Source organism: Microcaecilia unicolor, unplaced genomic scaffold (assembly GCF_901765095.1).
Source record: "Microcaecilia unicolor unplaced genomic scaffold, aMicUni1.1, whole genome shotgun sequence".
In the NCBI taxonomy this organism is placed as follows: Eukaryota; Metazoa; Chordata; class Amphibia; order Gymnophiona; family Siphonopidae; genus Microcaecilia; species Microcaecilia unicolor.
Genome location: NW_021963101.1, coordinates 78,739 through 219,087, shown reverse-complemented (window position 1 = coordinate 219,087; position 140,349 = coordinate 78,739). Strand labels below are relative to the sequence as shown.

Sequence of the window (140,349 nt, the reverse complement as noted above, 5' to 3'; positions counted from 1 at the left end):
TGCAAAAGACTGGATAGCACCCCTCTCACTGCTGGACTTCTCTCTGCATCATAGTATTATAGAGTTGTTTAATTAAAACTTCTTAAGGTACTAGGGATATCAGATGAATATAAAGAGCCTTAAGATGATATGCCTGCTTATTTTCGAAGGAGATCGCCGGCCATCTTCCGACACAAATCGGGAGATGTCTGGCGATCTCCTGAACCCGGCCAAATCGGTATAATCGAAAGCCGATTTTGGCCGGCGCCAACTGCTTTCCGTCTCAGAGCCAGCCAAACTTCAAGGGGGCATTTTGGCAGGGTACAGAAGGCGGGACGAGGGCATGGTTACGAGATGGCCGGCTTCGCCTGATAATGGAAAAAAGATGGCCGGCTCTGGCGAGCATTTCGCTGGCTCCACTTGGTCCATTTATTTTTAGGACCAAGCCTCAAAAAAGTGCCCCAATTAACCAGCTGACCACCGGAGGGAATCGGGGATCACCTCCCCTTACTCCCCCAGTGGTCACCAACCCCCATCCCACCTAAAAAAAAAATTTTTAAACATTTTTTTGCCAGCCTGTATGCCAGCCTGAAATGTCATACCCAGCGCCCTGACAGCAGTATGCAGGAGCAGGTTTTTGTGGGTGCAGTGCACTTCAGGCAGGTGGACCCAGGCCCATCCCTCCCTACCTGTTAAACTTGTGGTGGTAAATGGGAGCCCTCCAAAAAAAACCCCAAACCTACTGTACCCACATGTAGGTGCCCCCCTTCACCCCTTAGGGCTATGGTAGTGGTGTAGAGTTGTGGAGAGTGGGTTTGGGGGGGGGGATTTGGGGGGGCTCAGCACCCAAGGTAAGGAAGCTATGCACCTGGGAGCAATTTTTGAAGTCCACTGCAGTGCCCCCTAGGGTGCCCGGTTGGTGTCCTGGCATGTCAGGGGGACCAATGTCAGGGGGATCGCCGGAAACCAATGCCGGCCATCTTTAAAGCTGGCCCAAATGCTGAGATTTGGCCGGCTCCAACCGAATTATCGAAACAAAAGATAGCCGGCTATCTTTTTCGATAATACGGTTCGGGCGCCGCTTTACAGCGCCGGCCATATATATGGCTGGCGCCATTCGATTATGCCCCTCATGGTGTAATATGTAATTTATTTGGTGTTGCTTCTCAGAAACAAATTAAATGTAATTAAAACTCTAATGAAACTCTCCTCTTGTTGTCCTAATTAGAATAATGACTATAAATGAAGAGTTGAGCTAGGGGTGGGTGGGAGGGAATAAGGACTGAACTAGACCCTGCTGTTTCTTCTAGAGTCTATCTGTTAATGCTGTGGCAGAAAATTTGAGTTTTAAAAGTATGGAGGAAAGGGTATGGAGACTGGCTAATAAAGTTAGCTTCATTTTGTTGTGTGTTTATCAATATCCTACAATTCCTCTTTTAAACCCAATCTTTAAGTTACCAAGCAAATAGTGTCACTTCCCAGAGAAATGTCCTCTTCTCGCAAAATTTCTCAGAAAGAAAATTAAGTGGAACTTTTCCTCTCTATATAGTTGGATTCTAAGGAGACTGTTTCAAACAAGCCCTTTGAAGCTTGCCCAATAATCAGATTGCCCTTAGTAACCTTTGCAAATATTCTACTTCATCATAACTTAATTAACACAAATAATTAAGTTAATTATTTGTGCTACCTTTCCAGCAGGCAAAGAACAGAAAATAACTTTCCTTTGCAAAGAACAGAAAATAACTTTTCTTTAGGACAGTTTGAACCTTGCCTACTATCCTTTCTAATTCTGTTGGCTGTTAAGTTTCTACCTCAAGAGAAAGTATTTCGGAACCTGTTTTCCAAACATTTATCTATGCAGTCTGTCTCCAATGTATCCAGATCACAAGGGGAAGTGTTAGGAACATTACGGAGGTGGGATTAGGATGTTCCTAACACTGAACGTTCTACAGCCATAATAGAACAAATCAAAAATGTCCAGGGTGAAAATCTAAACGGTTTGTGCTAGACCTATGTTGAGAATGAGTAAGACACAAAAAGATGGCCTAAATAACCATATGACCACTGGAGGGGATCAGGGATGACCCCCCCCCCCCCTAGTACTCCCCCAGTGGTCACTGACCCCCTCCCACCCCCACGAAAATGACAGCCTCAGATGTTATAGCCAGTTCTATTAGAGAAGCATGCAGGTCACTGGAGTACTGTAGTGGTGGGTGCAGTGCATTATACAGTAGGGGACTCAGACCCCTATCTCCCTCTACATGTCACACTTGTGGTAGAAACTGTGATTCCCACCAAACTCACCAAAACCCTACTGTACCCACATATAGGTGTCCCCTTCTCCCATAAAGGCTATTATAGTGGTGTACAAATGGGGGTAGTGGGTTTTGGGTGGGTTTTGTAGGGCTCAGCAGACAAGATAAGGAAGCAATGGTGAGATGTGTACCTGTGAGCATTTAATGTCTGGGGGACCAGTCTACTAAAAATGCTGGCCCCTCCTACATCCCAATGGCTTGATTCTGTACATTTTGCACTTGTTCTTGTTTTGTTTTTCAAAAATGCCCCCCCCCCCCCAAACAAAATAAAAACATACAAAGCACAAAAACTTGTTCTAAATGGTATATATATAAAAAAAGATAAAACATTTTCTTTTTTTCGAAAATGAGCTTATTTTCTATTTGGATTTGGGACATTTAGTACAAAACGTCCAAAGTGCAACTTAGGCATCATATCACCTAGTAACAGAAAACCTCTTTATATCCATGCACATCACAAAGAAATTATTTGTTTATTTTTTCAAATGCTCAGGGTCAAACTCCAGAGCTATAATTGTGTTTTCTCCAGGACCTTCTGAATGGTCGCACCATCTGACTGATTTTACTGACTACCCAGCTAACTAACTTAGCAGAAAATGTTATAATACTGCATGATACTGCCCCTCCCCCCCAGATACCCTTTCATGCAACTCAGCTAGCAAACATTTCTGGGAAGAATATAATGAGTATGAGGGAATGTTGAGCTCTTAACAATGGGAGTAGCATTGGATGCAGGGATGCCGAGAGGGGGAGCAGAGGGGACAAAATTCCACGGGCCTCCAAGGGGGGCCCGGCGTCGCAGTCCCCTCCACCCGCCCCTCTCCGTCCACCACCAGGCCGGGCCCCTCTGAATTCAAATCATAGCGCCTCACCTCAACCTCGCTCCATGTGAAAGAAGCACAGCAATGGCAGTCTGCAGATCGCTTCCCTTTGGGCCTTCCCTCCCTGTGTCCTGCCCTCGCGCAAGTTACGTCAGACGCGGAGGCGGTAAGGGCTCCCGCTGTAACTTGGTGGTATGATTACTGCCAGGTAAGCTCTTGGCGCAAAAAAAAAAAAAAAGCTGAGCACCAGAAATGGCGTGTGGCACATGCCAGAACTACTGCTGGGCTCCTGCGGTAGGGCCGATTTGCCGTGTTCCATTGCCTTGATAGCCCTTCTGCGGCATTGTAAAAGAGGCCCCATGGTTAGCTAGATGGGTACAGCACTACATAGTAACATATAGTAGATGACGGCAGAAAAAGACCTGCACGGTCCATCCAGTCTGCCCAACAAGATAACTCATATTTGCTGCTTTTTGTGTATACCCTACTTTGATTTGTACATGTGCTCTTCAGGGCACAGACCGTATAAGTCTGCCCAGCATTATCCCCGCCTCCCAACCACCAGCCTGGCACAGACCGTATAAGTCTGCCCAGCACTATCCTCACCTCCCAACCACCAGCCCTGCCTCCCAACCACCGGCTCTAGCACAGACCATACAAGTCTGTCCAGCACTATCCCCGCCTCCCAACCACCAGTCCCGCTTCCCACCACCGGCTCTGGCACAGACCGTATAAGTCTGCCCAGCACTATCCCCGCCTCTCAACCACCAGCCCCGCCTCCCGATCTTGACTAAGCTCCTGAGGATTCATTCCTTCGGCACAGGATTCCTTTATGCTTATCCCACGCATGTTTGAATTCCGTTACCGTTTTCATTTCCACCACCTCCCGCGGGAGGGCATTCCAAGCATCCACTACTCTCTCCGTGAAAAAATACTTCCTGACATTTTTCTTGAGTCTGCTTTCCTTCAATCTCATTTCATGTCCTCTCGTTCTACCATCTTCCCATCTCCGGAAAAGGTTCATTTGCGGATTAATACCTTTCAAATATTTGAACGCCTGTATCATATCACCCCTGTTTCTCCTTTCCTCCAGAGTATACATATTTAGTTCAGCAAGTCTCTCCTCATACATCTTGTAACGCAAATCCCAAACCATTCTCGTAGCTTTTCTTTGCACCGCTTCAATTCTTTTTACATCCTTAACAAGATACGGCCCTCCAAAACTGAACACAATACTCCAGGTGGGGCCTCACCAACGACTTATACAGGGGCATCAACACCCCCTTTCTTCTGCTGGTCACACCTCTCTCTATACAGCCTAACAACCTTCTAGCTACGGCCACCACCTTGTCACACTGTTTCGTCGCCTTCAAATCCTCAGATACTATCACCCAAGATCCCTCTCTCCGCCCGTACCTATCAGACTCTCCCCGCCTAACACATACGTCTCCCGTGGATTTCTATTCCCTAAGTGCATCACTTTGTATTTCTTCGCGTTGAATTTTAATTGCCAAACCTTAGACCATTCTTCTAGCTTCCTCAGATCCTTTTTCGTGTTTTCCACTCCCTCCCGGGTGTCCACTCTGTTACAGATCTTAGTATCATCCGCAAATAGGCAAACTTTACCTTCTAACCCTACGGCAATGTCACTCACAAATATATTGAACAGAATCGGCCCCAGCATCGATCCCAGAGGCACTCCACTACTCACCTTTCCCTCCTCCGAGCGAAATCCATTCACCACCACCCTCTGGCGTCTGTCCGTCAACCAGTTCCTAATCCAGTTCACCACTTCAGCCCCTCCAGTTTATTTAAGAGCCTCCTGTGGGGAACCGTGTCAAAAGCTTTGCTGAAATCTAAGTAGATTACGTCCATAGCTCGTCCCTGATTCAATTCTCCTGTCACCCAATCAAAGAACTCAATGAGATTCGTTTGGCACGATTTCCCTTTGGTAAAACCATGTTTTCTCGGATCTTGCAACTTATTGGCTTCCAGGAAATTCACTATCCTTTCCTTCAGCATCGCTTCCATTACTTTTCCAATAATCGAAGTGAGGCTTACCGGCCTGTAGTTTCCAGCTTCTTCCCTATCACCACTTTTGTGAAGAGGGTGGACCACCTCTGCCGTTCTCCAATCCCTCGGAACCTTTCCCGTCTCCAAGGATATATTAAACAGATCTTTAAGAGGACCCGCCAAAACCTCTCTGAGCTCCCTCAATATCCTGGGGTGGATCCCGTCCGGTCCCATGGCTTTGTCCACCTTTAGCTTTTCAAGTTGTTGATACACACTTTCTTCCGTGAACGGTGCTCTATCCACTTCATTCTCAATTGTACTATTTCCAGTCCATCGCGGTCCTTCTCCAGGATTTTCCTCTGTGAAAACAGAACAAAAGTATCTATTTAGCAAATTTGCTTTTTCTTCATCATTTTCCACATAGCAGTTCGCAGTATCTTTTAGTCTCACAATTCCCTTTTTAGTTATTCTCCTTTCACTAATATACCTGAAGAAATTTTTGTCACCCCTCCTTACATTTCTAGCCATTTGTTCTTCCGCTTGCGCTTTTGCCAGTTGTATCTCTCTCTTGGCTTCTTTCATTTTCATCTGGTATTCCTCCATGTGTTCCTTTTCTTGAGTTTTTCTGTATTTCTGGAACGCCAACTCTTTAGCCTTTATTTTCTCAACCACTTGCTTGGAGAACCATATTGGTTTCCTTTTTCTCTTGCTTTTATTTACTTTCCTTACATAAAGGTTCATGGCCCTATTTATAGCTTCTTTCAGCCTGGACCACTGTCCTTCCACTTCTTGTACTTCCTCCCAGCCCATCATGTCCTTCCTCAGGTATTCCCCCATTTTACTAAAGTCAGCATGCTTGAAATCCAGGACTGAGTTTTGAGTGGGCCGCTCTCCACTTTAGCTGTTATATCAAACCAAACCGTTTGATGGTCACTGCTGCCAGGTGGTCACCCCACTCGGATATTTGACATGCTATTCCCATTTGTGAGCACCAGATCCAGTGTCACTCCCTCCCTCGTGGGTTCCATCACCATTTGTCTGAGCAAAATACTTTGGAAAGCATCCACGATCCCTCTACTTCTTTCTGATTCCGCAGACGGAACCTTCCAATCTACATCCGGCAGATTGAAATCTCCCAGCAACAGCACCTTTTTCTTGCTTCCCAACTTTTGAATATCAGTTGTATCTGGGTAACTTTGGGTGCCACCAGACACCCAGATATTCAGTGCCCATAGCCGAATAGGTGCTGGCACTAAATATCCAGGCCTAATTCAGACCATGGTGGTTAACACTTACAAAAATACTGATCACCATGGCTGGATATTGCTCCGGTATCTTATTTTGTTTGTTTTTATTAAGCTACTTTCCAAAAGAAAAAAGACTTACGAGAACTCTGTGTTTCTTGGGGCAATTTCTCTAAGTGAGTTAGCTTTATGTGTACCATGACAGGAATGAACCTCACTCCTAAGCCAGGGCAAATGGACTATGATCTTAGTCTCTCAAATTTACTGCTAGCGCTCACCATAGTATATTGTGCCAAAGAGAGCTTCTTTCTGGAGTTCATAAGATGTAACATGTATAGGCAGTTTATCCAGGTGTGCTAGGACGTTCTTTTTGATCAAGCCTGTGGCACCTGAAACAATGGGAAATATTTCTGTATCTTTTTGCCACATTTTCTTAGTCTCGGACTGTATTTCTTGGTTCTTGAGTAATTGCTTAGAACCAACACCTCTCTCTATAATCAGTGCTTTTTTGATGTTTGTCTCTATGTCTGTGTATGTGTGTGTGTGTCCGATGTCTCTCTAGCCATGACTTTTATGTGCAATGTCCAATCCACACCTAATTTTCAGTTTGCTGGGGAAATCCTGACTGATAGAATTATTTTTTTCTTAACCATTACATGCGTGTTTTGGATGCACATTTGTTAGTATGAGTTCAGTTTGAGCACCTAATATTAGTGCACACAAAGTCAATTGTACATGGATAAACCCACAAATTAATATGTATACAGTTGATATGCACATGTTAAAAAGCCAAGGTATATACACAAAAATAATTATAATGAATATGTGAAACAAACTGAAAAGAACAATCGAAAATCTTGGGAAAAAGACAAACAAAAAATTTTTTGACCATATATATCATACTCATTTTTAAGTTATTCCTAAATCTTTTGAGTTATTATTGAATTGAATATGTTTACTGGTGACCAAAAGGTACTTCTTGTTTTATTTTTTTTTAAATGATGTGGAATTTATATAGTTTCCTAGACAGAAACAGATTGCTTAACCAAACTTGAAGAAGGTGCACACTGTCATGTCCCCTACCTCAATGCAGGTGGTGTCCTTGGGCTATGCAGGTAGGGTTGTTATTAATTTAGATTTTGTTCACACCTTTTTCAGTAGTAGCTCAAGGTGAGTTACATCGAGGTACACTGGATATTTTTCTGTCCCAGGAGGGCTCACAATCTAAGTTTGTACCTGAGGCAGTGGAGGGTTAAGTGACTTGCCCAAGATCACAAGGAGCAGCAGTAGGATTTGAACTGGCCACCTTTGGATTGCAAGACTGGTGCTCTAACCACTAGGCTACTCCTCCACTCCTGCCACCACTGCTCTCTGCACAAACCCAAAGAACTACACACATATGGCTCAGGGCAGTGCCAGTCAGGCGTGTCGACGGGACCCTGCACATAGGGTTATCATATGACTCCAGAAAAAGGAGGACAGATTGAGCCAGTCTGCATCAATGTGTCCTCCTTTCTCTGGAGCCATATGATAACCCTATGCGCAAGGTCCCGTCGACATGCACACTTGACTGGCACTGCCCTGAACCATATGTGTGTTGTTCTTCTCTGGGTTTGTGCAGAGAGCGGTGGTTGCAGGCTCCTTAATTGCTTTGGTTCCATGCACCTATGTCTGCTCTCCCTCTGCCTGGTTTCCTTTTTATCTCTCCTATTGGTCTTCTGGTTCCTCCTTCCCCTGCTCTTTTCCTATGGCTGTGCTCCTTCTCCCTGCTGGTTCCTGCTGATGTCAGACACCAGCACTTTATCAGCTGAGCTCTTCCTGGACTCCATGCTTCGGCTTCTACTTTGGTAGGTGTTACTTGCTCAGTAGTTTGCTTCTTATCTACTTGTCCCTCGTTGCTGACTTTGCCTGTGCTTGGATCACTCTCTTGCCTGCTGCCTGCCTACTGACTTTGCCTGTACCTGGATTACTCTCTTGACCTGCTGCCTGCCTACTGACTTTACCTGTGCCTGGATTACTCATAAGTACATAAGTAATGCCACACTGGGAAAAGACCAAGGGTCCATCGAGCCCAGCATCCTATCCACGACAGCGGCCAATCCAGGCCAAGGGCACCTGGCAAGCTTCCCAAACGTACAAACATTATATACATGTTATTCCTGGAATTGTGGATTTTTCCCAAGTCCATTTAGTAGTGGTTTATGGACTTGCCCTTTAGGAAACCGTCTAACCCCTTTTTAAACTCTACCAAGCTAACCGCCTTCACCACGTTCTCCGGCAACGAATTCCAGAGTTTAATTACGCGTTGGGTGAAGAAACATTTTCTCCAATTTGTTTTAAATTTACTACACTGTAGTTTCATCGCATGCCCCCTAGTCCTAGTATTTTTGGAAAGTGTGAACAGATGCTTCACATCCACCTGTTCCACTCCACTCATTATTTTATATACCTCTATCATGTCTCCCCTCAGCCGTCTCTTCTCCAAGCTGAAAAGCCCTAGCCTCCTTAGTCTTTCTTCATAGGTAAGTCATCCCATCCCCGCTATCATTTTAGTCGCCCTTCGCTGCACCTTTTCCAGTTCCACTATATCTTTCTTGAGATGCAGCGACCAGAATTGAGCACAATACTCAAGGTGCGGTCGCACCATGGAGCGATATAATGGCATTATAACATCCTCACACCTGTTTTCCATACCTTTCCTAATAATACCCAACATTCTATTCGCTTTCCGAGCCGCAGCAGCACACTGAGCAGAAGGTTTCAGTGTATTATCGACGACGACACCCAGATCCCTTTCTTGGTCCGTAACTCCTAACGTGGAACCTTGCATGACGTAGCTATAATTCTGGTTCTTTTTTTCCATATGCATCACCTTGCACTTGCTCACATTAAACGTCATCTGCCATCTAGCCGCCCAGTCTCCCAGTCTCGTAAGGTCCTTCTGTAATTTTTCACAATCCTGTCGCGAGTTAACGACTTTGAATAACTTTGTGTCATCAGCAAATTAATTACCTTGCTAGTTACTCCAATCTCTAAATCATTTATAAATATATTAAAAAGCAGCAGTCCTAGCACAGACCCCTGAGGAACCCCACTAACTACCCTTCTCCATTGTGAATACTGCCCATTTAACCCCACTCTCTGTTTCCTATCCTTCAACCAGTTTTTAATCCACAATAGGACTTTTCCTCCTATCCCATGACCCTCCAATTTCCTCTGTAGCCTTTCATGAGGTACCTTGTCAAACGCCGTTTGAAAATCCAGATACACAATATCAACCGGCTCCCCTTTGTCCACATGTTTGTTTACTCCTTCAAAGAATTGAAGTAAATTGGTCAGGCAAGATTTCCCCACACTTGCCTGTTTGCCTATTGATATTGCCTGTACCTGGATTACTCCCCTGCCTGCTGCTTGCCTGTTGACAGTGCCTGTTCCTGGATTACTCCTCTGCCTGCTTCCTGCCTATTGACTTTTCCTGTACCTGGATCACTCTCTTGCCTGCTGCCTGCCTGGCTGATACGTTCACCACCCCCCGCTTCCAGCTCTGTGTCGTAAGTCCTGCAGGCTGCCCGCACCTAGGGGCTCAACCTCTGGGGAACGGCGGTCAGCGCAGGTGAAACCTGGGGTTGTCCGGCCACCAAGCAGAACCTGGTCCGAGTACCGGGCTCAGCAGTGCTCTACTTGGTACAAGAACTCACAAGTCTGAAGCACACTGAGTTAGCTGATTTTCTAAGCATTGTTTGCTTGTAGAAACAGAATGATATTCGGCCTCTCCCCAGGCTACATGACTAGCCTAATAGATCTACCAATTTGAAATGCCACCAAGGCACAAGATCCTACCCTACCCTCCACTTCCTGAGATACCAAGGTATAAAATACAAGTCTGCTTACACAACCAGCTTCTCATATGTCTGCACCAAACTCTGGAACACACTACTGAAAGGCCTCAAATTCTTAAACAATTACCTAACCTTCCGAAAACACCTGAAAGCTTACTTATTTAGGAAATTCCTTTACGATGACCCCACATAGCCAGATGAACTACTGGGTTACACTTTACAATCTCAGAAATAGACATAACCGAACAGGCTAACCGAACAGACCTATAACATGATGCTTGTCTACTCAAATATGTCTGTAACCCATAGTATGACCTGTCCACTTAAGATTATTGTAATCCTCCTCGAACCAATATAACCTATAACCCACTCACATAACTGTAAGCCACATTGAACCTATGTGGGGTACAAATGTAATAAATAAATAAACAAACTTTTAATCACTTAGGGACTCATTTCAAAGCACTTAGACTTACAAAGTTCCATAGGTTACTGTGGATCTTTGTAAGTGGTTTGAAAATATGCCTCCTTAAAAATCAGATCCTCAGTGTGGTGAAATTGCTAATCCTTACATCACAGCTAACGGGTAAGAAGTTAAAGAAAAATCAATGTATATGGGTTACCAGATTTTACTTTTGTGTTTTTGCTCATATCAGTTTTAAAGCTGTGGAAAAAGCCAAAGTAGTCAAGTTTTTGGAGTGGAGGAGTGCTTAGTGCAGTGGGTTTGGGAACCTGGGTTTGGTTCCCACTACTGCCTAAGGCCAGCAGTGAGTTGAGATCCTGACAAACCGCGTTTAATTCTCGCTGCAGCTCTGTGTGACCTTAGGCAAGTCACTTAGCCCTCCCTTTCCCCAGGTACAACATACTACTTAGAGCGTAAGCCCATTAGAGACAGTGCAAGTATGTGTACAATTGTAAGTAAACCGCTTCAACTCATGCTCAAAAGAGGCAATATATAAAATTAAAAAAAAAAAACAATTTCTGGTATTGCTTTCTAAGATCTTGCTCCTTTTTTCCCCAATTCACATGACCTGATTTGTGTGTGTGTGTGTGTGTGTGTGTGTGTGTGGGGGGGGGGGGGGTCTTTTACTAAAAATTAGCACATGTTATCTGCAGCAGGGCCCGTAGGAATAAAATGGGTTCTTTGGCAGATAACATGTTCTAACCTTTAATAAAAGACTCCCGTAGTAAACGCTTTGTTCCCTTAGACCCAGAATGGAGGATGGCCTTATTATATAATTTGAAATTATTCTGTATAGTTCAGAAGGATTATAATATCCCTCCAGATACCAAATTAAAATATTGGTAAAGAATGGTAAAATGGGGACGTCTTATCATACAATCCGCCTGACCCTCAGATGTGGTCAACTTGACATTTTACCTATTAGCTAGCACACATAATTTTGTAGTATTACAGCGCTATTTAATGGATATTAAGTCACAATTTCAGAACAGGTTCACACATTTTGATGAGTGGAAATCATTCTACAACAGTCTAAATTCTTGTGTCTTACAAACATAGGGGCAATTCTGTAATTGAGTGCCTCCATTTAGGCATCTGGAGAGCATGTGGTAGGAGCCTATTCTGTGACGGAATCTAGGTGCCTAGGTTCTGATGTAGAATACCAGTGGATCCAGAAATCAGCACACACACACACACACCACTTATAGAGGTAGCATAAGTGTGGCAGGAACATTCCTAACACGGTATTCTGTAAGGGGTTCTTTTACAAAAGTGTGCTAGTGTTTTTATTGCTCGCTAATGATTATCATACGCTAAACACTAGAGACGCCCATAGGAATATATAGATGTCTTTAGCGTTTACCGCACGCTAAAAACATTAGTGCCCCCTTGCAAATGTAAATTAAACGTGTATTTGTAGAATAAGGCTTAGGCATCATACTAAAATTTATGAACGTAATGCACATGTTAATATGAGTGTCTAAGTTATAGAATTGCCCTTATATTGGATTTCTGATTATCTGGCTCACTATTAAAAAAAAAAACATTATGTTGCTGAATGCGGAAGATAGATGTCGTAGTGTTTTTAACCACTAGCTTATCTAAGTGGAAGTGATTTTCACATAGGCATTTATCCAAAGAACTCTTTACATACGTGGTAACATAGTAGATGATGGCAGATAAAAACCTGAACAGTCCATCCAGTCTGCCCAACAATCACACACGTTATCAATTAATGATTAAACCAACAATAAATGTGGTATAAAATACTTGATCCTGATCTTTCTTTGCCTTTTCTGGAACAAAGACCGTAGAAGTCCACCCGGCACTGTCCTCACATTCCAACTACTGTTGTTGAAGCTCTCTCCAGCCCATTCTAAAACTGTCTTGCTATATTCGGGACACAGACCATAGAAGTCAGCCCGGCACTGGCCCATGGGCATAGTTTGGGGGAGCAATGGGGAAGCATTGCCTCCCCCCCCCCCCAAAAAAAAAAACCCCCACTGCTGGACTGATTGCCTCACTCTCCCTCCCTTGCTTGATGCGTTCCAGTATGTAGCTCTCTCTGTCTCTGTCCGCCTCCGTTCTGCTTTGTCCCTTCTTGCACCCCCCCTCGCACATCCGTTCCCTCCCCTCAAACCTGCCCTAGTCCTGCGGCTCCTTCCCAGTGCAGCCGCAGTGAACAGGAACTAAAAACAGCTAGTGCAGAGTTCTGTGCTACAGCAGACAGTTTTGGGTTGGGAGAGGGGCTATGGTGGACACCGGAAAGAAGGGAACAGGGAGACAAAGGGCAGGTTTGAGGGGAGGAGGTGGACTGCAGGCGGGGGGGGGGGGGGCAAGAAGGGTTAATACTGGATAGGAAAGGAGGGGAGGGGGGGGAGGGAGATGCAGGAACACGTGGGGAAGGGGAAGAAGAAGAAAAATGGCATACCATTTTGGGTTGGGAGAGGAGATATGCTGGACACTGGGGAGAAAAAAATAAGGAAACCAGGGCCAGCGAGACATGGGCTCAGAGCGCCCATGTGTAGAGACACAGAAAGCTTGCCTCACTGGATTGCACCTTAGCTGCCACCATGTTCATCGCCCCTCCCCCACCATATTCCTCACCACCTTCCCTCCCCCATCCCACCCTTTACCCAAACAGGATAGCAGTGGCATAAAGAAAATGGCAGTATGGACCTCAGGAGGCCGGTGGAAGGGGAGACACTGGGCATGGTGGAAAAGTAGATGGGAAGATTTCTGGACATAGAGGAGTGTTGAAAAGAAGATGGGGGGGGGGGGGAATGTTGGAAATGGAGGAAGATGGGAAATCAGTAGGGTATGCTGGGCAGGAAGGAAGGTAGAAAGGAAGATTAGGGGGACATTGTGGACGTAGTCGAAAGGGAAATGGGAGGATATAATGAACATGGAGGAAGGTGACAGGGAAGATCAGGGAGAGATAACTGGCATGAGGGAAGAGGGAAGACAGGAGAGATGCCTTATATGGTTGGAGAAGAAAGGAAGAGAGATTTTTGGCAAGGGTGGGGGAGAGAGATGGAAGAGCTAGACAAACAGTAAAAGAGGGCGCTTGAAGACCGGAGGATGAGAAGGAGGCATGAAATTTGAGAGGCAGGAAATAAATTGGAGAAAGCTAAGTCAGAAAATCAATGAGGAAATGAAGACGATAGGAAGACAGAAAAGAAATGGCAAATAGACATAAGGCCCTGGACAGCACACTAAGAGGACAGGAGAAGCAGAAACTAGGACCAATATGATTAGAAAAAAAAATCACCAGATAAAAAAAAGTAGAAACCATTTTATTTTCCATTTATTGATTGGAATATGTCAGTTTTGGGAATTGATATTTGCTGTCAGTATCTTTATATTTTGCACATTACAGAAGCAAATGCATCTCTTTCTATTTCTCTGATGTTATACTGCATACAGAATCTGACTTTTTAAAAATTTCCACATTAATGTTGTCTACATATTTTTTTGTAGTCACATTCTGTATTTGGAGAGAGGGTCTATTTGTGTTCTGATGTATGACTGAGGTCAGTTATTCTGATATAGTGTTACAACTTATTCAGTTTTCTCAATAGGTCTGTCTGTGCTATTTATGATGCTGCCTTTACCTAGGAAGGTCCTTGTCAGTGCTGATATGGAATAGTAGATTTGACTTTGTAGGGTTTTGTATTCATTCATAATAGGTCTGCTGCCGGAGTGGGGTTATGTTGCTGCTACTGAGATGAAATTAGAATCAGATTTTTTAATGTTTTTGTATAGTGAATCCTATAGGAACGTGCCCTAGTGCTGCTTTGCACACATTGCATGTGAGAAAGACTTCTGTGGATGCAGAATGTTTGTTTGCATTTAACACCGTGACAATGCAGAGCCAGTGGTCTGTATTTTTTATATTAGAGTTCCAGGCAACATAATTTAACCCAAACAATTTTTGTTGACAAAGTTTACTTTTTTTTTTCTTTCTTTTTTTTTTTTTTTTAGTAAAAGCTTGAAATAGAAAACTGCCTGACTAGTGTTCAGAATAAAGGGACATCCTCACTATCCTTCCTAACCAGAGTTTTAAGGGGGGGGGGGGTTTCTTTTTTGGTTGTCTTGGGAGGGGTGGTGCCACCTCATCCCTCACATTAGGAAGCAGACTGCCTTGAGCTGCCCCTGGGGGTAAGTGCTGTCAGTTTCAGTAGAGGGGGCCAAGAGGAAAAGTTATGCCTGGGGGCAAGTGCTGCCTCTGGGAGAGGAGGGCTGGGAAAAAAGTAATGCTTGTAGGGTGGGGGTAGGATAAAATGCTGCCTGTAGATGACCCCAGAAAAAAAGGACTACCTTTTTGGGGTGTCAGTGGGGGGGAGGGGAGGGCTATTTTTTTCTATCCATTTGGCATGCTATGGGGAAATGGGGAAGTGCTGGTAAGGAGGGAGAGAGAGGGGGGAGAGGAAGGGAGAAAGAGGAGAAAGAGTTGGGCTTTGGAAAAGGAGAAAAGAGGAGGGTGTTGGTGTCAGGCCTAGGGAAAGGGAGAGGGAAAGTGTGCTCTTTCCTTGCTAATTCATGTGCTGGTTCATTTCAGTTAAAAAAAAGATCTCTTTCACTGTTTTGATATGAAGCTTTCATATTCATATACTGGCTTCATTTTGTTTTTTTTCCTTTGGAATAATCATAATGAATATGTACTGTATAAGATGTCTGTATGCAAATGAATATGTTAATATACCAAGCTCCACCCTTTTTCCCTCCCCCCCCCAAATGAAACAGACTGCGCCCATGCACTAGCCTTAGTTCTTCACAGTCAGAGTCACCATCTAAGCACTACTCGACACATAAACACACATGCAGTCATTTGCGTTTTGTTTTTTATAACATCCATTTTCTAATTAGGTATCCTCTGTGTTCATTTCACGCCTTTTGAATTCCGTCACCATTTTTGTCTCTACCACCTCCCTCGGGAAGGTATTCCAGGCATCAACCACCCTCTCTGTGAAAAATAATTTTCTGACATTACTCCTAAGTCTACCACCCTGTGTATTGGCTTGCCAACCTCAGAGGTATACAAAGAATTTATTAAAATTAATAAGGAGGAGATCTGGTGGAATGAGAGAGGCAGATGCCTGAAAGGCACAGACTGGCTGACTCACAGGAAAACTCCCAAATCATTGCCAAGCATCCAGAACTGGAACAGCCGGGTGCACAAGTTCAGTCCTTGAGGGCCGCAGATGGGTCAGGGCTACAGGATATCCCTAATGAATATGCATAATGTTAACAATCAAGTAACTGTTTGTTTATGACTTTAATTATTTATTTGTGTCATCTATATATATAATTCTCACTCCAACGTTCTGTCCTGCCTGGGACCGTGGCTCCTGTGGTCTGCTAGGCACCATCATGACGTGTGCCCCTCACGTCCCTCCCACCGAGTTCCAGACTCTGCCCTCCCTCCGATTTCAACACCCCCCCCCCTCTGCGTTACGGACCCCTGGACCCCCCTGCCGCAACCCCCTTGACCCCCCCCCCCCTTCCAGACGAAAACACTCCCCCGCTGCCGTCGCGTAACTGTGCTGATGGGGGACCCCAACCCCCGACAGCCAAAGTTCTCTTCTCGGCTGCGCCGGGGCGTTGCTTCATGAATGATCAGCTGTTCAAGTTTCTGTGTGTGCGTCTGACATCAGACGCATGCACAGAAACTTCAACAGATGATCATTCAGCAAGCAACACACCGGCACAGACGAAAACAGAACTTCAGCTGTCGGGGGTTGGGGTCTCCTGTCAGCACAGGTAAGCGACGGCGGCGGGGGAGTTTTTCGTCAGGAAGGGGGGGTCGAGGGGGTCGCAGCAGGGGGTCCAGGGTCTGTAACGCGGGGGGGGGTGTTTGAAATCGAAGGGAGGGGGGAGTCTGGAACTCGGTGGGAGGGGCGTGAGGGGGCCTTGAAATGGGTGGGTGGGAGGCCTGTGTGGGTGGGTGGGAGGGAGGGGGGCCTTGAACTGGGAGGAGGAGGGAGGCAGGCAGGCACCCAGGTCTTGAACTGGGAGGAGGGAGGGAGGCCTTGAACTTGGGTGGCAGGGAGGGAGGGTGGCCTTGAACGGGAGTGGAGGGTGGCTGGCTTTGAACTGGGAGGGAGGGTGGAGGGGGTCTGGAACTCAGAGGGGATAGAGCGAGACAGCGAGGGAGGGTGGGGGATTGCCTTGCTAGTGCCCGTTTCATTCCATAACAAAACGGGCCTTTTTACTAGTATTGCATATAAAATCTACTTCTGGTCTAATTCTTATGGCTCTCATGCATTCTAACCATTCACTACTCTCACACCTAATCCTCACTCTAATTTCATTCAACTCTCTTTTTTCTATATAGTCCACTTTACCCTTGGGGACAGTATGATACACATTTCCACTTTTCCTATCTGTTACAACGAAATTCTATGCAACATATTGTACTGTGCTTCAGTTCAATATTCTATAACAGAACTTTCCCTACTGAGTTGCTGCAAAGCCCTCAAGCGTAATATGCTGCTTCAAACTGGTTGCAAGGACTTCTGAGCCAAAATGTTCCTGCAGTTCTTGTAAATTTCCGGGTAGAATCCACCAGTCAATGTATCACGCCTTCTCCCTCGGTGTTTCAGTGGAGTTCTTACATACTCCAACTCAAATCGCTGACTTGATTTTTACTGATGTATACTGACAAACAGCACCACAAAACATCAAACTGTCCCCAAGGGTAAAGTGGACTACATAGAAAAAGAGAGGTTGATGAAATTAGAGCGAGGATTAGTGTGAGAGTAGTGAATGGTTAGAATGCATGAGAGCCATAAGAATTAGAGCAGAAGTCGATTTTATATGTAATATGACACAAATAAATAATTAAAGTCATAAACAAGAGATACTTAGTGTTAACATTATTTAAATAGTGTAACGAGAGTAAGAGAGGGAGCTCATTATAGGATTAGTATTCATGAATATACATGAGATAGATCTGCATGTGTGTTACCTCCGCTGTATATACAGATCTATCTTGTACATATTTATTACGGATATCCCGAAAACCTGAGTAGTTTGTATCCTTGGAGGACTGAATGTATACACCCTTTGCTGAGATGTGGGTATACTAAAAAAATGGCTGTAGTTGTGAGCAGATGTACATTCAGTAGGTATGGTGGTGCAGGTCAGCATGCTGAGTTGTGCGTGAGGGATTGCCAGGTGCAGTGGGAATTGGGGTTATGATTAATAGCAATACATTTCCAGCTCGCTGTGGGTGGGCAGTCACTCATTTCAGTAGCTGCCCTTAATGAGAGTAACTGCACAGCTAACAGGTCCACATCTCTGGATCAGTGCTGAACATTAGCAGGGCATTGCTCTAGGGAGGCTCACAGCAATGTTAGTTGTGCCAGTTGGTGTTGCCCATTGATGCCTAGGGGGCCAGAATGAAGGACTTAGGGAGGAAGTGAGAGTGTTTTTGAAGGACAGGATGCCAGGCTGAGTTCAGCAACCAACAACACAGGCTGTAAAGAATTTTCACTCTCTAACCCTTACCTTGCTGCAGCTAATTATACAAAGCTAGCATGTGTCATTCAGTGCTTGATCAAAGAATAAGCTCACAAACTCTGTATATAACCTTAATTTTTTCAAGGTTCTTTGAGTGTAGAATGGCTTATAATAATGATTTTGACTAATAAGATTTTTGACATGCAACTTTATACTTAACCTTAGTACAACTCCAGAGCATTTCATGTGTATTCAGCTGTAAAGAGTGAAAATTTAAAGGGATAATATAAGAAAAAAGGTCATTCTAGAATGAACCTCTAACAGATTACATGAAGTTAGCTTACTGGTCCATAGGCAGTGCACGGGTGTGCAGCTTCTTTGGTCATTTGTCTTCTTTCTCCTTTACTGCTTGAGATTGTTGAGACATGGTTGACAGTGGAAAGAAATGTGTGAAAACCAGAAACAAATTGAACACAGGTAGGGCTTTTTGCAGTGCTGAAAGACTGCCCTACATCATATAGTTATCCATCTCCTCTCCTGTTTTGGGTACAGAATTCGCTCCAACAAAAAAATGTTGTTATTGGTTGGGGGACTGCCGCCTGGTCCTGACCGGCTTCCCAGCAATCTAGTCCAGTACTACGATGATGAAAAGAAGACATGGAAATACTAACAGTAAGTGGTCCTTTTTTTTTCTCTCTCTCTCTGCTTTTATTATACAATAGTTACCGAGTGGTGTTCATTGGAAATGGTAACTGGCATATCATATTGTTTTCTTTGTTACAGTGTTTTTGTTTTAGAGTGGTTAAGTGATGCATGGAAGGTAATAATTTTAAAATAAAATTAGGCAACTTGACAGTGACCTAAATCATTTTATTAACCAGAAAATCTGAAAAAAACCCTATATATAAAATAGTTTTTTTTTCAGATCTGTGAATTTCTGTTTGCTTAAGTTTTTCCATGTCTTTCCTCTTTTCTGTCTCACTTCTGTATTTTTAGCCTCTGTCCCTGTTTCCCTGACATTAACACAGGTGACGTGTGCATTAGACAGGTCCTGCCTGCAGCGTCCCTGTCCGTTTGTCCTCTTGCTTTCATGTCTGAATGCCTGAAAGGTTAGTTGAGTTGTGCAGCAAATCTTTTGCCCAGTGCAGCTATTGAAATATATTGGTTACAATTCCCAATCTTAACTTGCACAAGGAATCAAATCATAGTTTTTTAAGTTCAGCGTGGCCTCTATGTTCACCAGGCCCCTTAGAGGTTGAGTGCCTGCACTGGTCAATAAAACTACATTTTAACTGTCAAAATTCCCCAAAGCAGTGTAGATAAAATAAATGAGTGATTTTGATCCATAAATCAAAGTCATGCTTTCTGAACTAAACAAATGGTGAAATCTACTCCAGCTGTTGTTTCTTAGCCATGTGTAAATATAGCCTGTACAGGATTTCCCCATTGGTTCTGTTACCTCATGGGCCATCATAGACTGAGTGCTGAAGCAGGCAGTTGCTCATGGGGTAGGCCACAGTCAGCCTGATAATGTCTTTAGACTTCTTTTCCAGGACAGTTGCAGAGAGCATATATTCCCAATTGCCCTCTGTGTACTAAAATCATATTTAGGATTTCTTCCCTGTGTACTCAGGTTTTTAAGTGTTTTCCTCCCACTGATATGTTTTTTGGGTGGAGAAGAAGAGAGAGATTTGTATTTATTATGTTCTTTTTTTTTTTTCAAAGACCTTTCTGGAAGAAGAACAATATAGTATCTTAAACTAAGGATGGTATAGCAAATATGTAAATAAATAAAACAAAATAAACTACATGTAATCAAAATGTTGTGTTAGATTCTTGATATACTGCCTTTTCTGTGGTACAACCACAGAGGTTTTCATATTACATAGAGTTCTAGATAAAAATGATCTCTGACACATGCATCTTACATAGGAATACTTTTGAGTTCAATTAGCATATTTATTCCTTCCCTATCTTTCTGAATTTACCTAAGGTCAGAGAAGATATCGATGGGTAATTCATGAATAAAGTGTTTCTAAAGTCCTGACATTGAGCTATGTCCCACCAGCAGAATGAAACACTCAGGCATCTGCTGATCAGAACCAGATCTGTGCAGTCATCACAGTTCTGTTCAAAAGCCACAGGTGTGGCATATATTTTAGTCCAACAAAAGTGATGATAAGTACATTTTTATGAGGAGGGGAGAAAAGAGGCAAATTGGGGATAAGACCAAATGAGAAAGTACTACATCTAAGGAAGGTTTCTATTTTGAGTATTTTAACTGGGGCTATAATCTTTCCAACCCAACAGTAGGAAAGAATTATACAAAAGGGATCAAGAATGTCTGTCCATCTGTCTTTCTCCCTGAGTACAAAGTAACTCTCTGAAAATGTAAAGAAATGTGATGCAAATTGGAAAATCCGGCAAAAAAGATTAATTGCATTAAAAAATGAGCCACATTAGACTGGGGGTTCCAGTAAAATAAGCCTCCCTCCCCCCAAAATGTCCCATTGCATTTCTGTGGGAAAAGAAGTTCCAGCCTCTGTAGCATAGTAACTTAGAGTGGCATTTAGCAGGGAAGTTTAAAGGTGGAATTACCTACTCTTTCAAACCCTCAAACTGCTTCTACCCCCCCCCCCCCCCCCCTTAAAACTGCCCCTTCCATTATATCCCAAGGATCAGTCCAGACAAATGGGTTGTGAGTATTTACCAGCAGGTGGAGATAGAGACCACTAATGAGTTGTGCCTGATGCTAGGGTCCACCTTGGGGGTCAGCACCCCAAGAAAAGATCTAGATGTCATTGCAGTTAATACACTGAAATGTTCTTCTCAGTGTGCGGCGGCGACCAAAAAAGCAAACAGGATACTAGGAATTATTAGTAAAGGTGTGGTGAACAAGACTGAAAATACTATAATGCCTCTGTATCACTCCATGGTGTGACCTCACCTTGAGTATTGCGTTCAGTTCTGGTCGTCGAATCTCAAAAAAGATATAGCAGAATTAGAAAAGGTTCAAAGAAGAGTGACCAAAATGATAAGGGGATGGAACTCTTCTCATATGAGAAAAGGTTAAAGAGGTTAGGGCTCTTCAGCTTCAAAAAGAGATGGATTAGGGGAGATATGATTGAGGTCTATAAAATCCTGAGTGGTGTAGAACGAGTAGAAGTGAATCAATTTTTTTCTTGCTCCAAAAGTACAAAGACTAAAGGACACTCAAGGAAGTTACATGGACATATTTTTAAAACAAATAGGAGGAAATATTTTTCCACTCAACAAGTACTTAAGCTCTGGAACTCTTTGCCAGAGGATATAATAACAGCAGTTAGCATATCTAGGTTTAAAAAAGGTTTGAACAAGGGAGGAAGTGACGTCACCGGGAGAGATGGCAGCCTAGCCTGAGAGCTCCGTCTCCTCGCGCTTGATTTAAGCTTTAAACAGCCATAAAAAACGGCAGCGAGCGTGAGAACTTAGCGAAACCAGCTTATTAAACTCTCCCTTCACCAAAATCGGCGATGAGCAAAACTCCCGCTACGCGAAAAAAAGAGAGCGAGCGGTCTGAGCGAATCATGGCGGGAAAAAGCGCCAAACGCCACGAGTCACCAGAGCGAGCCTCGCGCTCCGACTCCGAATCGGCCCAGTCTCAGGCCGAGCAGCGACACCCGCCCTCCAAAAAAAGTATCCCAACTGAACTGCGGAGGTTTTTAGCGAACATTCAGGCGGAGATAAAGCAGTCGAAGGATGAAATTCTGGAACGCATGGATTCCTTGAGCACAGACCTCCGTGAGTTGGGGGGGCGGGTGGAAGATGCAGAACTTAAGCTAGAGGAACAGGCAGAGACACTGCTTAAGCATAATGAGAAGCTGCTTGAACTGGACAAACACAGATTGGACCTAGAATATAAGATAGATGATTTGGAAAACCGAGGGAGGCGGAACAACCTTAGGTTTCGAGGGGTGCCAGAAGGAGGAGAAACAGAGAACGTTACACAGATCGTGCAGACGATATGTGCCTCATTACTTGGCCCAGAAGCGGGAGAGAATATTGTGGAACTGGACAGAGCGCATAGAGCGCTTGGAGTTCGCAAAGAACAGCAGCAGCGAGATATCATTGTCCGCTTCCACAAATACGAAACCAAGGAATTGATCATGACTAAGGCGCGGAAGGCGCAGAACCTGGAGTTTGGAGGCGCAAAGGTACTGGTGTACCAAGATTTGTCGCAATATACCCTGCAGCAACGACGACAAATGAAGCCAGCCCTAGATATACTAACAAAACATCAAGTGCAATACAGATGGGGCTTCCCGTTTTCTCTGAACTTTGCCCTGAAGGGTAGCAAATACCGTGTGAGATCCTTACAAGAAGCATGGGAGGCCCTACACGCAGCAGAGTTGGTGAACTCGGCTACCCCACCAGGTGAGCTGGCATCATCCACCATGGCCAAGCTTCAGGGCTGGCAAAGAGCATCGGGGCCAGCGCGACGAGGCAACAACAAGAGATGATTGGACTGACTCCAGGAGAGACAAGAGACATTTGGACTGAGTAACTGGACAAAGACATGTGCCACTATGCCAGACTACCATTGGTCTGCCAGGACTTGTTCTAATCGGCGACCAAGTCTGATGTATGGCCAGCTAATTCTTGCTGTGAGGTGAGGCTTGTGGGACTGTAGGTCTGACTGGATTGCATGAATGACACGATGCGGTTGGCTGAAGCTGGAAGTGTATAGATACACTTTACAGGAAACAACATTATGGTGAAGGGGGATGGGCAGGAGGGCATACAAAAGCGGTTGAATGCTGGAAAGCAACTGGGCGGGGGGAGGGGATGTCTGGCTGGGGTGTCGGGAGTGTTGTGACCCACTTACTCGGATCCCATCTAGGGGTTATATACTCCTGGCTGGTGTAACAGGGGGGAGATGTGGGGGGAGGGATGGGATAGAGGGACAAGGGAGGGGGGTGGGAGGAGGGAAGACATAGGTCATAACTACTGCTATACTAACCTGTGCTGCTCACAAGGGGGAGGTGCATTGCTTTTACTCTCTGCAGACTTTAGCTCTTTTTTACACGTTAAGACATGAGTCCTGAGCTGAAGATAGTCTCCTATAATGTCAAGGGACTTAACATGCCCCAAAAAAGGCAGAAGCTCTATGGAGAACTCCATCAGTTAAAACCACACATAGTTTTATTGCAAGAAACACACCTGCGTCGCAAACATGAGAAATTTCTCTCCTGCCCTGGTTACTCAGGAGTCTATTGCGCATCCGGGGTGGACTCAAGGAGGGGAGGAGTGGCGATACTACTGCAATCTTCACTGGGGGCCCAGGTGATGCAGACTAAAAGAGACCCTGGGGGGCGTTTTTTATTTCTACAACTTAAGATAGACCAAGTAGTCCTCACGGTGGCATCAATATATGCCCCAAATTCTGGACAAGGGGATTTTTTTCACAAAATACAAGCCTTATTGGGGACCTTCACTACTGGGGCGCTTATACTTGGGGGTGATTTCAATGCTGTTATGAACCCAGGACAAGATCGCTCGGGGGCTGTCAGGACGGAGGGGCGCAAAGAAGCGCGATCGCTGGTCTCGTTGGCCTACTCCCTGGGGCTCTTAGATCTTTGGAGACTGACACACCATACAGAAAGGGACTATACATATTATTCTTCAGTGCACGAAACATACTCCCGTATTGACTACATCTTCTTAGATACCACGCTAGTGGAATTAAGCCCAAATGCTGGAATTGGTAGTATGACGATATCTGATCACGCCCCAATATGGGTCACTCTCCCAAATATTCAAACTGAAGTGAAAGATAGACGCTGGTCTCTGAACACGAGCCTGTTGCAGGAAGAGCAGGTGGTGGAGGGCTACAGACAGGTGTTTAAAGAATACCTCGAGCACAACTTAGCTTCTGGCCCACCGATGCATGTAGTGTGGGACGCTTTAAAGGCGGTGTCCAGAGGACATTTTTTGCAATTGGCTAGTACTCGCGCAAGGGCCCGTAGATCCCGCTTAAACACGTGCATAGGGCGTATACAGGCACTGGAACAACAGCACAAGGCTGGTCCCACGCCACAAATCTGGGAGGCCCTGTGTAGGGAGAGAATGGCATTGAATTTGATGTACTCGGAACAACTTGAGTTAATAAGGGCGAGACAAGGGGTACAATCGTATGAATTAACTAACAAAGCTGGGCGCCTATTGGCAATGCGACTGCGAAGACAGAAAGTTGATAGAATGATTAAGCAGGTGAAAGACAGAGGGGGTGATTTGTTGCGCCATTCGGCACTCATTCGTGAGCGCTTCAGAGAATATTATCAGAAGCTCTACGAGCAGGAGATTGAACCTCCTGGGGAAAAAATAGACAATTACCTGCAAGATAGTGACCTCATCCCCCTAGCTAAGCAACACCAGGAATTGTTGGAGAAGCCTGTTACACCTAAAGAGGTCCAGGAGGCGATTGGGGGCATGCCCTCCAACAAGTCTCCGGGGCTTGACGGATTTCCCAACGAGTTCTATCGGACATTCGCCGTTGAATTGGCCCCCCTGCTTGCTGATATGTTTAACCAGGTGGGGGTGGGGGGAAATCTGCCGCGGACAATGTTGGAGGCCTGGATAGCGGTGATCCCAAAGCCCGGCAAAGATACCACTGACTGTGGCTCTTATAGGCCCATATCTGTCCTAAATGCCGACGTCAAAATTCTGGCTAAGGTCCTTGCTAATAGGCTTGCACCGTTGATGCCAACCCTAGTGCACCCTGATCAAGTGGGCTTTGTTTCTTATAGAAAGGCGATGGACAATATCAGACGCACTTTAGATCTTATATACCTGGCCAAGCGAAATCAGAGACCATTATGCCTCTTAAGCCTAGATGCAGAAAAGGCCTTTGACAGGGTCCACTGGCCTTTTATGTATAGGACCCTGGAGACTTTGGGGTTTGGCACGCGGTTTAGGGGCTGGATACAAGCATTTTATTCCTCTCCTAGAGCTTGCATTAAGATCAACGGCAGTCACTCAGACTCTTTCTCCTTGCACAGGGGCACAAGACAGGGCTGCCCTCTTTCCCCCCTTTTGTTTGCACTTGTTATGGAACCATTTGCCTCTAGGGTTCGGGAAGATCCGCTGATGGCAGGGCCTACTGTGGCAGGGAAAATGCATAAAATGGCACTCTTTGCGGATGATGTTTTGCTGTATATAACCCGTCCCCGTGAAGCGTTCCCTAGACTTACTCAGCTTATTGAGGAGTATTCTGTAGTATCGGGTTTTAAAGTCAATATGACAAAATCAGAGGCCCTAAATATCTCCCTACCGGAAGATACAGTTGCAGAACTTAAAGTTGCTCATGCTTTTCGGTGGGCGGGTAGGCACATCCGATATTTGGGGGTGAATCTCACTTCCAACCTGTCTGATTTATTCTCCGCTAACTATAGAGGCCTGGTTCGAGCCCTTGCAGCAGATATGGAACGATGGGGTGATTTAGAGGTCTCCTGGTTCGGTCGTATAGCAATTCTTAAGATGAACGTCTTACCTCGAATCTTATACTTATTCCAGGTGCTGCCTGTAATGATGCCCAGGCGATTTCTAGCCTCATTGCAAGATAGAATTGTGCGGTTCGTCTGGGCAGGAAAGCATCCTAGGTTGTCCCGTGCCCTGTTGTACCAAGGGAGACGCCGCGGGGGACTGGCGGTCCCGAATGTTTTCTGGTACTATCGGGCGGCCCAGGGAAAGGTAGCTTTGGAGTGGTATCAGGCATACCCAGACAGACAGTGGGTGCACTTGGAACAACATTCCGCAGGTACGACACCGCTGGGAGCGCTTATGTGGTTACCAAAGATATTTCGCAAGCTTGCCGAGAGCGTCTGTCCCTCGGTGGAGGTTACCCTTCATTATTGGGACCAGCTGTTTCTGGGGGGTAAGTGTACCTTGACTCGTTTGGCACCTATAGCACACAACCCATTATTCCTGCCTGGGACGACGGAGGGCTCGGTCATGCGGTGGTACAGGGAAGGGCTACGAACATGGGACCAGCTATTTGATGGGGACACTCTTCTTGAATTTGGAGAGCTGCAGTCACGAAACCCTGGGGTGTTGAGAGATGATTTTGCATACTACCAATTAACTCACTTCCTTCGCACCAAGGCCGTTGCTACGGTACTCAAGCAGCCCAAAGGCTACTTAGAGGAGATATGTGAAAAGTTAACCACTTCTAGAGGCCTGATAGGTACACTTTACAAATACATCACTATGCAGCACCCTGTGTATGAATGTCATAGGAGGGGCTGGGAGAGGGAGTTGGGGGTGACACTGGATGTGCTGGGGTGGGAGAGAATAGAACGTGAAGCGACAAAGGTTTCCACACATGTCCCGTTAAAGGAAAATGCTGTGAAGGTGCTATACAGATGGTACCTTACTCCTGATCGCCTCCAGCGCATATACCCAAACACATCAGGTCTTTGCTGGAGGGGGTGTGGCATGAGGGGGACGATGGGGCACCTCTGGTGGAACTGCCATAAAGTGAGAGCTTTCTGGAAAGCGGTTCAAAATAGGCTGCAGAGCTGGTTACAAACGCCCATTCCGTGGGCCCCGACGGTGTTTCTTTTTGCTGCAAAAGTAGAGGGCATGCCGGCAGCGCAGCATAAGCTGTTGAGGCAGGCGGTGTGTGTTGCCCGAGTAACCGTTGCTCAGCACTGGAAGCACCACGGGGTCCCGTCGGTTAAGAGATGGCACAATAAATTGAAACATGTGTGTGAGATGGAAAGACTCTTGGCAGTCAGGAGACATCAACTGCACAAGTGGCATGATATATGGCAGTTCTTTGCTATTGCAGTAGGTAATGATTAGAGCAGATGCAAGGGAGAAGTTTGAATGATGCAAAGTGAGACAGCTATGAAGGGCAGGGAAAAGCAGGGGGAGGGAGGGATCGGGTAGGTTTCAAATTTGGAAGGGGGCGACTGTTCAGAGGAGGGTTAGGGGGAGGGGAATGTTTTCCTTATTAAAACATAATAACATAAAGTTGAAGTTTCTACAGTTATATTTTACTGTTGTATTGTGGCAGTTCATTGTCCTACTTGGATTTCACCTTGCTGAGACTATATTGTAAACACACCAATGTAGAGCGATGATTATTGTACATTGTTTATTGCAAATTTTCAATAAAAGACTTCTTACAAATAAAAAAAAAAAAGGTTTGAACAAGTTCCTGGAGGAAAAGTCCATAATCTTCTATTGAGACAGACATGGGGACGCTACTGCTTGCCCTGGGATTGGTAGCATGGAATGTTGCCACTATTTGGATTTCTGCAAGTACTTGTGACCTGAATTGGCCACTGTTGGAAACAGGATATTGGACTAGATGGACCATTGGTTTGACCCAGTATGACTATTCTTATGTTCTTATGTGCCTTATAAGGTCCTGTGCATAGCAACAAACCAGTATTCTCTATCTCCAGCAGGCAGGATAGCAGCTCCTGTGCAGTGTAGTGACATCTGTGTGGCCTACCCTGCTTGCAGGTTCAGTAGAGTTGGGGGTTGAGAATATCCTGTGCCTCAGGTGTAAACCTAGTGATCTAGGTCCCTCCCTGCTCCCCATTGCCACTTTCTACCTCTCTCACAGTCTTCCCTACTCTTTTTCTCTTGCCTCTATCTAAAAAAAAAAAAAAAGTCAGCCACTGCGGATCTCTTGGAGAGCACTTGTGCTGTGAGAAAATTGTGGGCTTCACTGCCTTGGAGGTCACAAGACTGGCTGTTTCTGTGAGTATATTTTTTATTCACTATGTCTGAGCCCATTAAGTCTTGTGCACGCTGCGGGGGTAAGCTCTTGGCTACCAGTTCCTGCATGCTGTGTTTCACATCTGTGGACATGCTGCTGTTACCTAATTTTGCCGTCAGTACTCCATCTCTGGGAGTTCAGAAGGGCTCCGCTCTGGTGGCGGTTTTGGCGGGCTTCAAAGCAACAGCTCCTGCACTCCTCGATGCTTCAGTAGCCATTTTGTCAGCAGGTTCCTTGCTCATTACTGTGTCCCGGGATGTTGGTTTTGCGGGGAATAGAAGACTCTGCCCTGCCATTTTCACCTGAATTTGTTCTTTTATTGCATCAAGTATTTTTATTAAAGTCAGCTCAAACTGCCTCTGCTGCTCCCTCTCATGTTATTTCTGATGAGCAGCTTCCTAAGAAATGAAAACTTTCTGTTTCACAGGATTTGGAGGATGTGCCTCCTAGGGACTCGAAGGAGTTTTTATCTGTGGATTCTGACTGTTCTAGTTCTGCTGATATCCCTGACTTGGACATTTCAGGGGCAGACGGGGTGATGATCCTACTGTAGCTAGGTTATTTTTGAGGACGGAGTTGTCTCTGTTGATCACAAAATCTATGGAGGCTTTAAATATTTCTTCTCCTGCTTCTCAGGCCTCTGGTGTTGCTCCCTCTATTATGTCAGGTACTAAGAGGCCTCCTGTATTTTTCCATATTCATGCTCAGTGGGATACCTCTGATTCTAATCTTCGGGTGGCTCGCGCTATGTCTAAATTATATCCCCTTCTGCTGTGTGATTTGGAGCAGTGTGCTCTGCCTAAGGTGGATGCCCTAGTTACTAAACATACCACTATCCTTGTTGAAGGTGGCACTGCATTAAATAACATGCATGACCACAAGCTTGAGGCTTCCTTGAAACTTGCCTTTCAAATACTACTACTACTACTTAACATTTCTAGAGCGCTACTAGGGTTACGCAGCGCTGTACAATTTAACAAAGAGAGACAGTCCCTGCTCAAAGAGCTTACAATCTAATAGACAAGTGAACGCTTATGATGCTCCCAAATAGACTCTATATCCTTATCAATTAACCCGATAGCCCTAATTACACTATCTGCGTGTGAAGCTAGCACAGGATTAGCCATCTTAGTTGCCACCAATCGAACACACGGCTCAGACCTAATTAAAAATCTAAACCTCCTACAGTGCTAAAAATCCTAATTTCAACCTCCATGCTCATCCCAACGGCCTGATTAACGCCTGCAAAATGATTATGATTTACAACTATAATACACAGTTTGTTAATCTCATTCTTCAGTTTATCATGATTTTTTTTCCCGTCAACAACAATAGAATTTAGCGTTAAATTCTCAGGCATCGATTTCTTCGTCTTTTGTGGTCAGGTTTTCTTTATCGTGGATTTAGCAATTGTCCACGTTGGACTTGCCTCCAGACTTTCTCTCTTCCCTTGAGGCGGGGTTGTCCTATTTGTCAAACACTCTATATGATATTCTTTGGGCGTTGGCTAAGGTTATGACCTTGGCTGTTTCGGCACGACACCGGCTATGGTTGAGACATTGGGCAGCTGATGTGGCATCCAAATCTCATCCAGTGAAGTTGCCTTTTCAGGAGAAACTAATCTTTGGTGCGGATTTGGAGAAGATTGTTAAAGATCTGGGAGATTCCAAGGTCCAGCAGCTACCTGAGGAGAAGACTAAGCCTCATCTCTAGGCGGCTAAATCTCATTTTCAAAAAGCATGGAGGTATAGACCAGAGAAGGCTAGTACCTCCTCTCAAAAGACTCGTTTTCCTCAGACTCAGTCTTTCTTTCTCAGGGGCAAGAAGTCCTTCTACCTCTAGAATCTGTCCCTCTTTGCAGCCCTCGCAACGACAGGGGTCGAGGCTCATTCTTTGTACATAGACATAGGTGGGCTTCTTTCCCACTTTTACAAGGAGTGGACCACCAACACTGCAGACCAGTGGGTCCTAGATATCATTCTCCATGGCTACATGCTAGAATTTTCCAAACCACTTGCAGATCTTTTATTTTTGTCCCCTTGAGGCAACTCTGCATAGAGTCGGGCAGTACTAATTACCTTGGCACCTCTAATGTGACTGGGGGCCATTCAGCCTGTTTCTCTGGCAGAGAAAGGCATAGGTTGATATTCCATCTATTTTGTTGTCTCAAAGAAAGAAGACTCTTTTCGCCCAGTTCTAGATCTCAGAGGGGTGAACAAGTCACTCAGAGTGCTACACTTCCGAGAGACTCTTCGATCTGTAATATCCTTGGTCCAGCCAGGTAAGTTTCTCACCTCATTGGACCTCAAGGAGGCTTATTTTCATATTCCTATTTGACCTCCTCACAGAAGGTTTCACCGGTTTGTGATCCTGGGAAATCATTATCAATTGACTGCCATGCCTTTTGGCCTCGTCACTGCACCTTGCACATTTTCCAAAGTCATGGTGGTGGTAGCAGTCTTTCTTCGCAGACAAAGGATCCTGGTTTATCCTTACCTGGAAAATTGGCTGATTTGGGAGCCTTCTTATGAAGAGAGCCTTCACAGTATGCAGACAGTCCTATCTCTTCTTTCTGCACTGGGTTGGGTGGTGAATTACAGCAAGAGTCATCTCACCCCCACCCAGACCCTGGAATTTGTGGGAGTGTGCTTTGACACCATGGTGAGGAAGATTTTTCTTCCTCAGCATCATCAGCTTAAGCTCAAACAGCAAATTCTTGGGCTTTTCTCTCTTTTCTGCCCACGGGTGTGGGGTTACGCTCAGGTTAACATAGTAACATAGTAAATGACGACAGATAAAGACCTGTACGGTCCATCCAGTCTGCCCAACAAGATAAACTCATTTTACATGGTATGTGATACTTTATATGTATACCCGAGTTTGATTTGTCCCTTGCCTTTCTCAGGGCACAAACTGTAGAAATCTGCCCAGTACTATACTGTTCTTGTACTAAGTTCTGAAGCTAACGTCGAAGCCCCTTAAAATTTACACTCCAGCCCATCCCTATCTATTCAGCCACAATCAGGGCGTAGACCGTAAGTCTGCCCAGCTCCCATTTTGTTTCCCAATTACCGGCATCGCCACCCAATCTTCGCTAAGATTCCATGGAACCATGCCTTCTAAACAGGATTCCTTTGTGTTTATCCCACGCATGTTTGAATTCTATTAACGTTTTCATCTCCACCACCTCCTGCGGGAGAGCATTCCACATATCCACCACCCTCTCCGTGAAAAAAATACTTCCTGACATTAGTCCTGTGTCTGCCCCCCTTCAACCTCAATTCGTGTTCTCTAGTTCTACCGCCTTCCCGTCTCCGGAAAAGGTTAATTTGCGGATTAATACCTTTCAAATGTTTGAATGTCTGTATCACGTCACCCCTGTTTCTCCTTTCCTCTAAGGTATACACGTTCAGGTCAGCATCTCTTCTCGTACGATGTGCAATGCAAATCCCATACCATTTTTGTAGCTTTTCTTTGCACTGCTTCTAGTCTTTTTACATCTTTAGCAACATACGGCCTCCAAAACTGAACACAATACGCCAAGTGGGGCCTCACCAATGACTTGTAGAGGGGCATCAACACCTCTTCTTCTGCTTATGCCCCTCTGTACGCAGCCTAGCACCCTTCTGGTCACGGCCGTCGCCTTGTCGCATTGTTTCATCACATTTAGATCCTCAGACACCAAGACCCCAAGGTCTCTCTCCTGAGTCAAGCTTACTAAGGTTCTCTGTTCTATGGTGGCGACTTTTGATGTTTTGCCTTGGGCAAAATTCCATATGCGGCCTCTGCAGTCTTCTCTATTGAGCCAGTGGTCTCTGGTCTTGGAGAGTTACGACCAGTTTGTGCCATGGACACCTCAAGCTAGATGGAATCTGACTTGGTGGCTTCTTCCTGCTCACACTGAGGCAGGGTTGCCCTTACTGACTCCAAGTTGGTGTGGTCTCATCACCAATGCCAACCTCTTCGGATGGGGAGCCCATTATTTCCACCACTGTGCAGGGCCATTGGTCGAGAGTGGAGACTTCCTGGTCCATCAATAGATTGGAACTTTGAGCTGTCCAGAAAGGTCTGTTGGCCTTTGCATTTCTTCTTTCTGGGAGACCGGTATGAGTGCTCTCAGACAAAGTGACAGCCATGTCATTCATCAACAGACAAGGGGGAACAAAAGTGTGCCCCTAGCCCAGGAGGTGTGTCTTCTTTTTCAATGGGCGGAATTCAACATTCCGATAATTTCAGTGTCCCACATTGTGGATTCACTGAATTTGCAAGCGGATTTCCTCAGCAGGGTGTCTCTGAACCCAGGAGAATAGCAACTGTGAAAGACTGCATTTCACCTCATTTCCACACAATGGGGCCTTCCGGTTCTGGACCTCATAGCATCCATACTCAATGCGGAGGTCCACAGTTTCTACAGCTGCTTCATTGAAGAAGGACTCCCTGGAAATGGATGCACTAGTACAGCTTTGGCCATCAGACAGCCTCCTTTACATGTTTCCTCTGTTGCCTATCATGGGAAGGACATTGCACAGGATTGCTTGGCACCCAGGAAGGTCATTCTTGTAGCTCCAGACTAGCTCAGACGTCCTTCGTATGTGGACCTCATCTGTCTTTAAATCCCTCCTTGGTTGGCTGTTCCTCCACAGACAGGCTTATTGCACTAAGGTCCAGTACTTATGGAGGACCCCTCCCATTTTGGTCTTACGGCCTGGCTCTTGAGAAGGCATGATTGAGGAAGAAGGGTTACACGGATGATGGTATTTCTTCATTGCTGCAAGCATAAATGCGATCCACTGTAGGATCATACACTTGGGTTACAATAATCCAAGGGAACAGTACAGTATTGGGGGTAAAAGTGCTTTTGTGTGTGGAAGAAGAGCGGAACTTGGGGGTGGTTGTGTCCGAAGACCTTAAGGTGGCCAAGTAGGTAGAAAAGGCGACAATCAAAGCCAGAAGGATGCTTGGGTGCATAAGGAGAGGGATGACCAGCAGGGAAAAAAAGAGGTGATAGTGCCCTTGTATAAGTCTCTGGTGAGGCCCCATTTGGAGTACTGCATGCAATTCTGGAGACTGTACATATTAAAGGATATAAACAGGATGGAGTCAGTCCAGAGGGCGGCTACCAAATTGGTATACGGTCTCTGTCATAAAACATATGAGAACAGACTCATTGACCTCAACATGTATACGCTGGAAGAGAGGCGGTTGAGAGCGGATATGATACAGACATTTAAATATCTCAGTGGTGTTAATGCACAGGAGGTGAGCCTTTTCCAAATGAAAGAAAACTCTGGAATGAGAAGACATAGAATGAAAATAAGAGGAAATAGGCTTAGGAAGAATCTAAGAAAATACTATTTCATGGAAAGGGTGGTGGATGCATGGGGCCTCCCAGTGGAGGTCATGAAGACGAGGACTGTGTCGGAGTTTAAGAAAGCGTGGGACAGGCACATGGGATCCCTTAGGAAAAGTATCTACCTCAAACCACTAGCTGAGCTTATTCGGTCAATGGATACTCAGTTCTACATATATGCGGATGATGTGCAGCTACTCATACCCATTGAACCTGACTTACCTACAGCCTCAAATAAACTGATTACCTGTCTAACATCAATTCCAGAATGGGCTAAACATAACAAACTTTGCCTGAACCCAAGTAAAACCGAGCTTCTCTGGGTCCATAACACGTGGATACATACGTGACATCAAAATCCCTTTTGGGAAGTATGAACTCCCCCTCAAATCACAAAACTTGGAATACAGTTAGATTCAACATTTACACTGATCCCCCAAATCCAAGCAACCTTCAAGAACTGCTTCTACTATTTGCGACAGCTACGCTGACTTTCTCCTTAAATCGAGAAGGTAAATCTTAACCTAGTTGTACATGCCATGATAACATCAAGACTGGATTACTGCAATGCACTATACAATGGTCTGACTACAAAGGGCCTGCACCAGCTCCAGTTGATTCAGAATGTAGCTGCAAGACTCATAGAAGGTTGCAAGTGACGTGACCATATCACACCATTTTTGCAAAAACTTCATTGGCTACCAGTACAATACAGGGCTAAATTTAAAACTCTATGTCTGATCTTCAAGGCCCTGAAAGGAAAGGGCCCTGAGTACCTGAAAAACACACCGCCAAGGACACTAAGGTCCTCCCAAGGACCTTCACTAACCACACCCTCTCCAAAAGACATTACTCGATCTGATACCTGCAAGCGAGCCTTCTCCAAAGGAGCCCCCACACTCTGGAATGCACTGCCTGAAAGGCTGCGCTTAACACAAGACTATCTCTACTTCAGGAAGCATGTGAAAGCTTGGCTCTTCAATCAGGCCTTTACTAACTCATTAGTCTCACTCACACACACAAGGAGTGACTCAGGCTGCATCTACTGCAGCAGGACATGTTTATCCACTCCTACCCTAGCTGAGATAATATTTAACCATTTCTCTGACCTCATGTGCAACTTTCTTTAAATCAATCACCTTACTTTCTAACTCTTCCTACTTTCTTATCTTTCTATGTGTTACATCTTTGCTTTACCCTTCGCTTTCAATTATAATGTTCTATTACGTATTGTGTTGACATTGTAAATAGTATAACATGCCATACTTTGTATTGTTTTTGAATATTTTTACTGCTGTAATTGTCTATTCTTACTGTACTCCGCTTTGAGTGAATTCCTTCAAAAGGGTGGTAAATAAATCCTAATTAAAAAATAAATAAAAAGAGGAGCTGGTGGTTACAGAGGATGGGTAGACTGGATGGGCCATTTGGCTCTTATCTGCCGTCATAATTCTAGGTTTCTGTGTTGCTTCTGCTTCTTATGCTACAGTGTGGAGAACTTTTGAGGGCTGGTCTACACAGTGTTTTTACTCCATTTTGTGCATCCTTGTCTTACATTTTATCCTTTCTTCAGGAGGGATTCAAAAAAGACTTGGCTCTCAATTTGCTCAAGGCAGCGTTGGCGTGCTATAAAGGCAAAATACAGAGTGTCTCGGTGGCTGCTCACCCTGTTTTTGTGTGGTTCCTTAAAGGAGTCACTCATCTGCATCCCCCTCTCCACAGTATTTGGCCTCAGTGGAAACTTAAAGTTGTTCTAGGCTCTTCAGTCGACCCCCTTTGAGCCCCTTCGTTTGACTACTAGGAATGATCTCACTTTAAAAGCTGTTTTTCTAGTTGCCATTTTATCAGCATGGACAGTTTCAGAGCGTCAAGCTCTCTCTTGCAGGGATCCCTTTCTATGCTTTTCTGACTTAAGGGTTTTGATATGGGCAGTTCTGCCTGTTAGCCGAAGATTGTATCTCCTTTTCATGTCAATCAGACTGTGTTTCTTCCTTCTTTTTCCAGGGAGGTCTATTCTGCAGAATATGCTTCCCTGAAGCTGTTGGATGTGAAGCGCGTCGTTATCTGCTACCTTGCTGCTATCAGCGATTTCAGGCGTTCAGATCATCTTTTTGTCCTCTTTGCGGGATCCCAGATGAGTCTGCTGGCCTACAAGCAAAAGTAGATCAATGACTTAAGAAGGCTATTTTTTCTACTTTCATTCTGAGGGGTACATCTACTTCCATACATGTTAAGGCTCATTCTACCAGGTCTTTGGTGAGTTCTTTGGCAGAGTCTAGGGCAATTTTGTTGACAGAGATCTGAAGATTAGCAACGTGGTCTTCTTATTCATTTGTTAAGCATTACCATTTGGATGTGTCTGCTCAAGCGGATGCTTCTTTTGGGGCCACAGTTCTTGCTGCAGGGATATCACAGTCGCTCCTCCCTTAAAGATTGCTTTTCTACATCCCATTTGTCTGGACGTAATGGAAGGAAAACAGAATTAATTACCTAATTATTTTCTTTCCTATAGTCCCAAAGATTCAGTCCAGAGCGTGCCCTTCTGTGATGGTTTCGGTTATTTGATGTTCTGTGAAATGTTTTCTGTTTGTATTGTTCTGGTTCTGTTATTTCTAAGGCATGAGTTTTGCCCTATATTTCGTGATTATTTTTCTATCTAGAGGCTGGAGATTTTTCTCTGTAAGTTACTCTCACTGCTTTGTTATCGAACACTGGCTTGGTTACTATACATAAGACCTGATACAACTCGCTAAGTACAACTCGCTAAGTGTATTCTGTCCACGCCCCACCCATGGATATGTTCCCTTTTCAACTTGAAAAGGGAACATATCCATGGGTGGGGCATGGACATTTCTAAAATCTGTTCACATTGTTATAGAATACACCCTCTCTGCACCTAATTTAGGCATTGGGATATACACCAAGTAAAACATGGCATAAATGGCCACAACTAAATTTGGTCACGTGGAGAGGCACTCATTCTATATTTCACACAGAAATTTAAGCCTATTCTATAAAATTTAGGCGTTAGGTGTATTTTTTCTGTGCAGAATTTTCAGGCGCTGTGTATAGAATCTAGTCATATATGCGTGTAGAAGTTAATTTTATAATGGGGTGCGTACTTTAAACGGTAAAGTATGCACCCACTTTGGATTATTTTATTTATTTAATTTATTTATTGGGATTTATTAACCGCCTTTATGAAGAGATTTACCCAAGTCATAGATACAGTTTAACCTCAAATTTACAATTTTGTTAAAAGCATAACAATAGTAAAATGAACAAGTGTAAATATAAATTAAATGAAAGAGGAAAACTTGAAAACAGCAAATTGAAACCTAATAATAGGACTACCTTGAAACAGGATCAAAAATATACATATTTAACAGCACTGAAATTCAAATAGCAGAGTTATAATACAATGTAAATATAATACTAATGAAATATAAGCACACAATTAGAACATTCAAATAACATTGCTGTGATACTAATTCTTTTCTACAGTACAACTTACCATATAGCTGAGGGGCCAAATGCAGATATACAGATGGGGATAAGATGAGTGGTACAGAGTCAGCTGGGATAAATAAATGGGTGGCTAACCTAAAGACAAGTTCTTTGTACAGTTAATCAAGGTATAAGGAATTGGTCTATTTTAGTATTTAATAGATGCCTTCTTGTCTTTATAAAATAGCCTTAACATAGGCGCCTTAAAAGGCCCTTTAGCTAGGCATTCCCTTATGAAATTACCTCCATAATGTGGCTATTTTACAAATCTATTCATATTAGTGCCACCAATTGAGTCTGCAATTTTTTAATTTTTATTTTAATGATCTGGAGGTAGAAATTTAAAAATGGAGGACTAAATTTCTTGTATAAAGGCCTGGCTGAAACAAATATTTAAAAAAAAAAAACTGTGCATAGCTATGAGCTGCTGCAATACCTGACAGTGAAATTTGTATTGCCATTGTATGATGAGAACTAGACATATACATTTTCAGTCTGCCCAAACCACATCCATACCGTGCCCTTTTGAAATCCCTGCGTCCTAAGGATCGCCACATGGATTTCTGAAATTGCCATTGCCGTTTACACATGTATGTGGTCTACATGTGTAAATACCACTACTTGTATAAATGCCTCAGTTTACATGTGGAGATGCATTTAAAATGGTCTCCTATGTTAGAAGGCTTAAAAATCAGAATTTCGTTCTGCTCTCTTATAATGTATCCTGCATGAAGAAATTGAACGATTAGAGAACGCCAACAAGAAGAGCCATCTGCACCTCATTAATTTCTCCAAGCTATGTGATATTTCACCACAAGAGTTGCAGAAGTACAATTTAAAAATCCATTTACGTGGGTACATAGTGATTTACGTGTATAAATCAGCCACCTGAAAATTGCCCTCCCTCAGAATGTCTAAAGTAATGCACGGTGTTGCACCACACTTATGCTTTTAGCCACATTTAGGAGATGTGTTTTGATAGCACAGGAAAATAACAAATACAGGTTTGGGTTTTAAGTGTATGTGTCATTTTATTAAGAAAATCTGCCCGCACAAAAAGTCTGTAGATACTTTCTACCTACGACAATCTTCAAAGGGAATGTATATGCGTACTAGGGTGATGTGTGCAAGCAAAATATTTTTGGTTCACTTTCAGAAATTTAGGGGGGGTTTTGGGTTGATTTTTTTTTTGTGCATTGAGGGGTCCTTTTACTAAGCTGCAGCAAAAGGGGACCTGCGCTGGCATCAGCACGTGTTTTTGATGCAGGTAAAAGGCTGCATTTTTTAAAAAGAAATGGCTGTGTGGCATGTGAAACACTTGCCGCGTGCCCATTTCGGGGGGGGGGGAGCACTTACTGACCTATTGAGATGGCAGTAAGGGCTTGCGCACTAACCCGGCGGTAACCAGGCAGCTCGCAGCACTGCCTGATTACCACTGGGTAAACACTGGCACTACAGAAATAAAAATATTTTTGTAGTGCCGGAAATGACACATGCTGAGGGTTGGAACTACCACCGGGTACTGCGTTAGCCCAGAGGTACTTCCAGTTTAGCGAGTTAGTGAAAGATCCCCTAAAACATTGGGGGCCCTTTTACTATGTTGCAGTGAAATCTAGGTTTCCTGTTTCCATAAAGGATACTAATGGTGTTATGAAAGGGAGTATTCCTTTGGAGGAATTAGACCTTCATATGGAAGCATAGGCAGTGGTAAGGGGTGAACCACTAGGGACCTGGCCCCACTAATGCTTTGCCTAAGACAACAAGCAATCCAGAGAGTGGAAGAGATAGTTCCAAGAACTGTCAGTAGTCCAATATTATCGACGTAAAAGTTTATTCTCCAATAGAAATAACATACACCATCCAGACCCGACACGGGGCGTGTTTTGGCAATGTGCCTTCTTCAGGGGTCACAACTTAATGGAATATAGAGAGACACGCTGTGTTGCAGATGCTGATTGTTGTTTTCATCTGCTGAGTTTATGGTTTTTCTCAGTATTTTCTCTGTATTCTGTTAAGTTGTGACCCCTGAAGAAGGCACACTGCCGAAACACAGCCAGTGCTGTGTCAGGTCTGGACGGTGTATGTTATTTTTATTGGAGAATAAACTTTTACATTGATAATATTGGACTACTGACAGTTCTTGGAACTATCTCTTCCACTCTTTGGATTGCTTGTTTGGTTGCTGTGAAAGCACACACCCGCAGTTTTTGGTTTGCCTAAGACAACATCAGCAACTGGAAAGTGCAGGGCAGGGCCAGAGATTGTTTGTTTGGCTCCTCCAGCCAAAAAAGTGCTCCCCTGTTCCTGCACAGAAGGAGAAGGGAAGCAAGCGGAACCTGGAACAATCCCTTCTGTTCTGTCCAAGAAAATCTTTGGGAATTAGAATTTAAGCTTTGACTTGCCCATCTGTCACCATGCTTAGCCAAGATGTGACCCGAATAGCAGAAGAAAGGAAATAGCTGTGAACTTTCTAGACGCTTTCTAAAGTGGGCCCTGAAAAAGTAGGAATTAATTGTTATTATATAACTAGTAAAAAAGGCCCGTTTCTGACACAAATGAAACGGGCGCTAGCAAGGTTTTCCTCGGAGTGTGTATGTTTGAGAGAGTGTATGTGAGAGTGACTGTGTAAGAGAGAGAGTGAATGTGCGAGTGTGTGTGTGAGAGAGAGTGACTCTGGGTGCGAGTGTGTCTGTGAGAGAGAGAGTGTGTGTGTGAGAATGAGAGTGTGTGCAAGTGCGTATGAGACACAGTGTGAGAGAGAGAGTGTGTTTCACACAGGTACAGTGTGTGTGTGAGAGAGTGTATGTGAGACACAGACTCTCTGTGAGACTGAGTGTATGAGACCAAGAGAGTGTGTGAGTGACTGTGTGACACATAGAGAGTGAATGTGATACAGTGTGAGACAGAGTATGTGAGAGTGAGAGAGAGAAAGACTTTGACTGTGAGAGAGAGAGAGAGTGTGTGTGTGACAGAGATACCTCCCCCCCTCTCTGGTGTCAGGCCCCCCCCCTCTCTGGTGTCTGAGCGTTACTGTGCAGGATTCTGAGCTCTGGCTGTGCTTCAAGGAACTGACCAATCCTATTTAATAGAATGCACCTCCAACATTCTGAAGCAGAGAAACCTCGTGTGGTTGGTCACTTCTGCTTTGTGACGAACCCGGAAGTACGTGATGTCAATTCATGAGATGGCTACAGAGAGCAGGAATGCCTCAGCCATGCAGTCAGCTTCAGAATGTTGGAGGTGCGTTTTATTATATAGGAAGTCTAATGCAACTTCTATGCTTCCAGTTCTTGATTCTTTTGTACATAAGAACTGCTTAACTCCATCCCTTTTACATGCACTGTCACTTTGCTTAAAGTAAACCCTCATTCTGAAGGTGATTGCACTTGAAGACATACACCAACAGAAATGTAATTAAGGCTGCATTATTCTCTTTCTTTATTTGTCTGACATGCCATTCTTCACCTTTTTCTTTTTTTGTTTTTTTTAGTCCTACACTATACATCTCTTGATGTGCAGGAAACAAGGTGGCACATAAGTGATCCTAAGTGTATCTTACAAAGGGAGTTCTTGGTTTAAAAAAAAATGCTAAAAGGAGAGGGATGAGGAGAAAAAGATATTCTTCTCTTTATGATGTTTAGAGTTGGAATTCTTGATCAAAAAATTGTCTTTGTTCAGTGACCCTCGAGACTAGGATTGTGCCCTGTTTCTCCTTTTTCCGATTTAATTCTGAATTCTATTGTATTTATTTTAGCGCATTTATATCCCACATTTTCCCACAAACGCAGGCACAATGTGGCTTACAACAGTGCAGGAAACAATACAATAGGAAAGGGAAAACATAGAATGACAGAATAGACAGAATAGAATTCTGTTGTACCAGGCTTTTGTCCTTTCTTTTATTTTACTCTCAATATTATTTGATATTTTGTAAAATTATTTGTAGAAAAAAATCTAAATTATTCTCTGATGTGAGCATAGTCTGCCCTGTTCTCGCTGTTTTCAGACCAATAAGTGCTGGCTGTATACATTTGTGACAAACTATCATACCTCCAGCAACAGCAGCTAATTTGTTCCTTTTTCTAAGAGCAGTACTGACAGGTGTATGATGGCACTGGTCACTGCATGCGGTGCAGCTCCATTGACAGGAGCATTGCCACTCGCACAACCTGCAGTGCAATCTGGAATTTAATAACTGGCTTGTTCTAATCTCCTGGTGACATGGTGGGACAGCCTCTCTATGTCAGAGCTCCATGCCTGGCATGTTAAGAGTTGTGAAATGCCACTTAAACACTAATTATAAATCACAGTCCTACCTGCAGTGTCCCCTGGAGAATGGATTTGTGCCTACTTAATCATCAGATCTTGCTCTTAACTGTGGTAGAAAGAACTGGTGGAACACATAGCAAAAGGAAAAAAGAAATACACTCTTTTTAAAGTTTTAATGATTGTGATCTTAAGCGATTGCAGAAGCTTTTGTAGATTTTCTTGTGCTGAATTAAGCAAAGCCACCTAGCACGCCCACAAAAAACCCCACTGGTAAAGCAATGATGTATCACTTTTACTTTCATTATATGTTTTTAATCAGAGCGTGACTTCACACTAGACATAGTGGCGCGGTATGCATGGGCTCACTTGTTTTTGCTAAAATCTTCTGACATGATTAATTTTGCTTTAATGCTTTTGTCTCGTTGTAATAGCAAGGATGATGGGTATAAGCAAGGGCTAAAAAACACATTTCTCCATCATCTTACCTAGCAGAAATTGGAAAAAAAATTAGAAATGAGAGAAGAGGAAAACAAATTGCAATAGATTGGCCTAGCCAGAATCCTGACTGTACAGGATTTTGAAAAATAGTATAATTTTTGTCTTTAGTTCTGCTTTTGGTATTCCATTTATAGTACTGATTTATTCATCTTTCTGAGAAGCTGAAATGGAAGGAAAGCAGGGGAATTGCCCATTGGTGCTGATGTTTTGGTACTCAGTGAATTTTTTCTAGGTAGCATGATGAAAACAAGGGAGCAAGTGCTATGCTCTGTTGCTATACCATGTTTTGGTCCCTGCTATGAGAAGTGGTGAGCCCTGAAAAATAGTAATTGGTTTGGTTTTTCTAAACTTGGTGATTCCCTTTTTCAAAACTATGTCTTGTGCATTAATTCATAGGTGTATCATTGTTTAGCAAGACTGTGGAGTTCCCTGTGTTTGTTGAATAGTACAAAGCTGTTATATGGAATCATTACTGAACTTGTATTAGAACTCTGAGCACAAAGGAAGAAACCTACATTCCTTAGCGTATGCAGCAGATGAATCCAAGAACTGGTGGGTTGTGTCCATCTACCAGCAGGGGGAGATAGAGATTACAAAGCTGAAGGCAGTGATACCAGACGGCCAACTCCTCCTTCACCTCAGTACATCTCTATCTCCAGCAGGTGGTGGATGGCTTTTCTCGGTGTACATTTCAGAGTGTGGGGACTAATCCTAAGAAGGTTCTTTGGTAGGTATCATATCATGTGATGTTCTTTGGAGAGGGTGAGGTTAGAGCTGTTCCTTGGGAAGACATTAGCAACCTTGGAGATACGTAGAGGGAGATCATGCTCTTCGAGTACTCTGATCCATTTTCTTTAAAGGCTTTGCAGATCAGACATAGAGTTTTATATTTAGCCTTGTATTGTACTTGTTGCCAGTGAAGTTTTTGCAGAAATGACGTGATGTGATCACATCATTTACAACCTTTTATCAGTCATGCTATAGCATTCTGGATCAATTGGAGCTGGTTTAAACCTTTTGCAGTCAGACCAATGTGGAGTGAATTACATAATCCAGTCTTGATGTAATCGTGACAGGAACCACTGTGACAAGTTTTGCCTTTTTGATGTATGAAGAGAGACAATGTAGTATCGCAGATAGTAGAGGCAGCTTCTAAAGGTTGCTTAGATTTGGGAGATCAGCATCAGTACCCTACTGTTCCTGATATTTAAAGGGGCTTTTTTAACTCCTGAAAGTGAGTTTGATGTCAGGTATGTGCAGTGCGTATTTCCTAGTAAAAAAGGTGCTGGTACTCAAATGCTAGGCCACTCTTCAGGGGTGGGGTAACCACTGAGGGACCCATCCCACAATAGCCAAGCCCCCTGCCACCGGTCACAGAATCTATGACAAGGCAGAATTGGTGTGTAGAGCCTCAGCTCTTTCATTAAAACTTGGGGTCCATGGGTCAATTTTAGCAGACAACGGAAAAGGTGCCGGTACTCAGTACCCCCAAGTACCCCCTCAAAAAAAGCCCTGGGTATGTGACTGCTTGCTTTAGGAACCTACAGGAGCTCAGTTTTACTTGACTTCAGGCAAAGTTTGTTGTTCTTAGCCCATTTCTGAATTGCTGTTAAACAGCTGGTCAGTTTATTCAGGGCTGTAGGTAAGTCTGGTTCAACAGGGAAGAGTAGCTGCCTTCACCCTCATAGATGAAACCCGAGTGTCCATTGACCAAATTATTCCAGCTAGGACAGGGGTGGGCAACCTTTAAACACAGAGGACCGTATGAATGTCGGTGCTATCTCTAGTGGGCCACAACATTATGCAGTGTTGGAACGGGAAATGTACAGAGCCCCATAGACCTTCTGTGATAAGTAAAAATTTAACCAAAAATGATGGAAATAAATTGCTAGCTTGGCTATATTTCTTTTAATTTTTATTTTTACAGTGGCTATTCTGAAAATATTTGAGAAATACAGTATTTAAAATTGAAAAAAACTTTGGTTAATGACATTTTCTGTGAATGTTTCTTGTGGGCTGCTGAAAAATTTCAATGGCAGTCTGCAGGTTTCCCATCCCAAGGTTAGTGACTCAAGGTAGTTATTAAACAAAATAGGTGATAGTGTCAGTCCCTGTGATACCTTGCAGGTCAGTGCCCACAGTGACAACAAAGTCCTGCCGAACAGTATGGACTGTTGCCTCTTTGACTGGTGTGGCAGGAAGTGATCTTGTAGCCAAGACCTGCCCTATGTATTGGGTAATGCAATATCTTCTTGCACTGAGGGTGTCTTTCCAGGTGTATGTGCCCAGGAGGAAAAAGAATGGCCATTCTGGTTGGAAATTCAATAACTAGGAATGTAGATAGCTGGATGGTGGGCATGAAGATCTCTTGGTAACTTGTGTGTCTGGTACGAAGATGGCAGACCTCATATATCACCTAGATAGAATTTTAGACAGTGCTGGGGAGAAACCAGCTGTCTTGGTATATGTGGATACCAACAACATAGGAAAGTGTGTGTGTGTGTTGGTGGGGGGGGGGTGCATTTGTGGAAGCCAGATTCTGGCTTTTTAGGTAGCAAGCTGAAATCCAGAATCTCTAGGGTGATTTTCTCAGAAATGTTTCCCACTCCACATGCAGGACACAAAAGGCAATCTGCAGATTCTCAGTGTGTGGATGAGACAGTAGTATAGATAGGAGGGATTTAGATTTGTTAGGAATTGGGCAACATTCTTGGAAATGGGGGAGTCTGTTCTAAAAGGATGAGTTGCACTCAACAAGGGTGGAACCAGGCTGCTAGCACTAATGTTGCTTAGCAGCACATGATTCAGTATAAGGTATCTTCAGGAAATGCAAAATACCGAAATTGGAATGTCCTGATAGGTTATGATAATAGTTGAAGTAGGACATGAGTATTTAAATAAAGAAGAGACAGAGATAAATTATTCTAAATTACCCTGTCAACTGCTATGCAGGTTGTAAGCACAAATAAAAAGCATTCTTTAAAATGCCAGAAGTCTAAAAATTAGACATAAACAGGGGTGGGATGTGGTGGGACTCTCAGTTATGCATGTAACCTACAGAATACTGTAAGTTATGCATGTTCTTGACACATTTAGGTGCCCATAGTTATGCCAAATCTATGGCTGGTGTAACTGTGGTTGAACATAAATGTTAGGCTCACTGATACCAGGTTATGCTAGTATTCTGTGATGGAACCTGGGCACCCATGTGCTGTTACAAAATAGGCTCCTACCACACAATGGTTCTGTAACAGGGCACCCGATAGGAGCTTATTCTATAAAGGAGCTTAGGCATCTACTTTCCTGTATAGAACATTAGCCTAACAACATGCTTAAAAGTTAGGCAGAAGCACTTATGCCAGCCATAGAGCTGGTATAAATGTTAAGTGCTAATTGCCACAGATACACGCAGGGGCGGCCCAACCATTAGGCCACCTGAAGTGGAGGTATCAGGCAGCACTCTTTTGAGAGTGGCATCTCCCCCTTCCTTCCTCCACCCCGTTCCCCGAGTTTACTTTCTTTCTTCATGTTCCAAAAGCCGGCGGTGGCAGGCGTGATTCACATATGCTGCCCTACCGTAGGCCGGCACCTGCCTCTTCTCTTTACTGTGGCTGCCTCTCTGAGGTAACTTCCTGTTTTCTCAGAGATGGCCTCAGTAGAGAAAAGACTGGTGGCGGCGGTAGGGCAGTGTATGGGAATTGCTGCCGCCATCGGCTTTTACAACATGAAGAAAGAAGGTAAACTCTGGGAATGGGGTGGAGGAAGGAAGGGGAGAGATGCCAGAACTTGGCCTGGAGGGAGAGCAGCATCTCGACCCCAGAGGTGGGGGACAGCATCTCAGCCCTGCTTCAGGCAGCATCTTGATACACACATAACTTATAGTATTCTATAATTTAGTTCTGTGTGATTCTCATACTTGTGAATGCCCCCCTTACAAATATATACTGTTTAAGTTAAGTGGGTATTTGCATAATAGTGCTTAGATGAAGTTTGGCATGTACATACATATGTGCACACATGTACATATACATGCCATTATTCTAAACATTTTGTGTACAATGTGTAAACATTAATGCCTATCTTATAGAATTACCCACAAAGAGGCTAATTCTGTAAATAGGCACTTAAGGTGTACCTACTTGAAGCCTAGTCTATAAAGAAAAATAGACACCTACTTTTTTTTATAGTATACCAGTGTAATATGCCAAGAATGTGCCCATATTCTAGGCATGATCACTTAAACCAACCATAGAGCTTGTGTAAATGATCATTCTGAAATTGCTAAGTAATGTGCATAGACTATAGGATTCTATAATCTACATATGTAAATGTGTGTGCTGCCCAAACTCCACCCAGGTGAATGCCAACCTTTAACCTATGCCCCATCGCATTTTGCAAAACGTCCAAAGTCGGACTTAGACGTCATATCGAAAATGCCACTCACTGTGAACTAAAACCCAATTTATAGTATCATACAATTTATAGTATTAAGAGTCACCACTCTGGAAAAATGTCTAGATGTCATTGTGGACAATATATAGTAACATAGTAGATGACGGCAGAAAAAGACCTGCATGGTCCATCCAGTCTGCCCAAGACAAACTCATATGTGTATACCTTACCTTGAATTGAATTTGTACCTCTTCTTTTCAGGGCACAGACCATATAAGTCTGCCCAGCAGTATTTCCCGCCTCCCAACCACCAGTCCCGCCTCCCATCACCGGCTCTGGTACAGACCGTATAAGTCTGCCTTCCCCTATCCTCGCCTCCCAACCACCACCCCCTCTTCCCCCCACCTGCTCCGCCACCCAATTTCAGCTAAGCTTCTGAGGATCCATTCCTTTTGCACAGGATTCCTCTATGCATATCCCATGCATGTTTGAACTCTGTTACCGTTTTCATCTCCACCACCTCCGCGGGAGGGAATTCCAAGCGTCCACCACCCTCTCCGTGAAAAAATACTTCCTGACATCTTTTTTGAGTCTGCCCCCTTCAATCTCATTTCATGTCCTCTCGTTCTACCGCCTTCCCATCTCCGGAAAAGATTCGTTTGCAGATTAATACCTTTCAAATATTTGAACGTCTGTATCATATCACCCCTGTTCCTCCTTTCCTCCAGGGTGTACATGTTCAGGTCAGCAAGCCTCTCTTCATACGTCTTGGAACGTAAATCCCATACCATCCTCGTAGCTTTTCTTTGCACCGCTTCCATTTTTTTAACATCCTTCGCAAGATACGGCCTCCAAAACTGAACACAATACTCCAGGTGGGGCCTCACCAATGTCTTATACAGGGGCATTAAAACCTCCTTTCTTCTGCTGGTCACTCCTCTCTCTATACAGCCTAGCAATCTTCTAGCTACGGCCACCGCCTTGTCGCACTGTTTCGTCGCCTTCAGGTCCTCAGATACTATCACCCCAAGATCCCTCTCCCCGTCCGTGCCTATCAGACTCTCCCCGCCTAACACATACGTCTCCCTTGGATTTCTACTCCCTAAGTGCATCACTTTGCATTTCTTCGCATTGAATTTTAATTGCCAAATGTTAGACCATTCTTCTAGCTTCTTCAGATCTTTTTTCATGTTTTCCACTCCCTCCGGGGTGTCCACTCTGTTGCAAATCTTGGTGTCATCCGCAAAAAGGCAAACTTTACTTTGTAACCCTTCGGCAATGTCACTCACAAATATATTGAACAGAATCGGCCCCAGCACCGATCCCTGAGGCACTCCACTACTCACCTTTCCCTCCTCCGAGCGAACTCCATTTACCACCACCCTCTGGCATCTGTCTGTTAACCAGTTCCTAATCCAGTTCACCACTTCGGGTCCTATCTTCAGGCTGTGTAGTTTATTTAAGAGCCTCCTGTGGGGAACCGTGTCAAAAGCCTTGCTGAAATCTAAGTAGATGACGTCCATAGCACGATATGTTGAAAGCTCCTGCTACGTACACCATGGTGGCTAAAAAAAGCAAACATTAGAATGTTAGGAATTATTAAGAAAGGAATGGAGAATAAAACAAAGTGTAATAATGCCTCTGAATCACTTTGAGGGGCATAATCGAAAGGGACGCCCAAGTTTTGCTGAGGACATCCTCGCAAAACGTCCTGGTGGAGGAGTGGGGAAACCCGTATTATCGAAACAAGATGGGCGTCCATCTTTTGTTTCAATAATACAGTTGGGCACGCCCAAATCTTGACATTTAGGTTGTCCTTAGAGATGGTCGTCCCTAGACTTGGTCATTGCTGATTTTCGGCGATAATGGAAACCAAGGACACCCATCTCAGAAACGACCAAGTGCAAGCCCTTTGGCCATGGGAGGAGCCAGCGTTCGTAGTGCAGTGGTCCCCCTGACATGCCAGGACACCAACCGGGCACCCTAGGGGGCACTGCAGTGGACTTCACAAATTGATCCCAGGTACATAGCTCCCTTACCTTGTGTGCTAAGCCCCCCCAACCCCCCCAAAACCCACTACCCACAACTGTACACCACTACCATAGCCCTTAGGGGTGAAGGGGTGCACCTAGATGTGGGTACAGTGGGTTTCTGGTGGGTTTTGGAGGGCTCACATTTACCACCACAAGTGTAACAGGTAGGGGGGGATGGGCCTGGGTTCGCCTGCCTGAAGTGCACTGCACCCACTAAAACTGCTCCAGGACCTGCATACTGCTGTGATGGACCTGAGTATGACATTAGAGGCTGGCACAAAATATTTTTTAAGATGTTTTTTGAGGGTGAGAGGGGAGTTAGTGACCACTGGGGGAGAAAGGGGAGGTGATCCCCGATTCTCTTCGATGGTCATCTGGTCAGTTTGGGCACTTTTTTGTGCCTTGGTCGTAAGAAGAACAGGACCAGGTAAAGTCATCCAAGTGCTTGTCATGGACGCCCTTTTTTTCCATTATGGGTCGAGGACGCCCATGTGTTAAGTACACCCAAGTCCCGCCTTTGCTACACCTCCGACACGCCCCTGTGAACTTTGATTGTCCCCGCAACGGAAAGCAGTTGGGGATGCCCAAAATCGGCTTTCGATTATACCGATTTGGGCGACCCTGTGAGAAGGACGCCCATCTTCCGATTTGTGGCGAAAGATGGGCGTCCTTCTCTTTCAAAAATGATCCTGTTTGTGGTGCAATTCCATCTTGAGTATTGTGTACAGTTCTGGTCTCTATACCTCAAAAAAAGATCAACAGAATTTGAAAAGATATAGAGAGAGGACACTAGCGAGCTCACCAAAGATGGCAGCTTAGAATCACAGCACCTACAAACTGGATGCATTAAATAATTTCAATCTGAGAAGAAGAGATTTTCAACACTCAAAAAATAGTGCAGGAAAACTGGTGCTAAATACAGTAAATCTATACAAAACGAGAAAACAGCAGAAAAAAATGGCTAATCCTACTAAAGTTTATTAAGAAAACCCCTCAGAACCTATTGGACATGACGTCCTAGGTTTACAACGTGCCTGGTTGTGGCCGTTGATAGTTTCTATCATGGGGGTTTAAATTTCTCCTTGTTTTTATACGTGCCCAAAGCTGTGCTTCAAAAAAATGGCATTTAAATAAATGGCATTAAGATTCTGACTGAATTCAAACAAAGGCTAAATCAAAAGCGCCAAGAGATATAAGGCAACACTTAGCTTTTGTCCAACGGCGCCACCTCGTATATTACCATCTACCCTTTTAAGGATGCAACAACGTAAATCTTCAAATTTGTGTTTAGATTTCAAACAATGTTCCACTATCGGTTCTTTGACATTTTGTCTCGTGATGTTTGACCTGTGTTCTAGCATTCTTGTTTTAAAGGCTCTCGTTGTCATGCCAACATAGAGTTTATGGCAAGGACACCGTAAGACATAAACTACAAAGTCTGCTCTCCAATTGGTAAAATGAGTGAGAGTAAATTCTTGATCATTCAATTCATCTTTAAATGTTTTTGTTTCCATAGTAATTTTGCAGATTGGGCATGTGCCACATTTGTAATGGCCAACGATTTTTCTCTGTTTGCTTCGGTCTTCACCGAGGAAGATTTGGGTGGGATACCGGTGTCGGAAATGGTATTTCAAGCGGACGAGTCGGAGAAACTTACTGACTTCACGGTAAACCTGGAGGACGTAATGGGGCAGTTTGGCAAACTGAAGAGTAGCAAATCTCCTGGACTGGATGGTATTCATCCTAGAGTACTGATATAACTGAAAAACGAGCTTGCGGAGCTACTGCTAGTGATATGCAACTTATCCTTAAAATCGAGCGTGGTACCGGAAGATTGGAGGGTGGCCAATGTAACGCCCATTTTTAAAAAGGCTCCAGGGGAGATCCGGGAAATTATAGACCGGTGAGTCTGACGTCGGTGCCGGGGAAAATGGTAGAGGCTATTATTAAAAACAAAATTACAGAGCACATCCGAGGACATGGATTACTGAGACCAAGTCAGCATGGCTTTTGTGTGGGGAAATCTTGCCTGACCAATTTACTTCAATTCTTTGAAGGAGTGAACAAACATGTGGACAAAGGGGAGTCGGTTGATATTGTGTATCTGGATTTTCAAAAGGCGTTTGACAAGGTACCTCATGAAAGGCTACAGAGGAAATTGGAGGGTCATGGGATAGGAGGAAATGTCCTATTGTGGATTAAAAACTGGTTGAAGGATAGGAAACAGAGTGGGGTTAAATGGGCAGTATTCACAATGGAGAAGGGTAGTTAGTGGGGTTCCTCAGGGGTCCGTGCTAGGACCGCTGCTTTTTAATATATTTATAAATGATTTAGAGATGGGAGTAACTAGCGAGGTAATTAAATTTGCTGATGACACAAAATTATTCAAAGTCGTTAAATCGCGACAGGATTGTGAAAAATTACAAGAGGACCTTACGAGACTGGGAGACTGGGCGGCTAAATGGCAGATGATGTTTAATGTGAGCAAGTGCAAGGTGATGCATGTGGGAAAAAAGAACCCGAATTATAGCTACGTCATGCAAGGTTCCACGTTAGGAGTTACGGACCAAGAAAGGGATCTGGGTGTCGTCGTCGATAACACACTGAAACCTTCTGCTCAGTGTGCTGCTGCGGCTAAGAAAGCGAATAGAATGTTGGGTATTATTAGGAAAGGTATGGAAAACAGGTGTGAGGATGTTTTAATGCCGTTGTATCGCTCCATGGTGCGACCGCACCTTGAGTATTGTGTTCAATTCTGGTCGCTGCATCTCAAGAAAGATATAGTAGAACTGGAAAAGGTGCAGCGAAGGGCGACTAAAATGATAGCGGGGATGGGACGACTTCCCTATGAAGAAAGACTAAGGAGGCTAGGGCTATACAGCTTGGAGAAGAGACGGCTGAGGGGAGACATGATAGAGGTATATAAAATAATGAGTGGAGTGGAACAGGTGGATGTGAAGCGTCTGTTCACGCTTTCCAAAAATACTAGGACTAGGGGGCATGCGATGAAACTACAGTGTAGTAAATTTAAAACAAATCGGAGAAACTTTTTCTTCACCCAACGTGTAATTAAACTCTGGAATTCGTTGCCGGAGAAAGTGGTGAAGGCGGTTAGCTTAGCAGAGTTTAAAAAGGGGTTGGACGGATTCCTAAAGGACAAGTCCATAAACCGCTACTAAACGGACTTGGAAAAATCCAAAATTCCAGGAATAACATGTATAGAATGTTTGTACGTTTTGTACGTTTGGGAAGCTTGCCAGGTGCCCTTGGCCTGGATTGGCCACTGTCGTGGACAGGATGCTGGGCTCGATGGACCCTTGGTCTTTTCCCAGTATGGCATTACTTATGTACTTATGCAAGTCCTGATGGAAGTGCCGCAGGGCTTAGTTCCTCTTTGAGGTTTTTGCCTCTTGCAAATGCAATACGTACATTGGTGTTTTTGAACGTGGGATTGGTTTGAATGATTTCCCACCGTTTCCTGATGATTCACGTAACTTCTGGACTTGACACTATATGCTTCAAGACCATAGTGCTTTCCTTGTGGCATGCACTTCTAATAAAAGATCCCTGTTGTTAAATTTTGCTCTTTTATATGCCCTTCTGAGCCTGTGTTTAGAGTAGCCTCTGACTGAAAGTTTTTTGGACAGGTTGTTTGCTTGTTGTTCGTAAACATTATTGTCCGAGCATATCCATTTTATTCTCATCACAGCTGTTGAGCCAAGTGGTGAATTTCATCAGCTCACTGTTTGAACCGTTCCATACCATGAAAACATCATCAATATATCTCCACCATCTATGGATCCTGTGCACAAATAGTGATCTTTCTATCCATGTTTTTTCAAATGTATTCATGTACAAGTTCGCGATGGATGGGGCGAACGTTGCACCCATTGCCATTCCACTGATCTGTAAGTAATAGACGTTGTTAAACCAGTAGTTTTGAAGAGCCCATCATACATTAAAGACACTACCCGTTTTTTTAACAAACTACAAGATATCAATTGGAACGAAGACAATTATATCATGGTCACATTGGATGTCAATTCATTTTATATATCAATTCCACAAGACGGAGCAATTGAAGTAATCAGAGAAGTTCTCGACGCAAGGGAAAGACCAGAGGTCATACCAACGGAGTTCCTGATGAAATTAGCAAGACTAGCCATTAAAGCTAATCATTAGTGCGCACTAAAAACGCTAAGGCGCCTTTGTAAAAGACCCCCTAAGTGTTTTGAAAATGAGCTCCATAGTACCATATGAATGTAGAAATTCTCTCATTACATTACATAAGTACATACTGGGACAGACCAAAGGTCCAACAAGCCTAGCATCCTGTTTCCAACAGTGGCCAATCCAGGTCACAAATACCTGGCAAGATCCCAAAAAGTACAAAACATATTATGCTGCTTATCCCATAAATAAGCAGTGGAGTTTCCCCAAGTCCATTTTAATAATGGTCTATGGACTTTTCCTTTAGGAAGCTGTCCAAACCTTTTTTAAACCCCGTTAAGCTAACCGCCTTTACCACATTCTCTGGCAATGAATTCCAGAGTTTAATTACACATTGAGTGAACAAAACGTTTCTCTGATTTGTTTTAAATTTACTACTTTGTAGCTTCATCGAATGCCCCCTAGTCCTAGTATTTTTGGAAAGAGTAAACAGACGCTTTACGTCTACCCTTTCCACTTCACTCATTATTTTATAGATCTCTATCATATCTCCGCTCAGCCATCTTTTCTCCAAGCTGAAGAGCCCTAGCCGCTTTAGCCTTTCCTCATAGGGAAGTCGTCCCATCCCCTTTATCATTTTCGTTGCCCTTCTCTGTACCTTTTCTAATTCCATTATATCTTTTTTGAGATGCGGCGAGCAGAATTGAACACAATATTCGAGGTGCGGTCGCACCATGGAGCAATACAGAGGCATTATAACATCCTCATTTTTGTTTTTCATTCCTTTCCCAATAATACCTAACATTCTATTTGGTTTCTTATCCACCTAAGCGCAATGAGCAGAAGGTTTCAACGTATAATCAACGACATCTAGATCCATTTCTTTGTCGGTGACTCCTACCGTGGAACGTTGCATGACGTAGCTATAATTTGGGTTCCTGTTTCCCACATGCATCACATTGCACTTGCTCACATTAAATGTAATCTCCCATTTAGACGCCCAGTCTCGTAAGGTCCTCTTGTAATTTTTCACAATCCTCTCGCAATTTAACAACTTTGAATAACTTTGTGTCATCAACAAATTTAATTCCTCCAGTTTCTAGTCTACTTAAGCCTTCACCAAATAGGTAGCCATAGCATATTAAAAGTTCCTATCATTTTTGACCATATTCATTATACTGTTAATTATAATATATCATCTGTGGGGTAGTGATACATCATTGATTTTTTTTTTTTTACATTGTGTGTCCTTTATGGTTATGTCACATTTACATCTTTTATACATTGGATTAATTTTATTTAATTTTACATTCCACATTGTTGTTTGTATACCTTTATATTATTATTTGTATGGCAGACTAATTAATTATTTGTATGGTATTTACTTTTCTTATGTATCTATCATTTCATTTACATTAAGATATTTATACAAAGGAGTCGATTCCTGACACAGGCAGCATTGCTGAAACACGGCCCATGTCGAGTCGCACCTCCTGTTGTACCATAATTGTGTTGTATTTCAATTAAATGCAATGGACCATTAATAACTGGTTTCCTTGGACCTTTTGTTTGTTCCTCACTTGTTTGCTTGCTGTGTGCTCGACACCCGAGAGGAACTTTTCTCCTTTTTTATGTCATCCTCCTGATGTACTAAACATTTTCCCCATAGACACAAACCCCCTCTTTCTATAACCTTAGCACCTAAATGTAAGTAGCATTTGCATTCTAAGATTATACTTACGCATGCGAGTTTTACATTCATGTTTGTAAGTAATGATTAGGCACTTACCCCTGGATTCCATATAGCACACCTAGAGATCCACGCCGAAATCCAGGCATATTCTATAACAACACACATAACTTTGTTGTCTTAACAAGCTAATCAGCGTTGATAACAGCACTTAACAAGCAATAATAAGCACTAATTGGTAATAATTAGAATTTACACGCACAGCTTGCTAAGCGTATTTTATATTGAACTGCCCCTAAATTCTAATGTGCACAGTTCAAAGGGGGAGTGGCTATGGATGGGGAAATGGGCATTTCGTGGATGTTCCAAAATTTACATGCTGTGAAAATGATGAGGCTTGTATGATAATGAAGCTCCCACCTCAGGATCCCAGGTCCCTCTTTCACTCAGGGTGAGCTGGTTCTCAGTATGCAGATTTATGCAAATTAATCTACCACCCTTTTCTGCTCAGGGTGACCTGCTTCTCCAACAAGCAAACACAGTCAGGTTTCACCTCTCAGGCTATTTTCATACACATCTTTATTCCAGCCTCTGGGGCACACTTCTTTCAGCTTAAAACACTTTCACAAGCTTAAACAGTTCTTCCAGCTTAACCATTTCATTTCTTCCTACTCAGTGCGATCTTCCATTCCAAACATTTCTTCTTGCACAGTTCAATGTCCATAGATTTCTTCCCCCTGAGCCCTCTCACACATCCATTTGGGCTCAGCACTAACTCAGTCCCCGGACACACAGTCCCCGGACCCACAGTCCCTCTTCACTGTTCTAGACACACAGGCTTTTCAGCTGGGACACACAGTACCTCTTTGAACCCATAGTTCTTCTACCTGGCACTCTAGGGCCTTCTTCCCCAGCCAGCTTCCTTCTTGGGAACACCCAGTTCTACTACCAGTCCAAAGGGCACAGCCAGTACTTCTCATGGGGATTCCTCTTTGCTTTAGTTACCAGCTCTCTTTTCCAGCTGCCAGCTCTCCTTCCTCCCTTCACAACTCAGGAGGAGTATAAGTAGTTAATAGCCAAACAGGACCCAGCCCATAACCTGCTGCACCTGTTTCTATCCCCAGGACTCTCCCCGGTCCTAGCGACCTCCAGCTATCCTCCAGGACTCGCCCCAGGTCCTAGCGACCTCCAGCTATCCTCCAGGACTCGCCCCAGGTCCTAGCGACCTCCAGCTCTACCTCCCCTTTCTGGCTCCCTTCAGCGACTCACCCAGCCCTTTTCCCTGGACATTTTAGGGGGGACAACGCCCCCTAGGGGCCTAACCAGGGTAGGACAGCCTCTTCCTTCTTACAATGCGTAATTATAGAATAGGCCCCAGTGTGTGTAAATCTACATGCTGGGATTTACACCATGTTTTCGTTGATATAAACGGAGGCACATAGTTTTAGGTGCTGGGATATCACCTAAGCATATTCTATATACCATGCCTAAATCTAGGTGCTGCTTATAGAGAACGCTTAGGGGAAATGTTTACCGCACAGATTTTTTAGGCCCTTTATATAGAATCTGGCCCTTAGCAGTATTCTACAAGCTTAACAGACACCCTGCATAGTGCACAACTTCAAAGGGGCGTGCACATGGGTGGGTTCCACACTTAAACGCATAACTTGTAGAATACTGTAAGTTATATGCTAAAGTGCAACATTTGCACGCTGACTTTTACGCCTGCCTTTTACATGGCATACATGATAGTGCCTAAATGTTGGCATATAAATGCGGACTTGCGCTCTATTCTATAACAGAATCTGGGTATCCAGATGCCATTATAAAATTCATGCTCAGAGCCCTGCACTTTAGCGCCCAAATTTGGGTGAGCTTTATAGAATTCCCTCCAAAATGAGGAAAAGGCCTTGAGTGCATCAAGGCCCTAAATGAGTGCTTCCTTTGTCCCTGTGCTCCGCTTAAGTTTTTGACAGTCTTAGAATGGAAGAAAATGCTTTCTGTTAAGTTCCTAAGTTGGCTGTATGGGCCAGAATTTGATATTTCATCATGCTTTTTTAATGCAGAATGAGATCTAGACTGACAAAACGAAACATTTCCCAGTTGAGAAGAGATAGATGAGTTTAAGGGAATGATCAATGTTTTCTAAGCATAGACTTCAGACTGTAATTTTGTGCCTTGTTCAGGAAACAGCCTAAAGCAATGTATGCCATCTAGTGGTGTGAACTTGGGACTGAAGGCATTAAAGGATGGAGAAAAACATACAGGACCAAAAAACAGGAAGAAAAAGCTCCACAAAGAAGTCCAAGGATCCAAAAAGTGGTGACAACAAGAAACACATACAGTGGTGTGCAGTTAGAACCAGTTCTTTATTAAAACAAAAATGACCCATCATTCTTAGTAGGCTGGCCACACAGACATCCCAGCAGAGCAGTGGGGCAGTCTAGGGGGCACTGCAGTGGACTTCACATAAAAGGTCCCAGGTACACATCTCACCATAACCCCCTTATATTATATGGTGAGCCCTCCAGGAACAGAGAAAAACCTACTGTACCTCACTGTACACCATGACAATAACTCTTAAGCATGCAAGTGTCACCTATATAAATGATTTGTGGAGGACTTAAGAAATTCCACTGCAAGTATACCAGTTAGAGTGGGATATGGGCCTGGGTCCCCTTCTCTACAGTCCACTACACCGACCACTAGGCTACTCCTGGGACCTGCCTGCTTCTCTAATAAGAATGGATATCATATCTGAAGCTGTCATAGAAGCTGGTATGTACTGTCACTGTCACATCTTGGGGGGGGGGAGACCACTGAGGGGAGTAAGAGAGGGTTATGCCTTAATCCCTCAGTGGTCATTTAGGGCAGTTTGGTCACTTATTCATGATTAAAACAGGTCTAGCCAAAAAGTCTTAATTTTGGCCCTGTACATTTTCGTTTTGTTCTATTATTGCAGAAAAACATCTGGTTTTTTTAGTGCGACCCATGTCATGCCCCCCTACACACACCCCCATGAAATTTGGACAAACTGTGAAGAAAAACATCTAAAATCAGAATATTGAAAATCACAACTTAGAAAGAAAAACATCCTTCTGCCACTTTATGATGTTTTGGGATTTTCTTTTTTTGTTGTTTTGAAAATGAGCCCTATAGTAACTCCTGATTACTACTACTACTACTACTATTTATCATTTCTATAGCGCTACGCTAATTGTATGTATATTATTTTGTAGTCTTTTTATTCAACATGGATTACTGCATATTTAATAACTGTAATACATTAGACACAAACATGCCACCTCTAATTTGTGACATTTTCAAGAAGTTTGCTGGGAAGTTGAGTAAATTGAGTCGCAGGTGCCTGCCTAGACATACAGAGTTGCGAGAGGTGGGCTGATTTTAAGCTGTGAATTGCAAGCTTTCTCCTCCTGTTCCAAAAATGAGCATACAGTTCTGACATAAAACCCACCATACTACTAGTAAGTTATTTTTCAGACCAAGGGACATATTTTGGGATCAGATCAGACCCATCTCTTTTTCCTTATTTGTATTGTTTACCTGTTTTCTTCTAGAGGTTCTGAGTGCCTATTTAATCCACCTTTCATAACTATACAAACGTTGTATGGGTAGTTTTGTGCTTCCATTAGCATTCCATTTTATAACAGCATTACAGGTATCTTATAACAGGGCAACTGGTTAGGGTTACCATATGTCTGGTTTTACCCAGATATGTCCTCTTTTTGAGACTGGCTTGCGAGCGAGCAAGCAAGCAGGTCTCCATGTGTCCTGTCCTCCCCTCCCCTCCTGTACCTTATCATCGTGCCCTGGTGGTTTAGTGGCCTCTTTAGGGCAGGAAAGAGCCCCCCTTTCCTGTCCAGCGCTGCTGCAGACCTCTCGCTCCCGGCGCTGTTTCAAAATGGCTGCCAAGAGTTCAAGCAGCGGCCTCGCGAGTCTTCCGCAGAAGTCTTGTGAGGTCATTGCTTGAAATCTCGGCAGCCATTTGGAAGTGGTGCCGGAAGTGAGAGGTCTGCATCAGCGCCGGGCAGGAAAGAGGTAGTGAATTCATGTGCGTGCACACACACACACACACTTCCCAGCCTGACCCCAATACTTTCTCCCTATCCTGTTCTCACCAGTCTCTGAACCTCCCTTAAGGAAGAGGATATTAGAGAATGAGAGAAGAACAACTGCACAGCTGCTGTCCGTGTTTCTCCCCACCAATCTCTGAGCCCTCACCCTGTCCCAAGCAGTTTGTCGCTTAGCAACAGCAAGAAAGAACTTTCTGACCTTCGACCTATTCATTTAATGGATGGATGTATTGCTCCCCCTCCCCTGAGTGCCCCGTGAACTGAATCGTTTCAAACTATACAATAACCTCGGCAAAGGTGGGTAGAGTCTGCATGCCGGGTTTGGTGGCCGTAGCTCTTTGGGGGCCGGAGTTTGGACAAGGCCAAAAAACAAAACACACATCTGCTTTATAGACAGGTAGATATACAGAGGAATAATGAATATCAGGGTTGCTACAAGTAGCTTATAGGGGAAATGCTATATATGGCGCCATAAAAATCGGCACTGTAAAACCACACGGTTAGTGTGATTCTATAAACTACACCTAAAGTTAGGCGTAGTTTATAGAATACGCTCACGCACCATTCTTGTGACTAAAATTTAAATGCACCCATTTTGGCCACATAAAACCAGCTTAGATACCTGCGCATAAGTTAGGCGCACTTCAGGTGTATTCTATAATAGTGCGCATAGCTTTTTGAAAAACCCACAACCTGCCCATGGCCACACCCCCTTTTCGACTGTGCACATTAGAATTTACATGTGCTGCATTGTAGAATATGCCCAGAAAGTTTTGCGTGTAAATCCTAATTAAAGCCAATTAGGGCTGCTAATTGGTTGCTAAGTACCAATTATCGGTGCTGATTGGCTAAGTTGTGTACGCAATTTGGCCTTGTGGCCAAATTAGTGTGCACAACTTAAGACGCCATATATAGAATTTGGGTGTTATATGTAGAAGACTATGAATATCACTACTATAGGTAAATTCAGTAAATGGCGCCTAAAGTTTGGTGCCAAAAAAAGCAATTAGTGCTATTCTGTAAATGGCGCTCAAAATGGACCTCATCCTCTTAGTTCAATATGTGTTTAAATAGTGGAACGAGTAAACAACAGTACAGTGAAACCTCGGTTTTCGTTGACTTCCATTATCGTCGGTTCGGTTTTCGTTGATTTTTTCAGTGAAAATTTTGTCTCGGATTTCGTTGGTGTGCCCACGTGACCTCGCTGCTAATTTTGCGAAAACAAAGGGCGACCCACGCGTTCTCCTGCTCATTGTGGCGTTGTTTCTCGTTGTGTGAGCATCACCCTGCGCGTCTAACGCAACGCACGAAAGATCAAGTCACGTGCTCAAATCTCATTTTCCCTGTTAAGTGTTTCCCTTGCTAATAAGTTAACCCCTTCCCTTTAGCTCCAACATGGGACTATATTTATTCTCTATAAAATTTGTTTTTAGTATGTATTTTGGAGTGTCTGGAACGAATTAATTGGATTTACATTGATTCATATGGAAATAATTGCCTTGGTTTTCGTCTGTTTCGGTTTTCGTTGATTGTTTTCGGACGGATTATCAACAAAAACCAAGGTATCACTGTGTTGACTTTTTTTTGCATGTGACACCAACTTGTGCCACACTGTAAATACACTAGAACAAACACAACCAGGAGAATGTACCTTATCCAATAATAATAACAATAATGAAGAGAGGAGCACCCTCAGAGGTTTAAACACCCATGTAGTAGTCACTAAAGACCACTAATGAGTGAAACATTGCACTTCAATCACTGAGCCGCTCACTCACTGTAGTGGTTTTTTTAAGTTCAATTATGTGCTATTTGGTCTCAGTGCCCGTTATTGCTAGCCATACACATGCACTGCAAATGATCAGCTCAGCCAGCATAAATAATAGAGAAACATGAAAAACGTTTACTTATCTTATGAGCCCTGTGCCGGTACAACCAAATGCTAAGGGCTCCGATGATAGAATGATAGAACCACCATCATCTCTAATTTTTTTGCTATAATCATATTAGCCTTCACGTGTTTGACTTTTAGTGTCCTTTATTTTTTCCTAGGTTCGGAGGGCCCCTAATTTGAATTTATTCCACTGCTATGAGTGAATATATACATGAGTGATTCCCAAACTTGTCCTGGGGGAAACTCAGACAGTCAGGTTTTCAGGATATCCACATTTGCATAGCAAGAAGGCAGTGTATACAAATAGATATCATGAATATTTATTGAGGATATCCTGAAAACCCGACTGGTGGAGTTCCTCCAGGACAGGTTTGGGAATCACTGAGACTGGTAGAAGACCAGAGGAGAAGGACTGAGGCGCTGGGGGAGATCTCTACTAAAGAGGAAACAGGTGCAGCCCCTGGGAGAGAAAGAGGGCTAGGCACAATTGAAACCCCAGTCTGAATCAGGTGGGACCAAAGCTGTGTAGCTGTGCTGTAAGAAAGACTGTGTGAACTGTTTAATACTGAAAAAGTCTGGGCCTGCAACCTACCAAGCTACTGTGTTTTCTTTCTGATAATGTACTGTTCCCTAAAAGAAGTAATTTTGACTAAAGTGAAGTGAAGTTATATGGACTGTTTTGAACCTGAATTGTGCTTTGGGGCAGCAAGCCTGAACAACCTGGAGTTAAGGTGTTCCTGGGCGTTTATGTTAACTGGAAGCAAGAAAATAAAGCTCTCTTACTTGTAAACGTTGGGCTGTGGATGTGCCTCTGTGCAAGGAACAGAGGGTGGAAGAAGTCCTGAAAATTCTCAGGGCCTGGAGCTGAGGCTCAGAGCAACCAGATTGCTGTGGAGTGAGGCAACAGCCGTGTGAAGGAGGGGGCAGCTAAGCAGGGTCGAGCCTGATTCCCTCCGGTGGTCATCTGGTCAGTTCGGGCACCTTTTTGAGGCTTAGTCGTAACAAAAAATGGACCAAGTAAAGTCGCCCAAGTGCTCATCAGGGACACCCTTCTTTTTTCCATTATCGGTCGAGGACGCCCATGTGTTAGGCACGCCCCAGTCTTGCCTTTGTTATGCTTCCGACACGCCCCTGTGAACTTTGGTCGTCCCCGCGACGGAAAGCAGTTGAGGATGTCCAAAATCGGCTTTCGATTAAGCCGATTTGGTTGACCCTGGGAGAAGGACACCCATCTCCCGATTTGTGTCGAAAGATGTGCGCCCTTCTCTTTCGAAAATAAGCCTGTAAGCCATCTCTCTCCCCTTCAATCTGTTCAAAATTCTGCTGCATGACCTATATTCCGCCAGTATCGCTATATTCATATTAGGCCTTCCTCAAGTCACTTCATTGACTCCCTATACGTTTCCACATACAGTTCAAACTCCTCTTATTGACTTACAAGTGCATTCACTCTGCAGCTCCTCAGTACCTCTCCACTTTAATCTCTCCCTACACTCCTCCCTGGGAACTCCATTCATTGGGTAACCCTCTCTTATCAGTACCCTTTTACTCCACTGCCAGTAGGCAGAGATTGCTGGCAGTAGACGGAGATTGCCACCATTTTCGCTCACCTAAAACAATAGCATTCGCTATAGAAAACAATACCAAAAGATTGTTAGAAATAGTGGACTGCCTGTATGTGATCTATCTGTAAAAAGTCAAAAGCTGTTGTATTTGGTTAGGCAGTATCTTAAAGGGTGGAGGACAAAAGTTGTTCTTTTTTTTATTTTGACAGATTTTTGATTTATTTGAAAACTTCCCATATGTAGATTTAAATGTCATGAAATAAAAATTGAATATCACTAAAACAGCTTAAAAATTATTGTAGCTGGTAGAAACAGCAGTTATAAACTCTCCCTCCGATATTCAGCACTATTTAACTGGCCAGAACCGGTTAAATAGCACTTAACCGGCTATCCGCCAATATTCAGCAGGGGATAACCGGCTAGCCCCCACTGAATAGCCCCGGTTGGTGACTAGCAGATAACCAGTTATTTTGGCCAATATAACCAGCTATCCACTGATTTTAAAAGCCAGTTTCACACCAATATTTGTGAAAACCCGGTATATCTTTGGCTGGTTTAAAGATAACCGGCTAAGTCTGAATTTTGACCTAGCCGCGTATCTTTAAACCGGCCAAAAATAAAACGGATATTCTATGCTGTCACCAGAAATGGCCCGGCATTGAATATTCAATTTTAGCACCGACCACCGAAGTTAGCCGGTCTACCTCCCACAGTCTGAGTGTTGGCCTCTCTGTATTTTGTACTCATTTTTCTACACTGTTCTATACAATACAGATGGCCAAATTTCAGTGAGGATATCCTGTTTTTCCCCCCAAACCCACCTCCCCACTCCCCCCGTTTTCTATTTCTGTTGATGGCTCTCTCATTCTCCCTGTCTCCTCAGCTCGAAACCTTGGGGTCATCTTTGACTCTTCTCTCTCCTTCTCTGCTCATATCCAGCAGATCGCCAAGACCTGTCGTTTCTTTCTTTACAACATCCGTAAAATCCGCCCCTTTCTTTCCGAGCACTCAACCAAAACCCTCATCCACACCCTTGTCACCTCTCGTTTAGACTACTGCAATCTGCTTCTTGCTGGCCTCCCACTTAGTCACCTCTCCCCTCTCCAATCGGTTCAAAACTCTGCTGCCCGTCTCGTCTTCCGCCAGGGTTGCTTTACTCATACTACCCCTCTCAAGTCGCTTCACTGGCTCCCTATCCGTTTTCGCATCCTGTTCAAACTTCTTCTACTAACCTATAAATGTACTCACTCTGCTGCTCCCCAGTATCTCTCCACACTCGTCCTTCCCTACACCCCTTCCCATGCACTCCGCTCCATGAATAAATCCTTCTTATCTGTTCCCTTCTCCACTACTGCCAACTCCAGACTTCGCGCCTTCTGTCTCACTGCACCCTACGCCTGGAATAAACTTCCTGAGCCCCTGCGTCTTGCCCCATCCTTGGCCACCTTTAAATCTAGACTGAAAGCCCACCTCTTTAACATTGCTTTTGACTCGTAACCACTTGTAACCACTCGCCTCCACCTACCCTCCTCTCCTCCTTCCTGTACACATTAATTGATTTGATTTGCTTACTTTATTTTTGTCTGTTAGATTGTAAGCTCTTTGAGCAGGGACTGTCTTTCTTCTATGTTTGTGCAGCGCTGCGTATGCCTTGTAGCGCTATAGAAATGCTAAATAGTAGTAGTAGTAGTTTCCTGATGGGTTCATATTAACTGTCGTTGTAATTTGCCTTCAGACGCCTGGTGTTATAAAAATGGAATATATTGAAATTAAATGGAAGTAAAATTAAACTCTCCTTTCATTGGGGCACATGGAATTACATATTTACTTCATCTGTTTTGTAGATGTTGACATTTTAGATACATAAATAGATTTCTCCGAGGACAAGCAGGCTGCTTGTTCTCACTGATGGGTGACGTCCTCGGCAGCCCCCTCCATTGGAAAGTTTACTAGCAAAGGCCTTTGCTAGTCCTCGCGCGCCCATGCGCACCGCGCATGCGCGGCCGTCTTCCCGCCCGAAACCGGCTCGAGCCGGCCAGTCTTCTTTCGTCCGCGCTCGGTACGGTCGTATTACGCCGTTCGTGCCCCAGAGAGTCGACCTCGCGCGTCCTTTTCGACGTGTTTTTTCCTTGTTTTTCGTTGAAAAAGTTCGGGAAGCGCTCCGGAAGTGTTCTGGAAGACCCTTTTGGGTTTTCTGCCCTTACCCGTAATTTTCACAGCTTTTGCCCCGTAAGTTTTCTTTCGTTGTCGGGGTAGACCTAGTTTGGCCTCGGTCGAGATTTTTCTCCCTTTAAATTTTGGTGCTTCAATTTTCGCCATTTCGGCCTTTGATTTCGCCGGCGTGATTTTTCCGCCCATGACATCGAAGCCTTCCAGCGGCTTCAAGAAGTGCACCCAGTGCGCCCGGGTAATCTCGCTCACTGATAGGCACTCTGCGTGTCTTCAGTGTCTAGGGGCCCAGCACCGCCCTCAGAACTGCAGTCTGTGTTCCCTGTTACAAAGCCGGACTCAGGTAGCGAGATTAGCCCAGTGGAACGTTTTGTTCTCGGGCTCTTCGTCGGCATCGGCACCGGAGGCATCGAGTGCATCGACGTCGTCAGCGTCCGGACCATCTTCCTTGGCTGCCGCTCCATCTACTGCATCGAGGCATAGGACCTCTGCATCGGCGCCAAGGCATCGGGCGACTGCATCGACGTCGGTGGTACCGAGACTTCGTCTGCTGATGTCGACGGAGGTGCATCGTCAGGAGTGCAGGTGAGGGCTGTCCATTCCCCTGCTGGTGGCGGTGAGCCTTCGGGTGGGTCTCCTCCTACCCTGAGGGCTCCTGCGGTACAGCCCCCCCGGGATCGACCCTCTTCGGTCTCGGCCCCGAGGAAGCGACGGATGGATTCTACGTCCTCCTCGTCGGTGCCGGGGAGCACCGGTGACATGCTTCGGAAGAAGTCGAAGAAGCATCGACACCGGTCTCCTCCCCGTGTCGGCACCGAGAGCTCTGGGTCGCCGAGGGAGTCGGCACCCAGCAGGCATCGGCACCGAGAGGACCGCTCACCCTCTGTTCAGGAGGTGTCGATGCGCTCCACTCTGGACAGCCCGGAACAGCCTCCTCGCCCGGAACAGGTTCTGACGTCGACGCCTGCATCGACCTCTCAGCCTTTTTCTGCAGCCACTCTGAACGAGAGCCTCCGGGCCGTTCTCCCAGAGATTCTGGGAGAGCTGTTGCGCCCTACCCCTCCGGTACCGGCGGTGCTTGCGCCTCCGGTACCGTCGAGCGTGGCGCCGGCTGGTCCATCGCCCAGGTTGAGGTCCCCGACGTCGGTACCGCGTGCGGTGCCGACCGCGGCCACCTCCCAGGAAGGCTCCCCGACTACGTCGGCGGAGGGAGCTTCGCCGATGCGGGCGAGGGAGTCTACCTCTCGACGCCCCCATCGTGGACGAGGCTCCACGGAGTCGAGCCGGGCGAGGTTGCAGACACAGGTCCGTGAACTTGTGTCTGACACCGAGGGTGAGGCCTCGTGGGAGGACGAAGAAGACCCCAGATATTTCTCTGACGAGGAGTCTGGGGGTCTTCCTTCTGATCCCACTCCCTCTCCTGAAAGGCAGCTTTCTCCTCCTGAGAGTCTGTCTTTCGCTTCCTTTGTCCGAGAGATGTCTACGGCCATCCCCTTCCCGGTGGTTGTGGAGGACGAGCCCAGGGCTGAAATGTTTGAGCTCCTGGACTATCCTTCTCCACCTAAGGAAGCGTCCACTGTTCCCTTGCACCATGTCCTGAAAAAGACATTGCTTGCGAACTGGACCAAGCCATTAAGTAATCCCCACATTCCCAAGAAGATCGAGTCCCAGTACCGGATCCATGGGGACCCAGAGCTGATGCGCACTCAGTTGCCTCATGACTCTGGAGTTGTGGATTTGGCCCTAAAGAAGGCTAAGAGTTCTAGGGAGCATGCTTCGGCGCCCCCGGGCAAAGACCCTAGAACCTTAGACTCCTTTGGGAGGAAGGCCTACCATTCTTCTATGCTCGTGGCCAAGATCCAGTCCTACCAGCTCTACACGAGCATACACATGCGGAACAATGTGCGGCAGTTGGCGGGCTTGGTTGATGCTCTTCCCCCTGAGCAAGCCAAGCCTTTTCAGGAGGTGGTCAGGCAGCTGAAGGCGTGCAGAAAATTCCTGGCCAGAGGAGTTTATGACACTTTTGATGTTGCGTCCAGGGCCGCTGCTCAAGGTGTGGTGATGCGCAGGCTCTCATGGCTGCGTGCCGCCGACCTGGAGAATAGAATCCAGCAGCGGATTGCGGACTCGCCTTGCCGTGCGGACAACATTTTTGGGGAAAAAGTCGAGCAGGTGGTAGAGTCTCTCCACCAGCGAGACACCGCATTCGACAAGTTCTCCCGCCGGCAGCCTTCAGCATCTACCTCTACAGGTAGAAGATTTTTCGGGGGAAGGAAGACTGGTCCCTATGCTTCTGGTAAGCGTAGGTACAATCCTCCTTCCCGACAGCCTGCGGCCCAGGCTAAGCCCCAGCGCGCTCGCTCTCGTCAGCAGCGTGCGCCTCAGCAAGGCCCCGCGGCTCCCCAGCAAAAGCAAGGGGCGAGCTTTTGACTGGCTCCAGCAGGGCATAGCCGACATCCAAGTGTCAGTGCCGGGCGACCTGCCGGTCGGGGGGAGGTTGATAGCTTTTCACCAAAGGTGGCCTCTCATAACCTCCGATCAGTGGGTTCTGCAAATAGTCCGGCAAGGATACACCCTCAATTTGGCCTCAAAACCTCCAAATTGTCCCCCGGGAGCTCAGTCTTACAGCTTCCAGCACAAGCAGGTACTTGCAGAGGAACTCTCCGCCCTTCTCAGCGCCAATGCGGTCGAGCCCGTGCCATCCGGGCAAGAAGGGCTGGGATTCTATTCCAGGTACTTCCTTGTGGAAAAGAAAACAGGGGGGATGCGTCCCATCCTAGACCTAAGGGCCCTGAACAGATATCTCGTAAAAGAAAAGTTCAGGATGCTTTCCCTGGGCACCCTCCTCCCCATGATTCAGCAAAACGATTGGCTATGCTCTCTGGACTTGAAGGATGCCTACACTCACATCCCGATACTGCCAGCTCACAGACAGTATCTGCGATTTCAGCTGGGCACACGCCACTTCCAGTACTGTGTGCTACCCTTTGGGCTCGCCTCTGCGCCCAGGGTGTTCACAAAGTGCTTGGCTGTAGTAGCAGCGGCACTTCGCAGGCTGGGGGTGCACGTGTTCCCATATCTCGACGATTGGCTGGTGAAGAACACATCCGAGGCAGGAGCCCTGCAGTCCATGCAGATGACTATTCGCCTCCTGGAGCTACTGGGGTTTGTGATAAATTATCCAAAGTCCCATCTTCTCCCAGTGCAGAGACTCGAATTCATAGGAGCTCTGCTGGATTCTCGGACGGCTCGCGCCTATCTCCCAGAGACGAGAGCCACCAACTTGTTGCCCCTCGTCTCGCGGGTGCGAGCATCCCAGCAGATCACAGCTCGGCAGATGTTGAGATTGCTTGGCCACATGGCCTCCACAGTTCATGTGACGCCCATGGCCCGTCTTCACATGAGATCTGCTCAATGGACCCTAGCCTCCCAGTGGTATCAGGCCGCTGGGGGTCTAGAGGACGTGATCCACCTGTCCACGAGTTTTCTCAAATCCCTATATTGGTGGACGATTTGCTCCAATTTGACTCTGGGACGTCCCTTCCAAATTCCTCAGCCACAAAAGGTGCTGACCACGGATGCGTCCCTCCTGGGATGGGGAGCTCATGTCGATGGGCTTCACACCCAAGGAAGCTGGTCCCTCCAGGAACGCGATCTGCAGATCAATCTCCTGGAGTTACGAGCGATCTGGAACGCTCTGAAGGCTTTCAGAGATCGGCTGTCCCACCAAATTATCCAAATTCAGACAGACAACCAGGTTGCCATGTACTATGTCAACAAGCAGGGGGGCACCGGATCTCGCCCCCTGTGTCAGGAAGCCGTCAGCATGTGGCTCTGGGCTCGCCGTCACGGCATGGGGCTCCAAGCCACATATCTGGCAGGCGTAAACAACAGTCTGGCCGACAGGTTGAGCAGGATTATGCAACCTCACGAGTGGTCGCTCAGTTCCCGTGTGGTACGACAGATCTTCCAGGTGTGGGGCACCCCCTTGGTAGATCTCTTCGCATCTCGAGTGAACCACAAAGTCCCTCAGTTCTGTTCCAGGCTTCAGGCCCACGGCAGACTGGCATCGGATGCCTTCCTCCTGGACTGGGGGGAGGGCCTGCTGTATGCTTATCCTCCCATACCTCTGGTGGGGAAGACTTTGTTGAAACTCAAGCAAGACCGAGGCACCATGATTCTGATTGCTCCTTTTTGGCCGCGTCAGATCTGGTTCCCTCTTCTTCTGGAGTTGTCCTCCGAAGAACCGTGGAGATTGGAGTGTTTTCCGACCCTCATCACACAGGACGAAGGGGCACTTCTGCATCCCAGCCTCCAGTCGCTGGCTCTTATGGCCTGGATGTTGAGGGCGTAGACTTTGCCTCTTTGGGTCTGTCCGAGGGTGTCTCCCGCATCTTGCTTGCTTCCAGGAAAGATTCCACTAAGAGAAGTTACTTCTTCCATTGGAGGAGGTTTGCCGTCTGGTGTGACAGCAAGGCCCTAGATCCTCGCTCTTGTCCTACACAGACCCTGCTTGAATACCTTCTGCACTTGTCTGAGTCTGGTCTCAAGACCAACTCTGTAAGGGTTCACCTTAGTGCAATCAGTGCTTACCATTACCATGTGGAAGGTAAGCCGATCTCAGGACAGCCTTTAGTTGTTCGCTTCATGAGAGGTTTGCTTTTGTCAAAGCCCCCTGTCAAGCCTCCTACAGTGTCATGGGATCTCAATGTCGTTCTCACCCAGCTGATGAAACCTCCTTTTGAGCCACTGAACTCCTGCCATCTGAAGTACTTGACCTGGAAGGTCATTTTCTTGGTGGCAGTTACTTCAGCTCGTAGAGTCAGTGAGCTTCAGGCCCTGGTAGCCCAGGCCCCTTACACCAAATTTCATCATAACAGAGTAGTCCTCCGCACTCACCCTAAGTTCTTGCCAAAGGTTGTGTCGGAGTTCCATCTGAACCAGTCAATTGTCTTGCCAACATTCTTTCCCCGTCCTCATTCCTGCCCTGCTGAACGTCAGCTGCACACATTGGACTGCAAGAGAGCATTGGCCTTCTACCTGGAGCGGACACAGCCCCACAGACAGTCCGCCCAATTGTTTGTTTCTTTTGATCCCAATAGGAGGGGAGTGGCTGTAGGGAAACGCACCATATCCAATTGGCTAGCAGATTGCATTTCCTTCACTTACGCCCAGGCGGGGCTGGCTCTTGAGGGTCATGTCACGGCTCATAATGTTAGAGCCATGGCTGCGTCGGTAGCCCACTTGAAGTCAGCCTCCATTGAAGAAATTTGCAAAGCTGCGACGTGGTCATCTGTCCACACATTCACATCTCATTACTGCCTGCAGCAGGATACCCGACGCGACAGTCGGTTCGGGCAGTCAGTTCTTCAGAACCTGTTTGGGCTTTAGGATCCAACTCCACCCCCCGAGGGCCCTGTTTGTTCTGTTCCAGGCTACACTCTCAGTTAGTTGGTAAATTTTTTTAGGTCAATCTCAGTTATGTCCTCGCCGTTGCGAGGCCCAATTGACCATGGTTGTTGTTTTGAGTGAGCCTGGGGGCTAGGGATACCCCATCAGTGAGAACAAGCAGCCTGCTTGTCCTCGGAGAAAGCGAATGCTACATACCTGTAGAAGGTATTCTCCGAGGACAGCAGGCTGATTGTTCTCACAAACCCGCCCGCCTCCCCTTTGGAGTTGAGTCTTCCCTTGAAGTGTATTGTCTTGCTACATACTGGACTGGCCGGCTCGAGCCGGTTTCGGGCGGGAAGACGGCCGCGCATGCGCGGTGCGCATGGGCGCGCGAGGACTAGCAAAGGCCTTTGCTAGTAAACTTTCCGATGGAGGGGGCTGCCGTGGACGTCACCCATCAGTGAGAACAATCAGCCTGCTGTCCTCGGAGAATACCTTCTACAGGTATGTAGCATTCGCTTATTCTGTTTTGAGCATGTTTCACGGACAAGTGGTTTTATAAGTCAAAATAAAAATAAATATTTTGTTTTATGCAGATCTATTTTGTTTTAACATAACTAAATGGGCTATAAGCCCCTAATGCAGTCCATTGGTTTTCCATTTTGTTCTTGTGATGACTTATACTGTGCCAAAACTGAAAACGTTCTACCTCCTGCATCGTCGGTACCGAGACATCGAAAGGCTGCGTCGACGTCGGTGGTACCGGGGCCTCCGCTATTGCTGATGTCGTCGGACGGTGGTGCTTCGTCTGGAAGTCAATTGTCTTGCCAACATTCTTTCCCCGTCCGCATTCCTGCCCTGCTGAACGTCAGCTGCACACATTGGACTGCAAAAGAGCATTGGCCTTCTATCTGGAGCGGACACAGCCCAACAGTCAGTCCGCCCAATTGTTTGTTTCTTTTGATCCCAACAGGAGGGGAGTGGCTGTGGGGAAACGCACCATTTCAAATTGGCTAGCAGATTGCATTTCCTTCACTTACACCCAGGTTGGGCTGGCTCTTGAGGGTCATGTCACGGCTCATAATGTTAGAGCCATGGCAGCGTCAGTGGCCCACTTGAAGTCAGCCACTATTGAAGAGATTTGCAAAGCTGCGACGTGGTCATCTGTCCACACATTCACATCTCATTACTGCCTGCAGCAGGATACCCGACGCGACAGTCGGTTCGGACAGTCAGTGCTTCAGAATCTGTTCGGGGTTTAGAATCCAACTCCACCCCCCTAGGCCCATTTTTTATTCTGTTCCAGGCTACACTCTCAGTTAGTTGGATAAGTTGTTAGGTCAATCTCAGTTATGTCCTCGCCGTTGCGAGGCCCAGTTGACCATGTTTATTGTTTTGAGTGAACCTGGGGGCTAGGGATACCCCATCTGTGAGAACAAGCAGCCTGCTTGTCCTCAGAGAAAGCGAATGCTACATACCTGTAGAAGGTATTCTCTGAGGACAGCAGGCTGATTGTTCTCACAAACCCGCCCGCCTCCCCTTTGGAGTTGTGTCTTCCCTTGTCTTTGTCTTGCTACATACGGGACTGACGAACACGAGCCGGTTCGGTCGGGAAGACGGCCGTGCCTGCATTGGCGCGCGAGGGCTAGCAAAGGCCTTTGCTAGTGAAGTTTCCGATTGGAGGGGGCTGCCGTGGACGTCACCCATCAGTGAGAACAATCAGCCTGCTGTCCTCGGAGAATACCTTCTACAGGTATGTAGCATTTGCTATACCACAGAGGCATGGTATGGTCGCATTTTCAATATGGTAATAATAGGGCCCAGCTAAGGAACAGATTATTTTGAGTTAGTCTTCACTGGACCAAACTTGCTTTCCTTGTGCAATCACCATCCAGCTGGATAGACAGTGTCTTAAAAGGTGGAGGATAATGGAATTTTATTTTTTTTTACATTTATACCCCACACTATCCCAAGCAAACTCAGGTTCAATGTGCCTTACATTTGAAAATACAGTGAGACAGAATAATAGAATTCAGTTATATCATTTAACAAAGTTGAGATTAGCATATATACCCAACTGGGCATTTAAATGTCTGCTCTTAAATGATGCCATGTGTTCAGAAAACATAACCATAAGTATAGACAGTTATTCAAACATTATTACATGTATACACCAGAACAGGCATCCATATACATATTGCAAAAGTAAACAACAACTTCTGCAGAATACATCCAAAGCTTAATTTTTATTTTCTCATTTCCATCTTCCAGAATTCTAGACAGCAGATGTACTCATCAGTAGGCACCAAAACAGTCCAAAACAAGTAAAGTCAGAAACTACACAGTTTATACATAATCTTTCAACCACCCTTAGGATTCACCATTGGGTTTAAAAAATAAAACCATGTGCATGTAAGGGCTGGGTAAATGAATTAAAACAAAGTTTAAAGCAAATGCCCTTAACATGTAATACTTGGTAACAATAATGAAACAGTGATGGAATATTCATATAGCGAGCAGCCTGAACATAATTAATTTTGGGGTCCTTTCACTAAGCTGTGGCAAAAGGGGGCCTGCACTGCCATCAGCGCATGATTTTGAGGTGCGCTGAGGCACCCTTTTACTGCCGAAGGTAAAAGGCTGTTTTGTTTTTTTTAAGAAATGGCCATGCAGCAAGTAAAGTATTTGCTATGTGGCCTTTTCGGGGGACAACACTTACCACCACCTGGGTTTACCGCCCGGCAGTACTTCCTGTTTAGCGAGTGGTAAGCTCGTCATGAGCTTCCCACCACTTAGTAAAAGACCCCCTTTGTATGAACTTGACAGCTAATAGTGTGCTGAACTGGACAATGTTGGCACATTTAGATTGACTGTGGACAGAACTTCTGCATGAAGGAAGCCCTTCCCTCATTATTCAATACTCACCTGTGAAATAGTAGTAATTAAAAAAAAAGGCAAGTGCATTTTTATAATATACCACTGCATTCCACAAAATGAAAAGAGCAAGTTCCCACATGCCATCTTTTTCTTTTGATGTAGGCATAGGAAGAAAAGATGTTAAATGCTCCCAGGTTTCAATCTAATTGATGGTTTGTTTGTTTTTAATTGTACTTATAAATAGTAAGTCTTATTGTTAAGCATCTGATTCTCTTAACATAATGTCTGTTTTGGTGGACCTTTACTAGGTGAAAACATTTCTGTATAAATACAGGGAGTCCCTATAACCAGCCCCTCCAAATGACACAATGATTTACAATTTAGAGCTAATTACTACTCTAACTGGTGAAACCAATACGTCCTCTGTGTACATCTGTATGCTGCACAAGCTGGCATGTTTGAAAATATAAGTGAAATCAAATAAAAATGCTACCAACAATAAGGAATGACAACATGGATAGAGCAGCTCATAGGTTTGCTTTCATTGTTTTGGGTGAATGGAGATGACGGCTGCACAGAAGAGAGGGAAAGGGAGATTAACCTAATTGGCTTCAGCTATTTGATGTCATGCCGACTCCTGTTCTCAATCTATCCTCCTTGCTCCAACAGCAGTCTTGGAAGCCATTTTGAGGCAAGAGAAAATGGGGATCGCTAGTCCAGCCCCCACTATCCACCAACACAGTAGGCCTAGGAGGGGGCTTCCGCTGGTGGGCGGGTCTGGGAGTGGGGTTTGTTTTGGTCAGGGAGGGAGGGGGTGAGAGCTGCGCAGCTTAGTTTTGGTTTCAGCCGAAAATGCACAAGCGTTTTTGTTTGAAACTGAAACATGGCCAAACATGAACTTCAGGCTAGTTTCAGCTCCAAAGCCAAAACTGAAAATAAAATTTGGTTGGCTTCTTCACATGCGTATGGCAAGGAGTTCGAATTCCATTAGCCATGCTCTGCATGCTTTCCCCATTTGATGTTAAAAATCACTTATACAGTCAGTACTTGCTGTCAGCTACATAAGTGTTTTTTTAGTATTGCTCTCTTGAGAAGATAACAGTAGCAAATTGTGAAATCAGATGGCATTATGCTGCTACAGAGAGATAAAGGTTTGATATGTTATTGGGACGTTCAGCTGGGGCTTCACCTACTACTAGTCTGGGATGAGCTTGAAAAGGTTATAGGGATAAGTACGGGGCAGGATCTTCAATCCTGGTCTCTCCTTATCCCCTGAACTGTTGTCATTGTGGTTGTAGTAGTAGCAGCAACTGTGGTGACCGATTAGTGAGAAAATATAGGCCTGGAACTGAGCCAGAATGAACCTCACTTCCTGTTGATAAGCTAGGATGGGGTACATCTGGAAACCAAGTCCATTCACTGACTCACTTCTCAGCCCATGCCACCTCACCATTGGTTACTGCTACCACCACTATTTGGAGTAAAGAAGATCATGGGAGGGAGGGGAATGAAGGGAAGCCAACGGGAAAGGTTGGGAAAGGAGAAGAAAAGTGGGTCTGGGGGAAAGGAACAAATGAGAGGACATGGGAAGGGACAAACAGGAGTGATAGAAAGAGACAAGAGAGGCTTGCAGGAAGGAGTGGAGAAAGATGGACTGAGGAGAGCAGACAAGGGCAAAGAGACGAAATACTTGCAGGATGACTTAGGAGAGAATGGGAGAAAGAAAAGGGAATGAAAGATAGGTGTATAATTGCACCAGAGAAATAAACTGTAAATAATGAGGAAGAAGCATGAAGCTAGAGATTTGGATTGTTACCTCATCAGCCAATTCAATTTAAAAAGGGATTTTTAGCTTTTTTTTATGAAGAGGTGCATGCTGTGCAAATTTGAGACAGAACACTTTTTAATAATAAATGAAAACCCCCTGTACTAAAGCATTTTCCCTATAATAATGGCAGTGTTTAAAGACCTTATCAGAGTAATAAGGGTGTACCTAGAGTAAATTGACCTATCTGAAAATTAGACCCCTCAGCCTAAGCGGAAGTATGTGTAGATTTCCATATCATGCGTACATTTTCTCTGAGTTAAAAATAGGTATTCCAGGGTTGTGTTTCGCTGTATGTGTACTTGGTATTTTCAAAAGGACACATGTAGTTTTCTCTCTCATTCCATGACTCCAATGGGTGCCCACATGCAAATCAGGTGCAAAGTAGGTGAGTTCTTTTAGTATGCATATTTTCTGATTGCTAATTTTCAAAGAGAAGCCACCTGGAATTATTTTCTGAAAATTGCCTGCCAAGTTTGGGGCATAAGAGTACCTGCACACTTTGGAATTACATGCCCCCTTTCAGAAGAATTCTCAGTACATCAACCCCCAGGACAATAATAATGATCACCCAAGCCTTGTTTTTTAATTTACAGAGCTGTCCATTAAAGTAAAAAGTTTAGTAAGTCATATTTGCTTCATGCTTATACTGCTGCATGTTACATAGCGGTAATGGGTGCTGCATCGTGTATATGATACAACTCTTGCTCTCAGTGAGGTTCTTCTTTCTGTCTTATGCCCCGTTTCTTTCTTTGCAAAGAAGAAAGTTATTTGATTGGGGCTCCTCTGGAAGAAATGTGTGGTATTGGATTTTAACAATCTGCTTTTAAAAGTGCCTTTCTCCTACTCTCCCTCCTAGTAAAGTGACCTTTTTAAATGGAGGGAAGTGGGTTTAGATGACAGCCGTGATAAATGCGGTCATGTTCACTCAATAAAAGAAGGCCCAGTGCATTTGAGGATAAATCAGTGGAATGTGCAGCCCCACCTGTCTGCCTCCATCATTCATTTCCACTGTCACTTTCCCAGTAGCTGATGGATCACAGTTGCTGTAAAATTAGACAGCCTTTAATCTCATTTCATCCTGATTAGCTTCTCTTTACCCTTTCCCTCCAACTCACTGACTGACACGCTAGAAACTCACATGGTGTGCTGTGTTTGAGGGAAGAGTACAGAACCTGTCTTCAGATACCCTTCTGTTTAGTGAAGGAGCCAGGTGTTCTCCTTCCTTGAAAAAAAGTATTGAAACTTTCGTGATGTTTTCCCTAGGTAAAAATCAATAAGCAAAACAAAATAAAGAAAAAAACAAGCCACACTGATACTTTTTAAACTTCTAAGGTCTAATTTGTGAAGGTTTTCTCCTGTTTTGGAGGGGAAGGCAGATCCTTCTGATAATTCAGGACCATGTTAGCATGGCTATGGCCAGAACACTGAAGACTTGGACTTGGGGTTTTGCATCTTTATTTTTTTAAGTGTACTTTTTTTGTTACAAGAGTTTCAGCTCATGTATCCCTCTATTAAAAAACAAAGTTGAGCACCCTGTGAATAAGGAGAGGAGGTATTCAAAATTTCTGGCTCTATTCACTCTTCTATTTCCTTTGTTTCTGTAGTCCAGTTCTCTCTCTCACTATCTCTCTCTGCTCTTTTCCTTTCATCTTTTTCCCTCCCCCACACATCTCTCCTGCCTACCCTGCTCAGTCTCTCCTTCTATCTCTGCTGTATGATTCTTCAGATCCCCATGCTTTCTCTGCCCTCCTCGGTAGGGGTGTGCAAAGGCAAAATTTTATTAGTTTTCATTTTTTTCCCCTGATTTTGAGTTGTATGTTTTTTTGGTTAATTTCACATATTCATTTTAATATGAATGGAATTCTTATCCTACCCCTCAGATCTTTTAACTCTCTCCTTCCCCCATATTTATTCCCCATGATCTTTTGGTGGCAATGTCTTCTAATGGGTTTGTTTTGTGCATACCATGATAGTAATGAACCTCACTCCTGTTGAGAGAGAGAGATGCTTAAGAAAAAGGATGAGTCTATTGATAATTGTTTACAGTTATCACTCCTAATCCATAGTAAGCTGTCACTTGCCATAGTACTCGTAACACCAAAACAGGAAAAGAATCCCTACAGTGTGTTCAAAACACAGAGCGCCTTTCGCACCTTGCAGATAGCAGTTTCTGTTTGTTCTCAACCGCATACTGGGAGTTACTATTTTTTCAACAATTTGCACTGTTGATTTTAAATTCTGCACCGCACAACTGGATATGCTGCAGTTAGTCCAGTGTCTTACACCATTGATATAGTGTTTGCATCCTACAGTGCTCTTGACACCTGAGGCAGGCAGTTTTATCTGCTAAAACATGGTCTTGTGTCAGGTCCTACATTGGTGCTTGTTTAATAAAGATTGTGTTGACATTGAACTGCCCGCTGGAACCTTTTGTGTCATTCCTACTTCTTACTTGCCGTAGTACTTGCATCATGACAAAGAGAGCTTCCTTCTTGAGTTCATAAGATATAACATGTATAGGCATTGTCAAAGTGTAAATGGCACTGACATCGCTATTACCAATGCTGTTCTTATGTTTTTCTCTATTACCACAATGCCCTTTTTTGCTAGTATAATTCCCTGTGACTGGAAAAAGGCCATTATCCACTGTATCTTTTAAAAAGAATCCTCTTTAGATGCAGCTGTTCCTTCACTATAAGCCAATTTCAAATTTACCAATCTTGTCAAGATTTATTGAAAACTTGTCATTGCCCAGCTTCTTCGGTATGTTGAGCAAGTGCACATTCGTCATTTGCATCAATCAGGGGTTGGACCCAAACACAGCACCAAAACTCTCCTTGCGGCTTTAGTTAATGATCTTCACAGTGCTTTTGATAGTGGAAAGGCAGCCCTGGCAATTTCTGTAGATCCTACTTCAGCTTTTGATCTTGTGAATCATGGCTTGCTCTTATCTACATTATTCTGACATGGGTATCATAAGAATGGTTTATCATTGGTTTCACTCAGCTAATCTTATATTGTCTCACTAGTAAAAAAAAAAGGCCCATTTCTGTGTGTGTCAGAGAGAGAATGAGAGAGAGACAGAGACAGCGTGTGTGTGTGTGTGTGTTTCTGTGAGAGAGAGAGTGTGTGAGAGACAGTGAGTGAGTGTGAGCCCCCACCCCCCTCTCGCAGGGTCCCCCTCCCCACCCCCACCTGTCTGGTCTCAGGACCCCCTCCCCTCCTCTCTCTCCCCTGCCCCCCCTCCAGCCATCCATGTCCAGTGACCCTCCCCTCCCCCCTCCAGCTACCCATGTCCAGCGACTCTCCCCTCCCCCCCCAGGCACATCAAACCCCCTCACCACCCGCAGCTGCCAGTGGTAACGCTGTCCGGCCGCCGCTGCTGCTTCTCCTGTTGAGCAGCAGTGGCCGCTACAAAAAGAAAAAAAAGCAATAAATGTTTTTAAACCCAGCCCAAATCATTCGTAAATGCCCGAGTCTTAAAACGCAGTCTCTGCAGCCGCTCCTCCTCTCGCCTGTCACGTCGCTGCGCTCCTCTGGGGTCTTACTCCAGGAGCAGTAACGTGGAGGAGAGAGGAGGAGCGGCTGCAGAGATTGCGTTTTAAGACTCGGGCATTTGCGAATGATTTGGGCTGGGTTTTAAAACATTTATGGGTTTTTTCTTTTTGTAGCGGCTGCTGCTGCTCAACAGGAGAAGCAGCAGCGGCCAGACAGCGTTACCAGTGGCAGCTGCGGGTGGCGAGGGGGTTGATGTGCTTCGGGTGGGGGAGGGGGGTGTTTGATGTGCTTCGGGGGGGGGGGGGGGTTGATGTGCCGGGGGGGCTTGGGTGATGCACAGGGGGGGGTTCTGTGGTGCCGCGCTTGTAGTTTTTTGATGCGCTGCTCCCTGCCACTTGCGCCGAAGTGGCAGGGAGCGGCGCACTGACAGCTGATTCCCAGGCAGGGGGAGCAGTAGGGAAACACGCGGAGCGTGTTTCCCTACTCCTCCCCCTGCCTGGGAATCAGCTGTGAGTGACGTCATCCTGGCTACGGAGCCTAGTTCAGCAACTCCAGGAGCCACGGACACAGACAGTCCCACATTAGAACGTTGGTGGTGAGAATTATTATATAGAATTACCTTCTTCTAGGTCCTCTCCTTTTTTTCTTTCCCATGCAGAGTACCACAGGGATCTGTATTAGCGCCTCTCCTTTTCAATACCTTTTTGAGTCCTCTTTTTACTGTCATCCAAGATCAGACTATTACTGTATACAACTTCGCACAATATCTTGCCTTCTTCTTATCATGACCCTGACTGTCTTAATCTTACCCTTATCCACTGCTGTCTTCATTCAGTGACTGGCTTAAAGATAACCATCTTATCCTTAATTCTTCTAAGCCAGTCCTCAGGACACACCTAGCCAGTCAAGTTTTCCGGATACCTACAATGAATATGCATGAGATAGATTTGCATACAGTAGTGCATGCAGATTTATCTAATACATATTCATTGTGGGTATACCTGCTATTGATATGCATCAGTGGGTAGCGACTAAATGTGCACATGCCTATATGCTAGTACTCTGTAACGGAAGCTGTTACACTTGACACACAGAATCAAGACACCTTATACCCTTCACTGTCAATTAAAGTGTTCTATTACGTATTGTGTTGACATTGTAAGTAGTATACCACGCCATACTTTGTATTGTTATATGAATATTTTTACTGATGTAATTGCCTGTTGCTCATGTTTGATTTATTCTTACTGTACACCACCTTGAGTGAATTCCTTCAAAAAGGCGGTAAATAAATCCTAATAAATAAAAAATAAATAAATACATTGGGGCGCCCGGTTATAGAATTGCCCCCATAATGTCTCATTTTGCTTCAGTGCTTGGGATGTGCTGTAAGGAGTAAAAAGTTAGCTCACTTTTTACTTTTTCCTATGGCTAGCAAGGGGATGAGGAACCTATGTGATCATGCCACTTAATATAGAGTTAATGAGGAGGTGCCACAGCTGTGAAGCGATGAGCAGTATGCTCAACTGCAGATATTTACATATCATACCAATAATATTAATGCATGGAGTATGCTTGCATTTCAGATATGTACATCTAATACGCATAATCTGATAGTCATATATTGTGGTGTATGTGCGTGTAACACTGCTCCATGTCCCTGTACCATCTTTATACAACATATCAATTCTACAGCTAATGCAAGCCTGACACATTAGAACAGGGGTGGGCAACCTTGGTCCTCAAGGATTTCCCCAATGAATATGCATACTCATAATAATAACTATGGCTAATTATACATCTTTATTATATCAAAATGTTCCGCTACAAATTGAATAAAGCCTATAATCCTTCTACACATTGTTGCTCATAATTCAAACATATATTCACACAACATCACACTCATTAAAACAACAACACATAAGTCCTCTTCCTCAATGTGGAACCAATACTGGAGTGTAGAACTCACTGTACTTACCTTTGAGCATCATCCATCTCACTGTCCCACTGTCAAATATGTGTTCATATTACTTTATCACCAAGATCTTCAATCCATACTCTTCAACGAGATAAGACCCAATCAGTGGAGCAGCGTGAAAATTAATCCTCCAGAATTGCTATTAGAAGCACACACTCTCTAAAGGCGTTCCACTACCGCTTCCCACCACATGCAGTGAATTGTTGTTTAAATGAGTTCAGAACCACCAGCATTATCAATCCATTTAGGACATGACCCTACACGGTCCGTGTTCCGCTCGCCAGAGCATCATCACGGGTCAATATATCTAAACATAGAACAACAATCATAGTAACATGTTCAAACGTACTCACACGTTACTTCAAACGTTCAAATTGTACATAGTATTCAAATTAAAATCCCAAACCCACTTACCGGCTACATCGAGCCACAGAGACCTTGATCATGGTGCCATATCGCGGCAGGTAAGTCAAAAAGACGCGTGCGTATGGTGCAAGATGGGATTTCAGTCCTTAAATACACTTCCTTCCTATACAGTAAGCCATTCAATCTCCTTATTGAGACCATGAGAAATAGCAGTATTCCACAAAAAAATTAAGCGTTGCTCTTTCCTAGACAACATCAGGGGAACATTACCACCCCTTGGAGCAGACACTTTATGTAATACCACAAATCTTAAATCTTGGACCAAATGCCCTACCTGTAGCCAGTGGGATATAAGGGGAGCTTCCGTGCATTGTGTACGTAAATTACTTAGGTGTGGGGCTATCCGCACCTTAATTTTGCACATAGTCTGCCCAATATACCATAGCCCACACGGGCAGCATATTCCATACACACACTGAGATGAATTACAGTCTGTATGTGTTTTGTAATTTGAACCTATGCCCCTGAGAGTGTGGAACAGCAATCTCCTTCACCTGAAGGGCATATTGGCAGTACATGCATTGATGACATGCATAATGACCCCTGTCAACCACTTCACCCTCAGCATACGCCACATCTTTCATTCCTCCCACAAAGAGCCACTCTCCCAAATCCATACGTCGAGTAAATGCAAACCGGCATTTGTTTAAATTGGGTATGTATGGCCAACATAGCCCAATGCTTCTTAATAACTTGCACCACCAATTTAGATGCATGGGTATATGGTCGCCTTGTCTTACTTGTATATTACCATATACCCGTGCATCTAAATGTTTGAAGTAACATGTGAGTAGGTTTGAACATGTTACTATGATTGTTGTTCTGTGTTTAGATATATTGACCCCTGATGACACTCTGGCGAACGAAACACGGACCGTGTAAGGTCGTGTCCTAAATGGATTGATAACACTGGTGGTTCTAGACTCATTTAAACAACAATTCACTACATGTGGTGAGAAGGGGTAGTGGAGCACCTTTACAGAATGTGTGCTTCTAACAGCAATTCTGGAGGATTCATTTTCACTCTGCTCCACTGACTGGGTCTTGCTTGAGATTTTTACATTCCAGTATTGGTTCCACATTGAGGAAGAGGACTTATGTGTTATTGTTTTAATGAGAGTATGAGTGTGATCTTGTTTGAATATATGTTTGAATTATGAACAACAATGTTTAGAAGGTTTGTAGGCTTTTTTCAATTTGTAGAGGAATATTTTTGATATAATGAAGATGTATAATTAACCATAGTTATTACTAGTATGTTTGACACAAGTGGTACAACTGTATTGTAATATTTTTACCCTGATATTTTTATTATATATTACAATGAATATACATGAGATCTATTTGCAAGCAGTGCCTCCATTGTATGCAGGTAGATCTAATGCATATCCATTGGGAAAATCCTGAAAACCCGACTTGGTTGTGGGGCTAGAGGAGGCTATGCGGGCACTGGCTATATGTAGCTAACTGGGCAGATAGGGCTGCTTTTTATGTGCTCCTATCTTTGTCTGATTAGCTCTGTGGGTACTGGCATTGCATATCAAGCAGAACTCATATAACTTTCACATCGTGACCAGACATGACGGGCATTGAATATCCACATCTAATTTGACAGACAAATAATTTATTTCTGTATGAACCAAAACTGGCAAATTTATCTAAGCAGGAATGCCCTATTTCAAACAAAATCCCTTCTTGTTTCTTTAACATGTAGCATTCTTCACCGCTGTGTGAAAAGATTATAGATTCAGAACTGGTTCAAAACCATTTCAACCTGTTTTTCAGATTACAAGTGCTTCATGTAAAACCTTAAATCTCAAGGACAGAAGTTTGAATTTAGCACCTAATTGAAGGGGGAGCCAATGCAGCTAAAACAGAACTGAGGCTGCAGAAGTAAACTTTGACTGTGTCAAGATCAGCTGATCCATTGAATCCTTCAGAAGCCTATTAGTTATCCCATTGAGGAGACCCCCACACAGGCCCCTACATACAAACCATAGTCTAAAAAAACTACAAAGCTGTCTAGCTGGTTTCACAAAAGTATCACGAAGAGCTGCTTGTCAGAATTGTGAGGAAGCGGTTGAACAGCCTAATGATTTGTGGGGTGAGAGTGCTGAAGATGGGACGATCATGACAGAGAATTGTGTGTCTCCTCAAAGCCTAATCCGTGTCTTTGTGCCAGGCAGTTGTCTCCTCCCAAATGAAAGAAAGTGTTGACGTTTAAGATGAACATTTAAGATGACATGAACAGAAGAGAGGCGTAGCCAAACAAAATCAACAGCTACCAGTCCTTACTTGATAATATAGGTCATAAGGAATAGTGACTGAGTTGTAGACAGTTCCATGGAAGCCAGTGGTGATTGCCAGCAGTTGGCGCTCTTGCACAACCTACATCCACCTGCTGCTAAGTGGTCAACGCATTTGTTTGGAGATGCATCCTAGTGATGAATTCACTTAAAACATGGAGACCCTTTTACAAAGCCGCAGGAGGGCTAACGCATGGGTAGCGTGCACCAATTAGGCACTACCACTGGAGTAGCATGTGCACCCAGAGGTAATTCTGAGTTTGGCGTGCGCCGAATCCTGCAGTAGAAAATACTTTTCTATTTTCTACCACAGGGGGGCTTTCCGGCAGCACAGCCACGTTGGTGCATGTAAGTAGCGTGTGAACCCTTACCGCTAACTCAATTGCTGGCGGTAAAGGCTCAGGCCATAAATAGGTGCGCGATAGTTTTAATTTTTGCACACACCCATTTCCCAGCCCATTAAAAAATGGTCTTATTCCCAGCTGCGGCAAAAAGTGGCTCAACACACGCCCAAAAGGCGCGCCCACACTACCGCAGTCCACATTTTACCGTGGCTTTGTAAAAGGACCCCATGGTGTAGTGTATCATGTTACACTGTACTATGTTATACATCTTTGTCTCTTCTCCTTCTTTTTATAATGGTTAGAGTTTCTTTCCATGGTTGATTTTAATTGTATTAATCTTTTTCTTTTTTTAATGTACCCCGCTTTGATGGTTGCCCCTAAGCAGGTTATCAAATAAAATAACCTTGAACCTAAATATATTTTGTATAGGGAAGAATAATATTTAGATTCCCACTGAAATTCAACCAGCTGTGTTCACCACATTGTGAATATTTGAAACCGAATTTTCATCAGTGCCTGTCGGTGGTGAGGCATCGACTGATACCCTGTCAGACTAGGTGCTCTTTTAAGATGTATCGGATTATGGCCTTATTTATGAGTAATATACAGCATTGCAAAATAACTAAAGAGGAATCTACCCCTAGGTAAGATGTGTGGATGTGGTCCAGATGGACGTTTGATCCCTACAACTCGTCTGTCTCATCAGCTATGGCATTTGAGAACACAGCCTGTGAAAGATGTTCAGCCTGCCCTGGAAAGGCTAGATGCATCCGATTAACTTATTGGCAGTTTCTAACCTGAAGCCTAGGGGAACCTGCCTGAAAATGACAAATAGGATTTTTTAAAAATGTTTTCCAACCCAATGGAAGTTGGAATGAATTATACAAAAGGAATTGAAAGTGTCTGTCTGTCTGGAGGCGAAATAATTTTCTGAAAATGTAACAGAATAGGATAAAACTTGGCATGAGAACAAAACTGGTAAACTGGCATTATGAGTTCAAAAATGGGCCAGAGAAATACGTCCCACAAAAAATGGCCCAATACATTTCTATGGGAGAATGGATTTCAGCTTCTGTAGCATAGAAACAGAATGGGATGAAACTTGGCATGTAGAGAAAAAATAGTAAAAGGACACACTGAGTTAAAAAAAATGAGCCATATCACATAAGTGGTTCCAGAGAAATGACCCCCCCCCCCCCCCCCCCCCCCCCCCCCACCCCCCCCCCCCCCCCCCCCCCCCCCCCCACACACACACACACACCACCAAAAAAAAAGGTAGCTGTTAGAGAACAGGGCAAAGTAGTTTAAAAGGTGAAAGTCCCTACTCTTTGAAACCCCAAACTGCCTCTGCTCCCTAAAAACTACCCCATATAACCTCAGAAACTGGTCCATACCCCAAAACTACTGTCTGCAAAAACTCCACACCTAAAATCTACCCCCTGCAACTGCCACACCACCCCATATATTGCCCCCACATTGAAAAATTATCTGCAGACTGCCCCACTCCAATAAGAAAACTACTCAATTGACCCACCGCCCCCTAAACGTCTTCAACCCCCCCCCCCAAAAAAAATACCCTTCCACAACTAACCCACCACCCTGCAAACTTCTTCACCTCCAAAAACGAACCCTCCAGAACTGTCCCATCATACCACATACTACCCCACTTCCTCACTACCCTACCTGTGACTGCTGCAACACCCCACAAATTACCCACCCACAAAATTAGTCCTCTGCAACTACTTCTATATGCTTTGTGCAGAGCCAGATTAAGCCATTGGCAAACTGCACACATACTTTGCGTCTGCATGTTTAGGGGCAGGGGCAGCCCAAGATGATCTGTCGCCTGAGGCAGGGGTGGGATGCCGCCCACACTGGGTCTGATATCTCCCCTCTTCCTTCCTCAACCCTCTTCCTTGCGTTTACCTTATTTTTGTCTTTTCCAAAAGGCGGCAGCAACAGCAATTCCCATAGGCTGCTCTGCTGCGGTGCCACCGGCACCGGCGTCTTTGCTCCCTGTACTGCATCCCGCCTCAGAGGAAACAGGAAGTTACGTCAAGAGGCAGGCCACAGTGGGGAGAAAAGGCCGGTCCTGGCAGCAGGCCAGCCTTTGGGAATCATTGCCGTTGCCACTGCCACATTTTAGAAATTAAAAAAATAAGGTAAACATAGGGGAGAGGGTTGAGAAGGGAAGGAGAGAGTGCCGCTCCTGTAGAGTGCCACCTGAGGCCCAAACCTCAATTGGCCTAATGGTAGGGGACACTATGAGATGTGCTCAGGACTCAGCAGAATTAAGGTTCAGAAGGTAGAAGGATAGGTAATATGTCTGACATTTTTCAAAATTTAATACTCTATCTTCAGTTCTCTACTCCCCTGTCCCCATCCCCCTCTGAGTGAGCCTGCCCTGCTTGCTTCCATTGTAACTAGCAGCAGTCTGCAGAGACTGTAAGTAGAATTCAGCCAATGGTCAGGTAGAAGGGGCAGAGGCCTGGAAGCAGTGGCGTAGCTACGTGGGGCCTGGGCCCCCGTAGATTTGGCCCTGGACCCCCCTGCCGATGATCCTCTCGACCCCCCTCCCGCCGCCAACCCTCCCCCGCCATCGCCATGGGCTACCTTTGCTGGCGGGGGACCCCAATCCCCGCCAGCCAAGGAGGTCCTCTTCTTCCCGCGAAGGCTTCGTTCTGTTTCTGACATCCTGCACAGAAACAGATCAGCCAGGCTTCGTTCTGTTTCTGTGAGTCTGACGTCCTGCACGTACAGTGTGCGGGATGTCAGAAACAGAACGAAGCCTTCACGGGAAGAAGAGGACCTCCTCGGCTGGCGGGGATTGGGGTCCCCCGCCAGCAAAGGTAGCCCACGGCGACGGCGGGGGAGGGTTTGAAGGCGGGAGGGGGGTCGAGAAGGTCGTCGGCAGGGGTTGTCAAAGTTGGCGGGGGGGTCAGCGGCGCCAGGGGGGGGGCGATAATGGCTGGGGGGGGTCGGCGGCGTCGAGGTGGTTAAAATGTGCCCTCTCACCTCGGGCTCTGGACCGCGCCTCCCGCCAAAGTCTGGCTACGCCCCTGCCTGGAAGGCAGCTGTAATCACAGGAAGGGAGGAGGTGATCTTCAGGAAGTTTCTCTGTATAGACCTGAAGTTTCTGTGGGAGGTGGAAGAGAATAACTCCTCTCCCCCCATAAAATGTTCCAGTTCCAACAGCTGCAGTGTACATAACACTGATTCACTGTAACATAGTAATTGAGGAATTGCACCTTTCAAACTGCCTTCCTCTCTCATCTCTTCTCCTGATCAAGCACACTAAAAGCACACACGCACATACCAAGCACACACACACATATACATTTACATGCAGAGAACTGGATAGATTTCCATGAGCAATGCTCTGTGTGCTTTCTCACTTGTTTATTAGTATCGTAATTAGGATCGTTTCATTTACCATACTGCATAACTGAATTTTGAGAACGAATGATGATAAATCAGGTGAAATGAAAGATATATAACCCAAAATAATCCAAGTGTGAGTTAGACTGTCTTTTTTATTGGCACTGGTGAAAAGAACAGAGAGTCAAATCTGGCCCTGAGTCATATTGATTTCCCACTGCACTGGTTTCCTAAATGCTCTGCTGATCCGTGTCAAGCAATAAGTTCCCTGCCTGTACACGCACATCACCTCCCAGTTTGTCCTCACCTAGATTTAAGGAGCCCATTTGATGAGATGAACAAAGGCATCACTTTTCTTCTAATACCAGTGGACTAAAATTGCCTATAAATGATAGTTTTATGCTACTTGCATTTAAATTTATCATGCAGATTGTATACAGTGTACCAGATTAATTATAGTATAATGTATTTCATAAGAGGCAGCTTGATAATGAAATAGGTATAGTGTATTCTGGTATGATAGTCAAACTATTAAATATCAAAGTAAAAGCAGATATGAAATACATCTGAAATAGAGCCAGCATAGTTTTATTTCGAAGGAGGTGCCACACCTTTAGTACCACGGTTTTAGAACAGGAAAGAGCACAGGCAAAAAAAATAATAATTTTCATTTTTTATGAATTTTTCTCAGTTTTTGGGTGGGGTTTTTTTTTTAGTTTGTTTCACTTTTGTTTTAATGTAAAATGTTAAATGTGTGCTATAGTATTTAGTGCATGTTAAAACAATTTAGTGTGCATTACATTTTTTTAAAGAGCACTAATGAAACAAATGCATGAACATCCCTATTTTACAGCCTTTCTAGATGAGGAATGTCCTGTGTATGTTTTTGGAACATAAGTAAGGATTAATACTAACAAGATCATGTATGACATTTAGGAAATCTGTACAAAAATCATCATTGTGTCAGTGGGGCCTTATTTTGAAGAAATACATGAAGCTGAATGTAAAATAATTTAGGTACTACTACTACTATTTAACATTTCTAGAGCGCTACAAAGTGTACGCAGCGCTGTACAAACACAGAAGAAAGACAGTCCCTGCTCAAAGAGCTTACAATCTAATAGACAAAAAGTAAAGCATTTAAATTTAAAATATTTAAGCAGTCAAGCACAAGAGAACAGTCACAGAAGGACAGAAGATGTTGAAGGGTGGTCAGTGTGACCAGGTGCAACTCTGGCTGGAGTAGTGGGAGAAGGCGATAGAAGAATAGAAATGGGTGAGGCAAAGCAATGAGTGGGCTGATAGGGAGGTTACACAAGACATGTCACTCTAGGGGTGGGTGGGTAGAGGGGTAGGGTGGGTAGGATTAAGTCTAAAGCAGGAGAAGGTATTCTCCGCAGCCTATCTGTGAGATGGAAAATGCTCTCTGAAGCTGCTGCTATAAGTTGTTAGTTTTCTCTCCCTGAAAGAGATCCAAGCCACACCCACGAAGCTCAAACTGTCAGTGGGGAGGGTGAGGGGAGGAAATGGCAGTGCTTGATGAAAAAGAGAGCTCAGTTTGATAGGAGATACACTATAGGATGTCATTCTGAGGCCAGGCTAAGTCTAAAGCAGGAGAAGGTATTCTCTGCAGCCTATCTGTGAGATGGAAAATGCTCTCTGAAGCTGCTGCTATAAGTTGTTAGTTTTCTCCCCCTGAAAGAGATCCAAGCCACACCCACGAAGTTCAAACTGTCAGTGGGGAGGGTGAGGGGAGGAAATGGCAGTGCTTGATGAAAAAGAGAGCTCAGTTTGATAGGAGATATACTATAGGATGTCATTCTGAGGCCAGGCTAAGTCTAAAGCAGGAGAAGGTATTCTCTGCAGCCTATCTGTGAGATGGAAAATGCTCTCTGAAGCTGCTGCTATAAGTTGTTAGTTTTCTCTCCCTGAAAGAGATCCAAGCCACACCCACGAAGTTCAAACTGTCAGTGGGGAGGGTGAGGGGAGGAAACGGCAGTGCCTGATGAAAAAGAGAGCTCAGCCTGACAGGAGACACACTATAGGATGTCACCCTGAGGCCAGGCCAAGTCCAAAGCAGGAGAAGGTATTCTCTGCAGCCCATCTGTGAGATGGAAAATGCTCTCCGAAGCCGCCGCCACAAGTTGCCAGCTCTCTCTCCCTGAAAGAGATCCAAGCCACACCCACGAAGCCCAAACTGTCAGTGGGGAGTTTCTAAACCTTTTGTTTGTTGCAGTTGTTAACATTATGCCAGCACTAAGAGCATCAATAGGCCAGAGGCATAGGCAGACCTCAGATTTTGGATGGGCCACTGGGCAAATTGGGTGGGCACATGTAATGTAGTCTCCACAATCCCCCCCCCCCCTTCCAAGTGCCAAGTCATATCTTTACTGTAAATACCTATGCTGGTGGGGATCCCCAAGCCCCACCAGCTGCAGGGGTCCTCCAGTGGTGTGGCTTGCTGCAACTGGCAGTACTGTCCACATGCTGCCGGTGCCCCACCCCTTTGTGCATGTGTGGCAGGGGAAGGCCATTGTGACAGCAGCGTCTACACATTGACGTTGACTGAAACAATTAGGAAAGGGAGCTGTTCTTACTGCCAGAGGACCCCTGCAGCTGGTGAGGCTTGGGGATACCCATCAGCCAATAACAAGTGTGCAAGAATTTTGGGTGGGCCTGAGCCCAAAGTAGGTGGGCCCAGGCCCACCCATGGTTACGCTACTGCAATAGGCAGAAGGACAGAAGCACCAAGAAACTTTCAAAGTTAGTTAGCTAGACTCAAAGGGAGCAATTCTATAAAGTGCCTGGGAGACATGCCCATGCTCTGCCTATGTGTGTTCACCTTTTGCAGTTAGGCGCTGTGGCACTTAGGTGCTACCTTATAGAATAGCGCCTAGCGCACATAGGCATCTACCTATAAATTAAGGGTGCCTTTGATGACGTATCACTAGTTCTTTTGTGAGGAAGATGTAGCAGGCTTCAATGCTTATCTGTATTCAATCCTACCAGCTCTTCACGAGCACCTACTTGCGAAACTCGGTGTGACAGCTGTTGGACTTGGTGGATGCACTCCCTCCGGAGCATGCTGAGCCTCTTCGCCAGTTGTTCAAGCAGCAGAAGTTGTGTTGAAAGTTCTTGACCAGGGGCACTTATGACACCTTTGATGTTGTATTCAGGATCTCTGCTCAAAGTATAGCAATGTGCAGACTCTCATGGTTGCGTGTTTTTGACTTGGAACACTCTGTTCAGCAACAGTTGGCGGATGTCCCTTGCCAGGGGGATAACCTTTTTGTAGAGAAGGTTGAGGAGGTCGCTGACCAAATCAAGAAGCATACTGATACAATCTCTTCTCTCCGCCTGCCGTGCGCCTTCTGCTTCCACCTCCTCAGCTAGGAGGATTTTTGGCAAGCCAAGGAGCGGTTCCTACTACTATTCTAGGTGTAGGTACAATCCTTCAGCTCGCCAGCCTACTCAGGCTCAGCCCCAGCGCGCTTGTTCATGTCAACCGTGTGCGCCTAAAACCCCTGCTGCTCCCCAGGCAAAGCAAGGGACAAGCTTTTGACTGACTCCAGCAGAGCATAGCTGGAGTAAAAGTGTCCATCCCAGATGATTTGCCAGTCAGGAGGAGGCTAATATTTTTTCACCAAAGGTGGCCTCTTATAACTTCTGACCGGTGGGTTCTTCACATAGTCTGTCTCAGGTACGCCCTCAATTGGCATCTCAAACCTCCAAATTGCCCACCGAGAGCTCACTCTTTCAACTCTCAGCACAGGCAGGTACTTGCAAAGGAAAGTCAATCCCTGTGTCAATCTGCGGAGCTTTCTACTTACCCTAAATGAAGGGGTCCTTTTACTAAGCCGCGATAAAAAAGTGGCCTGCGTTAGTGTAGGCGCATGTTTTTGGGTGCACACCAGGCCAGTTTTTACCGCGTCTGCAAAAAAGGGCTTTTTTTAAAAAATGGGACAGGAAAAGGGCATGTGGTAAAAATGAAACCAGCGTGCGCCTAAAACTGGCCCGAGCCCTTAATGCCACCCATTGATCTAGCGGTAAGGGCTCACATGCTGCATGTGCCAACTGCTGATTACCGCCGGAAACTGCATGCTTGGGAAGAAATAAATAAATCTTCCAGGCTTTATAGGCATGTGGCAAATCTGAAATTACCACCAGGGAGGCACAGTAGCCTGGTGGTAGTCTCATTTTGGCACACGCTGCACGCACATAGAGCCTAATGCGCCTTTGTAAAAGGGCCCCTGAGTGTGTTTTCAACTTGTATGCTTGTATGTTCTCTTTAGATTTTTTTTCTCATTCCTGAATTCTTTGTGTACTATTGACCCCCTTTCTATTCCAGATATCGTAGGGGTTGATGCATAATATAACTGCATATCTGCTGTGTCTTCTGGTGATATTAGATGGGAACGGAGAGCTGAGCACAGAATAGACAGGGCCACATTATGGGGGTCTTTTACTAAGCCACAGTAGGGTTTTTAGCTTGGGGTACAAATCAACTGGTGGTAAACGCCGAGACACCCATAAGAATATAATGGGTGTCTCAGTGTTTACTGCCAGCTGATTTCTACTGTGACCTAAAAATGCTACAGTGGCTTAGTAAAAGGCACCCTATGACTTTTGTGGGCCCTAGCCACTTTTGCCTTCATAGGCCCCTCCCTTGGTGGCTTCATAGGCCCCTCCCTTGGTGGCATTTAATATAGGACTGAAGTTTGAATTTCAATTATATGTATATTTTATTTGTGTTTGACTTGTATTTTATGCATTTGTATTCTATATATTTTATATATTTTCAATGTGAAAGGCAAGGCATGAATATAAATAACTTTTATTTCATTTTTATTCTTTTTGATTAAAAAAAAAAACATTTTCATGGACCCCAGGCACTGTGCCTGTTGTACCTAATGGATAAGTCTGCCTTGAGGACAGATGCACAAATACTATGAATTGCCTCCCTTACATATTGCAAAAAGCTGTTAGCTGTCCAGTAAAGATGGTATTAGGAATGGTATATATTGTATTACAATGAAAAATAACTAAGAATATACTTGTTTTTTACAGTAATGCCATATAACAGTGCACATCATTGTGTTGTGGAAGTAGAAAACTTCCTGTTTGTATTGGGAGGAGAAGATCAGTGGAACCCAAATGGTGAGTGCTACATACTGACTGTTGAGCAACCTCAAAATTCAACAATGATATTGTACACAGGCTTTCAAACCTCATATATTCCTTTTTTGAGCTGTCAGATGTCATTTGAAGTAGAGCAGTTGGTAATGTCAGCAGTTAATGGCAGACATATCTTTTACTGTACAGAACAACAGATTTTTCCCATTATCCTAAATCCCAGCTATTCTGCATGAATTTTTTTTCCCGGAGACATGATTTATTTATTTGTATTTTAATCTTGAATCTCAAAACTCTGATTCGGGCACGCTTCTTACATGGGATTTATCAGGTTCTGGAGTACAGTTCCCTGCAGATTTTCGGATTGTGACAATGGGTACATCTCTGTTTTGTGGAATATACCCTATTTTTAAAAAACTGAAGCAAAATTATTTTTTCTTTTGTTTTCCCTAAAATTTTAAAAGCCCCAAGACCCCTCCCAACACAGTGTCCACTCTTTCCTTCCTTCCTTCCCTACCCCTCCACGCATTAAGACCTTCCCCCCACAAGACCCTCCACCCCTCTGCCTCCCCCCAACGGTGAAGGTAAGCCCCCCCCCCCTGGACTTACCTACGTCCCTGGTGGTCCAGTGGGGTCATTGGGGGCAGGAGCGCAACTCCTTTGCTCATGCCCCTTGGGGAGCCTCGGGAAAATGGCTGCCATGACCTCTCGTGGCAGCTCGTGGTACTACACAAAGTACCGTGAGCTACCACGAGAGGTCGTGACAGCCATTTTCCCAAGGTGCTGCAAGGGGCAGGAGCGAGGGAGCTGCACTCCTGCCCTCAACAGCCCCATTAAACCACCAGAGATGTGGGGGGAGGCGGGATGGAGGGCTTTACGAGGGGAATGTCAATGCGTGGGTGGAAGGGAATGAAGGAAGGAGGGGACATTGGGATGGGAGGAGGCTCGGGGGCTTTTATTTTTTGAAAAAAAAAAAAAGCATTATATGGGCCAGAACTGCCCGATATTCAGCCAGGGCTGCATAACTCTTATGCAGCCCAGACTGAATATTGGCCAGACCTGCATAACCTCTGGCAGCCTGCCCACCCCAAATTATCCCCTGATATTCAGTGCCGGTGCCCAGACATGGCCCAGCACTGAATATCGGGGGATAATTTAGCCGGCGACAAAGAAGCACAAAGGGCTCTCAAGAATGGTGCAAGTGATTTTTTTATTTGTGACTCGATACGGGTCGTGTTTCAGAGTAAAACAATGCCTGCCTCAGGGGTCAATTCAGCATCAGCTGCTGCTCAAAATATAATGCTCAGCATTTTTACAATCCACTCTGAGAACAGCACTACAAAGACATGGTGCAGAACAGACCACCATGAAAACTGTTTTTTTTTTGACTCAGGTTTATTCTGCTAAAATGAGTTGGTCTTTATTTCACGTTATGCAAGTCTTTCAAAAATTTTTTTTTTTCTTTTCCCCCTATCCCCTAAAGACTAATGTCTTGATTCACTTTTGGAGGTTTTGGCTGCTACTGGAAGAACTGCCACTGGGGGGTGTGGTTACTAACATGCATTAAGGGGACAATGCATGATTTTTACCCCTTAATGCATGTTAAATTAGCAAAAATGTGCATTATTTTACTGTAACACACAGTATTGTGGGCTATATAATAATAATAAGTTCAGTATGCAAATATATGCAAAACACATCATTATTATATAAATTGAATAACATAGCTTTCATTGAACTTTGAAAGCTGTGTTATTCCAGGAAAAAAAAACCACACCAGTTCATTTTTCCTGCCCGGCAGCATGGAGCCACCAACACACAGCTTGATGTTCCTAGACACCATCTTAAAGGGGCCGTTTCTGTCAAAAAACAAACATTGTCCATGGATTTCTTCTTTTCTTACCCTCCCTCCACCAGCAAACCCCCCCCCCCCTCCCCATAGATACCTTCCCCAGCCCTCTAGTGACACATAAATTCCCAAAAAGGCAAGTGTACAACTGGATGTGTGTATGTGCACAGAAAAGCGCTACTGATATGTATGTTACACGCTTATGTGCACTAGGCACTATTCTGTAAGATATTGCGTAAGTACTATAGTCCATAACTGCAGGAGGGCATACATGTGGGAAGGGCGTGGGCCTGTCTCTAACATATACACACAACTTATAGAATATTATAGTGACCTGGCAGAAATGGTCACGCCTAAATTCACAAAACCAGAAAGGCAAATTCCCTACATGAACAAAGTCCAAAGGGAAATATGTAGGGAAGGACCAATGGACATTCACCCAAGAGGCCAAACCAGAGGTCAATGTAAAAAATACCAAATTGATTGTCAAGGAGACTCAACATGGAACTGTGTTTCGGCAACTCAATGCCTGCTTCAGGAGTCAATATTTCTCCAACAAGTTTCCAAGATAAACTGATACTGAGACGCTCATGTTTACACTAGTCCTATATAATAAAAAGCACCTCCAACATTCTGAAGCTGACTCAGTGGCACTGTGGCAGTGTAGGGTTCGTAAGTCTGTCATTCAGCGTTTCATTGGCTCTCACTGTCCCTGCCCTCACGTCGAGGAAACGGAAAGCTGCATAGTTGCCAAGCAAACAAACGCAACATCACAGGAACGAAGAACCAATCAGACAGAACGGAACTTGGAGGAGGGAAGTGGAGTGGATTGAATCTCTAACAAACAATCATATACAGGGAGGTACGAACATCAGAGGAGGCAAGTGCACAGAACGGAAGGGAAGACAAACATTTAATCACTTTGTCACTCACACACATAATCAGACATCACACACACACAGACATCACACACACACACACACACACACACTCAATCACTCTGTGTATCTCTCTCTTACACTGTCTGTAAAACACACTGTCACTCTCAGTCTCTCACATGGGCAACTGTATGTTGCATTCTCACAAGTAAGGAGCTCTTCTGATGTGATTGTTAAACTGATTGAAGGGCCTGAACAAGGAAAACGTTTACCACATTGTAACACAGTTTACACAAAAACTATTGTATATAAAGAAATCTTACACATGTAACAACAATTATATTCAGAATACAACCGTGGAAACATTAATGGCAGGAACTCATTACATTGCTAGCGCCCATTTCATTGCGTTAAGAAACAGGTCTTTTTCACTAGTATTCTATAATGGCCTCTTAGCACACAGATGTTGTTAGAAAATTGGCAGTCACCACGCAGCATTGGCACATCTAACTGGAGGCACCAAGTTATAGAATTGCCCAGCTCATCCTCCTTAGCCTGCCCCCCCCCCACCCCCCACCAAGCCTACCTTAAGTAATCATTGCAGGACAGCAGCAATCCACAGTCAATCCTGCCCTTGCCAACACCAGGTTCAAAATGTGCCTGCAACCCCCAGGGCACTTTAGTAAAAGGGTACCTAGTCAGCATCTGGGGTCATTTCAAATATTTACACAAAACAAGACTTCCTCATCTCGATGTCACATTGAGGGTAACTTGAAAAACACAGTATATTTAAAACACCATCACTTGTTCCGAATATACTGTTCAAAATAATAGCAACATCAAACATTCCATTTAAAGTGAACACAAACCAATCACAATCAACTGCTTGCATCTCCCTTGACAGAGCATGAAAACGAGGCATATGCAAGGTGACAAATTTCTAACTGCCTGGATGCACAAGAGACCTATTCATAAAGATCTACAGGCGTGTATTACATTCTCATTGTAGATGCTGGAACATTTCTTCTTATAGCTTCTTTGTGTTCAGCAGTTTTTCCATGTGGTTGAATCAAGCCTTATATATTTTTTTCTGTTGGAATAGATGAATGGGGTGGTAACTGGAGCTTAGTGAATTTCATAAGGTTCCCGTACAAGTAAAAAGATTGATATTTTCAGATCATCATAATCCCATGTCTGATTTGCAGCGTTCTAAATATATCAAAGTTCTAAAAAAAAAAATGGAAAATTCTTTCACCAGTGTGCCATTGTGATGTCAAGCAACCTTGCATTGTTTCTCTTCTAAGATTTGACTTGCTGCTCTCAGAATATGCACAAAACTTCTAAAAAATATGTATTTTTTTTTTTTATTTTAAGCACGCCATACCAAATCCAAGGTTTTATGTAGCTTGGAAATCAGATCTTGAAAATATTGTTTTAAATGGAATGTCTAAAAGCTTTTCCTTGAGTACAATTGTGTAATTACCCGCCATTGTGCTTTCTTTTTCACGGCCACTTTCCACTTAAATTCTCTTCCTCTTCCCATATGATTGGAGCTATCTTTCAAAAACTTTAAAACATCCTTAAATACTTGGCTCTTCAAGCAAGCATCTCGTCTATTTAGTTAAGATGGCGGCGTTTTTGTGCAGAATTATCATCTCCTCCCCTCCTTTTTTTTTGTCCCCACCTGCCTTTCCTATCCCTTTGTCCTTTTTCATTGTCTTTTCCATCCCTTCGTCCTTTTTCTGTGTTTTCCTTCTCTTTGTCCTTTATTATGTTTTTACCCTATTCCTGCTTACTTCTTTCTCTTCTGCTATTAAATGTCTGACTGCTGTAATTGATAATTACTTATCTGAATATTGTAGTTCTTTTCTATTCTGTCACCTTTATTTTTAGTCTGTAAACCACCCAGTTGTGCAAGTCAGCTTGAGCAGTATAGCAAGTTTTAATAAGCTATAAACTATAATTAGAATGGCTGGGTTTTGTGCTGATCTGATTTAGTGGCAGTATTCTACATTACCTTGCAGGAGACTTGGGTTCAATTCCTAAACCCAGCTTCTGCTGCTCAGGCTGGCTGGAGTTGTTTTGGAGGCAGGATTTACAGCCCCTTGGAGAGGAAGGCAGGGAGTCCTAGCCATTGTACAACAGTGACACTTATAAAAAATCACATTTAGTGGGGATTCATCAAGTGGCGTTAGGCTTTCAGTCATGTTAATTGTCCCTTAACATGATTTAACAGCCCTAATGCCACTTTTCTAAAAATACCAAGGCAATATTTAAGTTGCCTCGGGTTAGTTAATAATGAGATGCAAAATATGCAAATGCATGTTTTGCATCTCATTACTATGCAAATACTGTAACATGACTTGCAGTGATACATTGCAAGTTGCGTTAGGGCCAAAAGCCACAGTAAAATCGCAAAACAGCGGACAAATGCTCCTGGGCCACTAGCTGAGGGTCCCCCCCCAGACTTCTCCCCCCCCCCCCCCCCCCACACACACACTCATTTATTTATTTATTTGTAGCATTTTTATCCCACATTTTCCCACCTATTTGCAGGCTCAATGTGGCTTACATTTGCCGTAGTGGCGATTTCCATTTCAGGTCTACAGAGTTGCACATAGTTTTACATTCAAGTGCATACATACATGGTAGAAGAATACATTGTGATCTTGCGTAGGTGTCAGCATTATGTTTTTGCTTAGGTATCGACATTAGGGTAAAAGTGATAATGTTTGGCAGTGAGGTTAGTCAGCATTGAGTGGTTGTATAGGAATCAATATTAGAGTAGAAGTGATAGTGTTTGTTCATTAAAAGCAGAAATGTTATTCAGTCGTGTGGTTAAAGTTTGGTGCAGTCTTATTCCTCAGTCTTATTGTGTAGTAATTAGGATGGTTGTTTGTGGTATGCCTTTTTGAATAAGTCAGTTTTCAATAGTCTTCGGAAGATACCCCCACCCAAGTGCACCAACCCCCCCCCACCTGAAAAGTTGGTGGTCCAAGGTAGAGGTCTTCCAGGAGTCTTTTGGAGTCCAGAGGGGCTCTCCGTGCAGGAGTAATGCTCAGTTGCGCCTGCCCTGTCCAGTGCCACCTTCAAAGTGGCACCCCTTGCAGTAGTCTCACGCTACTACTGCTAAGGGCCATATTTCCTTATATGGAATATGACCCCTAGTGGTAGTAGCGTGAGAACACTGCTAGGGGTGCTACTTTGAAGGTGACACTGGACAAGGCAGGAGCAACTGAGCATCACTCCTGCACAGAGAGCCCCTCTGGACCCGGAAGACCCTCATCCTGGACCACCATATTTTTTTTTTTTTTGTTACATGCCCACTCATGGCAGGCTCAATGCGGCTTACATGGGGCAATGGAGGGTTAAGCGACTTGCCCAGAGTCACAAGGAGCTGCCTCAGGTGGGGGAGGATGAATGGGAGGGTTCAGTTCTTGGGGGGGGGGTGCTTGGGTGGGGAGTCCTTGCGTGGGGGGATGGAAGTCTGGGGGAACCATCAGCTAGTGACCCAGGAGCCCACTGGACTGGAACACACGGGACCGGAACCCGCTGGACAGGAACACACTGGACCTAGGCTTCACCTACGTTTAGCCACCGTTCCCCGAGGGTTGAGCCCTCAGGTTCGGGCAGCCGGCAGGGCTTACAGGAAAACCGGAACTAGCAAGCAGGAACAACAGGAATCAGGAAACACTAGTGCCCCCAGGCACCTAGGCGAAAGCAAGGCAGACAGGCAGGGAATGTTCGAGTTCCGGCAATAGTCGGGTCAGGCAGCAAGTATCGGGGTTCAGGCAGTAGTCGGGTCAGGCAGCAGGCAGCAAATATCGGGGTTCAGGCAGAGAGTAGTCAGATTCAGGCAATGGTCAGGTCAAGAAGCAAGACTATGGCTGGAGCTCCAGTAGCAAGGAGTACTGGCAGCGGACAGGACTAGGGCTGAAGCTCCAGAAGCAAAGGAAAACACACACGGGAAAACCAGAAAGCTAAACACAAGAAAACTAGTAAAGCTGTACACAAGCTAACAAGAAAGCTATGCCCAAGCGAACTAGTCACAAGCTAGAAACTCACACTTAGCAAAACACAGGAGAACTAGTAAAGCTGTACACAAGCTAACAAGCAAAGCAGTGCCCAAGCTAACTAGTCACACGCTAGGAACTCACACAACACAACACACAGAACTAGTAAAGCTATACACAAGCCAACAAGAAAAGCTATGCCCAAGCTACTAGTAACAAGCTAGAAACTCACACTGAACTGGACAAGGTAGCAGTGCAGAGAGCACTCTAACATACCAGGGACCTTAGACGAGGCAAAGGCAAAGGCAAAGGCTGCAGTCTCTAAGTGATTAATTAAGCCCTTCAACACCTGAGGAGCAGCTGCAGCCATCAGTAAGCAACTACGGAGGCTGTCCAGGCACAAACAAGAGACAAGTCCGGCAGCCTGGAAGAACCGGACCGGACTAGGCTAAAGTCTGGAACGGGTAGGAACAGCAAGACAAACTATGGCAGCCACTGGCTCTGGCCACCAGCGGGTGAGAGGAGCACAAACCAAGGAGCAGGCAGAGCGCACACAGAACATAGAGAGACTTAGAATACCTAGGTGCAGCACAGAGGAGCAAACGGAGACAGACATAGAGCTAACTCAGGCAGCACCCAATCAGATACTGCATACAGTTCAAGCTTCTCCTTCTTACCTACAAATGCACTCAGTCTGCAGCCCCTCATTACCTCTCTACCCTCATTTCCCCTTACGTTCCCGCCCGTAACCTCCGCTCACAGGACAAATCCCTCCTCTCAGTACCCTTCTCCACCACCGCAAACTCCAGGCTCCGCTCATTCTTCCTCGCCTCACCCTATGCTTGGAATCAACTTCCTGAGCCCTTACGCCAAGCCCCCTCCCTACCCATCTTCAAATCCTTGCTCAAAGCCCACCTCTTCAATGTTGCTTTCGGCACCTAACCTTTATACCTTTCAGGAAATCTAGACTGCCCCTATTTGACTGACTGTACATTTGTCCTTTAGATTGTAAGCTCCTTTGAGCAGGGACTGTCCTTCTATGTTAAATTGTACAGCGCTGCGTAACCCTAGTAGCGCTTTAGAAATGTCAAGTAGTAGTAGTAGCACCCCCAGGTGCAGTAGAGTGGAGTAATTAGAGCCATGCTGGAAGCAGCCAGCACACAGAAGGAAAACTACTCCAGAAAGGATAGGCAGAAGCCAGCTTAGAAGCTGACCCCCAGAAATAAGGTAAGTCTGAGGGTGGTCACAGCCACAGACGTGACAAGAAGTGATTCATGTCTACCCGTTCCACTCCACTGCATTCAAATCTCTCTCGTGAATATCCTGAAAACCTGACTGGCTGAGGTGCCTCCAGGACCAGTTTGAGAACCACTGCTATAATATAATCCCAAACTACCCAGCAACAAACACAAAGATCGCAAAACAATATTGAAAAGTGTTGCAGACAGTGTTGAACGTTGTGGGACAACTGATGTATATCTACACAAAATTATCTGTTATGCAAAAATGAGGAGAACCAATGCAGCTGAAATATCGAGTGACACTAAGAAATAACTAGTTCCTTTATCAAAGCCGGCTTTAAAGACATCCAACATAGAAACTAGTAAAGATTCTGCATCATGCTTGGATCAAAACCCAAACTGATAATTATCCAATACATTGATTTTTCTCAAGAAACTCAATCAACTGATCCAAAACTACTTTTTCAATCACTTTGTTCACAAAAGGTAAAGATGAAATTGGTTGATAATTACTAACACATATGTTTCACTAGAGCCTAAGATATTGAGGTAAAGTTTGCCAACAAAACAAAAATGTGAGAGGATTTGGAGCAGAGAGAACAGCAGTTCAACAGCCCCAGAGAATAGATTTGCCAAACCACCAAGGTACATCGAGAGGAACAACAACTTGTATCCTCAGTGACCTCAGGTGCATCATTTCAGTAATCAATGGTGAACAATGACAGTTATAGCTTGTGGAGTATCTGCTACAGAGGTTTTAACCACCACCCAAGTAATTTTGAATAAAAGTTGAAAATGATAGAAACAAATTTCAAAGTACTAGGTTTTATTAATGACAGTGCTATGCTATACTCCAAATAATTTCTAAGCCTCAAGGCAAAAATCTACGAATGACTTGAAAAATACAAAATCTTGTATTTGTCTTTTCTAGTGTGCACATTTATCATGATTACAGACATTTTGATTATAGGAATTAATATTGTAAGCACCAGAGATGTAGGTTATTTATTATTATTTGTGTTTAACTTTCACAGGGAAGCACAGTACAAACTTTGTCAGTCGATACGATCCAAGATTTAACAGCTGGATCCAGCTTCCACCTATGCAAGAAAGGTAGTATGGGAACGTTTTGTTGCCTGGTGACATCTTCCTTTGCTGCCCCAAGTTAAAAACTTTTAATGTTATCTTATTTCCAGAAATAAAACTTAGAAAATGAACTCTATGCCTTCATGAAAAATACCATGTGTACGTTTTGCTTTATACTGTGCATGAAGCCTGGCATACATATACAGAACAGAAAAATCAAACAGCCTATCAGAATAAACCCCAAGCACTTGGAGTCCCAGGAACTGAACAGTAACACACCCAGAGCACAAACTGACATTTAGAAAAACAAAAACCACGATGAGTAGCACAGTTGTAAAGCAGGTTTATTTACTGTCTTACTGTGTCCTGATCTGCTGTAAAGTAGAGAGGTGCTATCATGTAAAGTGAAATGAAATGAGAAAGGGAAAAAATAAACCCTCCATTACTAGAGTGCACTGATTGCAGATAGGAAAGCTGAGTTTCTCAGGAAGTGCCTCTTTTAATCGATGGTGCATAACATGGATCAAAACTGGCATGTGAAAATGAAACCATTTTCATAACTCACTTGTCCAATTCCCTATGTATTTGTTCTGTAAATGCACTTTTTAGTGTCTTTACAAGGTTAACTGGTAAGGTCTAAACTCAGTGGAACTGTTTATTTCATGGTATTTCTTTTTATGGCTCTCCTGGAATGGTGGGTATTTTTCTAGCAAGTGAATATAACGATGCTTTTTAGCCGTTTTTTTTTTTTAATGAATTTTTAGAATTAAATTAGTGCATAAGCCACAGGTGATTTTTTAAAATTGAAAGATTTTTGGCCAGTTTTCAAGGTTATTTATTTTATTTATTTATTTGTTACATTTGTACCCCACATTTTCCCACCTATTTGCACCTATTCCCCACCTATTTACAGAGTTAAAAGCTGGCTTCCTTCATGAGTTGCTGAAGACAGAGCTGGATATTGTCTACACATAGTCAGAAAATGGCAATAAAAGTTTGCCGTAAAACTTTATGGAGGAAACCTAAAATCTTACAAGTTTGAGTGCAGAGATACTTTCCTTGTTGCCATGCTGTCCCTAGTTTGCCATGATTCTGTGGATGTGGCAGCTGCCACAGATTTACCTACTTTTTAAAATCAGATTTTACCTACAATCTGGAGGTCTTAGTCATAATTAAGATGTTTGCTATCTCTTTTCCCACCAAGACATATTTCATTAAAATGTTTCTGAAACTTTGTGCTTTTAGTAAGCCCACTTTTCATAGGCTAATTATTACCACCCACAGACGACATCTCTAGCAGAGTGTAAAACAATATGATGAGACATTATTTTTTTTCTGTAATACAACAGAAGGTTATTAGGTACTTGAAAGACTGCATGCATGTCCTTGCAGAGTGGCAACGCAAATGGGATTTGCTAATTCAGTATCAAAACTGTCAACAACCTCTGTATTTGACCACATGCATGTTTTTTTTTCTATTTAACTTTTTCATTTTTATCCAAAAAAAAAGATACTTTCATTCAATTCAAATCCTCCTCTTTCAATATACAATATCTCTTATCCATTTGTAAAGTTTCCATTCAATATTCAGCCAGCGGCACTCAGTGGGTTTTTTTAAACATTGACTTGCTGGCTAAATAGACCCAGATGTGCAGTGACAGGTCGTGTCAGGGCACTGGCATTGAATATCCAAATCTGTACCTGTACCTGGCTGCCGTTACTTATGTAGGTCACAGTCGATATTCAGCTAGGACCTGCATGAGACATCTGAATATAGGCCAGGACCCACATAAGGGAGGGTATCAGTCTGATGTGTCAGCCCCCCCCCCCCTTTCCAGGTCACCACTGATCCCCATAGTACCCTCCCTAGCATCCCATCTCCTGGAGCAAATTCCCTGATTCCTGCCCCTCCCCCAATCCAAGAAGCATGCTCCCTCCGATTTTATGCTAATATGTAAGCCCCAGCCACTATCCAACCCTCCCTTCCCCCAATAACCTTTCCACCCCTGGGACTTACCCAGGAAAGAGTCTTTTTATTTAGCGAGATAGGGCTGGAGTGGTTCCCTTTCCACTCCTGCCTTGTCGGCTCCAGGTGTCAAAATGGTGGTGCTAATCCTGAGAAGTAGTCTTGTGTACTATGGGTTAGACTTCCATATAAGGGCAGTCATACTGGTTCTGACCAGGGTTGCCAGGTGGAAAATTTTTTTCCCACCCAATCCAGCCTAAAAACAGCCCAAAACCCGCCCAAACTCAAACCCCGCCCCTGACACCCCCACCCCCGCGTCCACCCCCACCCCCGCCGTCATCAACCCCGCCGTCACCGGCCCCGCCTCCCCCATCACCGGCCCCGCCTCCCTTGTCATCGGCCCCGCCTCCCCCGTCATCGGCCCCGCCCAGAACGTCACTAACCCCGCCCCCCGCGGCCGAAAAAACCGCCTGAAAACCGCCCAAAAGAAAAAAAAGAAGCCCAAAAAACCGCAGCCCGCCGCGGGCAAAAATTTCCCGCGGCGGGTCGCGGAAAACCGCCCAATTGGGCGGTAAAACCGCCCACCTGGCAACACTGGTTCTGACCCTTACCTCCTACAAACTCTAAACTTTGCTAAAAGTAACCTGCCTTGATGTTCACTGGGCACATATAAATTTACTGTAAGTACCTTCCTTTGGTGTTTTCTAAATGTCTGTTCTGGAATTTCAATCAGCAATGTCTGGAGCAGATAGATAAACCTCAGAAGCATCACCATTTTCACACTAGCCGATGGCCTACTCAGAACAAGTTTGATCATGACCATTTGTCCAGCTCTCTCTCCACCTATCTCATTAACGCTGATAATCAGGGCTTATTTTTGTGCCAATACACACCGGTATGGCGTACCGGCACCTTTTTTCCCTTCCCTGCTCATCTCTCCCATCTCCTGCCTTTCTTTCACAGCCATAGCTGCTTTTCCCAATGAGCAGCAGCAGCGCCGCAGGCACAGCAAGGAGCAACCTGTTTAGGGCTGCAGTGCTAGGACACGTGTTGTCGTCTCTAAGGAGGTTGGATAAAACCTCCTTGGTTGTCTCTGCCGATCCCCTGCCCCAGAACAGGAAGTTGATGTCAGTAGAGCAGGGAATCAGCAGAGCCAACAGTGCGTGTCCGAGCACTGTAGCCTTGCATCTTTTACTTCTTGATTTTCCCACCGCCTCTGCTGGTTTGGAGAAGCAGCAGCAGCCATAGGAGAGTTGCTGGATGGGGTGAGAGGAGGAAGGAGAGAAATACTGAGTTGGGAGAAGAGGGGACAAGGGGAGAAGTACTGGATGAGGGGAGAGAGGGCAAAGGGAGAAATGCTGGATGGGGAGAGAGGGGACAAGGGGATAAATACTGGCTAGGGAGAGAGGAGGATGTGGAGAAGTACTGCATGGGAAGAGAGGGGACAAGGAGAGAAGTACTGGATGGGGAGAGAGGGGACAAGGGGAAAAATACTGGCTAGGGAGAGAGGAGGATGTGGAGAAGTACTGCATGGGAAGAGAGGGGACAAGGGGAGAAATACTGGATGGGGAGAGAGAGGGAAAGGGGAGAAATGCTGGATGTGGAGAGAGGAGGATATGGAGAAGTACTGGATGGAAAGAGAGGGGACAAGGGGAGAAATGCTGGATGGGGAGAGAGGGGGCAAGGGGAGAAATGCTGATGGGGAGAAAAGGGGCAAGGAGAAAGATGCTGGATGGAGAGAGGGCAAGGAGAGAAATGCTGGAAGATTGGATAGAAAAGAAAGGACTAAATGTGGATAAAGGCAGAAAATAAAATCAAAGAAAGCTGAAAGGAAAAGGAGGAGAGAAAAATGACAAACAAGAAATCCTGGCAATAGAATTAAGAGAAGACGAGGAAAGTAGAAACCAGAGACTGGGACTAACACAAATGAAAAGAAGTACTTGGCCAGACAACAAAGGTTGAAAAATGAATTTTATTTTATTTTAAGATAATGTGGTAGATATGCGAATTTTTTGTTTGATTGTTTTATTTGTAGTTCTTAATTTGCAATGTAGTGAATGGAATATTTGAAATTTATGTCTGCCATTTTTATAGCAAGGGGAAATATTTTTGTTTTTCTGATGTTATCCTGCATGCCGGAGTCTGGTTTTGGGGGGTTTCAGCTGATTTTTTTTGTCTACATATTTTATTAGTTTATGGTCAATCTTAAAGGTTCTTGTGATACCCTTTTATATGCTCTGTGGCTAGTAAACTGGGTGTGGCTACTGTAGGAGGGGAGGGGAGGCCGCAGAAGAGGAAGACTGTGGCCCACTATGTACAAAAGTCCACACAAGATGAATAGTGCGACCAGCAAGGCTCTCCAATAACAACAGGAAGACGAGAATACAGTGAAGAAACTTTATTCTAATAATGCCCGACACGGCACTGTGTTTCGGCCAAGTGCCTGCTTCGGGGGTCTAAAATAAATAAAACAATAATATAAACAGAGTGTACATGTATAAAAAATCATATAAGAAGTATGTGCCTGTATAAAGCATATACTTATAAATATGCATGCATATACATATATAGATAACTGTAGCATAAATACATGTCAAGTACATCTAATGATTATGGAAAATAAAAAGTACAATAAACTGATGTGACGTTAATAATATAAAAAGTAACAATTATAGTATAATTAAAAAGTAACATTTATAGTATAATTAAAAGAGGAAATACCACCATATTGATAAAATAATTATAAATGAAAGACAAATGAAAAGGTAACAAAAGTAAAAGGCACCTTAATGTAAGTAGCTAATATAGGCTTGAAAGGTAAAAGCGCTTGCTGTCTGCACAGGGATGAAAAAGAAATATGGACATTCATTCCCCATTGCAGAAGGAAAGGATCATCCATGTCCATAAAGGTTGATCTTAGGAGTTAGACCTGCTTCCTGGGGGCCCTTTTTGGAAGGGTCAGTAACTGTTTGCACTTACCCTCTGTTAACTGCAAAACATAATAGGGTAAGTGCAAACAGTACTTCCTGTGGAGTACATGCAGGAGGTACGCCCAGTGTCTGCCCTGCTCCTATTACCCCATACTTCATGGTGGTGCATCCTAAATTTACGTTTCCCCTCCAGGCGCCCTCCCCTGGCAGGTTCAAAGACCTGTTCCACCCTCCCCAAGAGGTCTGATCTCCTTCCCAACCCCCCACCAACAGTTCTGACCCCCCTCCTGACAGTCCCATGCTTTCTGATCTAGCTCCCAACCCCCCACCCCATGCTCTCCACCCCACCCCCCATTAACATCTGAAACCCCACTCACAAAAGCCTGCCCAAACAAAAGAGCAGTGGACCCCCAAACCTTCCCTAATCCATTAGGATCTACCCGTGCTGTAAATGGCCTGTGTCAGTATTCCCAAGCGGTAGCCGTCTCCCTCCACTGCAGCCCAGGAGGGATGTAGAGAGGAAGTGCTAGAAGACAGAAACGTCATCTTGTGTCTTGGTACTTTGCATTTGTTCTTGTTTATTCATAAATGCTTATTTGCTTATCCACATATTAGACCAGACCAGACTAGTAGTTTATGCCCCTTACCAGCAGATGGAAGCAGAGAAAAAAAACTGAAGACTCTAATAACATCACTGGTACAAGAGTTGATGCAGCCAGGAACCTGTCAGTATTTCTCTGCCTCCAGCAGATGATGCAGGTCAGACCGATACAGCAAGGCTTTTGAGTAACAGGACTGATTCCCCTGGGCACATTCCTCCCGATATTCAGCACTATTTAACCAGCCAGGAACAGCTGCTGGTCTGTTAAATAGCACTTAACCGTTTATCCATGAATATTCAGTGGGAGATAGCGAGTTATCTCCCGCTGAATATTCCCTGTCAGCGCTTAGTAGCTAACTAGTTATATTGCAGAATATAACCGGCTATCTGCTAATATTCAGCACTTCGCTGGCTAAATTTGGCAACCAAATCGGGCCACCAAAATAGCAGGCTTATCTTTGGCTAGTTTAAACATAATCAGCCAGCACTGAATATTGGCTTGGCCAGTTAAGTTTAAACCGGCCAAAAATAAACCAGATATTCAATACCAGTCACAGGAAACAGCCTGGCATGGAATATCTGGTCTCACCACCGACCACGAGAGTTAGCTGGGATTCCTCCCACAGTCCGAATATTGGCCCCACTGTGTCCAGTGATTGAGATTGGCTCATGTAGGCTCCCAGGAGTGGCCACCATTTCGTCTAGCTGCATCAGGGTCAAACGGCTAGAAATGTAAACTCCGTTCATGACGACGGACCCAAACGCTGGCCACCGTTGGTCACAATCTATTGAAGGAAGGAAGGACTATTTAGCTAAGTATTGGTAGCTGCTCATGCTATTTATGAATTGTTTAAGATAATTTTGACAAAGTTGTCATTCTCAAAACACTGTGACCAACGTTAAGGAGTTTTTTTGCCGATGATGAAGCAGTCCTGCTCCTGCTGTGTAGCTGGGAGCTTCTTGAGGCTTTTTCCTCCTTATTTTCAACATATTTATACACTGCTCGTGTTTAGTTTTATAAGAGAATCTTTTTGTTTTTGTTGTTGCCAAAACTCCTGTTTTTGTCATCTTGATGACCCGACGGAATATGAAATGTCTGCTTTTCTTCAGTGAAGGCAAAAAAGGAGGTAAAAAATCCTCACGACACCGTGAAGATGAAACAAAAAAGTGAGGAGAATGGATGAGGATACCAACTGTTTTATATTTATTCACTTAAAAAATTCACTTAAAAAATTACATGTGCATAACAGCGACCCTACTTAAAAAATTACATGTGCATAACAGCGACCCACTTAAAAAATTACATGTGAATTTTTTAAGTGAATAAATATAAAACAGTTGGTATCCTCATCCATTCTCCTCACTTTTTTGTTTCATCTTCATGCTTTTCTTCAGTCACAGAAAGAAACTAAGGGCATTTGCACTCGTGCTGTCATGGCTGGAGCATCAGCCTCTGTATACCTTTCCCCTGTAGCTGTACATAACTTGGGTTATGCCAGATAGCGAACTCCTGTCCCCAGTGATTCTAATAACTCCAGGTTGGTGTGGTCTTCCTTGGTATGCAGATCTTGAGCAGCTTCTGTTACTGGGCCTTCTTCATCAGGGTCCTGTGTTCATAGAAGATCCAGATCCCTTTTGGATTACCACTTGCCCTTGAAAGGCATTGCCTGAAAAGAAAGGGATTTTCAGCCCCATGATTGCTACCTTGCCGAAGGCCCACAGATCATCTAATTCAGTAGTTTATGGAGAGTCAGTGCTGTTTTTCCGCTCACAGTAATCCCTTTGGAGTGTGGATATTCTTTTCATTCTCTCGTTTTTGCAGAAGGGACTAGAGCAAAGTTTGTCTCTTAATTTGTCTAAGGTATAGGTAGCGGCACATTCTTGTTTCAGAGGCAAAATTGATAGATCTGCCCAATGGGATCTTACTTATGTTCTGTCATCATTGGTGAGGCCTCCTTTTGAGCCTCTCCATCAGACTTCTGTGGATTAAGAGATCTGGCAGCACAACCTGTTAAACTGGTGATGGCATTAGAATCTTTGGGGGGAGTCCTGTCTTCATCTACTGGTAAATGGTCATAATTCACTAGTCTGGACTGCTTTAGCAACATTCAAGAAAAGGAAATTATCAGGTAAGAGTAAATTTCAATATACCTTAGGAATACCTAAGGAATAAGTGATTCAGGGTAGCCTATATCAATGAAATTGTACATATACTATTGAAAATTCAAGAGTGCATACATAAATTAACCCAGAAAATTTGTGCATGCGAAGTAGCAGGTATAAATGTAAGAGCATTAATTCTGTGAAGTGATTTTCAAAGTGCAAGTGCACACATACTTTTATTTTGAAAATTTGTCAAAGTTCATATAGGAAAAATATGCATGCACACATATCACACTGGTACAGCAGTAAGAACTAATCAATATTTTTTTTTCTGCTTTTACTTATTTTAGACGGGCAAGCTTCTATGCATGTCGTCTTGAGAAACATTTATATGTGATCGGTGGCAGGAACGAAACTGGGTACTTGTCTAGCATGGAGTGCTATAACTTGGAAACCAATGAATGGCACTACGTGTCCTCATTACCACAGCCCCTGGCAGCTCATGCAGGAGCAGTACATAATGGCAAAATACACATTTCAGGTATGTTACTTTTTCAGCTTAGTAACATTGACAAACTGCCTAGCACTTTGGATAGAGCGGTCTAGAAATTATGAAAACACATAAATAAACCTTTACCACTGAAATGTGATTAAGTGGAAAAGACTTCATTTAATAATCTATGGGAGCATGGATAAATAATAGTGTTCCTTTTTTTCCTTTTCAGGGGGTGTTCACAATGGAGAATATGTACCCTGGCTATACTGCTATGACCCTGTCATGGACATCTGGGCCAGAAAACAAGACATGAACACAAAACGAGCCATCCATGCCTTGGCAGCAATGAATGATCGGTTGTATGCAATTGGAGGAAACCATTTGAAAGGTCAGACTTTTAATGGCAAAATTGACATAAGGGTTTTTTAAAGTTTAAATCAATCTCTTTCTGAAGCAAAGTAAAAATGCTGACATGGGATTTTTTGATGTGACAAGTTGTTTTGCTTGCATTGAAGCAGATTGAACCATAGAATAACTGAAAACTAGTCATCCTTTACTGTATCCCAAAACTGTCCAGTGGGAGGATCACTACAGTAAGAATGCCAGAAAGCTGAACTGAAAATTGCTTACCTTAATATTATCCAAGGTCATCTCCTTATTTCTGTTTATGATCACCTGGGATCATAATGCCATAAAAAAACTGTCTGTGGAGAAAATCCAAATGTAGATCATTTGTGTATTATGATTTTATTGGCCTATATTTGTTTTAAATTTGAATAATAAAACTTAAATAATAAAGAGTTTGAATAACAGCAAATAAATTCCAGTTGCACAAATCATAGAGCAATTGTCAAGGCATCAGATTCAATAAAGCTGATCTATTTTTACCCCAAGTTAGAGCCTTTGGAAAATATATTTTATTTTTTCATAATGACCTTTTACACGAATTAGGTATCTATTATATTTTCACTCCAGGATAAGTCAGTATCAATACAAGACACATCCAGCTAGTCCTTGAGATTCATGCAGTGTTAACAGTGGAGTCATTGACACCGAGACCTCAAAGACCTTGGGGTCAATTTCACTGCACCATTGTTATCTCCAGTGCATTGAAGAAGGAAGCTTCACTGAGGCAGTGTTGGAGAGTTGCATGGGTACAGAAATTTCACCCATCCCCGCCCATCCCCAATTAAATCTAACCCATACCTACCGGTACCTGCTAAGATCCATTTCAACCCCACCCATCCTCACAATCAATCTCCTCCATCCTCACCCATACCCGCAGGAGTCGATCACAGCCTTCTCTTTCCTCCCAAACCCAACAGCCTCCCTTGTTTTTTTTGGATGGTATTCACATTCAACCAATGAGTGTGCTAAGCCTCAGTCTGGTGCTCCAGCTGCCTCTCTGCGTATATTCCAAACCTCATTCTGGTGCTCCAGTTGCCTTTCACAGTGCATTCCAAGCCTCATTCTGGAGTCACCAGAGGAGATTTTGACTACACTCCTGTGGGAATCCCACGGCAACTTCTTCCTTCCCCACAGGAATCCCATTGTAACTTCTATCCTGCGGGAATCTCACGCAACTTCTTCCATATGTGCAGAAATCCCCATTCTCGTGCAGCTCTGTACTCAGTGTCTCAATACCAGCATCCAAGGCCTGACTCCAGTGTCAGTAGGCTGAGACAGGCAGAGACCCAGACTTTTTTGGGGTCTGACTTAGCATCCCTAGGACTCTGATTGTGATGTTGTCTCTGGATAACCCTCTGAAGAGGGTTTAATTAACTTACCATCAGACCAGTTTCCTGCTTAACAGAGAAGAAAAACCATACCAGAGGAGATTTCATTCATTGATTTTGTGAGAGAAATGGCTAAAGCTGTTCCATTTACATTAGAGATGGAGGTGGAACCCAAGGCAGAAACAGTGGACATCCTTCAATTCCCCTCCAGCATGTTGAGACAGTGCCCGGATTCACAGAATCTCAAAGGACATGCTGACGTCAGACAGCAAAGGAACTTCAAATTGAAGCGCCTGGAGTAGCTCCAACAAGTTGTCATCTTAGCTGCTATTGAGACCTGCATTATCTTTGTGCCCTGACTTTGTCCTTTGAATTTGGAGGTTTGGGAGCAAACTCTGCCGAATACACTGCTGTTGCTAATATCAAGGCGTGTGAGTAAACTGCGCTTACTTCAGCTGACGTCAGGGGAACTTTAAATCAAAGCGCCTGGAGTAGCTCCAGCAAGTTGTTATCTTAGCTGCTATTGAGACCTGCACTTTCTTTGTGCCCTGACTTTGTCCTTTAAATTTGGAAGTGTGGGAGCAAGCTTCGCCGAATACACTGCTGTCGTTAACATAGAGGCATGGGAGTAAGCTCCGCTTACTTCAGCTGATATCAGATGTCTGAGGAACTTTAAATTGAAGCGTCTAATGGCATGTTGCCGTTTGGTGCACCACCTAAGGCACAAGCCAAAGGCACGCACCTTAGGGAAGCGTTTTTGGGTAGCGCTCGAAGCAGGAAGTTACTGTAGTACTCAAATCCAGATCCTCTAGGGTAGCGTTTTCTGAAATGCTACCTGTTCCACGCGCAGGGCCCAAGCGACAGGCAGAGATCCAGAGTCTCAACACGTGGTTGAGACAATGGTGTGGGGAGGAGGGTTTTGGATTTGTCAGGAACTGGTCAGCATTCTGGGGAAGGGAGAGCCTATTCCGATCTGATAGGCTTCACCTTAACCAGGGTGGGACCAGGCTGCTGACATCAACTTTTAAAAAGGAAATAGAGCACCTTTTAAACTAGAAACGGGGGGAAGGCCAACAGTTGCTCAAAAGCGCATGGTTCGGGAGAAGGTATCTTCTGAGGATATCACCCAGATAGGGAAAAAAGGGTTACTTGTGAGTAAGGATGACAAAGAAATCATAGAGGATCAGATAGCCTTAAATAAAATTAATAATGACCAAACAGAAGACAACATATTAATAATGCCAATTATTAAACGTAATAAAAAACGGAACAACAAGCATACATTGAAATGTCTATACGCAAATGCCAGGAGCCTGGGGCATAAGATGGGAGAGCTGGAGTACATTGCACACAATGAAAAACTGGATATTATAGGCATCTCTGAGACCTGGTGGAAGGAAGATAACCAATGGGACACAGTCATACAGGGCTACAAATTATATCATAGCGATAGGGTGGATAGGATTGGAGGAGGGGTAGCACTGTATGTAAATGAGAACCTAGACTCGGATAGGCTGCAAATATTGCAGGAGACAAAACCCCTATTGGAATCCTTGTGGATTGAAATTCCACGTGAAAAGGGGAAAAGGACGGTGATAAGAGTGTACTACCATCCGCCTGGCCAAGACAAGCAGACGGATGCAGCAATGACAAGGGAAATTAGGGAAGCGAATAAAAAGGGCAATGTAATATTAATAGGTGACTTCAATTATCCAGATATAGACTGGGTTAATGAAACATCAATACACGCAAGGGAGGTGAAATGACCACAAGAGCCATGCAGTAACCAGACTGTAACTCCATTTTGGTGCGTATTGGGCGCGTATGCGGCTTAGTAAAAGGACCCCTTGGACTTCGGCTCTTCCCTGTTTCTCCTGGAGCATTCATTTCTTTCCACTCCTGCTTTGTGACTTTTGGTCATTTTATGGAAGCTGTGTGGACCTCCTTTTGCTGTTGTACACTATTCAGGTGACATCTTGGAATCAAGGGTTATTACCAGGTACTTTAAAATGTGCTTCCACTTGTTCTATCCTCAAAAAAACAACTTTAGATGCTGAGGTTTCCAGCGGTTATCACCCTGTTTCAAACCTACCTTTTGTGACAAAGGTAATAAAGCAGGTAGTCCTAGAACAATTACAGGAGTGTTTAGAGGAAAAAATCTGTCTAGAGGAAAAAATCTGGCTAGACCAAGCTTGTCCAAGTCAGTCCACGAGGGCTGCAAGCAGACCAGGTTTTCATGATATCCCTAATTCATATGCATGAAAGAGATCTGCATACGTTGGATGTAGTGGGCATGCAAATCTTTCTCATTCATATTCAATAAGGATATCCTGAAAACCTGGCCTGTTTGCAGCCCTCAAGGATGGAACTTGAACATGCCTAATTTAAAACCTGATCCCTTTAAAAGGAATTTTGACTACAAGTCCCAGAAGGCTATATGCTCTGAAGCCAGGACAGCTGTGTTATGGAGAACTGGGGAAGCTGATGGTGCATCAAGCTTCCAGTTGGGCTAATTAGTATTGCCTTCCTGGATCTTATGTTATCCGCTATGAACCTGTATATAGGAATTGACGATTTTTAAGTTTGAAGAGGAGATACAACCAAGGGACAAGAGCTACACACCACGGTTACAGAGAGGTTCTGGGCTAGGGCTTTCTGAGGTTAGAGGGCAGGGCTTAACCCTGTCAACTCACAACCATGACTGAAGTAGGGGAAGAAAAGCTCTCACTCGTAAGGAGTAGAGACAGGGTTGGCAGTTGGAAGAGGCCCCAACCTGGAGATCGGCAAGTGAGGGGGGGAGGGGGTTCCAGTGAATCAGTGTCCTGGGATGAGGGAGCAGGATTCCATGAGGTTAGGAACCAGCCCAGTGTTTAGGGACAGGAAGATTTAAGCCTTAACAAGTGAGAGGAGTCCTCAGGAGTGGGGGAAAGTTGGAAACCCAGAGGAGCTCCTTGATTCAGGTTTCTTATGTTGGCTCTCCTGGATGGTGTGATAAAAGGGAGATAAGTCTAATGTGATATTGTAGTCTGTAGGAACACGGGCATAGAGAATATATATATTTGGATTTTGTTCACACCTTTTTCTGTGGTAGCTCAAGGTGGGTTACCTTCAGTTACACTAGGTATTTCCCTGTCCCTGGAGGGCTCACAATCTAATTTTGTACCTGAAGCAATGGAGGGGGCCCCTTTTACAGCAGCTGGTAAAAGGGAAGTCTTACTTTCCTACAGGAAATGGCCGGGCAGTAAGTAAAGCACTTGCTGCGTGGCCATTTCGGGGGGGGGGGGGGAACCCCTCTCCCATACCTTGCCCAGGGCACTACCCACTTTGTCCTATGGCAGTCCTCTCACACTGAAGTTTTTTTTTTTAATCCCTGTGTGTATCTGTTGAAAAATAATGAAAATCACTGAAATATTGGTTAGCAATGAGACACAAACAATGGGCCTAGTAAGAAAGACTTTCACCACTTTGTTTTATGTGTACATTGTACAGGTTTTTCTCATCTGGATGTCATGCTGGTAGAATGTTATGATCCAAAAAGTGACCAGTGGAATATTCTGCAGACGCCTATTTTAGAAGGTCGGAGTGGCCCTGGTTGTGCTGTTCTGGATGACAGTATTTATCTTGTAGGAGGCTACAGCTGGAGTATGGTATGTGCTACATGTCTGTATTACAGCATTTTATTAGACAGTTGGATGGTCATACAAGGGGTAATTCTTTAAAGGTCGCCTAAAGATAGATGCTAAAATGCTGTGTACTAAGCACAAATTCTGTATCGGCAATTATGCGCATAATTGCCGATATAGAATACTAGCATGTCCACATTGTAGCACCTAACTGTAGTTACAAGCACTTATGCCATGTCAAAAGCTGGTGTACATTCTTGTGCCTAACTGCTGTTAGTTACATGCATATGAATGAGTAACTATGAGAGAGTAACACAGCGATTTGCTAAACTGCTCTGGCTTCCTGTGGAAGCAAGGTCTATCTTGTGCGTTATTGTTTTTCTTATAATATATGGTGATACTCCTGTTCATATGGAAAATCTGATTTTATTACCAGATTGCAATAGATTGAAAACAGCATGACGCATTTTAGAGTTATCATATCTAGTCCAAAAGATGTTGTGTATAAATCTGTGTTTTCAGCCACCTTCCAATACCAAACTGCTAAGTGGTAGAATCAATTACCAGTCAAAATTAGGACATTGTTTAATTAATGGTGTGTTTCTTAAAATTCTTAAAGCTTTTTTATTCTCAAAATATGTATTAGATAAAAATTGATTATTCGTAAATGTATTTAAATTTGTAGTTCCTAGGAATGCCCAGTTTATTTCCTGTAAACTGCACAGAATGCTATTTGGGGAAATTGCGGGGTAGAAGAAATTGAATTGAGTTGAAGCTTATACCCCGATGCTCAAAAGTTAATTTGGGCGCTAGAGGCCATTAGCGCCATGCTAGTGCCCGCATGTAACTGCGCAAAATGTTCAGAGGCCCAGAGCACAGGAACAAACAAGTGCACAGACAAATAACACAAGTAGCATGTCATTTTGTAATCCTTCCGAATACTCAGAAAAGAGCACCCAAAACAAAACTGCCTTACCGCTTCAAACAAATAACGCCAGGTCGGAGCAGGCATTAGGGTATTGGAAGAGAGGATTTCCCATGATTCTGATGCTTCTCTTATGATTCTGCAAAATCTGGCGGTTTTGATTGCTTTTGGAAGCAGAAGGAAGCCCGTACAAGCTCTTAAGCGCTGGTAGTGAGAAACAGCAGACCCAAGCTAAAGCACACATTGGTGTCTGTTTCCTATATCGAAATTTAAAGCGTCCTTGCTAAAAAACATTTTTAAACACCCAACGTGAAAACACACATTGGGCTCTGATTCCTGCATCTAAATAGAAGCATCCAAGCTAAAAAAAAAATTAAAAACTCGTATATTTAGGCCGCAGAAAACAGATGCCAATGTCTGCTTCATGTTTGGATTTTACCAGGCGCATGAGCACAGGAGCCAAGCTTACCAAGGAACTCTTTTGCACATGTGCCAAGCACAATCCTCCTGCACCAAAGTACAATCCTCCCACTGAACTCCCTAATGCCCAACGCTATGAGCGCACCTATATTTGCATCTCATTAGTGTTGGGCATTAGGACATTGTTCTTCTGCGCTGTTCCAGTGGTATTTTACAACGTTATTCAGCATAGCACCGAAGTTTTGATCATCAGGGCTTTAGTGTGTATGTGCTAGTCACGCCCCTGACCTGCCCATGCCCCTCCCATGTCTATACACCCCTAGCAGTTACATGCTAAAGGAATCACGCACTAAGGTTACAGCATTATGACTAAAGGCAGTTACGCACACAACTGCAAATTACTGTCACTTAGCACCAGTTAACTCCAATTATAGCCTATTTTTGGTAGTGCCAATTAGTATTGAATTTAGCAATTAATTTACATGCATAGCTGCTATTATTCTGCAACCTGTACACACAAATTAGCACGCTAAGCGTGAAAATCTGCATGCAAGATTATACCATTAGGAAGACAACTTTTACCTTTTATTATGGGTATGTTTATGTTTATTAAAATTTGATATACTGCTTAAGTTTTACAAAACAAAAGTGGTTTACACTGAAAAATAAAACAATAAGATATACAATGAGGCTCATTTTCAAAGCTCTCGAATCACAATCTTTCATAGAGTGTATGAGTCAACTTATCTTATATGCTCCAGCTTGCGTGTTGATTCCAACGGTCCCATTTCGGTAATCTTCCTTAGGGAACCACACCGCAAGACAATTGTTGATAGTTGATGAATTCTCCAGCATGAAGCATTAGCTATCAACAATTGTCTTGTGGTGTGGTTCCCTGAGGAAGATTACCGAAATGGGACCGTTGGAATCAACACGCAAGCTGGAGCATATAAGATAAGTTGACTCGTGCACTCTATGAAAGAGTGTGATTCGAGAGCAATTAGTGCATCGACAGATTAAAATTAAATATAATAAAAAGATTTAAAATATTTAAAACGTTACAGGGGTTTTTTAGTCGATGATTACTTTTTTGTGTGCAACTGATTGTTTTGAGTTGTTGCTGCATGATTGAGCATAGATATAGCCAAAAGGTATTGATATTTCATGAATGAGATATGACCCATCTTAACCAAGCATATTGGAAGACATAAATACATATAAAAAATATGTATACATATTTTTTAAATATGTATATATTTTTAAAACATATATATTAAAAGGATATTTTTAAAAAGTTAATTGAAAAAGAGGACCGTTGTAATGTAATAAAAATGAATTATAGCAAAAGGATATTGATCTTTCATGAATAGAACATGACCCATGTTGACCAAGTATATCAAAAAACATAAATACACATAAAAGAATATATATTAAAACAGATGTCATATTATAAGGATCAGGTGCTCAACATTCAGAGTTTCCATCTATTTATTTATTTAGTTAGTTACTTATTTATGACATTTAACCCTGTTATTGGTGCAGAGATTTTTTTTCTCCTGTTAATGGGCTTCTAAAACAGACATCATGTTATGGGTATCAGGTTCTCAACGTTCAGAGTTTAAATCTATTTATTTACTTATTTATGGCATTTTATCCCACATTAAACATGAATTAGATTGGAACCTGGGAGCATTAACAACAACAAAAAAAATTCCCTGGAGAGAGTAATGCATTACCCCCCCTCCCTGGCTCTCTCCCTGGGTATAGCCAGCTCTGCAATTTAGGGGGGCGCAGAGGTGGATGGGGGGGGCGCAGAGGTGGACCGGGGAGAGAGCCTGTTGTTAAAATATTACCAGCACACCACTGGGCTGCACCAAAGTTTTCAATATAGACAATGACTTAAAAATAAAAATCTTTAGTACTGGATCTTGTAGTCTCTAAATATGAAGTGATGTGAATAACTCATAAATGGAAAAATGAAATTTGAAGGGATTGAAGATGTGTTCTTGTGATGTCAAGTGAACTTAAAAATAATATATTGTGAATGCTGGACAGAAAAATAAACTGCCAACTGAATTATCTATGTTACTCATTTAAATAATTATGAGCAATACTACGTGAAGATTGAAGAATGTATGTATTCAGGCAAAATAGCTATAGTATGTCGGTTGTATCTTAATTACGTGTGGAAAGACTAATATTAAATTGGGAGTGGCAGAAAAATCTTTTGTAAAATCATGAAGATATATTATTTTTTTATTATAATTTTGATCATAATGTGAATGGCGCCCAGCGTCAAATGATAGTCATATATATTGAAAATACAGAGTCAATAACCCATAATACTTAATACACATAAATAAATGATAAATAATGGATTCTCTTTTAAAGCATACACATAAACATTTCTCTGTGCAGATGTTGCTGAATTTTCAAAGTGAAAGTTTGTGTGTACTTCTGCTTTGAGAATTTACCCCAGAAAAATGATGCACTTACATGTACACTCGCTATTTGTGGTGCATAATTTTTCTAGCTTAATTTACACTTATATACTTGAATTTTTCAGAAAGTATTTGCAGAAATTCAAACCCAGCCCCTAGGAACATCTCTGCTTGCTACAGATAAAAGTACATATATACAAGATACATGCATGCTTTTACTTTCATATAAAAACCTATTTCTATGTATATAAAGAACTGTTTTACCCACAGACGTGGCTTTGAAAGTTATGCTTTTAAGTTTATCTCTTGTAGCTTTGGTTTCTTGTAGCACTCAATTAAGAGGCCAATTTTCAAAGCCATGTATGTGTGTATATAATTCATGGTGAAGAACGTGTATCATCCCCCTAATTTTTTTAAAGTCACCAAAAATTGTGTTTTCAAATTTGGGCTCGTGCGCCATTTAATTGAGTAATGAGCCAATTAGTGCCAATAATTGGCTTTTTAACAAGCAATTATTGGTGCTAATTTAAATCAATTAACATATGCACATGTAAATTTAGGTACGTGATCTGCGCCTAAATTTTACACAAGTCCCAGAAAAGGGAGCGTGGAAATGGGAGGGTCATAGGCATTTCAGGGAGGGGCATGGGTTTGTGTTACATGCACAATTTTAGAATAAGGGGTTTCTGTGCATAAATTTGGGTGGAGACATTTGCACCACGTTTTTGTTAGTGCAAATGGATGTGCGTAAATTTACGCACAACCCCTTCGCTTAAGCGCTATTCTATAAACCGAACCTAACTAGGCACGGCTTTTTAGAATAGCACTTAAGTGGGTTTTCTTCTGCACCAATGTTTTAGGCACAATATATAAAATTCACCCCCAAATGTGCCTGTATTCTCTGCATGTACACACATATTTTAAAAAGTATATGTGTATATCACAGTTGTCTATACTAGGCCCCTGGGAACACCTTTGCAAAAACTAGGCATCATCTTTCACTGTGTGTGTGTTTTACATTTGCATACCCCTGCTGTACATGTAAAAACTGCCTTACAAAAGTGTCCTTTTGGGCAGATAGATGTCCAGCCTACGATCTGAACCCAAGTGGAGGAGTGGCCTAGTGGTTAGGGTGGTGGACTTTGGTCCTGGGGAACTGAGGAACTGATTCCCACTTTAGGCACAGGCAGCTCCTTGTGACTCTGGGCAAGTCACTTAACCCTCCATTTCCCCATGTAAGCTGCATTGAGCCTGCCATGAGTGGGAAAGCACGGGGTACAAATGTAACAAAAAAAATTGCAGCACTGCTACTTAGTCAACAAATCTGGTCCCAAAGTGAAAAGTTTTCAGGCAAAATCCCAGTGTTCTTTTCAGGCAAACATGATTCCCCATTTCCCCATTTTAAGGTGTAATCATTCTTTAACAAGTAACTATGCCTTTACCCCCCCCCCCCCCCCTTTAAAGAGGTGCCATACTAGATGAAATGTCTTCTCTTGGGAAGTTTTGTTTGCTTTCACCATTTGAAATTATTATTTTAATATTGTATCCTAGGGAGCCTACAAGTCTTCTACCATTTGCTACAGCCCTGAGAAAGGAACCTGGACAGAGCTAGAAGGCGATGTGGCAGAACCGCTAGCAGGCCCTGCCTGTTCCACCGTCATACTGCCAGCCTGTGTGCCATACAACAAATAGAACCTAAGAAATGGTGAGACACTGTTAGGCTCCAGAAAGTAAGGACAGGTGACATAAATCATTTCAAATAAGAGGATTTCTTATGAAACATAACAGAAGCAGTGCAAACCCAACTTGAAAAAAGATGACCTCTAGTGAACCAAAACTGGACCTTTCAAACCAGTCATTGGAATCTAATGGAATGCCATACAACGATTAACTCCTAACATTTAGGGCTACTTTTAGCTCTTCTGTCTGTGCAGTATTCACCCGAACCTCAGCCTGGAGTTCAAAAGTTACCACTGTTACAGAAGGCCTGCAAAATGCATCAGCTCCATCCCTGGTTTCTGCCTACATGAGATTTTTGTTGTCATTTCCACCAGTGGCAAGTAAGACTGAGGTGTGAAGTAAGTGCTGCTGGGTGGGGAAAGCAACCAAGCTTAAGTAATATGAGTCTTCTAGTCACCCCACAAAATAAAATATCCCTTATGTTCTTCAGTGAAATCCTTGGCTTGGTGTCACAGAACTGCAAGGCCAGGACTAAAATCTTTAGCTTTTTATTACACTCCAGAGAGCATTTCTTTACTTTTGAGGTTATCTTTCACTCATTTTCCCAAACTTCTTTTTCTGGTGTAAACGTTTCAGCTAAAAAAAAATATGTTTTCAATAACAAAACAAAAAAAAAAGGACATTTGTATCCCAGTCAGGTTTCTGTTCATCTTTCAGAGGTAGACATCTCCAGAAGGCACAGAAAGAATTTTTTTTCAGACTATACAGGTTTCATACAAAATTCAGAAAATTAGCCGTCAAATAATACTATGAAATGTCAACACCACCAGACCTGTAGCTACATCATAAAGGACTCAAATCATATTCATGCAAACATTCTATTAAACAATCACTGAGCAGAAACACACACACAAGCAGGACATAGTAATTAATATATTTAAGAAGATGAAGATTCTTATTTTCAGGAGGGTAAGAATATGTGTGTTCTGACGTCCTGTATTAGTAATTTTGGTTTTTAATGAGCTCCCTAATCAGACGGTTCACATATCTCTGTATACACATCAGACCTTTGTCCTTGCAGTTCTGTGCATCCATCAATAACTGCCTAGAAATGGCATAGTAAATGGTATACAAGTGCATTAAATGAAATGGAATAAAGTGACTTCCTCCAGCTCTAAAAAGAAAATAAGTCATAATTATATTTCAGCTGGGGGGATTTTTGTCCTGTTGGTTATGAAAGTGCCTAAAGTGGCCCAGTGCTGAAAACGAAGGAAGCAACAGTTTCCGAGGAGCAGCAGTGGCAGCCGTCCCAGTCATTGTAGACCGTATTTTTGGAGCTCTTAATGTGTGTATGCAGCCATCTTACTGAGAAACTGTATTTGTTCACATTCAATGTCTGGTCATATTTTTAGGAATAAAAGTACAAATACATATTTGAGCCACATAACCATATAAAGAAAATGTAACTCTAAGATTATGCACATCATTGACAAAGATAAACCCTGCCTACAACATAGACGGCTAAAATATACAGTGGGGGAAATAAGTATTTGATCCCTTGCTGATTTTGTAAGTTTGCCCACTGACAAAGACATGAGCAGCCCATAATTGAAGGGTAGGTTATTGGTAACAGTGAGAGATAGCACATCACAAATTAAATCCGGAAAATCACATTGTGGAAAGTATATGAATTTATTTGCATTCTGCAGAGGGAAATAAGTATTTAATCCCTCTGGCAAACAAGACCTAATACTTGGTGGCAAAACCCTTGTTGGCAAGCACAGCGGTCAGACGTCTTCTGTAGTTGATGATGAGGTTTGCACACATGTCAGGAGGAATTTTGGTCCACTCCTCTTTGCAGATCATCTCTAAATCATTAAGAGTTCTGGGCTGTCGCTTGGCAACTCGCAGCTTCAGCTCCCTCCATAAGTTTTCAATGGGATTAAGGTCTGGTGACTGGCTAGGCCACTCCATGACCCTAATGTGCTTCTTCCTGAGCCACTCCTTTGTTGCCTTGGCTGTATGTTTTGGGTCATTATCGTGCTGGAAGACCCAGCCACGACCCATTTTTAAGGCCCTGGCGGAGGGAAGGAGGTTGTCACTCAGAATTGTACGGTACATGGCCCCATCCATTCTCCCATTGATGCGGTGAAGTAGTCCTGTGCCCTTAGCAGAGAAACACCCCCAAAACATAACATTTCCACCTCCATGCTTGACAGTGGGGACGGTGTTCTTTGGGTCATAGGCAGCATTTCTCTTCCTCCAAACACGGCGAGTTGAGTTCATGCCAAAGAGCTCAATTTTTGTCTCATCTGACCACAGCACCTTCTCCCAATCACTCTCGGCATCATCCAGGTGTTCACTGGCAAACTTCAGACGGGCCGTCACATGTGCCTTCCGGAGCAGGGGGACCTTGCGGGCACTGCAGGATTGCAATCCGTTATGTCGTAATGTGTTACCAATGGTTTTCGTGGTGACAGTGGTCCCAGCTGCCTTGAGATCATTGACAAGTTCCCCCCTTGTAGTTGTAGGCTGATTTCTAACCTTCCTCATGATCAAGGATACCCCACGAGGTGAGATTTTGCGTGGAGCCCCAGATCTTTGTCGATTGACAGTCATTTTGTACTTCTTCCATTTTCTTACTATGGCACCAACAGTTGTCTCCTTCTCGCCCAGCGTCTTACTGATGGTTTTGTAGCCCATTCCAGCCTTGTGCAGGTGTATGATCTTGTCCCTGACATCCTTAGACAGCTCCTTGCTCTTGGCCATTTTGTAGAGGTTAGAGTCTGACTGATTCACTGAGTCTGTGGACAGGTGTCTTTCATACAGGTGACCATTGCCGACAGCTGTCTGTCATGCAGGTAACGAGTTGATTTGGAGCATCTACCTGGTCTGTAGGGGCCAGATCTCTTACTGGTTGGTGGGGGATCAAATACTTATTTCCCTCTGCAGAATGCAAATAAATTCATATACTTTCCACAATGTGATTTTCCGGATTTAATTTGTGATGTGCTATCTCTCACTGTTACCAATAACCTACCCTTCAATTATGGGCTGCTCATGTCTTTGTCAGTGGGCAAACTTACAAAATCAGCAAGGGATCAAATACTTATTTCCCCCACTGTACATAGGATCCAAATATAAAAGGATGGATTTCCTGCAGATTACAAGCAGAAATTTGTAGCTGTCTGTGTTGTACACTAAAAAGTAAAGCACAATTTCCTTTGTTAGTAATTTGACTTCAAATGCTGTCAGTCTTCTAAAGACAGTAATCTCTAGACAGCCCACTATAAGAGTATTGTAAAGTGAGTGTGTGTTACAGCATGTTATTACTATTATAATGAAGAACTTTGTTTCTTCCCCCCTATGACATAAGAATTCTTTTGTCTTGCTCCTGTGGCCCTCCAGCTCACTCAGAGCCAGCATCCCATGTCGTTACATAGGATTATTTTAATAACCCAGCAAGCACAGATTCTGAGTTTGGTCAGTAGAGCTTGCTGTTCAGCGATCACTTGTGTAGTCTCTCCTCAGCAGCTGTGAACACAGTTTCCACAGCATCCCCATCCCCAGCTAGTCCAGGGAACAGAAATGAAGTCCAAGTCTTACAGATGAGTCTTCTGCATGATGGTGGTGCATGGCACTACCACAGATCTGACTTTATGCTTCAGAATTCTACTTATGTCATTTCTCAGTACATTGACCCCCCCCCCCCCCCCCCCCCCCCCCCCCCAGATTCTAAATATAGGGCTACATTCTATATATCGCACCTTGATTTTTGCACGGAAATCAAAGCATATTCTATAAAGTGCGTTTTAATTTATGCATAAGTTATAGAATATACCGAGTGCTGCTCCGCGTGACTAAATTTAGTTACGGTCAATTACGCCAACTAAAACTTGGTGTAAATCCCGACATGTAAATTAGTCATGGAGGGGGTGTAGTCAATAACAACACCCATAGATTTTAGATATGCCCACAATCTACCCATTCCACTCCCATAACTATGCCCACTTTTCAACTATGCGATTTAGAATTTACATGCACCATGTTACAGAATACGTTTAGCGAGTTGTGCACGTAAATCTTAATGCCAGTTAGTGGTGATAATTTCTTGTTAATATCCAGTTAACATCACTGATTAGCTGGTTAACTAATTAAGTTATACATATTGTTATACAATACGCTTCGCTTTCCGCTCGGAAATTAAGGCACCATGTATAGAATCCCAGGGATGATGCCTAAAGCTGCACGCACAAATTTGACAGTGTGGTCAAATTGCGCACACAACTTAATTGATTAACAAGCCAATCGGTGCTAATTGCCCATTAATGAGCACTAACTGACACTAATTAAAATGTACACACGCAGCTTTCTAAGTATATTCTGTAAACTGGTGCATGTAAATTCTAACGGGCAGATCTCAAAAGGGGGCATGGCCATGGGAGGGGCATAGGTGGGTCATGGGCGTTCCTATAAATTACACGTACTGTTATAGAATATGCCCAGTCTGCACCTAATTTGGCGCAGGCATTTACACCAGGTTTTAGTTGGCTTAAATGGTCATGCCTAAATTTTAGTTGCTGGAACAGGCAATATGCGTATTCTACAAATCATGCCCAACTTTAGGCAAGGTTTATAGAATAGCGCTAAGCAGTTTTTTTTTTTCAGCACCGATTTTTTTGATGCCATATATAGAATTCATCCCTGAGAGGGTAATTCTATAACAAGCAGGCTATGCTGAGAGGACAAACAAGTGTCTGTTTTTAGCCTATGCTATAAATACACATTGGTGCCTGTGAGATCTTTTTACAAAGCTGTGGCAAAAGGGGGCCTGCGCTGGTGTCGGCACGTTTTTTTGACGCGCACCGAGGCCCTCTTTTACCGCAGCAGGTAAAAGGCAGGTCTTTGTTATTGTCAAGAAATGGCTGTGCGGCAAGTGAAGCACTTGCCATGTGGCCATTTCGGTGGCATTCAGGTGGCAGTAAGGGCTCCTGTGCTAATCCGGCAGTAACTGCAGCGCGCGGCCCTTCCCGATCACCGCCAGGTACACACTGACGCAACAAAAACTGAAATGGCAGCGCTGGAAATGGCGTGTTCTGGGGGAGGGAACTACTGCTGGGTTGCTGCGGTAGCCTGGCTGTACTTCCCTTTTAGGGAGCGGTAATCCCACGTTGGACTTACTTCAGCTTCATACAAGGGCCCCCATGTGTCTTTATAAAATACTATGGGTAAACCAGCAAAAATTACAGTTATATTGAAGCTACAGACCTTTACATCTGCTAAGGAGCAGGTGTAAATGTTAGTATGTAAGCACGCTCATATTTTATTAAACAATTGTGCTAATCGTAACTGTGCCTATACTCCATCACACAAATCACATAAAAGTATGCACCTTCTTGGCACCACATGTGCTTTAATGTTTGTAACCCCTGGGGTAAATTTACAAAAATCCTTTTATGTGCATAAAACATGGATTTACGTGGGGGGAAACTTTATAAAATTACCTCCTCAATGTGTAAAGTCCCTTAAAAATGCTGGAATGTGCTTTACAAGTAAAATATCCTTCAAAAGGTTATAAAAAAAATAATGTACACAAAAGCATACACCTCTGTTGACAGTGCCTCTGATAGTCTTTAAAAAAGCTGAGGGGTAATATTCAAAGCGATTCAAACTTGTTCAGGGCATTCCAGGGATATTCAGTGAAACTTAACCAGATAGTGCCGCTGAATATTTTCTCTAACTGCGTATGCTGAAACCAGCTAATTTGTGGGTGGTCTGGCAGCAGAGAGGAAATGTAACCATTAGTGGCAATTTTCAGTCTGCTAGCAGCGGTGTCCATTTTTGCTGCGTGCTGTGGCCCTTTTTGTGTAAAGAGGTCAAAAAAAGATGTGGTCATGCGGGTAAGATTGCACTTACTGCCTGGCCATGCAAGGGGGAGCACTTACCACCATCCACTGAGGTGGCAGTAAGGGCTTCCGTGCTAACCCAGCAGTAACCTGCTGCAGTAAAAAAAATAGGGACCTATTTTCCCTTGCACCGGAAATGCTGCACGCTGGGAGTTCCAGATTGCCGTGCGGTAAGCCCATGGTGGACTTACCGCTGCTTAGGAAAAGGGCCCCTAAGTAACTTTATGCAGCAAATTAAATGGACACCTGTTTGAATATCAGTCGGTACCCGGTTAACTTCGAGGTTGGTGGTCATTCCCAGATATTCAATGTTCAGAGCCGCGCGTGCTCTGGCATTGACTATCTGGAGTTAGTTCAGCCCACAGCTAGAGTAGCTTGTCAGCCACTTACAGCCATGGGCTGTACATCAACCCCGAGTTCATAAATTAGGGCACAAACTTAGGAGCCTACCGCCCGATATTCAAAATAATTTAGCTAGCCACTGACTGGTAAAATCGCTTGGTCAGGCCTAGCCACTAATAGTCAGCGGCACTTAACCGGATAAGTGTCACTGAATATCACGGTTAGCACCGAACACATAGCCGGCTATTTTGGGTGCATTCTGGGGGTGGATTAGCACTTAAATAGCCAGGGTTAGTCCATAAACGTCTGTCCTATTTTTATTCAGTAACTTATGGTCACTTTTGTGATATCGACTTAAGCAGCGTGCTTAAAAATAACCAGATATTCAAAGCCGAAGCCCACACAGGTCCCGCCTTTGAATATCCAGGAATAACGCCATCGACAGTGAGCAAAACACTCACCACCAATGGTTGAATATTGGCCCCCTAATTTTCAGCCAAATTTAGGAGCATAATTTTTCAGCTGAAAATTCATCTTAATCAGGAGCTTAACATTTAGGCCTATAAATTTAGGCCTGCTGTTCATTTGCCTAGATTGATGAGCCTAATTTATGAATCTAGTACTGAAAATCAGTGCTAAGCTCCTAAGTATTTTTCCTTACCCTAAATCTGCCCCTGTTGCCACCTGTGAAGTAAAGGAGTTACCTGATGGTTAGCATAGTGGTCTAAGAACCTGGTGAACTGGATTTGATTCCCACTGTGGCTCCTTGTGATCCTGGGCAAGTCACTTAACAAGGGATGTACTGAATATTCTTATTCAATTCAGCCCCAAATAGTGCCCTGAATACATTATTTGTATTTGGTTGAATAGTGATTTAAAGTCAAATACAAATAATCTGGGGCTCTACTATGCTAAATCCTACTGAAAGAAACACTTGATCTCTGATTTTACGTTGCTTTTTTATTATTTATTATGTTAAAGCTCTACACTTAACCCTCCATTGTCCCAAGTACCAAAACTTAGACTGTGAGCCCACTGGGGACAGAGAAGGTACCTGAATATAATAAATGTAAACTTTAGTTGTACCACAGAAAGGCAGTGTATCAAGTCGTTTAGAGCCCAACCAAAACCAGGATTTTTGGTTTCAACTAACACCCAATCTGCAGTCAAAATTGGCCACTTGGTTTCAGCCAAAACCAAACCTGAAAACAAAACTATCCCTGCCCCAGCTCCCAAACAGCACCCATTCCCTTCCCTTCTCCAGCCAGAAAGAACCCCCATCCCCCCCATCCTGCAACTGCAAGTCACTTCTACCCACGCCGGCTCCAATCTCAAAATGGTTGCCACGACCTCCAGCAGCTGTCTTCCAAGACTGCCACTGGAGGTTCTGGAAGCCATTTTGATGCAGGAGCTGGTGTGGGCAGGAACAAGTGGGGATCGCTTCTGCCCTCACTAGCCAGTAATGACATGGAAGGCCCAGGAGGGGGACTACCACTGATGGTTGGGTCCGGGAGGGAGTGGGGGCTGCGCAGCACAGTTTCATTTTTGGCTGAAAATACACTAGCATTTTTGACCGAAACAAATTCAAAAATGAATTTCAGGCCAGTTTCAGCACTAAAGCCAAAACCAAAATTGAAATTCAGTCGGCCTCTAAAATCCATGACCCTTTACTCTTTATGCAACTAAATTTACAAGTTTAGTTACATTTTGATTGCAAAGTTATGCACTCAGTCATAGTAAGTTTTCAGAGGTCAATATAACAGGCCCATAGATAGTAATTTTATTTTTCTGTTAGCTACCTAACATTGTAGCAAGAAAAATGTTTGTGAACAGTCTTTTGTCCCCCAATATTCATCTGCCTCTGCTGCCACCCTTCATTTGGTTTTCCTTTAAAACAAAACAAAAAAATTGTTTGTTATGAAATAAACATTGAACACCTGAGCCACTTGCTCAACTTTATAACAGAGTAGGTGAATGCTACTGAGTTCATGTGCATGCACTTCTGTATAATATGTTATTTTCCTTTGTGAAATATGAATGGGCAAGAGAACATATCTTTAGATCCTTAAGTATCTAAGTGCCAGATTCCAATCTTTGAATTTATGTGGATGTGCTGGGGGTTATATTTGCAGTGAAAAAACAGAAACAGGTAATTCAGTTGTCCAAGTCATACTTTTTCCTGCATGTAAATCTTCTGCATTCATCTGCATATCACCCATGTAATGAATTTCAGTCAACATCATTGAACAGAATAATCAGTTTTGTTTTCAGTCTTCTGTTGGAATCATCAGATTACAAAAACACTATCAAAGTACAAATTATTCTCCGAGGACAAGCAGGCTGCTTGTTCTCATGACTGGGTTGACGTCCACGGCAGCCCCCACCAACCGGAAGAAAAACATCGCAGACGGTCCCGCACGCAGGGCACGCCCACCGCGCATGCACAGCCGTCTTCCCGCCCGTGCGCGACCGTTCCCGCTCAGTTTTTTTCCATTCCGCGCTGGACAGAGACGTGTTCCCATCTCTCTCTTAGTCAGCCCTGGAAACCGGATTGCGGCCTAGCCGCGGTTTTTTCTCTATTCGAGTACACGTTCGCGTGTTATTTTCTTTTTTTTTTAAAAACAGCGAAAAAGAGTTTTCCTCGTCGTTTTTAGCCGCGAGGGCGCGTCGTTTCTTCTTTTTCGGGTGTGCTTTTTACCGCCACCATCGACGATTTTGACTTCGCCGACGTGATTTTTCCGTCGATGTCCTCAAAGGTCCCGAGCGGATTCAAAAAGTGTGGTCGTTGTGGCCGGCAGATCACGCAGACCGATACGCTTGTTGTCTCCAGTGCCTCGGCCCGGAGCATAATTCCAAGACGTGCACCTTGTGTCTCGGCTTAAGAAAGCGGACACAGGTGGCGAGGCAAGTTCTGCGGGACCGTCTTTTTGGAACTTGCGCCGGCCCTTCGACGTCGACCTCTACGGCATCGGTGTCGACGGCCGGGTCTTCGATACCGGTACCGATGTCGACGACGTCGGCGCCGACTCTGGCATCAACCCGAGGAGCACAGGTACCTTTGGCCCGCCGGCCTGAGGGCGGTGGTGAGCGGCCACGCGGGCAGTCTGCCCCGGCCACTCCCGCTGCTCAGGGCCATTGGGACCGAACCCTGTCGGAACCGATACCTCGAGGCCGGGGGGGGGGGGGGGTTCCACCTCCTCCTTGTCTCTTCCGCGGAGCGCCGATGACGGGCATCACAAGAAAGCCAAGAAGCACCGTCATCGGTCGCCCAAGGCGCACGGAACTGCCAGCTCCGGGACATCGAGGGATGACTCTACGCCCAGGAAGCGGCAGTGCCGGGAGGAGCGTTCCCCCTCGGTCGAAGAGGTGTCGCTGCGTGAGTCCACGGGTATCTCGGTACCGTCTCCTAGACCCGAGCACCTACACCGGCCCCTCTGCCTTTCCCGACAGCGGGCCTTGACGAGTGCCTGTGAGCCATCCTTCCCGGGATCCTGGAAGGCCTGATGCGCCAGGCTTTGCCGGCACCGGGGGTGCTTGCGCCCCCGGCACCGTTGATGGAGGCGCCGGTGGGCTCTGGCCCGATGCTGAGGCCTCCGACGCCGCTTGCGGCGCCGGTGTCGACCGCCACGCAGGTGGAGTCCCCGTCGACATTGATGGAGGGAGCTTCATCCCTACCGGCACGGGAGTCCACCGCTCGACGCCATCATCGAGGATGTGGTTCCTTGCAGTCGAGACGGGCCCGGTTGAGGTCTGAGCTGAGAGAGCTCATGTCCGACACCGAGGAGGAGGCCTCGTGGGGGGAGGAGGAGGACCCCAGATATTTCTCCTCAGAGGAGTCTGTGGGCCTTCCCTCCGACCCCACTCCTTCACCGGAGAGGAAGCTCTCGCCTCCTGAGAGCCTCTCCTTTGCCTCGTTTGTCAGGGATATGTCCATCAGCATTCCCTTTCCCGTGGTTACTGTGGATGAGCCGAGGGCGGAGGTGCTCGAAGTTCTCGACTATCCATCACCACCTAGAAAGTCTTCCACGGTGCTGTTGCACAATGTCCTTAAGGAGACACTGCTTCGGAACTGGTTGAAGCCACTATCTAATCCCACCATCCCCAAGAAAGCGGAATCCCAATACAGGATCCACTCAGACCCAGAGTTGATGCGGCCTTAATTGCCTCATGATTCGGCGGTCATGGACTCTGCTGTCAAGAGGGCACAGAGTTCGAGGGATACAGCCTCAGCGCCCCCTGGGCGGGAGTCTCGCACTCTGGACTCGTTTGGGAGGAAGGCCTACCAATCTTCCATGCTCGTGACCCGCATCCAATCATACCAGCTCTACACGAGCATCCACATGCGGAACAATGTGCGGCAACTGGTGGACCTTGTCGACAAGCTCCCTCCAGAGCAGTTCAGGCCTTTTCAGGAGGTGGTCAGGCAGCTGAAGGCGTGCAGAAAGTTCCTGTCCAGGGGTATCTATGACACCTGTGATGTGGCATCTCGAGCTGCAGCCCAAGGTATAGTGATGCGCAGACTCTCATGGCTGCGTGCCTTTGACCTGGACAACCGCACCCAGCAGCGGCTGGCGGATGTCCCTTGCCGGGGGGATAACATTTTCGGTGAGAAGGTCGATCAGTTGGTGGACCAACTACACCAGCGGGAAACCGCTCTCGACAAGCTCTCCCACCTGGTGCCTTCAGCATCCACCTCTGCAGGTGGATGTTTTTCCCGGGCCAGGCAGGCTGCACCCTACGCTTACAGCAAGCGTAGGTACACCCAGCCGGCCCGAAGGCTTCCTCAGGCACAGGGACAGTCCCAGTGCGCTCTTTCCCGTCAACAGCGTGCGCCTAAGCAGCCCCCTGTGCCTCCACAGCAAAAGCAGGGGACGGGCTTTTGACTGGATCCATGGGAACATAGCCGCCATCAAAGTATCCGTGCCGGAGGGCCTGCCGGTCGGGGGGAGGTTGAAACTTTTTCCACCAAAGGTGGCCTCTCGTAACCTCCGACCAGTGGGTTCTCCAAATAGTGCGGTGCGGATACACCCTGAATTTGGTCTCCCCTCCACCAAATTGTCCACCGGGAGCCCAGTCCTTCAGCTCCCATCACAAGCAGGTACTTGCAGAGGAACTCTCTGCCCTTCTCAGCACCAATGCGGTCGAGCTCGTGCAACACAGGCAGGAAGGGCAGGGATTCTATTCCAGGTACTTCCTTGTGAAAAAGAAAACAGGGGGGATGCGCCCCATCCTAGACCTGAGAGGCCTGAACAAATACCTGGTCAAAGAGAAGTTCAGGATGCTTTCCTTGGGCACCCTTCTACCCATGATTCAGAAAGACGATTGGCTATGTTCCCTGGATTTAAAGGATGCTTATACTCACATCCCGATACTGCCAGCCCACAGACAGTATCTCCGATTCCGTCTGGGGACATGTCACTTTCAGTATTGTGTGCTGCCCTTTGGGCTCGCCTCTGCACCACGGGTGTTCACAAAGTGTCTCGTGGTGGTTGTGGCGTACCTACGCAAGCTGGGTGTGCACGTGTTCCCGTATCTCGACGATTGGCTGGTGAAGAGCACCTCAGAGGCAGGAGCTCTTCGGTCCATGCAGTGCACTATTCAACTTCTGGAGCTGCTAGGGTTTGTGATAAATTACTTGAAGTCCCATCTCCAGCCAGTCCAATCTCTGGAATTCATAGGAGCTCTGCTGAATTCTCAGATGGCTCAGGCCTTTCTTCCCGAGGCAAGGGCTCAGAATCTCCTGTCCCTCGCTTCCCACACCAAAGCGTCTCAGCAGATCACAGCTCGGCAGATGTTGAGACTCCTGGGCCATATGGCCTCTACTGTCCATGTGACTCCCATGGCTCGTCTTTACATGAGATCTGCTCAATGGACCCTAGCTTCCCAGTGGTGTCAAGCTACCGGGAATCTAGAAGATGTCATCCACCTGTCCGTCAGTTGCCGCAATTCGCTGCACTGGTGGACAATTCGGACCAATTTGACCCTGGGACGTCCATTCCAAATTCCGCAGCCCACGAAGGTGCTGACGACAGATGCATCTCGCCTGGGGTGGGGAGCTCATGTCGATGGGCTCCACACCCAGGGGGTGTGGTCCCCCCAGGAACAAGATCTTCAGATCAACCTCCTGGAGCTCCGAGCGGTATGGAACGCACTGAAGGCCTTCAGGGATCGGCTGGCCTACCAAACCATCCAAATTCAGACAGACAATCAGGTTGCAATGTTCTACATCAACAAGCAGGGGGGCACCGGATCTCGCCCCCTATGTCAGGAAGCCGTCAGGATGTGGCGTTGGGCCTGCCAGTTTGGCATGCGTCTCCAAGCCACATACCTGGCAGGCGTAAACAACAGTCTATCCGACAGGCTGAGCAGAGTCATGCAACCGCACGAGTGGTCGCTCCATTCCAGAGTGGTATGCAAGATCTTCCGAGTGTGGGGCACCCCCTCGGTGGACCTTTTCGCCTCTCAGACCAACCACAAGCTGCCTCTGTTCTGTTCCAGACTACAGGCACACAGCAGACTGGCGTCGGATGCCTTTCTCCTCCATTGGGGGAGCGGCCTCCTGTATGCTTATCCTCCCATACCTTTGGTGGGGAAGACCTTGCTGAAGCTCAAGCAAGACCACGGCACCATGATTCTGATAGTGCCTTTTTGGCCCCATCAGATCTGGTTCCCTCTACTTCTGGAGTTGTCCTCCGAAGAACCGTGGAGATTGGAGTGTTTTCCGACTCTCATTTCGCAGAACGACGGAGCGCTTCTGCACCACAACCTTCAGTCTCTGGCTCTCACGGCCTGGATGTTGAGGGCGTAGATTTTGCTTTGTTGGGTCTGTCTGAGGGTGTCTCCCGTGTCTTGCTTGCCTCTAGAAAGGATTCCACTAAGAAGAGTTACTTTTTCAAGTGGAGGAGGTTTGTCGTTTGGTGTGAGAGCAAGGCCCTAGAACCTCGTTCTTGTCCTGCACAAAACCTGCTTGAATACCTTCTGCACTTATCAGAGTCTGGTCTCAAGACCAACTCAGTAAGGAATCACCTTAGTGCGATTAGTGCTTACCATTATCGTGTAGAGGGTAAAGCCATCTCTGGAGAGCCTTTAGTCGTTCAATTCATGAGAGGCTTGCTTTTGTCAAGGCCCCCTGTCAAGCCTCCTGCAGTGTCATGGGATCTCAACGTCGTCCTCACCCAGCTGATGAAGCCTCCTTTTGAGCCACTGAATTCTTGCCATCTGAAGTACTTGACCTGGAAGGTCATTTTCTTGGTGGCAGTTACTTCAGCTCATAGAGTCAGTGAGCTTCAAGCCCTGGTAGCTCATGCTCCTTATACCAAATTTCATCATAACAGAGTAGTACTCCGCACTCACCCTAAGTTCTTGCCAAAGGTGGTTTCGGAGTTCCATCTTAACCAGTCAATTGTCTTGCCAACATTCTTTCCCAGACCGCATACCCGCCCTGCTGAACATCAGTTGCACACACTGGACTGCAAGCGAGCATTGGCCTTCTATCTGGAGCAGACACAGCCCCACAGACAGTCCGCCCAATTGTTTATTTCTTTTGACCCCACTAGGAAGGGGGTCGCTGTCGGGAAACGCACCATCTCCAATTGGCTAGCAGATTGCATTTCCTTCACTTACGCCCAGGCTGGGCTGGCTCTTGAGGGTCATGTCACGGCTCATAGTGTTAGAGCCATGGCAGCGTCGGTGGCCCACTTGAAGTCAGCCACTATTGAAGAGATTTGCAAAGCTGCGACGTGGTCATCTGTCCACACATTCACATCACATTACTGCCTCCAGCAGGATACCCGACACGACAGTCGGTTCGGGCAGTCGGTGCTGCAGAATCTGATTGGGATTTGAATCCAAGTCCACCCTCTAGGACCCGATTTTATTCTGTTCAGGCTGCACTCTCAGTTAGTTGTTCTTCATAGGTCAATTTCTGTTATGCCCTTGCCGTTGCGAGGTTCAATTGACCTGGGTTCTTGTTTTGAGTGAGCCTGAGAGCTAGGGATACCCCAGTCATGAGAACAAGCAGCCTGCTTGTCCTCGGAGAAAGCGAATGATACATACCTGTAGCAGGTGTTCTCCGAGGACAGCAGGCTGATTGTTCTCACCTACCCTCCCTCCTCCCCTTTGGAGTTGCGTTTTACTCATTCCTTTGCTTGTCATTCAACTGAGCAGGAACCGTCGCGCACGGGCGGGAAGACGGCCACGCATGCGCGGTGGGCGTGCCCTGCATGCAGGACCGCCCACAAAGTTTTTCTTCCGGTTGGTGGGGGCTGCCGTGGTCGTCAACCCAGTTGTGAGAACAATCAGCCTGCTGTCCTCGGAGAACACCTGCTACAGGTATGTATCATTCGCTTTATGAAGCAGTTATGGTGGACACTGATGTGGGCTGAAAGTTTGCCTCAGTATCATTTACAGTATTGTCACCTGTCTCTTACTAATAAGATGTGCAATCTTCTGAGTTTTACCTTTAAAAAGGTTTTTTGCTCGTTCTTTAAAAAAAAAAAGGTAATTTAAAGCATTTTATGAGAATTTATGTGTAAAGCTTTCTATCAGGAAGCTATCACCAAGGAAGGAGCTGTAACTGAGTATACAACAATGACTGTAAATTTTGTACAGAAACAGAATGTGTAAATTAAGCTTGCTTGTAGGGGAAACTTTAAATAAAACTTTATGTATTAACTCAACTGTTCCATATTCCAGTTTATAAATACATATGTAAACCTTACATTTTGGGAAGTTGTTTATTGTATAAATATGTAAACAGTTTAATTTTGATGTGTGTCTCATTTTCACTTTCTTCCCGCTCCATGAGTGGTGGGCCAGACATGACTCTGGCTTCATCACTGGATGGTGGATATGGCCTCTGAGAACCTCCTCAGTCATTTGTCCTTAAGGGGCTGGTTGTTCATTGATGAGGATTGCAAGAAGGTGGTTAACTGGAGGAGCAGCCTAGAGTTTAGTGCAGTGGGCTGGGAAACTGGGTTTGATTCCCTTCGCAGCTCCTCGTGACTCAGGGCAAGTCACTTAACCCTCCATTGCATCAGGTGCAATACTTAAGATTGTGAGCACAGTAGAGACAGAGAAAATACTTTGATTGTTCCAGTAGAAATCCACCAACGTGGAGAACTCTGAAATCCCATCGCAACAGCAGAAAACAAGTGGGAAATCGACAGTGGACACCAGAAATGAGAGGGACAACTTATGGCCTGCCTCAGGAGTATAAAAGAATATAAACGTATAAAAATATATTTTAAAAAACAATAGCTGACACAATAAAAACAATAGTAAAATGTTACAACAATAAAAGTCATATTTTTTATAGACCCTTCTTTAATGTTTTTTGCATTGAAAAAGATACTACATTGGAGATTTTGTCATCTAGTTGTCATCAACAGGTTGGTCCATATACATTTCTTTCAATATGAGTTTTATTTTTATTATATTGTTCTTCACATACACATTTTATTGATTCTTTTTTTTATATGTCATTTGTCTTTTTGAGAGAGAGAAATATGACTTTTATTGTTGTAACATTTTATTAATGTTTATATTGTATCAGCTATTGTTTTTTATATATGTTTATTTATATTCTTTTAGAATCCTGAGACAGGCCATAGGCCGAAACATGGTGCTGTGTTGAGTCTTTATAAATCGTAACATAGTAGATGACGGCAGAAAAAGACCTGCACGGTCCATCCAGTCTGCCTAACAAGACAAACATATGTGTATACCTTACCTGCCGTATTCAGGGCACAGACCGTACAAGTCTGCCCAGCAGTACTTCCCGCCTCCCAGCCACCAGTCCCGCCTCCCATCACCGGCTCTGGCACAGACCGTATAAGTCTGCTTTAAAGTATCAAGGTTGTACCTCATTTCTGGAGTCCATGGTCAATTTCCCACTTGTTTTCTGCTGCATCCACTTTGATTGTACCATAGAAAGGCATATCAAATCCCATTACCCATACTGTTGGGTAATAAATATCTAGATGTACACACAGTGCTGAGAAGATAACTTAGAGATCAAGCAACAAAGTTAGTGAATTGTGTTGCATCTCTTAGGGGAAGAGAATAAATTACTTCTCCCAAGTCCTGCTGATAACCTTCACGTGGTAAGACAGTGCCGTATGTACTCAGGAATAAGGTATGAGCCCAATTAGAGCACTTGAAATGAGGGGGTGATCCACTCAGTATACTATATAGTGACAGGTCAGCACTCTGGTATATATACCAAATCAAAAGCTTCGAAACAAATCTGCACAGGGTCAGATTAAGGTATAGGCAAACTAGGCTTATGCTTAGGGCCCTAAAATTTATGAGGGGGCCCTGTCAAATGTGCTCAGGACTCAGGAGGGGGAGGGGAATTTGCAACTCTCTCAGTGTCAGGAATCCACAGATTCATAAATTAACTGTCTCAAGCAGAAGTAAGGTTGCCATATTTGTGGACACAAAAAAAAGAGGACAAAAAATAATTGCTACCTTTGCTAAAGAAGTGTTTAATTGTAGCAAATGTGTAAATGGCAGGAGCATGGGCATCCAAATAGTATTCTCCTTCCAGCGATGTTCCTCGTCTCCGTGCTGCAGAAAAAGTGAGCGGTTCTACTGCTCATTGTCCTCCCTTGTTCCCATGCAGTTGCTCGTGATTGGTCCTTCATGCGTCTGAGGTCTCCTTCCGTTGCCTGGCAAAGGTTTGGCGATTCCTTCATTGTCAGCTGGTGATATTCCTTTTTTTCATGCAGGTCATTCTAATAGGTTCGTGATGCGTCTGACGTCACGTTTGATGGCGCAGCAACGGGTCAGCGATGCAATTCGGTGAGTGTCAGTGCTCTGCCCTCGACATCATCACGTTGTGATGCGAGGGCGGGGCAGACACTCATGGGCAAACAGCGATCTACACAACTACAAACGTAGAACTTGGAGGCTTCCGGCTTCATTAGAATGTTGGAGGTGCGTTTTATATAGAGAGATTTATTGTTTTGTAATTGTGAATCTTCCAGAAGTAGAAAAAATACCTACTATACCTAAATGAGGGCCCCTTTTACAAAGGCACACTAGCATTTTTATATTCCTATGGCCATCTCTAGCATTTAGCACATGCTAATGATTCGTGCACACTGTAAACGCTAGCGTACCTTTGTAAAAGACCCCCTACAAGCCACCTGCAAGCCTGAAGACTATAGAAGTGGTGTACATTCAGGCACAGTAGATATGTTGCTGTTCCTGGAGGGCTCACAATTACAAAATAAAAGAATTAAAATGGGATTTAAACCTCAGTCCCTTGGTTTACAGTTCACTAATGGATGTTCATGCTGGACGTATCCAGCGTATGGCCATCCATCTTATGTATTTTCAAACAGGAAATCATGACATATTTCCTATTCAAACATACATGTGATATGAATGTCCTTTTGTGACATTCTGTCTTGGATGTCCTTTCAAAAATGTCCCTCCACATGTGTGAGGTGGACAGGTGGGGATGTTGGGATTGTGCTTATGGGCCCAGGCCACGGATCTTGTAGGTGTTTAGCAATGCCTCTGTATAGTTTACAGTTTCTAGTTTCTTTTAGACATTCTATACCGCCCATACTGACACGCAGAACAGGGCGGTGTACAATTTTCTAAACAAATTTTATAAAAAGGAAAGGAAAAATAACTACAATAATTATAGGACAGAGAAAAGCATTCATTCCAAAAAGGAAAAGAGCAATCAATAACCAAATAGAAAGCATGATCATCAAAGAGTCATTTTAAAATAAAGTCAGTTAATTTCCATCTTGAAAAGCAGCATATCAAAGGATTCCAGAAGTCTGGACAAATCAATACATCACTGAACGATGTGTAAAAAAATGTGTATGTGCATGGAAAAGCCTGTGATCAGAAACGATTGTAACGAGGGTCCTATTTATTAAACATGTTTCCTTAAATATAAAATGGGGGGAAAAAAACTCTTTTTCTAAACAGGTCCCTAGGTTTAATGTTTAAGAAAGCACAAGGTACTCAGATAATGCATGATCTGTTTAAAAGGATAAAAACTGTAGCTTGTTATGAGGATTAGATTGTGAAGAAATATGTTATGCAATCCATTTAACAAGGTTGCAGTACAAAATGTAAAACATCATCCTAATAAATTCATAAATCCCTATAAACATGAAAGTGGGAATTGTTTAATTACATGCATATAAAGAAAATTAGGTGGTCTGCACAAATGTAACTGCCTCTGCAATGGTGTGCAGTCATGATAGCCGTGATGGTGCTAATATCAGTTGAGAAAGGGGACAAATGAATTCTCAACTGGCGTCAGCTCTGTAAAAGATGCAACTAATCTTCAGCACAGATGCTGAGCAGCGCCACTGAACCTGAGTCCCTGGACCTTGTCTGGTGTATTCCGTGCATGTCAATGTTCCACATCAATTACAGATTTCAGAGGAGGCTCTCATGCACAGCTCTAGGATCTGATTCATAAACCACCTCAGACGTAGCTAAAATTCAAATCTGACTGAACAAGCCTCTTGATCCTGCGAAATGAAAAGCCTAAGACGGGGTTAGTTTGCAGAAATGAAAAACAAAATGTATTTTTTTAGATTACTTATGCAGGATTAATCTGCTGCGGAGCGGTTCAATGAATGCTCCTTACTTTGCTTAATAAAGTATACATGAATTGCAAAGTGAACTTTATAACTTTCAGCTGTTTTATTCAGCGCTTCCATCTTGGTGCTTCACAGATATATAAAGCACAGAGCACACTTGCAAGAGTCCTGGTAAACTGGTGCTGTTTTTCTTTAATTGCAAAACAAAACCAATCAGCGTATTATTTTCTCAACTGTGCTTCCATTTCCCCCTTGCTCCTTTGGTACTTGGTCTGGTTAATATGTTTTATATGAAACAACAAAAAAGGAGGTAAAAAGAACCTCACGGAACCATGAAACGCAAAAAAAAAAAAAAAAAAAAAGAAAGAAAGAAATGAGGACAATCCAAGGAGGATAACAAAGAAGTCTATTTGAAAAACTAAAAACCAACCCGACACAGCCATGTTTCAGCCCTAAGGCCTGCCTTAGGGGTCTTGATCAATCAACATGAAAAACAGACATAAATATATATTGTATATAGTTTAGAGATAAGTAAATAAATAAATAAATAATATGAATACAATTAAACATTGTTAGTTAAATAAAATAAGATAAAACATTTGAATTGTAAACAAATAGAACACATGATGTGACAAACAGAACGTGTTGGATATTGTTGAATATGTAAAATAAATGTTACATCTATAAGATTAACGTATAAAAATTTTTTTAACCATACATTGATATAGATAGATAGATAGATAGATAGATAGATAGATAGATAGATAGATAGTAACATAGTAGATGACAGCAGTAAAAGACCTGCACGGTCCATCCAGTCTGTCCAACAAGATAAACTCACATGTGCCATTTTTTGTGTATACTTTACCTTGATTTGTACCTGTCCTTTTCCGGGCACAGACCGTATAAGTCTGCCCAGCACTATCCCCGCCTCCCAACCACCAGCCCCGCCTTCCACCACCGGCTCTGGCACAGACTGTATAAGTCTGCCCAGCACTATCCCTGCCTCCCACCACCAGCTCTGGCACAGACCGTATAAGTCTGCCTAGCACTATCCCCACCTCCCAACCACCAACCCTGCTGTGTGTGTGTGTATAAGTAATAGAAAAGATTACTGTGGTTAAGATCAAAAAGGATGTGCAAAATTTATTTATTACATTTGTATCCCACATTTTCCCACCTATTTGCAAGCTCAATGTGGCTTACATAGTACCGGAGAGGCGTTTGTAGACTCCGGTGTAAACAAATACAGATTGATTTTGTGGTAAGAATAAAGTTCATGTGGTACAGTCACATAAGGGAATCGTACAACGGAAGAGGTGCGTTATGTCCATTACGTATTTTAGTTTTGTTGAGTAACAGAGATCAGGCATTTATGTTGGACTGGAAGGGTATGCCTTTTTGAACAGGTAAGTTTTTAGTGTTCTCCGGATATGTAGATGGTCTTACGTAGTCTTCAAGGCTTTTGGTAGTGCGTTCCACAATTGTGTGCTTATGTAGGAAAAACTGGATGCATAGGTTGATTTGTATTTTAGTCCTTTGCAACTTGGGTAGTGCAGGTTTAGGTACGTTCGTGTTGATTCAGATGTGTTTCTAGTTGGTAGGTCGATCAAGTCTGTCATGTATCCTGGGGCTTCACTGTAGATTATTTTGTGAACTAGTGTGCAGATTTTGAAAGCAATGCGTTCTTTGATTGGGAGCCAGTGTAGTTTTTCACGGAGGAGTTTTGCGCTTTCAAAACACGTTTTTCCGAAGATAAGCCTAGCTGCCGTGTTCTGAACGGTCTGAAGTTTCTTAAAGGTTTGTTCTTTGCATCCTGCATAGATTCCATTGCATTTTTCTTTGTTGAGTTTTAGTTGAAATGCATTTGCCCAAGAGTCCATGATGTTCAGGCTGATTTTGATTTCGTTGGTGATTTCTGTCAGATTAGATTTGTAAGGAATGTATATTGTGACATCATCTGCATAGATGAAAGTGTTAAGGCCTAGGTTAGATAAGGTCTTGGCTAGGGGGGTCATCATTAGGTTGAAGAGGATTGGTGATAGCGGTGATCCTTATGGTACTCCGCAGTCTGCTTTCCACGGTGATGATATGTTTGAGTTTGATTTTACTTGATATGTTCTTGTAGTTAGGAAACCTTTGATCCAGTTCAGTATGTTTCCGCCTATCCCGAACTTATCTAGTAGTCTTATTAGTATATTATGGTTTACCATGTCGAACGCACTAGACATGTCGAAATGGAGGAGGAGGATGTTTTTGCCTGTTGCTATTTCCTGCTTGAATTTGGCTAGGAGAGTGAGTAGTACTGTTTCTGTGCTGTGCTGGGGGGCGAAAACCTGACTGTGATTCGTGTAATATTGAGAATTTGTGTATGTAATCTGTTAGTTGTTTGGCTACCATACTTTCCATCAGTTTGACTGACATCGGGATGGATGCTACTGGACGGTAGTTAGTAACATAGTAACATAGTAGATGACGGCAGAAAAAGACCTGCGCGGTCCATTCAGTCTGCCCAACAAGATAACCTCACATGTGCTACTTTTTGTGTATACCTTCCCTTGATTTGTACCTGTCCTTTTCCGGGCACAGACCGTATAAGTCTGCCCAGCACTATCCCCGTCTCCCAACCACCAGCCCCGCCTCCCACCACCGGTTCTGGCACAGACCGTATAAGTCTGCCCAGCACTATCCCCGCCTCCAAACCACCAGTCCCGCCTCCCACCATCGGCTCTGGCACAGACCGTATAAGTCTGCCCAGCACCATCTCCGTCTCCCGCCACCGGCTTTGCCACCCAATCTCGTCTAAGCTCCTTAGGATCCATTCCTTCTGAGCAGGAT

At 44.3% G+C, this 140,349-nt stretch overlaps 1 protein-coding gene across 1 annotated transcript; it reads left to right on the top strand.

The window, feature by feature from the left end:
- Positions 1-18,690: 18,690 nt before the first annotated feature.
- Positions 18,691-118,704, top strand: LOC115458930 (kelch-like protein 14; the record flags this gene model as incomplete). Its single annotated transcript, XM_030188786.1, is given in 7 exon segments — positions 18,691-18,810; positions 90,612-90,721; positions 99,713-99,791; positions 107,715-107,905; positions 108,090-108,248; positions 113,086-113,243; positions 118,557-118,704. Coding segments are annotated over 7 exon segments (958 nt in total), but the record flags the coding sequence as incomplete, so codon positions are not given.
- Between the last annotated feature and the right edge of the window lie 21,645 nt (positions 118,705-140,349).